This window comes from Crocodylus siamensis, chromosome 1, assembly GCF_052110815.1.
Source record: "Crocodylus siamensis isolate JL-2025a chromosome 1, ASM5211081v1, whole genome shotgun sequence".
Classification (NCBI taxonomy): domain Eukaryota; kingdom Metazoa; phylum Chordata; order Crocodylia; family Crocodylidae; genus Crocodylus; species Crocodylus siamensis.
Window position 1 is genome coordinate 296671112 of NC_143395.1, and position 136347 is coordinate 296807458.

Here is a 136347-nt window from a genome sequence, read left to right on the forward strand (position 1 = left end):
CCTTCTATGACCAGGTGACCTATCACCTGGACAAGGGAGAAGAGGTTGATGTCATATATCTTGACTTCAAAAAAGCTTTTGATCTGGTATCCCATGATCACCTCTTGGCCAAACTGCCCAGTTGTGGCCTTGGCTCCACCACGATCTGCTGGCTGGGAAACTGGCTCCGTGGTCGGACCCAGAGGGTTGTAATTGATGGCAGTCGCTCATCGTGGTGCCCTGTGACCAGTGGGGTCCCTCAAGGCTCCATCCTGGGACCCATACTGTTCAACATCTTTATTAACGATGTGGACATTGGAGTCAGGAGTGGACTGGCCAAGTTTGCCGATGACACCAAACTTTGGGGCAAAGCATCCACGCCAGAGGACAGGCGGGTGATCCAGGCTGACCTGGACAAGCTCAGCAAATGGGCAAACAAGAACCTCATGGTGTTTAACACCGAAAAATGCAAGGTTCTCCACCTTGGGAGGAAAAACCTGCAGCACCCTTATAGGCCTTATAGGCTACGTTGGTTAGCTCTACAGAAGAAAGAGACTTGGGGGTCATCATTGACCACAAGATGAACATGAGCCTGCAATGCAATGCTGCGGCTAGTAAAGTGACCAAAACGCTGGCGTGCATCCATAGATGCTTCTCGAGCAAATCCCGGGACGTCATTCTCCCCTTGTACTCGGCCTTGGTGAGGCCGCAGCTGGAGTACTGCGTCCAGTTTTGGGCTCCACAATTCAAAAAGGATGTGAAGAAGCTTGAGAGAGTCCAGAGGAGAGCCACGCGCATGATCAGAAGTCAGGAAGACAGATCTTACGATGACAGGCTGAGAGCCATGGGACTCTTTAGCCTGGAAAAGCGTAGGCTCAGGGGTGATCTGATGGCCACCCGTAAGTTTATCAAGGGCGACCACCAGGATCTGGGGGAATGTTTTTTCACCAGAGCGCCCCAAGGGATGACGAGTTTGAACGGTCACAAACTCCTGCAAGACTGTTTCAGGCTGGACATAAGGAAAAATTTCTTTACTGTCCGAGCCCCCAAGGTCGGGAACAGTCTGCCATCGGAGGTGGTTCAAGCACCTACATTGAACACCTTCAAGAGTAAATTGGATGCTTATCTTGCTGGGATCCTATGACCCCAGCTGACTTCCTGCCCTTTGGGCAGGGGGCTGGACTCGATGATCTGCCGAGGTTCCTTCCAGCCCTAATGTCTATGAAATCTATGAAATCTATGAAGTCCGACCCCCTGCCATGGCAAGAAAGGATGCTGGGGTCAAACTACCCTGGCAAGGTGTCTATCTAGCCTCCTTTTGAAGACCTCCAGGGTAGGAGCAAGCACCACTTCCCTTGGAAGTTGGTTCCACATCCTAGCTGCTCTGACTGTGAAGTAGCGCCTCCTGATATCTAGCCTGAATCTACTCTCTTTCAACTAGCTGCCGTTATTCCTTGTTACTCCCAGTAGTGCTCAGGGGAACAGGGACTCTCCCATTGTCTGCTGGTCCCCCTTGGCAAGTTTATAGATGGCTACCAGATCCCCTCTCAGCCTTCTCTTGTGGAGGCTGAACAGGTTCAGGTCTCGTAGCCTCTCCTCATAGGGCCTGTCCTGCTGCCCTCTGATCATGAGAGTGGCCCTCCTCTAGACCCTTTCAATGCTGTCCATATCCCTGATGAAGTGTGTCACCCAGAACTGGACGCAGTACTCCAACTGCAGCCTGACCAATGTCATATGGAGGGGGAGGATCACCTCCTTGGACTTGCTCGTGATGCATCTGTGGGTGCATGACAAGGTGTGGTTACCCTTCCTGACTGCATCCCCACATTGGCAGCCCATGTTCGTCTTGGAGTCTATAATGACTCCAAGATCCTTTTCTGCCTCTGTGCTGATGAGAAGGGAGTTCCCCAACCTGTAGGTATGCTGCTGGTTCTTTCTCCCTAGGTGCAGTATCCTGCACTTGTCAGTATTGAATCCCATCTTATTCTCATCCACCCACCCCTGTAACCTGTCCAGATCCAATTGCAGCCTTTCCCTCCCTTCTAGTGTGCCCACTTCTCCCTACATCTTAGTGTCATCTGCGAATTTGAACAAGGTACTTTTCACCACCTCATCCAAGTCGCTGATGAAGATGTTGAACAGTGTGGGCCTGAGGACCGAGCCCTGGGGGACCCCACTGCCCACATCCCTCCAGGTCGAAAATGACTCATCCACCACCACTCTCTGGGTGCGGCCCTCCAGCCAAATGGCAACCCGTTTGACTGTGTAGGCATCAACACCACAATCTGCCAATTTTTTAATGAGAATGGGGTGAGAGACAGTGTTGAAGGCCTTCCTAAAGTCCAGAAAGCCGAAGTCCATCACGACACCTGCTTCCAAGGATTTTGTGACCTGGTCATAGAAGGCCACTAGGTTGGTCTGACAGGACCTGCCTCAAATGAACTCATGTTGGTTGCCCCTAAGCATACACTCCCCTGCTGGCCCCTTGCAGATGTGCACCTGGATAATTTTCTCAAAGAGCTTCCCCAGGACCGAGGTAAGACTAACAGACCTATAATTTCCTGGGTCCTCCTTCCTCCCTTTTTTGAAAATGGGGACCACATTGTCCCTTTTCAAGTCCTCTGGCACCTCGCCAGAGCACCATGAGTGCTCGTAAAGCTGTGCCAGGGGTCCTGCAATGACCTCTGCTAATTCCCTCAGCACTCAGGTGGAGATGGTCAGGACCTGCTGATTTGAACACGTCCAGTCCCATCAGAAGTTCCCTGACTAGGTCCTCACTGATCCTGGGCCTGGCTGTGCCTCCCCTGGGACCATTGGGGATCCCAGTGGGGGGGATGCCCCAGTCCCTGCTCAGAAAAATGGAGGAAAAGAAATTGTTAAATAGGTTAGCTTTGTCATCTGGCAAGACCACCAGATTTCCAAGCGTGTCCTGCAGAGGCCCCACATTACCCGGAGCCTTCTTTTTACCCCTTATGTATTTAAAAAAGGATTTCTTGTTATCCTTGATCTGGTTTGCTAGTCCCAGTTCCATCTCCGCCTCGGCCTTCCTAACAGTCCCTCTACAATCCCGAGCAATGGAGGTATTGTACCTCCCTTGTGATGGCTCCTCCCTTCCATTTGATGTATGCCTCCTTCTTAGCTTTAAGACGTTCCTGGATGCTTTTGTTGAGCCATGGGGGCTTTTCATAAATTTCATAGATTTCATAGACATTAGGGCTGGAAGGGACCTCGGAAGATAATCGAGTCCAGCCCCCCGCCCAAAGGGCAGGAAGTCAGCTGGGGTCATAGGATCCCAGCAAGATAAGCATCCAATTTGCTCTTGAAAGTGTTCAGAGTAGGTGCTTGAACCACCTCCGATGGCAGACTGTTCCAGACCTTGGGGGCTCGGACAGTAAAGAAATTCTTCCTTATGTCCAGCCTGAAATAGTCTCACAGTAGTTTATAACCATTCGACCTCATCATCCCTTGGGGCGCTCTGGTGATCAAACATTCCCCCAGATACTGGTGGTCACCCCAATCAACTTATAGGTGGCTATCAGATCACCCCTGAGCCTGCGCTTTTCCAGGCTAAAGAGCCCCATGGCTCTCAGCCTGTCATCGTAAGGTCTGTTTTCCTGACCTCTGATCATGCGCGTGGCTCTTCTCTGGACTCTCTCAAGCTTCTTCACATCCTTTTTGAATTGTGGAGCCCAAAACTGGACACAGTACTCCAGCTGCGGCCTCACCAAGGCGGAGCACAAGGGGAGAATGACGTCCCGGGATTTGCTCGAGAACCATCTATGGATGCAAGCCAGCATTTTGGTTGCTTTACTAGCCGCAGCATTGCATTGCACGCTCATGTTCATTTTGTGGTCAATGATGACCCCCAAGTCTCTTTCTTCTATAGTGCTAGCCAGCATAGCACTGCCGAGCCTATAAGGATGCTGCAGGTTTTTCTTCCCAAGGTGGAGAACCTTGCATTTTTCGGTGTTAAATACCATCAGGTTCTTGTCTGCCTATTTGCTGAGCCTGTCCAGGTCAGCCTGGATTGCCCTCCTGTCTTCTGGTGTGGATGCTTTGCCCCCAAGTTTGGTGTCATCAGCGAACTTGGCCAGTCTGTTCCTGACTCCAATGTCCACATCATTAATGAAGATGTTGAACAATATGGGTCCCAGGATGGAGCCTTGAGGGACCCCCCTGGTCACAGGACACCATAATGAATGACTGTCATCAATTTCAACCCTCTGGGTCCGACCACGAAGCCAATTTCCCAGACAGTGAATCATGGTGGACCCAATGCCACAATTGTCCAGTTTCGCCAAGAGGTGATTGTAAGGGAGTGAAGAGGGTGCTGAGCCCGGATGATCCCGGCGTTGGCGGGGCCCAGCCCGACTTCTGGGTCACAGCAGAGGGCAAGGGCCGGAAACTTCCCCCTTACAGGAACCCGGAAGCTGCTGGTGCGGAAGCAACCCGGGCCAACTTAAACGGAGCGGCAGCGGGTCCAGAGGCAGCGGCGGGAGTTGGCGCCAGCGGAAGCAGGCTGCGGAGGATCCAGGTGGCGTGGAGGAGAGGACGGACCATTTGGGGCTGGCAGAGCCCCGGACAAGGTAGTTAATGGAGGGAAGCGGCAGACGCTGGCCAGGAGGAGCACTGGGAACACAGGAGCTGCCGGTACTCCGATTCTTTTGTTACTTACCGGAAGATGAGGGCGGAGTAGCCCCGTCAGTAAGCTTAGGACTATAAGCAGGGGATGGGAAGGAGCACCCCACTCCCCGACCGACGAGGAACCTGGGCGCACCTAGAGGGCGGGCTGAGTCCTTAGGTCCCTCATCCGTACTGGGCGTTTGTTTGACTGTGTTAATATTGGTGCGCGCGGACCAGAGCGTGTCGCGCTGAGGACTGCTCCAATAGAACGATCTTCCCGGTGGATCGGGCGAAGGTGTAGGGGTGGAGGAGCCCTCAGGACCCCAGGGCCCAGCAGAGGACAAGAGTCTCATTTTTCCGGACTGCACGTGCTATAACATCTGAACCCAATAACATGTCATCAAAGTCGTGGCAGGCGAGGATGGCGCGGGGGTTCGTTGATGCCGGTGAGTCTCTACGTGTATCTCCCTACTAGGGGTCCCCTTAGAGGGAATTGACCGGCGACGGACGGAGCCGGGGTGGACAACTCCCTCACAGTGATCATGGGATACCAGATTGAAGGCTTTTTTGAAGTCAAGATATATGACATCAATCTCTTCTCCCTTGTCCAGGTGATAGGTCACCTGGTCGTAGAAGGAAATGAGATTGGACAAGCAAGACCTACCCACAACAAACCTGTGCTGGCTATCCCTTAGGATGTTGGCCTCGGCCAGTCCATTAAGGATGGCCTCTTTAATAAACTTTTCTAAGAGCTTCCCCAGGATAGAAGTCAGGCTAATGGGCCTATAGTTAGCCGGATCCACTTTCCTCCCCTTCTTGAAGTTAGGCACCACATTGGCCTTCTTCCAGACTTCGGGCACTACACCAGAGCACCAGGAGTTTTTAAAGATCCGTGCCAGGGGCTGGGCTATGACGCTCGCCAGCTCCTTGAGTACCCTGGGGTGTCGATTGTCAGGGCCGGCTGACTTGAAGGTATCCAGCTTCTCAAGATGTTCCTTCATGAGGTCAGCATTTATGGAGGGCAGGGGATCTCCCCCACCGAGATCTCCCTGTCCCATAGTGGGCATGGGCGCCCCATGTGACTGATGAAAGACCGACGCGAAGTACCCATTTAATAGGTTGGCTTTTTCCTGGGCGTCAGTTGTCAGTTGCCCCATCTGGTTCAGCAGGGGTCCAATGTTGCCCTTGCTTTTCCTCCGGCTCCCCACATATCTGAAAAAGGACTTTTTATTGTACTTGATGCTCAAAGCTAGTTGGAGTTCAGTTGCAGCCTTGGCTTTCCTGGTTTGCTCCCTGCAGGACCGGACCAGTGCGGAGTAATCCTCCTTGGAGGTGAATCCCGTCCTCCATCCTTTTTAGGCTTTTCTTTTTAGCCTTAGGAGGTCTGCTAGATCCCTGGAGAGCCAGGGGGGCTGCTGTGCCCTCTTGCCAGCCCCCTTTGATCCGCATGGGGATTGTCACCCTTTGGGCTTGGAGGATCATCTCCTTCAGGAATGACCACTCTTCTTGGACTCCCAACTCCCCACCTCTCTGGGACCACAGTGCCTCCCTGACTAGTCTCCTTAGTCAATGAAATTCACCCTCCTGAAGTCCAGGGCTGCTGCCTTGCTGCAGGCCTTTGCCACCTTGCACTGGATGGTGAATTCCAATAGGCGATGATTGCTATTGCCCAGGTGATCGAGCACACTCAGTCCCCTCACCAGGTCGTCGCTTGTGGCCACGACCAGGTCTAACAAGGCATTTCCCTTGGTGGGACTGTGCACCTCCTGGGTTAGGTGGAGGTCCTGTAACACGGCTAGGAACCTACGTGAGCAGTCAGACCTGGGTGACTGCTCTTCCCAGCAAATGTCTGGATAGTTTAGGTCACCCATAATGACCACATCCTTTGACTTAACTGCCTCTGCAGGCTGACCTGAAAATTTCTGGTCTAGCTGTTCTCCCTGGTTGGGTGGTCTGTAGTAGACCCCCACCATTAAGTCCTTTTCCCCCCAACCCCCTTGTATTCTGACCCAGAGCACTTCAGTCTGCCCCTCCTCTGACTCAGTGCTGCTCGTTGAGGATGTGAATTGTTCTTTGACATAGAGCACCACATCCCCACCTTTTCTCCCTGTTCTATCCCTCCTGTACAGCCTATAGCCCTTGATGTTCACTGCCCAGCCGTGCATTGGATCCCACCACGTTTCGGTGAGCCCCACTATGTCTGGGTGTGTGTTAGCTAGCAGGAGGGCAAATTCCTCCTGCTTGTTCCCCATACTATGAGCACTAGTGTATAGGCATTTAAGGCCTCCTGAAGGTGTATGCACCACCCCCTAATCCCAGGACTATCCGGGTCTCTTACCTGGGTATTTCTTGTGCTTGTCATCAGTCTTGGCTGGTCTGTTTTTGTGGGCGACACTTGGTTTGGTGTTCCGAGGCTCCTTCTGACTTCATCCTCCTCTTCCCCCACTGAGCCTAGTTTAAAGCCCGCTGGATGACATCAGCCTACCTGAAGGAGAACACATGCTTACCTTTGGGGGAGAGGTGAAGCCCATCCCACCCAAGCATGTCTCTCATCTTGAAGTACAGGTCATGGTCCAAGAAGCCGAAGTCTGCCTCAAGACACCATTCCTGAAGGCACAAGTTGACCTCTCTGATGCAGGTCTCATGGCGTCGTTCACGTCTGCTCACTGGAAGGACAGATGAGAACACCACCTGTGCCCCTGTCTCCTTCAGCTTGGCCCCCAGAGCCTGGTAGTCCTTCATCAGATAATCTGGGCTTCTCCTGGCCGCATCATTAGCGCCCACATGAATTAGTACCATGGGGTAGTAATCAGTGGGCCGGATAATGGCCGGGATCACCTCTGTCACATCTTGAATCCTCGCTTTGAGTGGGGTCAGGCTGGCCCAGTTCTATTTCATGGGGCTCCTGGTGGCTCACGTGCAGCTCTTGGGACTCGCATGTCGCTGTGGGGAGGGGCTGCATGATGGAGTCAGCAGCCTGGCCCCACTCCTTGCCACTGTGTGCAGTTGCCAGGACCCCACTGGGAAACAAGGGGCAGTGCCAAGCCCAACTGTCTCCATTGTATGGTGCTCCCTGCCACTTCTGATGGAATCCCATTCTGGACTCTGGACTCCTGGTGCCCCACTGGGAGTAAGCCCTATGCTTTGAGTTCTACACTCACACTGGCCCTGGTCCTGTGCCCCCCTGGTCTTGCCCAGCTGCAGCTTCCCCCTGCCCACTCCTCTCCCCTACCTGCTGCCCGGGGAATTGCCCTCTTCTCAAAAAAAAAGACTTGCTGCCTGCACCTCCCTTGACAAGACACCATGCCTCTCCAAGGAGGCCCACCTCATAGTTTGAGAACCACTGATCTAAGACTTAGGCAGCCTCCACATATACTTCAAGGCATGGTAGAGGAGTGAGAAGCAGAGGGCACCCTAGAGCAAGACTAGGGTGAGGGTTCTGCAGTCACCAGGGAGTGTCATGGCCACCCCTGGAACATGAACCTTGCTATGATCAAATAAATAAGGGCAATATTAATTAAAATCAAGCAGTTGTATGCAATTTTTATTTAACTATTTTTAAAAAAATATTTAAGTCTATATCTGTAATCAACTAAGAGGCCAAGGTAGCAGCATGGAAATGAAAGAAAGTCCCTTTATAAATGCTTTACGTGACAGATCATTTGGAGAGGTAATATCCTACAAGTCTAGTGTCTTGTAGGTAAAATCTTGTAATTAACAGAGTGTGCCGGGCTGGCAGGCAGTGACCTGGCCCAGGGGTTTTGAAAGGGCAAAAGATGATTGGAGGACTTGGGATTCCCTTTCCGCACCAATCAGGCCCAAGAGACTCACCCCCCCCCCGTGTCCACTTATTAGCCCCTTGGGTCACCTGGAGGGTGATAAAAGGGGCAGCATGGGCTAACTCAGGAGAGACTGGTGAGGGACTACAAAGAAGGAGCTTCACAGAGCTGGCAAGAGCTGATCCAGGAGCAGTGTCCCAGAAGAGCCTGAAAGAGCAGGACCTGCAGGCAGCAGTGGGACCCTCAGCAGCATGGTGTGTGGCTGGCAGGAGAGTTCCCCGCCTGGGCTCCAGGATCCTCTGGGAGAGGCTGCAGCCAGCAGGAGAGGCTCCCCTATGCTCCAGCAAGGATCTGAGCAGCAACCTGAGATGTTCCTAGCTCTGCTTCCAGCTCCTTCAATCAGAGGCCAGGCAGCTCTATGTGAGGCCAGGGCACCAGGAAGGTCAAGACCCCTTGTAGGCTAGAGAAGTGTTGGCTGTGTAGCAGTGTTCCTGCCTACCATGTGGCAGATTTGGGTTCAAGTCCTAGTTGAGGTGACTTGGGATGAGTGAGCTAACAAGAAGCAGATCTTCTTGCAGTGGAAAAGGGGCCATTGTGCTTTCTCCCCTTCTAGGTACCAAGGTCTTATATTTCCTTGTCATTTGATATTTTGCATTTGTGCCTTTTTTATATTTCACCAACCTGTATTGTTTGTTCTGTTTGTGTTTTACATTCTGTTAACCCTGTTTTTGTCAATGATTGTAAGTGTCTAACCTTTGAATCCTGCCCCCTTGGGGCATTGTAGTGTCCACTCTGCCCTCTGATTTATGCCTGTTATGTTCCCGGTATTAAAAGGTATATGGTTAAGTCCCCATTAGTGGTCTGGCTCTGCTTTGTAGGGGGAGGAGAGTCCCTACACCTCCCACAGTGCTTGTTCACCTGCTTTGATCCCTTCAACTGGAGAGGGGGTACATCTTGGAGTACTGCCCATGTTACAGAGTGACTCAAAACACTTTGAGGTGATTAAGGGAAGATGTAGGTTCAGATATGAATCATAATTTGAGGAACAATATATGTTATATGTATACATATAAACAACAAATTTATATACGCCTGTGAGACAACTCCCACCACTGCATGTACCCCTGGGCAAGCATGGGGGGGGGGCATATGTCCCCCATATCTCTGCATGGGACAAGGGCAGGCTGCTACAACACTAGCCTGGCTGCTCTGCTCTGCACTGCTCTGTGCCAGAGCCAAGGGACTTCTCAACAGGACAGAAGAGTTTTTTTGTTTTGTACGGTTATTTGTTGGTTTGTTTGTTGCCTAAAGACTTTGGGAGGACTGGCTGTGGAGGTCCTCTGGGAGCAAAGTGTGCCTGCAGTAGCCATCAGGCTAGGTAACCTGCTTACAGTAATAATCATACTATGTTATGCTACATACTGAAAATAGAGGTAGAATGATTTATTAAATGGTCTTGTAGTTTGTTGTGTCTTTAAAACAACATGGAATCATTGCTCTGGATTAGGTAAGAGGATCATTTGAATAATTGTTTCAGTAACTGTTGCACTGTCATCCCATTTCTTTCAGGTAGTGGATCTGATGACATCATTGTTAATCCACACTGGTTATTGGCAACGCATAGTGGGTGCATGCAGGTGCATGTGCACCCCCTGAGCGTGGCGAAAAGGCACTGCTGACACTGCTGGTGGCGCTTGCAGGCTGTTGTTGCTCGCCACCCCCACTCCTTTGCTGCCAACACTGCTGGTGGCATTTGTGGGCAGTTTGCAATTACTGCTGGTTGCTGCTGCCAGTGGCATCTGTGTGTGATCGCCGACTGCTGGTGCTTACCACCCTCCCCTCCTTCCACCACTGACACTGCTGCAGCTGCCTGCGGGAGCTTCCCGCTTGCTGCTGCCATGCTCCTGCCTCCAACAGCGCCACCACAGCCTACAGGAACTCACTGTGCCTCCCCAGCCTCTGGGGCAGCATTCATGCTGACGGTTGTACAATATGCCAGCAAAACTAACTGTAGATCTTGTATGCATTATCCACATTAGTGCTGGCCAACCTCTTTGCCCCATGGCACATAGTGTTGGCTCAGGTTAGGCTTGATCCAGCCACACACAAATGGCCTAACTGCAGCCTGACCCAGCTGTGCGAGTGTAGGAGCAGTGTAAAGATTGTTGCTGCCCTAGGCAAATAAACTGTTGCCGTCCTCCCTTCTAATATACCTAGGACCTGTCGAGGGAGGGCCCCAGACACTACCCCAATGTAGCAGTGTGGCTGCCAGTTCTGCCCTGCTTGCTTTGGCACATGCTCAAACTCTTGAAGTGGCCCTCAATGAGCATGCACACTGTTTTGTTTTGTTTTGTTTTTTCTGATCCCCTTCAGTTTGTTGTCCTAGAAGGCTGCCTGGCTGGGTATGCCTGGCCTGGTGGGGTGGGGTGGGTGCAGCTTGGAGCCAATCCAGCCATGTGCAGCCAGGCCAACAATGGTCCATTGTCCTTCATACAGCAGTGGCCCAGCTGGGGCCCTGTATGGGGCCAGAACAGGGGGTTGGATATTTGGGGGTGGGGAAATGGTGGCAGTGTTTGCCACCACTCCCCTGCAACCTAAACTCCAGGCCTGTGTGGAGCCCTGTGGGCTGGATGATATGGCCTTATGGCCTGGATCTGGCCCACAGGCTAGGATTGAGCACCCTTGGTTTAGATGAAGCTGACATTACCTGCTAACAGTTTGCTTGCTAACCATCCTCCTGACCTCCCTGGCTTTAGCAGTCATGTATGCTGTGTAGTCTGCTTAAATACTAACTGCTCAAAAAAGGAAGATATTATAGAATGACAGGAGGGTTACCTAGGGCTGTAGTATAGTACTTGTACTTTTTAAAGAAAAATGTAATACCTGCTATGGCAAGCTGAATGGCTTGCACAGTAGGTGCTATAGCAGACTATACCCAGAGTAAGAGAAGGTGCTTATAAAGACATTTCTGGTTGTGGTTTGTAAAGAGATCAGCTCTAGCGGAGACACATAATAAGCAAGATATGCCAAATTGCTCAGAACCCACAGGTCGTGTTTTTTATAGAAGATACTGGGTGCTGAGACATATCAACAGAATTCAACTTCCTTTCAAAGGCTGAATCAATATTAATTTAAGTCAAAGGCAGTAATTCCATTAATCTAGGAGCTCCTCTTCTTACCATAGGCTGTTGATTTATTTTTTTGGAATGCATTCAATTTAAAAAAAAATAAAGTCATAGGAACATAGAATGTAATGAACAGAATAATCCTAATATTATCCCTTCTTTACAAGTAATGAATGTTAAGACCCTCAATAGCAGAGAAAACCCTATAACTTAAAGTTGTCCTCATCCAAACTTTGCTGATAAAGAGAAACCACAAAAGGCTCACTTTCACTTCACTCACTAATATTTTATTAAGATTGTCTTAATTCGTAAGCGCTCACTCCAAGCTCTAAGCATTTTCTGAAAAATTCTAATACATATGCATGATTTGCATAGTACCTGAAGATTTCCAACCAAAAGCTGTAAGAATGCATTTTCAAAGTAATTTACAAAAAAATTGAAAATGAAAGCTGAATTCTCTAGAAAGAGAACTTCCCCTTTTGATTTCTTAGCAAAATGACAAATAACGAAATAAGCACCGTTTTAAATTGGGAAGGCAAAAAATTGACAAGGAAGCCTCATAGCTCAGAGGAACAATTAGTAACATTGAGGAATACTCAAGCTCTCTCGTGAAAGTTGGACCGATCAACCTAAGGACTGTAATTAATCCAAGTAGAAGGGCATTCCCACATTTAGTATCCATTTTTCTTGTAAAACTGGGCTCGTGCAACTACATCATTGGCATAATCTTTGTGTGTTGTGCCAATATCCATATCAGCATAAGTCCGGACATTTTCAGGTCCTACACTGTAGGCAGCAATCCCACCTGAAACAAAGCATCAGAAGTGTAAACACAGACAGAAAACTAAACATTCTCTCCTAGTTTGTAAGAGCTTTTGGAAATGTCTGAATTTCTCTTTTACTTTGTATCTTATTAGACTGAGGCTCTGTGAACAGAACGTATAAAATCCTAAATTCACTCAAAAATCAGGATTTGATGGTTTTACATTCACAGATACCAGTTGCTGTGTGAAAATATAGCATGCAGAGGGCTAACCATGTTCAAACAGGAGGCCTCATTCTTCAGCCCACACCCACACTTAATGAATGAAGACCCAGTAACCTTGTCTCAGTCATTTTCAGGGCTGAATGAAAACTACAGTGGATGAATATTGAAACATGAGCATGAATGTCATTCTCCTCCTTTTTCTGAATCTCTGTGCCAGCACTGCATGCTGCAGTATAGCATAGACTTGAGCTAGCTGTAAATGAGTTAACCTGGATAGTAGAACCAGTCTAGATATAGCAGCACAAAGCTCACCACTGGATGCTAATTTACTCTATTCCATCTTTCATGCTAACCTGCACAATCTTGTAATTCTGTCAAGATTTATCTATAGTCCTCAAAAAGACTACACTTCTACAGAGATTCAGAGTCAGATGCTGGCTATGTTTAAAAAAATGCCAAACCTTCCTTTATCTTCAATGGCTTCCCAATAGTACTCGTAGGCCACGTCTACGCAAGATGCTGACTGTGTGGCCATTTGATACTTGTATACACCAGAGTTACTGCAAAGTAGCATCACTAGACAGCTTTTTTTGTGATGCTGACCACGCATTATCTCATTACTACTGCACATTAGTGTTGCATCACGTTTCCTGCCATAGAACACTACTGCACAGTCAGCGTCTCATGTAGATGCAGCCATGGTGAAATAGTTGAGGCCCAAATAACAACATAAAGGGTGCATCCACATGTTCATTACTGAACTTTAGGTAATGTGCGTTAAATTAGTACCTCCCTTATGAGGTACTAGAAAAGGGAGCATTAGCTTATTTTAATGCACATTAGCAAAAGAGCCCATTGTTTTGTGATGCTTTAATGCACATTAAAATAGGGTAATGAACATTAATTCTTTATGGATTTAACTATTCCCCTGCAGTTTTGAAAACTCAAACCCAATATTGTGCTAAAGAAAGGGAAAACCAATGTGAAACAGATGTATTTAGTTTCACTGTCCAAGCTCTGGGAAATCAGGAAGCAGAAAATTGTATCAATGGTGAAAATTATGAAAGATTCTTGCAGAAGTTCAGTAACACAAGATATTTAATAGGATATGTGTCTTAGGATTTCCCTTGTCTCATAGCCTGAATATAGTCCATACTTTATACCTTTCAGCTGTTGTTCTTTAGTCCACCTTGGGAACTTTCTCTGGATTGCCTTAATCATACCCACAAGGATTTGTGTGCCCTGGATGAGATGAGCCTCAGAGTTCCATGCCCCAACGATTTTATGATACCTCTTATCAACCTAGAAGAAACCAAGGGAACATTACTCTTCTAAGGTAAAAGATGATGGGCTAAATCTTGTATGCAACCAAGTACCTATGTAACGTTGTAACTACAATTTTGGCCTTTACATGCAGTTTTCATTCTATGTAACTATGCACCCCCCTGCATTTCCCTTCTGAATAGGCTCATTAGGCTTCATTATGTTTGCATAAGTGCCTGTAGGAAACAAAAATGCCTGGCACCTATATAATGGGTGTTAAGTCCAAAGCTTTCATCAGAGATGCTGGAGGAGGGTTTGATGCTGTAGGAGGGTCCTAATACCTTTTATTTTAGCCCAAGAGCCTGCTACGTTCTAGGCTGCTGGTCACTTAACTGGAATTTGAAGCTATAATTTTCTCTTTTTTAGTAATGTGCTTTAATCACCAGGCCATAGGCTAGGCATTGTCCACCGCTTCCCTCCTGAAGTTAGCCCACCAAACAATGCATTTAATATTCACTGGATAACACCAATCAACAGGAATGGAATTGTTTCTGTCCCAATGGGACAAGGATCAGGGCCAGAACTCAGGTCTCCCTGTGCCATGATTAAGGCACTTTTTCTGAGAAGCAGGAGATAGAGGCCCAAACCCTCTGGGTGATCAAAACCTAGAATCTAGAATGCCTCCCCAGGCAAGTGTTCGAACCATGAGGCCACTGGGCTAAATGGTGGGAAGGACTTGCTCCTCCACATGAGTTCTGGCTAGCATGTGTATAGGATGATCCTGTTCCACCACAGGTGGAAATAAGATCTAAATTTGGCAGAAGTGCCAAGAATTGTAGTTAAGTGGCTATATTCGTGCCACTTACACATGTAAAGGTGAGCTAAGACTTTCCCCAATAAGCTTAGGCAGTTTACTGCCCCCTCAATGCATTCAACTAGCTTTTATTGTGTCAAATCTTTGCCAGAATGCCCCATGATCTTCTCTATATACTACGTTTTCACTATTAGATACTGGCTAACAGAAGAGGAACTGTGCTCAGAACTCAGAAGTTCACTTTTCTAATTGAGGGCCCTAAGCACTAAGCTGAAGTCATGCACCTCACGTACTGTGACTTGGTGAATCTTGAATAGAGAATGCAATCCAGCCCCACCACACAATAGGCTGGAGGCTTAGTGGGTTAGGTTTGAAGGTGGTGAAGGTTTGAATCCCCTGCAGCAGAGGTGGGAATGACACTCACATCATGGGGGAGTGCTCTAACTACTAAATTATATGGAAAAGGGGCCACGTCCTCTCCAATCCTTTCCTTTTGCGCTTTTAATGAAAATGCAGCTGCCACTGCCTTATAGCTAAACATGTTATGAGTATCCTTCCTAGACTGAGACCTTTTGGGTGGAGATAGGTGGAGGTAAGTCTAGCTGTTGCATTATAGAATCATATAAATTAAAGACTGGAAGGGACCTTGAAAGGTCATCGAGTCCAACCCAGTAGATACCACTAGACCAGGGGTTTTCAATTAGTGTACCCTGGCGGCCGGACACAGAACAAGGGGTGGAGATGGCAGTGCCTGCATTTGGAGCAGCGACAGCACAGGGTGGTAGGTGGTGGCTGGCCACCACGTCCAAGCTTCCCCTCCTCCCCATCACATCCAGCTAGCTGGGCAGCACCTGTTTGGGCCACAGAGGGGTGCCACTGCCCTTGCCCTGCCCCGGCCCTGCTCCTAGGAGGCAGTGGTGCAGGGTGGTAGGTGATGGTGCTCCATCCCCGCCGACTCACATGGACCCACTAGGTACAGGGACCCCCAGTTGACAACCCCTGCACTAAACAATGGGGGTGAGATGGGCACTGAGGTGCTCAGCCCTGTCAAGACTAAAGTGTTTGTGGGTGTGCACAGAAGCTGAATATTACGTGTCTCAGGACCTTTTAAAATCAAACCCTGAAGTACCCATTTGCTTAAAGAGTTCCAGAGCTAGGTAAGACCTGAGTGAGGGAGGGTGTTTCAGTACATATTTCCATACAAATTTAAACATGTAGCTGGTGACCAGAGGAGTGGGAAGCTGAAACCAATGGAAAAGGTCATAGTAAGCTTACTATGATGAAAATGTAGAATCACCTCATTGCTTCATGTAAGGCTTTCACCTTCACAAATGCTGCCACCACAAAATTGACTGTCTGGGTGGCAGAATAAAATGCACCGGCTCTTAAGGACCCTCTTTAACCTCCTAAGACAGTGGCTTTCAACCTTTTTTCATTTGTGGAACCCTAAAATATTTTGAATGGAGGTGCATTGAATTGTGAGTGTGGACATTCACATATTTTTGATTGATCATAATCATCTTTTATGGACCCATTAGATGTACCCTGTGCACCCCTATGGTGTTTGTGGATCACAGGTTGAAAAACACTGTCCAAAGAGGAATCAACACTTTAAAGAAGCTTGCTTACAGATCTTGGGTGTCTCTTGTGCCAGTGCAACATGCTGGTGCTGCAACTCTAGTTTGTTTTAATGGTATGGACATCAGCAGTAGCTGCACTATTGAGAAATAAGGCTGTCTTCTTGCCTATAACACCCATTCATGCTATCTTGTAAATTACTCACTTGCATCAAACCAAAGCCATTTCCCCTGTAACCCCAGACATCACGGGTTAGAGCAGCTCCTGCATGTGACTCTCTAGAGATGATGCCAGCAATCACAGCTGGATCTATGCACAGTTTTCTGCCAGCACTTTGAATTATGCCTTTATATTTATTCATTCTGGGTAGATCCCTCTCAGCAATTGTTTCAGAAGCCCGGACTCCTGTACAAGTAAAGGTTTTCATTATTTAATTTCAGAACTATTTGTCACCCTAGGTAGACACTGTATGAGTTAGGTTGTGCATTTTAATTTATGAATCATGTATATAGTGTCAAGGTGAAAAAGAAATGTGACTTGAAATGATACAGAAAATGTTGGTGCTTATCTGTATTGTTGGAGTCAAGGAAGAATGGGTGTGGATTTGCCAGGAAAGTGAAGGGGAATTGTGCACTGTCTTTGGGGAGGAACAGACAGCACCTGGGACCCTCTAGGCAAGGATCTTGTCTCCAGACAGAAGGATGAGGCAGAAGTATGGAGGGTTACAATCAAAAGGAGGACCCATACTCAAACAGATGGTGGACTTTTATACCTCCAAGAGGCATCTGTGGGAAAGGAGGTAGTAGTCCCCACACCTGCATTTTCCCCTCCTTCTTTCTTTTGAAGCCTCAACATCAGCCCATCCTGCACTGAGAGAAAATCCTATAGGGGTGGAGTTACACATTACATTGAGACTATACTAAATCTATGGAGTGCTAATTAGTATCAAAGTTAGAATGTACTGTGAGTATTTGCATGTTAAAGGTTAATACTGTTTTTTGCCTGCAGAGCTCAAATTTGCCACTAGAGGGCTGGTAAGCAGGAATGTGATAGATTAGTAGCCAGGACACATGGACTCTATCCCTGCTAAGGGGAGGGATTGATGGGGGTGGGAGTGGTGCACCTGGGATGCTGGAGGACTGTTATTTTGCTCACTTTAACTCTATGGAGCAGACTGAAATTACCCTAACACAAGCTAGGGAGGGTGCTTAGCACATGTTAATGAGCTTTAACATGTGGACACTTGCTTTAGGTGCCCCTAGTACAGAGTGCAATGTGTAACTTCACTCCTAGTTAAATCATGTCTCTGTGTTAAATCCTATCTTATTTTTGGAGCAATCAGAATAAGGTGTTCCTTCAAGTTTACTAGCAGTACCAATAATGACAGCAATGACCAAGTAAGAGATGGGAAACCAGGAATCTCCCAGTCAGCTCCATCACTGATCTACTGCACAGCTTTGGGGTGGTCAGTTAGGTTAAATTTTATAATTCAGGACCACCTAGAGCTTCATCTTCTGAGGTTTATAGCACTCTCAGCACCTTTGACTTCAGTTTGAGGTTTTTGTCTGACTGCTTCAAGAACATAAAGAAGGATCAGAGCTGCTGATATAAAAATGGACTGTTTACTTTCTGGATCAAAATTTGTCAGTCATTTTACTCTTTTAATGCCAACGGAACAACATAATTTTGGTATTTGCCCACAGGTAAAAACAGAAAAGGATTATTTTTGCTAGAGAAATATTATGAGTTGGGTGACCATAATAATTTGAAGGAAATCTGGGATGGGGTCAGGCAGGGCGAGGGGTAGCGTCAGCAGTCTAGGCCAGGTAGGACAGTGCATGCATGTCTCTCCCTTCCTCATGGCTGTCAAGAGTGGGACCAGGCACAGACACAGACTGTCCCTTGCCCCCGCCTCCACCACTCCCAGAAGGGGGCCAGACAAAAACTCTGCAGCTCCTCTGCCCTCCACCCCCCTCCCTCCAACCTCCCACTGTACTGCACAAGTGACTTTGCTCACAGCCCAGTGGAGTCCAGACCAGGGAACAGCCCATTGGCTGGGCTCCCTGGAGAAAACTGAAGCAAAAGTCCCCAGATTGGTGGGGACCCATCCACACATGTTCAGCTCCTGACTCAGGAACTGGGCATGTGTGGACAGGTTCCCACCAATCTGGGACTTTTGTTTCAATTTTCTCCAATGGCTGGGATGCTGAGACAGCCTCTGAAATCTGGGACTGTCAGTGTCATGGCTAATCTGGGACATATGGTCACCCCAGTCATAAGATTTAATCAATTAACCCTCTTTTCCGTGGTTGGAAGACATCAAGAGCTGTGGATTACAGTGATCACCTGTATTCTAAAATGAGCCTGAAAACAGAATCATACTCACCACAGTATGTTAAGCCTTCTGATCTTGCAGTTTGACAAGAAGCCCCAGTGGTATCAACTCCATTTATATTGCGATAGCATCTAGACTGACTGAAGGAAGTGTCTGAAAAGTTAAATAGAGACATTTTACATTAAGGAGCTTTTGTGAGCAGGAGTAAAGCTAAGAGAATTCAGAGTCATTAATCATACATACTCTGTTCAAGATGGAGTACTCTGTATTTCATAGGTCTTGGGGAGCTTGCCAGCCAGAAATGATTGCCTCTACTGAGGATGAAGTCCTCTTTAGGACTTCATCCTCAGTAGAGATGGATGAAATGGATCTTTCATTGTGTTCTCCAAGAGGCCAGGGATAAAAGCATCCTGAGCCAAACCCAAGTGCCTATGAAGGGACACCTCCTATGTCCCCATTCTGCAAGTGTCCTCTAAGTACTATGAGCTCCATCATGTGATAGATTCTAATTTTGTAATTCTAATTTCCATTAACTGTTGACACCCATTCCCTATGCTCATGTACACAGCTAGGATTGGTGGAAATATTAATTAAATGTACTAGGACAGGGGTAGACAATGTTTTTCGGCTGGAGTCCAGAAAAGACCGCAATGTCTACCTTGAAAGGTGCCAAAGTGCCGACAAGCCAGAGCCTGGAGCAGCTGTTTGCAGCCTCCCAGCTGCAGCCAGTCCCCAGAGCCCAGTCTGCTTGCAGCAAGGCTTGCAACCTCCCAGCCGCCTGATGGGAGCAGCCTGGGCTCTGTGGCTGGCAGCAGCTGCTTAGAGCTCAGGCTGGCATTGGTGTGCCAAGCAAAATGCCCTAGTGTGCCATGCTTGGCATGCGTGCCGGGGTTTGCTGACCCCTGTATTAGGGTATGGACAAATGAGCAAACTCAGGAGAGATATCAGGAGGTATGGACTTTGCATGAAAAAAAATGATGCGTGGTAACTGGTCGCATTCCTTGAATTATCTAACAGTAAGTGAGGGTGCAGATAGAAGTGCAGCTCCCTGTTGTACCTGAGAATGCTTTGCAGGAAGTGTTCTGAGTTCAGTGATCTGAGTTCACTGTTGGTTCCAGGAGGGAGAGGAATGTAGCTGCTGGCTGCCCCTAGCAATGGCCCCTCCTCCCTGTGAGGCTGCAAAGCTGTCAGACTGGGAAGGGGGAAAGGGGGTAGAGAGAGTTAATTCTAACGGTTCCCCAGCTGGCCCTGGGGGGTGGATTGGAGCCCCCCTCCCCTGCCACCTTGGGAGGACTGCAACACACCTGCCCCATCCTCCAGTGGGGGTTGAAGACCCCCAGACTGAACTCTCTCCATTCCTTTTTCTCCCTCCCATTCTGAAAACAGCTTGAGGCTGGCGGACAGAAGTTACAAAAGATGCTGTTCTGAAATGTCTTCATCTGACCCGTCATTCAATGAGGTGTGAGATTTTCACTCAATCGGCCATTTTTAAAGCTGTCTGCACCCATGCACATGGGCAACTGGTGCCTCCCAAGTCTGGGGGGAGGCACCAGGTGGCTGATGGAGGTGTGGGAGGGGTCCCCAGCATCTGATTCCTGACCGGGAGGAAGAGGTCCCTCAGCAGCTGAGCGCTGAGTGTAGAACCACCAGCAGCGAAACTGGCGAAGCCAGAAGTGCATTCCCGTTGGCACTTCCGCTTTAGCGGCTGGTGCTTCCAGGAGGTACATGGCCAATATCGGGGGTGCACGTGCACCCCCTACGCGTTGCCAATGGCTTTGCACTTGTGTCTGGTCATGGTTTTAAACCACTTATTGTGGCCAGTTAAGGCAAAAATTGTCACTTCTGTCTGCTCCTGAGTTTTACCAAGTCAATTTACCCCTGAATCAGGTTGGGTTGCTTGACCTCATGTAGCTTTTACTTTCTGTGGGGTAACTGTGGGCACATGAGCAGTTATTATCTGTCAACTGTTCAGTGATAAGCCTTTTCCAGGTCTGGTGAACCTTCTTTCAGCCAAGTATTTGCTTGTAACCTTGATGTCTTATGTGTCCCAAATCTCTTGACTCAGTTGTCGTGGCAGAAAGTTTAGTGAACCAGAGATTGCTCCAAACTCACCAATAATGGCAGCTAGGCCCAGAATGATCAGTGGCAGATGCATGGGGGTGGTTCTTCCTGAGCACAGAAGAGAATCTGAAAAAAAATCAAAAGCAGCAAACATGACAAAAGAAAGGCCTTGACATGTCCTCTAACTAAATATAAATACTTGTACACCATTTTATGAACAATTGAATACTTTTCTTGACTGAATGTGCCAATAGGAAAATAGAAAGCAATTCTATGTCTTGGTGTATGGGTAGCCATGGCAGAGACCACAAGAATAGTTCTGCCTTTCCCTGACAGAGCATACAAAGAGTCCAGAAGAGAGAGGAGAGAATAAATGTGGAATCAAGCTTTAATAATTCAACCTTGTTGATATTCTAATTTATCTTCCTACTTGTCTTCAAAACTATAATCTCCAAGAATATTTGATTTGAAATTAGTATGATTAACTGTTTTAAGAATTACCAGCTGCTGTTTTCCCTTCAAAATTGAACCTTGAGCCTGTGCCAGGGTATCTACAACATATTGTGATAGTGTTTATTATAGCTTATGCCATATCTGTGAGCAGGGGCAGGATATGATAACTTTCCACAATCTGTGTTAGTCCTTTCTAGCTCTAATTCTCCATTAACCCTATTGTATAATGAAGATCTGTTCAGGAGTGAGGACTGTAGCCTTTGGCCTTCTATTACTGCCTATCAAAATTTACTGATGTATAGACTGAAGAATAGCTCACATTCTGAATCAGGTCAATTTTTTACTTGCTTCCCTTCACTTTGTATTTTGCCCAAAGATTGATGTTTTGGGGGGTTTTTATATATACAAGAAGAATATATCCTATTTACTCTAAAAGTTAATGTGATCTCAGAGATGATGAAATGTGCAGTAACGTTTTGTAACCAAAATAAAATCCATCCAGTATCCACATGGGAGCTGGCAAGGAGGAAAGTGATCTCACAATTCCAGTTTGCTGTGACTCGGATTTCAAATCTCAATTCTTTCTTTTCATTGGGGTCTCTCTTTCCACATGTTCCTCTTGTTTCCCCATCTCTTCCCTAAAAAAAAAGCTGGGGGCAAATACCAAAACAAAGATTAAAGAATTCCTAGCAATGTTTTTTTTTTTTCCCCCAGTCGTGTTCTGGTATCGTAGACTGTTCTCCACAAAGGAGACATGGGCTTGTCTTAAAGCACCTGAAGAGATTTACTTAGCTTAGACACAGGAAGCTGGCAATGCAAATGTGCCTCAGAAGTTGTTGTATACTTGCACTCCAAGTGAAAATGACGATGTGGGAGATGTTTATCAACAGAGAGTACCAAGAAGGTAAAAATATACTGATCTAGGAACAAAGGACCTATCCTGCAGTTTTAGGACCGGGCTAACTGAATCCTAAAGACAGTGATTTGTTTCTTTGAGAAAAATCTCAAAGAAGGGGTTGTATAACACCCAGAATTAGCCTCCAGGAAACTAGAGCAAGCAAAGGAAGTCACCCATCCAAAAAAGAATCTAAAATACTACAAAGAAATGTCCTGAGGAGGAAGTACATTAGACCTGAAAGTCAGAGACTCCAGCAAAAAACAAAGAACTGTTTCTGCCCACCAGCAAAATCCAGAATAATGCTGAGCGCGGGACAAATAGCAAAGTAGGCATAGGCTTATTTATATGAACACAGCTCCATTTAAAAAACTGATTATTAGATGGCCCTCCAAGGGATAGACAGAGGAGAAGTACCTTGTAAACAAACCTGTATATGAAACTCAAATATAAACAACATGACTTTGGGAAAAAAAAGCAAAAATCAGACAAGCTAAGCAATTCCCATGACAGTAATACTACTTACATGGTCCTACTGAAAGAAGAAAGGTGCTGATGGGCCAGCGGTCAAATAGTCAGTGCTGTAGAGTTTTTTTCTGCCTCTCCCAAAATTGGTGGCACAAGATTGCACATATTTGTACCTGCTTGCCCTCTTTATTACTGCATTTGTCAGCTCATTTATTTCCCAATTTTAGCCCCAAAATGTTCAAACACTTCTTCTGCACAGGGTTGTGGTTTATTATGCCATCCTTGCTTAACTGGTTTATAACTGACAGTTGAAGGTTGACAAAACCTTCCAGTTTGTGGAGTGTGTGTGCGCGTGTATGGCGGTGTGTGCAGTCCCTCCCCCCAACATTGTGCACAGCCCTTGCCATGGCAGCAGCAGGTAGTGGAGCACTGGGGTGCACCCTTGGGGTGCTCATGGCCCATGCAGGGAGAGCCCCCTGACAGCACGTGGCTCCAAGAGCTGCACATGGTGGCAGTGAGTAGAACCATGCTGGGCCTGCTCCTCATGGGGCTCCTGGTGGCTCACGTGCAGCTCTTGGGACTTGCATGCTGCCATGGGGAGGGTCTGCATGATGGAGCCAGTGGCCTGTCCCTGCTTCCTGCCACCATGTGCAGCTAGGGGTAGGGGGTGAGCTGGCCAGGCTCCATTGTGTGGGACTCCCTGCCACTTCTGGCAGAGTCCCATTCTGGACTCTGCACTCCTGGTGCCCCACTGATCACAAGTCCTGTGCTTCAAGCTCTGTATTCCCACTGGCCCCAGTCCTGGGCTCCCTGCTCCTGCCCAGCTGCAGCTTCCCCCTGGCCACCCCCACTTCCCTACCTGCTGCCCTGGGCACTGCCCTCTCCTCAAAAATACCCAAAACTCACTGCTCGCGCCTCCCTTGACATGACATCGTGCCTCTCCAGTGAGGCCTATCTCATAGTTTGAGAACCACTGATCTAAGGCAGCCTCCTTTCAATCAAACAAATACTTCAAGGCGTAACAGGTGAGTGAGAAGGGGAGGGCACCCTAGAGCAAGAGTAGGGTGAGGGTTGTGTGGTCACCAGGCGGTGTCACGGCCACCCTTGGAATATGAACCTTGCTATGATCTGATTAATAAGGGAAATATTAATTAAAATCAAGCAGTTGTATGCAATTTTTATTTAACTAGTTTTTAAATATTTAAGTCTATATTTGTAATCAAATGAGAGGCCAAGCTAGTAGCATGGAAAGGAGAGTTCCTTTTATAAGTGCTCTATTATTATGTGACAGATCATTTGGAGAGGTAATGTCCTACAAGTCTAGTGTCTTGTAGGTAAAATCTTGCAATTAACAGAGTGACTCAAAACACTTTGAAGTGATTAAGGGAAGATGTAGGTTCAGATGTGAATTATAATTTGAGGAACAACATAAATTATATGTATACATATAAACAACAAATTATACAGGTTTCCCTCGCTTTATGCAGGTTCTGTATGTGCGAATTTCCTCTTATGCGATGACCCTTTTTATACCAAAAATTCATTATATGCGAGGTAGATTCACTCTTATGCGATGGGTGTGGTGGAAGCCCACAGTCAGCTGCTTTGTGCAGTGCGTTGTGAGAGTGATGTGCACCAAAAGATGTGAAGTGCTCCTGTGTGTATCTGTGCTCCTCACTCATTGTCTGAGACGTGTTTCTGTAGTTGCAATCCCCATTATGTTAACATTCACCACCATCCTGTGCTTGAGTGTACTGTTTGCTGTTGGTGAGTCCCAAAATTGACTTGTAAAAGTGGTAGAAATGGGTCTGGGGGTCAGTACAGTTGTGGGCTTCGAATGTATCCCCATTTGTTACATTGTAAAGTGGGTTCCCTTTATGCGAATTTGAGTTATGTACCGTTTTCCAGGATCACATGTACAGCATAAAGGGAGAGAAACCTGTATGCATACTGTCACGGAGTCACAGAAGGGCTCCGTGATTGTGAGAGTGATTGGCAGGGCTGCCAATCACCCAGGCAGCTCAGGTGCCTGGTTGCCAGGGGCAACCAGGTGGTCACATGACCGGAAGGGGGCAGGGCCAGGCCTTTAAAACCAGCTCAGGCCAGAGCCTGAGACACAGTTCCCTTCTGGCTGCTGCAGGAGCAGGAGCTCTGTGGCTGAGCTGAGCGGCCGGGGTTAGTGGCTACTACTTCATCGCGCTAACCGGCTGCAATGATGCAGGGAACAGGATCGCCCTAACTGGAGGTAGGATTGAGAGCCCGGGTGGGGCTTGGAGTTATTAGGTGTGTGGAGCCTTTGCTTATGTTATAGCCAGATGGCTTGAGTGTTTAGTTATAGTTTACATCCGGAGGACCGGGGAGGCTGTAGGGGAGCGAGGAGGCCTCAAGGGGAGCTTCCCCACAGCTTGGGGGTTCCCAGTGCCCAGTTGGGCATAGTGCCAGGGGCACTATTGTCGGTGCGATAGGGCACCATATTGCGCCGGCGAGGCGCGGGGTGCGGGGTTACAGACCCCGGCCCATAAGGGCGGTGTTTAGCCCCAGAGCGGGGCAGAGACAGAGCGCGAGGCGCAGAGTCAGCCTCGAGAGGGCGAGGCCCCTGGAGCGGGGCAGAGACAGAGCGCGAGAGACGCAGAGTCAGCCCCGAGAGGGCAAGGCCCAAGGCGGGGCAGAGACAGTGCGCGAGGCACGTGCAGTCAGCCCAGAGGGGGCAAGGCCCCAGCGGGGCTCCCCAGCAGTTTGGGGGCTCCGGGTGCCCAGTAGGGGCACAGTGCCAGGGGGCCAGGCACGGCTACGGCCACCTGAGCCCCGAGCGCGGGAGGCGCGCAGCGCGGAGAGCGCGGTACAGGTTTGTGCCGGCGTGGCACGGAGCACGGGGTTGGACCCCGGCCCGTAAAGACGGCACTTTGCCCAGTGGGGCAAAAGACCCAAGAAAGGGTCAAGGGGGCCAGGCACGGCTACGGCCACCTGAGCCCCAAGCGCGAGGCGAGCAGGACGGCGATAGCGCCGGTCCGAGGGCGCCGGGAGCAGGACGGCGATAGAGCCGAGATCCGGGCGGCGAGAGCGTGCCGGCCCTAGGGCGGCGAGAGCGTGCCGGCCCTAGGGCGGCGAGAGCGTGCCGGCCCTAGGGCGGCGAGAGCGTGCCGGCCCTAGGGCGGCGAGAGCGTGCCGGCCCTAGGGCGGCGAGAGCGTGCCGGCCCTAGGGCGGCGAGAGCGCTCCAAACGGAAGGCAGAGCCGGCGGTGAGCCAGGCGCCGGCTAGAACCCGGCCCAAGGGGCGCCGGTAGTGAGCGGCGCTGGCGAGCCGACCCAGGAAGTGCCAGCAGGTAGCTGGCTGCTAGCAGGACAGGCCCAAGGCGTGGGAACGGGCCAGAGATTGGGGCCCGACCCAAGGAGGCGCCAGGTGGGCGAAGAGCCCGGTGCCCGAGAGTGAGAGCAAGGGCACCCGAGGGGCGAGGGACCATACAAGCGTCCCCAGGAATAGCTGCGAGGCTTGGGGCGTGCTAAGGGGGAGGCTTGGAGGCACGCATTGCCCTTAAGGCAGGACGCTTATCAAATACCCGTCTGGGAATAGGGACGACTAACAAGACCGTCCATTAGGGAAACTGGCAGCCTCCACATCATATATCTTAACATCAAAGTCGTGGCGGGCGAGATTCTGAGGGTGCTACGTCACCCTAACGTGACGGTAGGCGGTGCTAGGGAGCTCACGGCCGCCCCTAGTTGCTACACCCCCCCTCACAAGTGGTGCATTGGCCGGGAACCACCGGCCGTGCACGGGGTAGAACCCGTCAATCCAGGCGGGGAGAAGCGATCCCAGCTGATTAGGGCAGTTGATATTGTTGGGGCATGGAAGCCCAGTACTCAGCGTGTGGTGCCGAGAGAGTAGGGCACATACGTAAGATAGAGAAGGTAACGGCCCTAGAGGGGCTTGGACATTGTTGGGGCATGGATGCCCGTTCCGAAGCGTATGGTGCCGAGACAGGAGGGCACATACGTGAGACCGAGAAAATAACAGCCCTAGAGGGGCTGGAGGAGAATATGGACGACCTCATGAGTAGGTTAAGGTGTGAGGAGCTGGAGGAACAAGTGCTCCAGCTCAGACAGGAACTAGAGGCAGCCAATATCTGGCGTGAGAGTGCAGAGGCTAGAGCAGCCGCCCTGGAGCGACAATGGTCGCCGGGCAAAAAGAGCGGGGTTGCCAAAGAGATCCGACGCTTCCTAGCGGAGGAGGCGGAGAGGGTGCGAAGAATTGAGCAGGGAATAGCGCTCGACAGGGAGAAGAGCCTAAAACGGGAATACCAGCTCGGCGTTATGCAGGCAGAAGTGGGGCGCTGGAGGGATCAGGCCCGGGAGGCCAGCGAAACCCCGGCAAAGGTAAAGCAGCGGTTAGAAGTGTCTAAGGACCTGATTACGTCCTTACGGAGAGAGATCCAGGCTCGTGAAGAGCAGATCCAAGTCCTTCAGGAGGACTTGGAGACTTGGCAGGAGAGGGGCCTGAAAGCAGAAAGGGTGATAGACCAATATCAAGACGAACTCACCCAGAACCGTGGTCAGCTGGAGGAGTCTAGGAAGCTTTGGGAGGCGCAGTATACAAAAATGAAGGCTCTTGTAGATAAGGGCGAGAGAAAGAGCCTGAGAGAGCAGGGAGTACAAACCTGGGAGAACACAGGCAGCCTGCAAAAAGAGCTGGAGGCGGTAGAGGAGTGGCTACAGGGTTACCTAGGGGGTGTCCAAGAGGAACTCCAAGAGAGGGAAATACTTATCGAGACCCTGAGGCAAACCGGACCTCAATTAGAAAACCTTCAGCTCCAACAAGAACGGTGGCTGAGGGAGGCTAAAAACCAGCGGGCTCTAGAAGCTCAGAGGGTCCAGCACGCTGAGGAACTAAGAGAACAAGCGCAGGGTCTGCAGATAGAAAGAGACCATCTCAAGGAGCAGACAGTAGCACTCGAAACTCTCCTGGCGGAGAGACAGGTTAAGGTAACATCTCTTATGGCAGAAAGAGGGCAACTGCAACAGCAATTACTTGCCATGCGGGAAGAGCTGCAGAGGCTGGATAAGGCCGCTCGGGAGGTTCGTGAGGCAGGTAGCCAGGCGATGGGGAAGGACCTGAGAGACCAGGAGGTACAAACCCTAAGGAGCTCGGGTGATCTAGGACAATGGAGGGACCAGAATAAAACATGGAAGGCCCTCCTTGCGGAGAGTCGGAACAGAGAAGCAGGCCTACTAGCAGAACAGGGGCAGTTGCTACCCGAGTTGCAAGCCCTGAAGGAAGGGCTGCTAGGGTTACAGCCATGCCAGGGTGACCAGCCGCAGTCCTCCGAGGTAGGCAGCCAAACTACCGAGGAAATGGTACGGGTGCAGCAAGGTAAAGAGACAGAAGGGAAAGATCTGATGGATTGGGGAGTGCAGACCACCAGGAGATCAGGCACCTGCGAGAAAGAGCTTGAAGCTACAAAAAGGCGTTTGCAGGAAAGAGAAACCCTCAGTGAAGTCTCGAATCGGAGTAGAGCCCAAGGTAAAGAGCCCCAGTTACCACAGACCCAGGGGTTAGTAAAAGGGAAATCTCCCAGAAGGGAAAATCCGGACCAGTCTGGGGGGAACAGTGACCCAGAACAGGCAGGAGGGCCGGACCAGGATAAGGATCCCTTAGACAGGGGACGTTACGCTGCGCATAAGGAGACCCAGGTAGACCTCTTTGAATGTTGGGAGGCGAAGTGGGCCCGGTGGCAAGAACTTCACCTGCAGGGCCTAGCTCGATTAGAGCAACGTTTAGGAGACCTGGTGAAAGGGCCAGACAGGCCATACGCACAAGGGGACGCCTGTAATAAACGGCGCGGGCGTCAGGCCAGAGGTAAGGCCAGGGTAGTTACACCACCCCAGCAAGAGCAGAGAACCCAGGGCGGCGCGAAGAGCACCGCAGCGCACCCAGGGAAGGGAAACCTAGCGATGGGGAAGAGGCCGTGTCTGTATATGACCAGGATACCCCGACAGGTCACGTGGAGGACACTTAAGTACCTCATAGAAAGGAAGGTGGGGAAAGTGGCCTGGGTCCAAATTTTTAAGGGCCCAGGAGGAAAATCCGCAGGCCGGGGTAAGGTGGAATTTTGGAGTAAAGAGGAAGCCCAGAGGGCACTAAGGTGCCAGTGGGAGATTTGGGGAGCACTCCAGGATGCCCAAGCACAGCAGGAGAGCCGAGCGGCCCGGCGAAACATCAGGCCGGAAGAAACCCGAAAGGGGACCGCCGAATGGAAATCCCGGAAGGCGATCCGAAGAGCAGCGAACGAGGTAGGGAATCTACCGAGGTCTGCTAATGTGGGGGGGCTACCTGTGGCGGGTAAACCCCAGGAAATCCCGCATGGTGCACCCCCGGGTAAAAGGCGAGTTGGGGGCGCCTCAAAACCTCCGCCACCCAAATTAGACGCTGCTGGTAACCCCAGAAGAACATTCCCAACGGTGGGATAGTTCGTGGAGAGGCTGAAGAGCCCCTCCCCGGTGAGTTGGGAACTTAAGTGGGGGGGTATGTCACGGAGTCACAGAAGGGCTCCGTGATTGTGAGAGTGATTGGCAGGGCTGCCAATCACCCAGGCAGCTCAGGTGGTCACATGACCGGAAGGGGGCAGGGCCAGGCCTTTAAAACTAGCTCAGGCCAGAGCCTGAGACACAGTTCCCTTCTGGCTGCCGCAGGAGCAGGAGCTCTGCGGCTGAGCTGAGCGGCCGGGGTTAGTGGCTACTACTTCATCGCGCTAACCGGCTGCAATGATGCAGGGAACAGGATTGCCCTAACTGGAGGTAGGATTGAGAGCCCGGGTGGGGCTTGGAGTTATTAGGCGTGTGGAGCCTTTGCTTATGTTATAGCCAGATGGCTTGAGTGTTTAGTTATAGTTTACATCCGGAGGACCGGGGAGGCTGTAGGGGAGCGAGGAGGCCTCAAGGGGAGCTTCCCCACAGCTTGGGGGTTCCCAGTGCCCAGTTGGGCATAGTGCCAGGGGCACTATTGTCGGTGCGATAGGGCACCATATTGCGCCGGCGAGGCGCGGGGTGCGGGGTTACAGACCCCGGCCCATAAGGGCGGTGTTTAGCCCCGAAGCGGGGCAGAGACAGAGCGCGAGGCGCAGAGTCAGCCTCGAGAGGGCGAGGCCCCTGGAGCGGGGCAGAGACAGAGCGCGAGAGACGCAGAGTCAGCCCCGAGAGGGCAAGGCCCAAGGCGGGGCAGAGACAGTGCGCGAGGCACGTGCAGTCAGCCCAGAGGGGGCAAGGCCCCAGCGGGGCTCCCCAGCAGTTTGGGGGCTCCGGGTGCCCAGTAGGGGCACAGTGCCAGGGGGCCAGGCACGGCTACGGCCACCTGAGCCCCGAGCGCGGGAGGCGCGCAGCGCGGAGAGCGCGGTACAGGTTTGTGCCGGCGTGGCACGGAGCACGGGGTTGGACCCCGGCCCGTAAAGACGGCACTTTGCCCAGTGGGGCAAAAGACCCAAGAAAGGGTCAAGGGGGCCAGGCACGGCTACGGCCACCTGAGCCCCAAGCGCGAGGCGAGCAGGACGGCGATAGCGCCGGTCCGAGGGCGCCGGGAGCAGGACGGCGATAGAGCCGAGATCCGGGCGGCGAGAGCGTGCCGGCCCTAGGGCGGCGAGAGCGCTCCAAACGGAAGGCAGAGCCGGCGGTGAGCCAGGCGCCGGCTAGAACCCGGCCCAAGGGGCGCCGGTAGTGAGCGGCGCTGGCGAGCCGACCCAGGAAGTGCCAGCAGGTAGCTGGCTGCTAGCAGGACAGGCCCAAGGCGTGGGAACGGGCCAGAGATTGGGGCCCGACCCAAGGAGGCGCCAGGTGGGCGAAGAGCCCGGTGCCCGAGAGTGAGAGCAAGGGCACCCGAGGGGCGAGGGACCATACAAGCGTCCCCAGGAATAGCTGCGAGGCTTGGGGCGTGCTAAGGGGGAGGCTTGGAGGCACGCATTGCCCTTAAGGCAGGACGCTTATCAAATACCCGTCTGGGAATAGGGACGACTAACAAGACCGTCCATTAGGGAAACTGGCAGCCTCCACATCATATATCTTAACATCAAAGTCGTGGCGGGCGAGATTCTGAGGGTGCTACGTCACCCTAACGTGACGGTAGGCGGTGCTAGGGAGCTCACGGCCGCCCCTAGTTGCCGCTCCCTCACACATACATGTAATAAAAGTAAATTTCCTTGAACTTTCCTCCTTAACTGTTTAATGATAATTCATTTGCTTGGCAAAGCAGCTCTGCAGTGTATTTTCTAAATGCTTTTGCAACACCTTTGATTGCAAATTCTAAGAGTGCTCTTGCATTTTGGTTTACTGCTTTATGTCCAACAAGTGTTAGTATGTAAACAGGTTTTTGTTTGTAGCTGTGTTGATCTAAGGACATAGGCAGGCAAGGTTCTTTGGGTAGATGTGATATGTTTTATTAGACCAGTTGAGTAGTTGGAAAAAAAGTTCTTAGTAAGCTTTTGGGCACAGTCACCCTTCGTAAGTTAACGTCTATTTAAAACATAGTACAGTGGGAGTGCTGTTGCTCTTGGAAGTCAGAACTGTAGGTTGAGTCTGTCTTCAGATTCTTGATGCTCACATCATTCAGAGATGTAGGTTGTAGCCGTGTTGGTCTAAGGACATAGGCAGAGAAGGTTCTTTGTGTAAATCTGATATCTTTTATTAGATCAACTAAATAGTTGGACAATTTTTTTTTTTTTAGCAAGCTTTCAGGTTTAACAATCCTTTGTCAGACTGAGGAAGTCTCTGCAGTTGGTTTGTGCTGTTCCTGGATGGAATGAACAGTAAAGAAGCCAGAGATTGGTCTGCATGCAAGAACACCAGCTAGTGAAGATGTAAATTGAGGAGTCAGTGGGTGAGAGAAAGGCTAGTGGGGTGGGGAAGGGGAATGAATGTACAAATTAGAATACATATGCATGATTTGCAAAGCACCTGAAGATTTCCAACCAAAAGCCAGCCACTGTAAGAATGCATTATCAAAGCAACTTACAAAAAATTTGAAAATGAAAGCTGAATTCCCCAAAGAGAATACGTCCCCTTTTGATTTCTTAGCAAAATGACAAATAACAAAATAAGCATCATTTAAAATTTGGAAGGCAACAAAATGACAATAGTAAGACCAAGGAAGCCTCATAGCTCAGAGAAACAACCAGTAACATTAAGCAATGCTCAAGCTCTCTCGTTAAAGTTGGACCGATCAACTTCAGGACTGTAATTTATCCAAGTAGAAGGGCATTGCCACATTTAGTATCCATTTTTCTTATAATACTTGGCTCGTGCAACTACATCATTGGCATAATCATTGTGGGTTGTGCCAATATCCATTTCTGCATAGGTCTGGACATTTCCAGGTCCTGCATTGTAGGCAGAAATCCCACCTGAAACAAAGCATCAGAAGTGTAAAAACAGAAAACTAAACATTCTCTCCTAGTTTGTAAGAGCTTTTGGAAATGTCTAAATTGCTCTCTTACTTTGTATCTTATTAGACTGAGGTTCTGCAAATAGAATGTATAAAATCCTAAATTCACTCAAAAATCAGGATTAATTACATTCACAAATACCAGCAGCTGTGTGAAAATATAGCACGCAGTTGGCTAACCATGTACGAACAGGAGCCCTCATTCTTCAGCCCACACCCACACTTAATAAATGAAGACCCAGTAACCTTGTCTCAGTCATTTTCAGGGCTGAATGAAAACTATGGTAGGTGAATGTTAAAACACAAGCATGGACTTCATTCTCCTCTTCTCTCTCAATCTCTGTGCCAGCATGCTGCAGTGTAGCATAGACACCTGAGCTATCTGTAAATGAACTAACCTAGATATTAGAATCAGTCTAGATCTAGCAGCACAAAGCTCACCACTGGAGACTAATTTTCTCTATTCCATCTTTCATGTTAACCTGCACAATCTTGTAATTCTCTTGAGATCTATCTATAGTTCTCAAAAAGACTGTAGGTCTACACAGATTCATAATGACATGCTGGCACTGTTTCAATAAATATGAAACTTCTTCCTACCTTCAATGGCTTCAGGATAGTTCTCATGGCTGCTTCTACATGAGATGCTGACTATGCAATCATTTAGTACTTGTATGAAGAAGTACTAAATGCCTGCACAGTAACCAGAGCTACTGTGATGTAGCATCATCAGATGGCTTTTTTGTGATGCTGACCATACAGTAGCTCATTACTACTGCACAGTAGAATTGCATCATGTTTCCTGCCATACGACACTACTGCACAGTTGTCACAGGCTACTGTGGAGTCAGCATCTCATGTAGACACAGCCATGGCCAAATAGTTGAGACCCAAATAACAACATAAAGGGTGCATCTAGACATTCATTAATGCACTTTAGGTAATGCACATTAAATTAGTACCTTCATTGTGAAGTACTAGAAAAAGACACATAAGTCTATTTTCATGCACATTAGTTAAAGAGCAGTTTTTTCATGATGCTTCAGTGCATATTAAAATAGGTTAATGAACATTAAAGCACATGTGTATACAGGATTTCTTTTTGGATTTAACTATTCCCCTTCAGTGTTGGAAACTCAAACCCAATATTGTGCTAAAGAAAGGGAAAACCAATGTGAAACAGATGTATTTAGTTTCACTGTCCAAGCTCTGGGAAATCAGGAAGCAGAAAATTGTATCAATGGTGAAAATTATGAGAGATTCTTGCAGAAGTTCAGTAACACAAGATATTTAATAGGATATGTGTCTTAGGATTTCCCTTGTCTCATAGCCTGAATATATTCCATACTTTATACCTTTCAGCTGTTGTTCTTTAGTCCACCTTGGGAACTTTTTCTGGATTGCCTTAATCATACCCACAAGGATTTGTGTGCCCTGGATGAGATGAGCCTCAGAGTTCCATGGCTTAACGATTTTATGATACCTCTTATCAACCTAGAAGAAACCAAGGGAACATTACTAAATCTTGTATGCAACCAAGTACCTATGTAACATTGTAACTACAATTTTGGCCTCTACATGCAGTTTTCATTCTATGTAACTATGCACCCCCCTGCATTTCCCTTCTGAATAGGCTCATTAGGCTTCATTATGTTTGCATAAGTGCCTGTAGGAAACAAAAATGCCTGGCACCTATATATAATGTCTATTCAGTCCAATGCTTTCATGAGAGAAAAGCTATGACTAGTGGGTGTTTGATGCTGTAGGAAGGTCCTGCCATCTAAGAGCCTGCTAGGTTCTAGGCTGTTGGTCACCTAGATGGAATTTGAAGCTATAATTTTCTCTTTTTTAGTAATGTGCTTTAATCACCAGGCCATAGGCTAGGCGTTGTCCACCGCTTCCCTCCTGAAGTTAGCCCACCAAACAATGCATTTAATATTCACTGGATAACACTAATAAACAGGAATGGAATTGTTTCTGTCCCAATGGGACAAGGATCAGGGCCAGAACTCAGGTCTCCCTGTGCCATGGTTAAGGCACTTTTCTGAGAAGCAGGAGATAGAGGCCCAAACCCTCTGGGTGATCAAAACCTAGAATCTAAAATGCCTCCCTAGGCAAGTGTTCGAACCATAAGGCTATTGGGCTAAAAGGTCCTCTGCATGAGTTCCGGATAGCATGTGTATAGGATGATCCTGTTCCACCACAGGTGGAAATAGGATCTAAATTTGGCAGAAGTGCTAAGAATTGCAGTTAAGTGGCTATATTCGTGCCACTTCCACATGTAAAGGTGAGCTAAGACTTTCCCCAATAAGTTTAGGCAGTTTACTGCCCCCTCAATGCATTCAACTAGTTTTTATTGTGTCATATCTCTGCCAGAATGCCCCATGATCTTCTCTGTATACTGCGTTTTCACTGCTAGATATTGGCAGTGCTGACAGAACTCAGAAGTTTACTTTTGCTATTGAGGGCCCTAAACACTAAGCTGAAGTCATGCACCTCACATACTATGACTTGGTGAATCTTGAATAGAGAATGTAATGCAGCCCCACCACACAATAGGCTGGAGACTTAGGGGGTTATGAAAAATGGGTGATGAGGGTTTGAATCCCCTGCAGCAGAAGTGGGAATGACACTCACATCATGGGGGAGTGCTCTAACTACTAAATTATATGTAAAAGGGGCCACATCCTTTCCAATCCTTCTCTTTGTGCTTTAAATGAAAATGCAGCTGTCACTGCCTCATAGCTAACGTGCTATGAGTATTCTTCCTAGATTGGGTGGAGATAGGTGGAGGTAAGTCTAGCTGTTAGATACCAGTAGACAATGGGGGTGATATGGGCACTGAGGTGCTCAGCCCTGTTGAGACTAAAGTGTTTGTGGGTGTGCACAGAAGCTGAATATTATATGTCTCGGGACTTTTTAAAATCAAATCTTGAGGTACCCATCTGCTTAAAGAGTTCCAGAGCTAGGTAACACTTGCATGGGAGAGAGTGTTTCTTTACAGATTTCCATACACGTTTAAACATGCTGCCACTGCTACCAGGGAATTTGGAAAGTAATGGAAAAGATCAGCTATAAACTTGCTATAATGAGAATGCCGACTCACCTAGTTCCTTCATGTGAGGCTTTCACCTTCACAAATGTTGCCACCAGAGAATGGACTTTCTGGGTGGTAGAGTAAAATGCACAGCCTCTTAGAAGGTTAAAAGACAGTCCCTAACACAGCGGTTTTCAACCTTTGTTCACTTGCGGACCCCTAAAAAATGGAGGTGGGGACCCCTTTGGAAATTTCAAATAAAGGTACAGACCCCTTTGAATTGTAAGAGTGGGTATTCACATATTTTTGACTACTCATAGTAATCTTTTGTGGACCCCTTAGATATAGTTTGCTGAAAAACACTATCCAAACTGTAGTCAACACGCTAAAGAAGCTTGCTCGCTGATTTCAGTTGTCCTGTGTGCTAGTCAGCATGGTGCTGCTGCAACTCTAGTTTGTTTTCATGGTATGGACATCAGCAGAAGCTGCACTATTGAGAAGTAAGGCTGTCTTCTTGCCTATAACACCCATTCGTGCTATCTTGTTCTAAGATTCTTGTAAATTACTCACTTGCATCAAACCGTAGGCATTTCCCCCGTCACCCCATCCATCACGGGTTAGGGCAGCTCCTGCATGCGACTCTCTAGAGATGATGCCAGCAATCACAGCTGGATCTACGCACAGTTTTCTGCCAGCACTGTGAATGATGCCTTTATAGTTATTCATTCTGGGTAGGTCCTTTGCAGCAATCGTTTCAGAAGCCCGGACTCCTGTACAAGTAAAGGTTTTCATTATTTAATTTCAGAACTATTTGTCACCCTAGGTAGACACTGTATGAGTTAGGTTGTGAAACTTATGTATCATGTATATAGTGTCAAGGTGAAAAAGACATGTGACTTGAAATGATATGGAAAACACTGGTGCTTATCTGTATTGTTGGAGTCAAGGAAGAATGGGTATGTATTTGCCAGGAAAGTGAAGGGGAATTGTGCACTGTCTTTGGGGAGGAACAGACAGCACCTGGGACCCTCTAGGCAAGGATCTTGTCTCCAGACAGAAGGATGAAGCAGAAGTATGGAGGTTCAGAGTTGAAAGGGGGACCCAAAGTCAAATAAATGGTGGGTTTTTACATGTCCAAGAGACAGTATCTGTGGGAGAGGGAGTAGCAGTCCCCACACTTGCATTTCCCCCTCCTTTTCTCTTTTGAAGCCTCAACATCAACCCATCCTGCACTTAGAGAAAATCCTATAGGGGTGAAGTTACACATTACATTGAGACCATACTAAATCAATGGAGTGCTAATTAGTATCAAAGTTTGAATGTACTGAAGTTACCCTAACACAAGCTAAGGAAGGTGCTTAGCACAAGTTAATGATCTTTAATGTATGGACACTTGTGTTTTAAGTGCCCTTAGTATGGTTTAAGTGTAATGTGTAACTTCACCCCTAGTTAAGCGATGTTTGTGTTCTAAATCCTACTATATTTTTGAAACAATCAAAATAAGGTGTTCCTTCAAGTTTACTAGCAGTGCTGGTACTGACAGCAGTGCTCAGGAATGGCTAAGTAAGGGATGGGAAACCAGGAATCTTCCAGTCAGCTCCATTGTTGATTTACTGCACAGCTTTGGGGTGGTCTCTTTGGCCAAATTTTAAAATTCAGGGCCACCTAGAGCTAGGCCTTCTGAAGTTCATAGCCATCCCAGCACTTATAACTTCAATTTAAGGTCTGATTGCTTCAAAAACATATAGAAGGATCAGAATCTGCTAATATAAAAATGGATTCCTTACTTTCTGGATTAAAATGATCATTCATTTAACTTGTCTAATGCCAACGGAGCAACACCATTTTGGTAGTTGTCCCATAGATGAAAACAAAAAAGGATTATTTTTGCTGGAGGGATGTTTTGAGTGCAGTGACCATAATAATTTGAGGGAAATCTGGGATGGGGGGGGAGCGGTTAAAGTCAGGATTAGGAACGACAATGCATGTATTCCCTCTTCCCCCTCTCACCCCCTGTAGCTTCCAAGAGTTGGGTTGGGCAGGATACACACATACATACAGACCCCCCACCCCAAACCCACACATCCCAGGTGCAGGGCCAGGCAGGACACTGCTCCCCCCAGTCCCCCCAAGGACCCTCCTCCGCACCAGAAACTCTGCTCACAGCCCAATGGAGTCTGGACCAGGGAGCAGCCTGTTGGCTGGGCTCCCTTGAGAAAATTGATGTAAAAGTGCCTGGATTGGTAGAAAGCCACCTGCACAAGCCCAGCTCCTGACCCAGGTGGGTTCCCAGCAATCTTTCTTCAAGTTTCTCAAATGGCTGGGATGTTGAGACAGCCTCTGAAATCTGGGATTGTCCTGGCTAATCCAAGGTGTATGATTGAGCACTCTAGTTATGAGATTTAATCAATTAATCCCTTTTTCATTGCTTGGAAGAAATCAAGAATTGTGGATTACAGTGATTACCCTGTATTCTAAAATGAGCCAGAAAACACAACAATCATACTCACCACAATATGATAAGCGTTCTGGTCTTGCAGTTTGACAAGATGCCCCAGTAGTATCAACTCTGTTTATATCACCGTAGCATCCAGACTGACTGGAAGTGTCTGAAGAGTTAGAGAATTTTTACATTAAGGAGCTTTTGTGAGCAGAAGTAAAGGTAGGCAAATTCAGAGTCATTAACCATACTCTTGTCAAGATGGAGTACTTTGTATTTCATAGGTTTTAGGGAGATTGTCAGTCAGAAATGACTGCCTCTATTGAAGGTAATGTCCTTTTCAAAGAGATGGATCTTTCATTGTGTTCTCCAAGAGCCAAGGGAGAAAAATGTCCTGAGCTCTATGCCCAAGTGCCCATCACAGGACACATCCTGTCCCCATTCTGTAACTGTCTTGCTAAGTACTACGAGCTCCATCATGTGATGTATTCTAATTTGATTCCATTGACTGTTGAACTCATTCCCTATGTCCATGTATACAGCTAGGATTTGTGGAAATACCAATGAAATGTGTTAGGGTATGCAGAGCAAACTCAGGAAAGGTATCAGGAGTTATGGACTTTGCATGAAAAAAATGATACATGAAAACTGATCATGTGCCTTGAATTATCTCACAGTAAGAGTATTTTACCAGGTCAATTTACCCTTTAATATGGCTAGGCTAGATTGACCCCATGTAGCTTTCACTTACTGTAGGGTAACTGTAGGCACATGAGCAGCTGTTCTAGGCCTGGTGAACCTTCTTTAATCTGAGTGTTTGCTCATAACCTTAACATCTTATGTGTCTCCAAATCTTTTACTCAGTTGTCTTGGCAGCAAGTTTAGTGAACCAGAGAGAGCTCCAAACTCACCAATAAGGGCAGCTAGGCCCAGAATGATCAGTGTGAGATACATGGGGATGGTTGTTCCTGAGCACAGAAGAAAATCTGAAATCAAAAACAGCAAATGTGAAAAAAGAAAGGTATTGAAATGTTCCCTAACTAAATGCAAATACAACATTTTCTGAACAATGGGGTTATTTCTCCTGACTGAATGTGCACATACTGAACTAGAAAGCAATTTTATGGCTTGGTGTATGGGTAGCTATGACAGAGACCACGATAATAGTTCTGCCTTTCCCTGACAAAGCATACAAATAGTGCAGAAGAGAGAGGAGAGAATAGATGCAGAATCAAGCTTTCATACTGCAACCTTGTTGCTATTCTAATTTCTCTTCCTATTTGTCTTCAAAACTATAATCTCCAGGAATATTTGATTTGCAATTAGTATGATTAACTGTATTCAGAATTACCTGCAGCTGTTTCCCCTTCAAAATTATCAGAACCTTTAGCTTCTGCCAGGTCACCTACACCATACTGCCTGCATCTACATGAGATGCTGACTGTGCAGTAGCTTGTTACTACTGCACAGGTGTGTTGCATGGCACAATGTGCAACATGATGCTACTGCACAGTAGTAATGAGCTACTGCACATTCAGCATCACCTAAAAGCTGTTTGGCAACATTACTGTGCAGTAACTCTGATTTCTGTACAGTCGTTTAGTACTTGTGTATGCAAGTGCTAAATAAGCGTGCAGTAGTGATTGCACAATAAGCATCTTGTTTAGACATGGCCACTGTGATAGTGTTTATTATAGTTTATGCCATATCTGTGAGTAGGGGCAGGATATGATAACCTCCCACCATTTGTGTTAGCTCTTTCTAACTCTAATTCTTTGTTAAGCCTATGGTATCATTAAGAAATGCCTTATCTGTTCAATAGTAGAGACTACAGAATTTGGCCTTTTATTACTGCCTATTGATTTTTACCAATGTATAGATCAAAGAATATATCATATCCTGAGTGAGCTATTCTTTACTTGCAAGGAAAAATACTTGTTTGTTGTTTAATGATAAACTTTCTATTTGTAGTACTGTTGTGATAGTCATTGTGAATTCTGCTTGTGACAAGTGATATATCTGCTGAATATTTTATTTTAGATTCTACATCTTGTTTAGATGGGTGACTTCCTTTTCTTACCTTAATTTCTTACTTGCTTCCCTTCAGTTTGTATTTTGGCCAAGATTGATGTTTTGAAGAGCATTGTATATACAAGAAGATCCTTCCCTATTTACTCTAAACATTAATGTGATCTCAGAGGATGAAATGTATGTAACATTTTCTAATGCAAAGAAAATCCACCCTGTGTCCTTGTGGAAGCTAGCATAGAGGAAAGTGATTCCACAATTCCAGAGTTTGCTGTGACTCAGACTTCAAATCTCAACTATTTTTCATTGGGGTCTCTTTTCACATGTTCCTCTTGTTTCTGAGTCTCTTTCCTAAAAAAAAGCCTGTGGCAAAGTAAAAAATGAAGATAAAGAATTCCTACAGTTTTTTTTCCCAGTCTTGTTCTGGTATCATAGACTCCTCTCCAGAGAGGCTCTGGGGACACGGGGTTGTCTTAATGCACTTGAACAGTTTTACTTAGCTTAAACACAGAAAGTTGACAATGAAAATGTGCCTCAGAAGTTTGAGAAGTCCTGCACTCCAGGGCTAGGGACAGACATTCAAAAAGACTGAGCCTGAATTGATTCAACCTTTGCAGGTTAGTCTAACCTGGCTAGGCTGAACTGGTTTCCAGCCATACAGACAATCCATCTGGACTGAGGAAATTCAGGCACATTCCTGCAGTGGCTCAGCCTGGAAGCTGGGGGGTGCTAGAGCAGCCCTCCCTTCCCTTGCAGAGTTGAGCTGAGGAGGGTGTGGCCAGGTCCCAGCAGGAGGCTCAGATTAGGGAGGGGTGTGAACCCCCAGCCTGCCTGCAGTCCCAGGCTTTTCCCAGCTTGTTGCTCAAGGGGCAGGAGTGTTGCCATCCCTCAGCTAGCACTGAGGCAAAGGCAGGGTATGCAGTGCATGCATCTGTTGATGATACGGAGCTTTTTAGTCTCCCTCAGTGCTTCTGTATACTCTCTGCACTGCAACAAACTGACAGGCAAGCAAGCCAGGGGTGTGGGGGTTGATAACAGTGTCACCCCATCTCAATGTTTATCACTCTATGAAGAAAACAGAGGGACATTACCAGCTACCTGTTGATTCTGTCTGTTGATTCAGCATAGACCCAGAATGTGGTATGCTAGCTAATACACAGATACCTTCTCCACAAGGCAGAGAGGAGGGGGGAATTCCTGCTTAGCAGGGAGTGGTGAGGGGGAGAGGGGATCTAACAGCTTTTCCAAGGAAAGACCTGTTGAATAGCTCCAAAAAGCCCGCCATCTCCCACAGCATGGACTGTAGCCAGCATGTGGTCTGCTAGCTAATGCTGAGGTGTCTGTGAGGGGGAGCATGCCCGCTTAGCACAGAGTGGGAAGGGGAGCGGGGGGGAGCAGAAGCCAGGCAGATGCCTGCAGAGACTGCTGAGCTCCAGCAAGGCAGCAGAGGGGAGGGGCCAGCTCTGCTATGGAGCAGAGAGCCCCATCCAGCCAGAGAGCATGATGGGATGATGGGGGACTCTGATTTATCTTAAACCAGCAAGGAGTTTGGGACAGACATTGCAGATACTTATTTGAGCCAAATCAGATACTACATTCAACCAGGTTTATCTAAAACCGGTTTCAGCCATTTTCAAACTGGTTTATGTACACTGAACATCCATTCTGTTACAGATTTAAAACCAGTTTCTGATCACTTAAACAGGTTTATGTGTAATGTCTCTCCCTAGCCCATGTGAAAATGATAATGTGAGAGATGTTTATAAATAGTACCAAGAAGGTATAAATATACTGATCTAAGAACAAAGGACCTATCCTGTAATTTTAGGATCTGACTAACTGAATCATAAAGACAGTGATTTGTTTCATAGTTTCATAGGTTGTAGGGTTGGAAGGGACCTGAGTAGATCATCTAGTCCGACCCCCTGCCATGGCAGGAAAGAGTACTGGGGTCAAATGACCCCAGCAAGGTGTTCATCTAACCTCCTCTTAAAAACCCCCAGGGTAGGAGCCTGCACCACTTCACTTGGAAGTTGGTTCCAGATCCTAGCCGCCCTGACTGTGAAGTAGCACCTCCTGCTATCCAGCCTAAATCTACCCTCTGCCAGCTTGTGAAAAATCTCAGAGAAAAATCTTTGAGAAAAATCTCAGAGAAGGGTTGTACAACACCCAGAATTATAGCCTTTGAGGAAAGGAACTAGAGTGAGCAAAGGAAGTCACCCATCCAAACAAGATGCAGAATCTAAACTACTATAAAAAGGATGTCCTGAGGAGGAAGTACATTAGACCTGAAAGTCAGAGACTCCAGCGAAAAAAAAAAAAAAGAACTGTTTCTGTCCACCAACAAAATCCAGAATAATGCTGAGCACAGGAAAAAGAGGAAAGTAGGCATAGACTTCTTTGGCCCCAATTCAGCACTGTTTAAAAAAATGATTATTAGAGGGCCCTCCAAAGACAGACAGAGGAGAATACAAAATCTGCATATGAAAGTCAAACAATGTGGCTTTAGAAAAAAAAAGAGAAAAATCAGACAAGCTAAGCAGTTGCTGTGACAGTAATGCTACTTACATTCTTCTACTGAAAGAAGAAAGGTGCTGGTGGGCTGGCAGGCAAGTAGTCAGCACTGGAATGTTTTCTGCCTCCCAAAAGCTGTGGCAAAGATTGCATGTATTTGTACCTGCTTGCCCTCTTTTTGCTGCAATTGTCAACTCCTTTACTTCCTGATTTTAGCCGCAAACTGTTCAAACATCTCTTTTATTATGCCATCCTTGCTTAACTGGTTTATAACTAACAGCTGAAGGTTGAATGAACATCCTGTATTTGTGCTCACGCCCACTAGGTTTCAGCCCTTACTCCGGCCAGCTTTCTACATGTAGCAGCATTACGAATGGACCCACCTGGAGGAATATGAAGGGCTGCCCTGCAGAGGGGCAGTGTGTGAAGAGACAGAGTTTGTCCCAGTAGGGCAGGGGTGGGCAAAATGTGGCCCAGGGGCCAGATGTGGCCTTCCAGGCCATTCTATCGGGCCTGCAGGGCCCCTAAACATTTAGAAAATTAATATTTATCTGCCCTGGGTTGCCTGTCATGCAGTCCTAGATGTTTCCTAAAACTCAGTAAGCTGCCCTCTGCCCACAATAATTGCCTGCCCCTGCAGTAGGGACACCATTTGCCCTGAGAGCTAGTAAAGCTGCTTTGGAGGTAGCCCTCTTGGAATTGGGGGGAGGAGTGATGTAACCCTGGCAGGGTTTGAATGAGACTTTAGCAAAAGCCCAGGAAGGGCCTTGGCCTGGGATTGGCTGAGAGGCTTGGTTAAAAGGGGGGAGCAGTTTCCCCTGGTGGAACAAAGGAGAGAGAGAGGGGGTGAGAGACAGGCTGGAGACCAGGAAAAGGGGCCCATGTCTGCCCCCCCGAGAACCCCTGGCAGAGCCCTGCAGAAGTAGCAGCGAGAGGCTGCATGGAGAGTGCTGCACTGTGTCCTTCTCCCTCCTCTCCCCCTGGAAGCCCTGAAGGGGCAGAACAAGAGAGGAGCAGACTCCAAGCCTGGGAAGAGCCTCCTGCAAGCCCCTGTGTGGCTGGGTGACCACAGCAGGGGAGGGGGATGAAGGGCCAGGAGGAGACTGCTGGAGACTGCCCTGGTTTTCTCCGCTGTGAATGAGAAGGCCCTGGGGAGGGGCAGTCTCAGTTGCTGGAGGGAGACCTGGGCTAGAGGGGCAGAGATTGCTCCAGCCACCAGAAGCCCTGGAGCAGGCAGGGCCCAGGGAAGGGCTGCATTTGCCAGGTGCCTTGAGGCTGTGCTGGGCAGGGGAATCTATTACAGCCTGCAGCCCAGACTGCTCTAAGGTGGCCATCAGAGTCTGGTTGTCCTCTGTCCTCTATTGATACATAACTGAATGCCTTTATTCCTCTATTTTTCTCTTAAAGAGAGAAATAGAGGACATAAAGGCATCAGGTTTTGTATCAATAGAGGACAGAAGAAGATAGAGTAGCAGAAAACTGGAGTGTCTTGCTCCTTGCTGAGCCAGGGATGGGGGTCTGGGCAGGAATCAGCTCTCTTGCAGGGACTGCAGGGGAGAAGCCACCACCTGCTGCATGGAGACCCCTGGAGCTCAGAGAGGGACACCAGCAGCAGGGGCCACCCATGGCTCCTGTGCTGGGACAGAGATGCTGTCCTGCTCCCTTGAGACACCCAGCCAGGGGCAGTGCACACAGGGTGTACAAGTTATAGACTGTGTAAATAAGTTCTGGATGGTTTATTAGTTGGAGTATCAATGTATATATGTATTGGTTCCTTATTTATTGTGGGAAATTTATATACCTTCCCCTAATGTAATGTGTATCCAAGAAGCATTAACCCTTAAGCCACCATTGCCAGGTCATGCGGTCTAACATTTGTTTTATTGCATTGGTTATATGACCTTGTAAATAATTAAATCGTATTTTATAATGGTCTGCAAGGTTGTTTGATTATAAGGACAGGATCTTCACTCAGGGACCCTGAAGTAGGTACCCAGGGAGCGGAGCAGGGCCACCGGGTACCACAGGATCCCACTATTCAGGTGAGGGCACAGGTAGCATCGCACTCAGGGTTACATACATCATAAGCCTTGCTAGATCCCAGTTTTGAATTACAGCCTTATTTTGTTTTCTTGTTATATTAAGCCTTCAGGTGCACCAGTGTAGACAATGAATCTTCCTTCCCTGACAGAGCCTTAATAGATGGTACTACACACAAGTAATTCTGCCTATCACATGCATTTTTTCTAGAGATGGTATACTTGGGACAAAATACTGTATGACAAAGAGCCAGAATCTAGTGTGCTTGGCTGTTCAAACAGTTTGCAGTAAAGTGCTAGTTTGGGCACATGACCAACAGTTCCCTTTCCCTACTTCAATCAAAAAGCAAATCTGTAAAGTCACCTGATACTGATTATATATTAATAATACATGCCTGTACATAATTACTTGCACTAGAACAGTGGTTTTTAACATTTTTAAACTTGAGGCACCCCTTGATAGATCCAAGACACCCATCAGAAAATGCCAGCTCTTAGTTTTCAGTCTTTTTCTGATAACAAAAACCCCCAGTAGAACAATTCTTCATTGCAAAGGACTCAGAAAAACTACAGCTGGTCAGAATGTTTTTAACACTATGGCTTCCTGTTTGATAACTTGGGGGTCGTTTTGTGAATCATGTTAGGATCATGTGGCATCTGGTGGTACCCTTGGAAGGATCTCAAGGCACCCCACAGCATCCTGGCTGGGAATCACTACATTAGAAGGACACATTTTCATTGTATGTATTAGAACCTCTTTGCATCCCTCTGTAATCTCACAAACACTTATTACCCTCCCTCCCATTCCCCTCTGTTCCAGAGATTCTTTGTGTGTGTCTCTCTCTTTCACCTCTTACCCCTTTCCGCCCTACTCCTTCCAGGAATAAGGAAGCAGGGCACAGCTGCTGCCTTCTTTTTCTCTCTCTGTTCTTGAAAGAAGAATTTTTATGAAGAATTTTTGTCCCGAATAATGGTTGCAGAGACAGTGCTTAAACTTCAGCTGACTCTGCTTAACTAAAATCCTAGCTTCTGCTGAAGACTGGTCTCCATGGCTGGACCCCAGATCTTGAAAAGAGCTAAAGAGGTGTGAAATAGGAGAAGAAACCAAAAGCCCTAGGAGACAGCAAACTTCCTCTAAGAAAAGCTAGCTTCTTTAGTGGAACATCAAGACCATTAAAAAGGAGAGATGATCTTTGATATCGGTGAAGTGAAGAACAATGGATCACCCTTCAACTGCTTGAAAATTAATATCAGAGCTGCTGCACTGAAGAGCAGGGATCAAAGCAGGGTGCTTCTATCTTGGGCAAAAGAAAATCAGCTTCCTTGCTTCATACACAATTCAATTTTGAGGGGCTGATTTTGAGGAAAAGGTGTGTGCTGTATCTGAGAAAATACAGTAAATGCAAATGGCTCTTCCAATTTTCATCAAAATCATTCACATTCAACCTAGTGATGGTCTGGAGAATTGCCAAAGTTCTGGAAGTTCAATATTTGAAAGTTACTGAAAGTATATACTGACTATATACTTATATACTGAGACAAGCTGAGAAATGCCTTCAAGTTTGGTGGGCCAATTAAGGCTACATCTACCACTAATGGCACAGCTGTCAGGCACAAGGTGTTGCATACATGATGTGCTGTAGGATGCTGTGCCACCCATTGTGGACAGCAGGCACCTACTCCAGTCACTAGGGCACTGCAGTAGCTCTTGCTGCTGCCAGGAAGAGTCTCTGAGGCACGTGATCTGCAGATAGGAGAGGCAGAGGAGGGAATAGGGTCGAACCCAGATACTTCACAGGCTCAAGTTCCAACTCCCTCAGTGAAGATAAATGTTTGGGAAGTTTCCAGGGGTACACAGAGCTGTAGCGACACCATAAGACCACTGAGGTAATACAGCTTTTGACTACGTAGCCCCACAAGGGCTACAGGGTTGTGCTGGACTCTTTCTGGGGATGTGGGCCCCTGGATCTGCATTGGATGACAGGAGGCTGCCACTGTTGCCTGGTACATGGAGCCCAGCGCCTGGCTCCATGGAGCTGAGCCCAGCAGCAGGAGGTGGAGCACAGCCCCAGCTCTGCCCACCTCCCACCACCGGGCTGTACTCTATGTGGCTCTGCAGCCCATGGAGCTCAGCCTGGTGGTTGGAGGTGGGCAGAGGTGGGGCTGCACTCCACCACCCGCCACTAGGCTGAACTCTAAGTGGCTCCGCAGCCCCACGGTGCTCATCCCAGTGGTGGGAGGCAGAGCTCATCCCAGTGGTGGTTTCTCAGAAACTGCATCTCAAAGTTTTGAAAGAAAAATTTGCTGGCAGCGGCAGCCTCCTGTCATCTGCATGCAGGTCTGGGGCCCCACACCTCCAGGAGAGCTGTGGGGCTGTGCTGGACTTCTCCCGGGGGTGCAGGCCCCCGGATCTGTGCTGGATGACCAGAGGCTGCCACTGCCACCTGGGACTGGTGCTGGTCATAGCCCACACCCAGCGCTGGGCTCCATAGAGCTCATCCCAGTGGCAGGAGGCGGAGCATGGCTCTGGCTCTGCCCACCTCCTGCCGCTGAGCTGAGCTCTGAGTGACTCCACAGCCCCATGGACCTCAGCCTCCTGCCACCGGTCCCAGCACCGGTCCCAGGCAGCAGCAGCAGCCTCCGGTCATCCAGCACAGATCCAGGGTCCTGTACCCCTGGGAGGAGTCCGGTACAACCCTGTAGTCTTCCCAGGGGTGTGGGCCTCTGGATCTGTGTCTGATGACAGGCAGCTGCCTCTGCTGCCTGGGGCCAGTGGCAACATCTGTCTTCCCCAGTGCTGGGTGCGGGCTGCACCTAGTGATGGTCCCTGGTGGCAGCGGCAGCCTCCTGTCATCCGGCGCAGATCCGAGGGCCTCCGTTATATTTGCTAACAATCTGGAACTGTCTAAAGCTCCATCTCTTTCTTCCCATGTTCTGTCATCCACTTCTATTACGCAATTGAAGTCTCCCACTATTATCTGTAGTCTTCCTCCAAACACATAAACGGGTAGCTTTCTAAGCAGAGCTTTCCTCAGCTCCCATTGTGCTTGTTTAGTATAGTACCCATATCCTCAGTTTTGCTGGCAGTACAGAAACCAGACATGAAGTTGACAAAAGAGAAACCTAAGTGTTCTGACTGCACGGTTGCTACGGGGCTGCCAAAATAGGGAAACATGTGGTTTCACGTCATTGTCAAGGTAATAAAGCAACTGTACTGGCAAACTGTGAAACTTTATCAAAAGGTGAGCAACTCAGCCCACCAAAGCAAATAATCAGTGCAACCCATCTAATGTCTAACCTCAACAGGATACAATATGAACTAGGTTGCACAAAGTATACAAGGTCTGTTAACTGCAGGCAGGGTAGCCACTTAGCCAATCACAGTAAGGGCTAAATCCAAATCCAAATTTGGTTCTAAATTCTGCTTATATGTGAATACATTTGGGACAAAATTTGAGCAAAGTGTGCATATCTTCGGGTTCCCATAGAAGCGTACTGCTGGGGGAACAAATGACCTAAGAAGCTTTACAGGTACTGCAGGACTGACGGCTTAGCTGATCTGCTCCAGGAGTCATCTTTAAGGGTGTCTTTAAAAATTGCGCATAAGAGGTAACAAGGTTCGAACATGCTATACTGGATTTTGTGAGTATACTCTAGCTATTCTTCTCTCTTAAGTAAAACAAAGCTTGCCTCAAAGCTCTGCATGTCTACTTTAAATAACTCATCCACTCGACCCATTACGGGTACAACAGGTTTTAGCATAGCCGGCAGAATACAACAGATTTGAGGCAAGCTGTATACGAGGTGGGAAGACACTCTCTCCCCCCTGTATATCTTAACTCTTCCTCCTATCCCTGGGTTTAACATTGCAACTTTTAGAAAACCATAGTTTAACAGGAATTGTTATATCCCCCTAGCATTATTTGGTATAATCATTTTGAAGTCTTACATTTGTTTTGTACTGATCATTATCGCCGACCAATAGCTTATTGTCACAGGAGCACTGAGGCGTCCTGTGCCTTAGATAAGTAAATAGCTGCCAATCAACAGGGCAGTGCAGCTGTGGGTTGTTATGGCAACCAGCTGGTCAGGTGACTGGAAGGGGGCAGGGCCGGGCCCTTTATAACAGCTCAGGCCTGGGCCCAGGAGCAGTTCCCTTCTGGTGGCTGCAGTAGCAGGAGTTCTGTGGCTGAGCTGAGTGGCCTGAGTTGGTGGTTGCAGCCTTACCTTGCTGACCGGCTGTGATGATGCCAGGGATGAGAACACCCTAAAGGGAGGTAGAGTTGGGAGCCCTAGAGGGGCTCGGAGTTTGCATTACGAGCGAGAAGGCCCTTTGTTGGTTTCGTTACAGCCTTTTGGGCTTGGCTTGTGTTATAGTTAACTGGAGGACCGGGTGAGGCTGTAGGGGTGAGAGGAGGCCTCACGGGAGCTCCCCAATAACCTGGGGGTCCTGAGTGCCCAGTAGTGGCACAGTCAGCGGTGCCAGTGGGGCACTACTGTTTGTGCTGGAGAGGCGCGGTGTGCGGGGTTTTGGACCCCAGCCCGTAAGGGTGGTGTTTTGCCCGGTGGGGCAAACGACCCAGAGAAGGGTCAAGGGGCCAGGCACGGCTGTGGCCACCTGAGCCCCAAGCACGAGGAGCGCGGTTTAGGCCCCAGAGACAGCGAGGCCCCAAAAGGGGCAACGAGTGCGCATGAAGAGTGCGGCGTAGGCCCAGAAGGGGGCAACGGCTGCGGAGAGTGCGTCATAGGCCCCAGAGTGGGGCAGCGGGCTGAGTAGTAGCCCAAGAGTGTAACAGGCCCAGGGGCGCTGGTAACAGGGCGGTGGCTACGGGCCAGGCCCAGGGGCACAAGGTGGGTGATGAGCCCGGGGTGCCAGAGAGGGTGCCAGAGGGCAGGGGACCACACAACATCCCAGGGAACAGCTGCGAGGCTTGGGGTGTGCTAAAGGGGAGGTTTGGAGGCATGCATAGCCCTTAAGGCAGGGGTGCACAGGAGTAGGGGCAGGAACATATGTACCGTTCACCAGGGGGATAAAGGCAGCCTCCCATCTAAACTTATTTATTATCAAAGACATGGTGGGTGAGAGTCCGAGGGTGCTGAGTCCACCTTACGTGACAGTAGGGGGCGCTAGGGAGTACACGGCCGCTCCTAGGCCCCACTCCCTCACACTTATGTACCCAGTAATAACGGAGATCATTTTGTTCATTTTGAGCTACAGTCTAATTGTAATTCTGGAAAGAGTAAGCCTATTCCAGTAGGGTGACTTTGTCGCTTGGCTAAGGAATCTTTTCTTAGTGTTAGGCATTTAAGGAAGTGATCATTTTGCGCTGGATGCGAACTGAAGGGATTATATACACTGTAGTTTTTATTTTAGCTATATTAATATGCATTGTAATTATTGTTGTATTTAGTATTAAGAAAAATGGCAGAACCTAGTAAGGGCCTAGCTAAGAATGCTAGAGATAGTAAAGATCATATAATGATACCTTCATTCTGACCTACCTTTATAGCAAGTCTAACAAGGCAGAGAAAACTCGGTTATCACCTGTGGCAGTGTCTTTGTGCTTATCCGCTAGGTGAGAGTCTGTGTCAGCCAGCACACTTATATGGTATTTAGAGGCGGGGAGGAAAATGGATAACATTAATCGGCTTTGTGAATATTCAGACAATAATACTTTAATCCAGCGACATCCATTAAAATATTGGAAAGACAAGTGTGTAGCACTAAAAAGAAGATTGCTCTTTCCTGCTAGCAGCCCGCCTATGAGTTTTGTTCCCTGTTCCCCTTATTATACCTGGGATTCATGGAACGATGAGGAAAAAGGAGTCTTTGTATGTTATCAAACTGGATTCCCTCTTTTAATTTGAGCAGAACTAGAATCTAGTGCTTGGTGGGCAGCCACTATTTTTTTTTTGTACGTCAATCCACCATTATAGTGGTCCTCTCCTACTGAGTTTTAATCAATACTTTCCAGAGTGGCCGCCATATACACAACCTATAGTTCTCGGAGCCAAGGACATAGCTTCAGTTAGCTAATACTCCACAATCACAACCCTGTAATAGGTCCAATTCACTGGTACTATCAAAAACATAAATGAGTTTGGATTTTGCAGTTTCACCCAGAATATAATTGTATTCTAGTATCAGCCCAATCACAGGGATGTCTTCCAGAAGCGCAGACCTGTCCCGAGGATCAAGATCCCATTACCCTAAACAGTTGGGACAGGCCTCATATATTCCCCAACCCAGTCATCAGAGAGGGTCACCAAATCAATGCCCATGGTTGTTGCAAGCAACGCAAAAGGTAGGGCAATCAAACTCTGAGGAAAAGGAAGATCTGCTATCAGGATCAGGGATGGAAATCCTTAGGCATGGAGATCACATTGTCAGTCACCATGTACCCTGAGGACCTATACAAGTAATTTGTGAATTTATAGATACTAACCCCACCAGTTCAGGGAGTAACCAGCTGCTGTGAATAGAAGTCCAAATGAATCGGGAAGGATGGAGCTGTTGTTCTAACGCAGGTTCATTCAGAGCAGCAGTTTCTTGCGCATGGCGATATATGCCGGAGGAACTCGAGGAAAATTCAGAAACTGATTTGTGGGCCACAAGTGCAGTTCAAACCCTGGCACAAGCCAAAGAAACTCAGGTTGAACAGGATGAGGGAAAGAGGCTGACATACTTCTATGACTATCTTCATGATAATGCCAAACAAGCATACCTTTTGAAGAGTCTGTGCCAAAAGGAGGATCAGTCACAGGTAACTAATCTTTTAAACGATTCCCTTTTGAGACAGAATTTGTACTGGCAGTTAGTGAAAAATGGAATAGCAGGGGTAATTATAGCAAAAGGTAAAGATCACAAGTGTGAACTGAATGCCTCTAAATTAGCCCCAATATTGGTACAAACATGTTGCAAATTGGTCTGCAATCGAATGGACGACCAACGAGCAATTGTGTGACTGGAGCATAGAAATCAGCAGCTGTGCTCTCAGTTAGAATCACAGGAAATCAAGACTGAACTAGCTCCCCTGTATAACCTGAATTTAGACCCAGTAGCAGCCTCAGCACCAGTGCGAGGTATAAAATCAGAAACTCCTTTTGTCCCAGATGGTCAGCAAGCACCGGCAGAACCCCCTCCACCTAGGTTTGTAATTGAGGAATGGTCCTTTAAGGACTCAGAAATAGAAGACAGGGCAAAATGCTGTAAACGAAAACCAGATGAACCCCCACTCACTTGGGCAGGCAGAGTAGCATACTCCTTCTCAGGAGAAAATTTTATGAAACAGGAGTTCTGAGCCCGTCTACAGAAAATTTGCGGAGGTGGCAGCATGTTAAATCTTCCAAATAATGCTTTATGGGATGTACAGTCTTAAATCCAGGAATTTGGCTTGTCATTTGTTTAGCTGTAGAAGGTGAACCTTTGTTAGAAGGGTGGTGGAATACTAAAGAAAATTGCTGCCGTTCTATTATTGGTTTATCAGCAGAAGCTGTGAGAAATCAAGTAGAAAACAGACATGAATGGAACCCAGACATGGGACGTGTTTCTCAGCTTGTATTAGCTTGCCAGTTGATTAAAAGACATGCGCCTAAGCAGATCTTGTTAGTTTATGTGTTATCAGGACTAGCACATGATGCGACCTTAATCGAAGCATGCCAAAAGGTCTGTGATTTTATTTTTATTTTTTTATTTTTTATTTTTTTGAAGAACATCCCAAATGAGGACAAGTAAATCAAGTAGAAGTAGACCAAATCTCCCAAAATCAGACGAATTTTCGTGGCCATGGAGGATTCCGTGGCATAGACAGAGGAAGAAGCAGAGGATCCGAATGGATCCTCGTACCATTAGTCAAACAGGGAATAGAGATGGGTTTAGACAAAGTGTATGGCAGTGGTGTCAGCAATATGCACCAGATCTAATAGGACCTGGGAAAACAACCAACCAGCCTGTGATTGAAGCGTACAAGCGGGGATGGAAGCCAGAGAGTTAGGGATGCCCAGGCCCTCGCGACTCGGGCTTTGTGATCAATCCGAATCACGATTTGTGAGTGCCTTGGGAGAGCCAAGATCACCATTAGATAATCGGCCATGGGGAATAGTTGTAACAAATGAAAGAGAAGTTCCAGTATTGATTGACACCGGGAGCCAAATAATGATTTTACCCATAAAAATCCAACCAACAGGTCAAACCATAACATGCGTGGGAGTGACAGGCTCAATGAGGCTTCCTCAATTTCAAGGAAACTTGCTAATAGCCGGAGAAGAAAAGTTGTGTAAATACTATTATCACCCAGGCAAATCAGGAATTTTAGGTGTTGACTGCATGCCCACCAGTTGGTTAAGTTCAATAGAATGTTCAATATTAGAAGATGAAGGATTTGCTATTACCCTCAACAAACCTGGAACTGTTGTGTATACAAAACAGTTTTATTTAGCTCCTGAAAAGCATGATTTTATAGAAAATTTGGAAAAAAGAACTTTTACAAAACAATGTTTTAGAACCTTGTATTAGTAAACACAACAGTCCTGTTTTTTGTGTGCCGAAGAAGGACGCAAAGTTCAGAGTGGTAGTGGACCTAAGGAAGGTAAACATGAATACAATATTCTGTAGTGCAGCAGGGCAACCTGATCGAGGAAAAATGTTAACAGAATTGTGAAAAGACTTACTGAACAGCTCCTGGATAGTAGTATTAGATTTAGCTGACATGTTCTATTCAATTCTGTTACAAGATCCAGAAGGAATAACGGCAATCACTGTAGGAGCCCAGCAGTATAAGTTTAAGGTTTTGCCCATGGGTTGGTACAATAGTCCTGCTTTTGCTCAACAAGCGATAAGGAACACTCTTAGAAACTACCCTGGTGTATTTTATATACATTGATGATTGTGGTATTATCTCCTTCCAAAGAACAGGCTGAAGTACAAAAAGTAAATATAATACAATTATTAGAAAACAAAGGATTCAGAGTGAACCCCTCTAAAATTCAAGGACCCTCACAAGAAGGAGCAATATTAGGAACAAAGTAAACACCCCACAGTTTCTCTCCTAGTTAACAGCTTGTTTTGAAAATTCAGAACTTTGTGCCAGGGCTAGCTGGTTATTTAAGTCCCATGAGGACTCGTGTTAGAAAGAACTGAAAGTCTACTCCAGAAGCTCAAAGAAAGTTAGAAATATGTGTTCAAAACATAAAACGCTTGCTAAAAGCTCTGGTACAGATTCATAATCCCGTGCCGGAAGAACCCATTGAAAATCATTTGTCCCATGAACTAGGAAATTGGGCCTGGATGGCAAAACAAAGAGGACAGTTAGTAGCATGTAACTCTGGTACCTAAACTTCCAATGAAATGTCTATGGATTTAATCACATTACAATTTAAAACATTGCTTAATGCGTTAGAAGTAGTTGAACTGTGAAACAATCGGGTTATATGTTAAGTCAGCACAGGAGCTCTAACTTGGCTTGTTGATACAAACATTCCAGTTAAACTAATTCCTGTCGAACAGACAATGCTATTAGAGTGTTGTCTTACTCTGTTACGGAACCAGATATCAATTTGAAAAGAAAAGGGGAGTTTAGTAGAATTTCAAATTTAAAAAGTGGTTAAGCCTATAGTGTTCTATTTTGAAGAAACAGAAGACTATCCGTGGTTATGGTCTGATGGATCCAACCAGAGAGCTTAGTGTAAGAGAGCCCTTTACTGCGAAAAGTGTAAAGCCAGTTTTGAAACTTTGACAGAAAATGGATCAGCACAAAAGAGAGAATTATTGGGTATAAAATTACCTCTGATTCACGTTGAATGGGAGCACCCCGATGATCTAGTTAAGTTGAGAATTGATTCGATGTTTGTGTTTACTGTGGCTACAAATTTTAAATGATCAGAATACTCAACCTTTATTAGAAAAAGGAAATAGAGCTCATTCAGAAACCTGGAAGGATATTATGGCAATAGTTACTAAATTAAAAAGTCCAACATCTATCAAACATGTATCTGCTCATCAAAAGGGTCTGCTGCCAAGCACCCTGGAGAGCCCCCCGTGCTCCTGTGGGATGCTTCATCTGCCCCAGCATTGAGATATGTAGAAAAAACATTTCAAGATGTGTCTATGGCCAAATTGCTGAATCTTTCCGAATCGATTCAGAGGGTTCTGATTTGATTCGAAGAGATTAAAGAGTCCTCTGATTTGATTCAGATTCAGAGATTCAGCCGCTGAATCGGATCAAATCTTTGCTGAATCGAATCAGGGACCAAATCTTTGCATAGCCCTGATGACTGGTTTATTTTGGTGACACTCAGAAAGTGGCAGGCCCTTCCCCACACCCACTTTGCATATGTATACTCCCAAAACATGTCCCACTGTTTCTTCTTCCCCACATCTCTGCCTTCTCAAGCCATATCTGTACTGCACTTCTCTCACTGGCAAGATATTTCTTACAACCATTCACACTAGGTCAGCATGTTCACCTTTTAGATGTTTACCCACCACCACTCCCCACACCTTCTTCACTTGTCCTTCTGTGAAGTTTCCCATTGGTGCCATCCTGTCTCTCTCTTACTGTTCTCATCAATTTCTTATGATCCTTTGGGACCTCCAGCCGTACCTTCCCTATTTTATACTTCTACATGAATCCTTCAGTCCTGATGTAATGAATCGGAAATTGTCCTCTCCATTCTCCGCTACCATGGCCAAAGCCACCTGGCACAAAGACAATTGGCACATGATCTTCCATCTTCCAACTTCACCCTAGCGGGGAAGAGGGTGGTGAGAGCGAGGAAGAGACAAATGGAACTGAGGGCAGCAACGGGTCCTCCAGTGGGAGCTGGAGTGAAGGTGACATGGACGACAGGTGAACTAAGTATGTGACCCTACAAGTGGGTTGGGGATAAAAGGAAGGGGTTTCCTGGTCTGAGAGATCAGAGTTCATTTGTGTGCATAACACATGGAGCGGATATTGTAATGGATCCAGTTTGCCAGTGGGCCTTTGTATGAGTGTGCAGCTGCATGGGTGCAGTTTTTGTAATGGGTTAAGGTTTTCTTTGTGGGGTGATACTCGGAGTGTAGATAGACATATATTTTTACAAAAAAAAGTATAGCTTGTGCTATATTTAAGTAGGTAAAAAGTGCTGCTTAAAAATGTGTTTATGGAGTACCTGTACTAAAACTTGTAGCAGCTTGTGAAAGGGTAAACAGTGACGTGGTGAAAAGAGCTGGAAAATGCTGCTTCCGGAGCTATTACCATATAAGGATAGAAGCTCTGGGAAAAGCAAAGAGAGAGGAGACGGGAGTCTCGGAGAAAAATAAAAAAGAAAGCATGTCTGAAGGAGAAAGCAAGGGAGAAAGAAGATCCCCAGGAGATAAAAGACTTAGCTGAAGATTTTTCTCAACACTGGAGACAGCGGAGCTGAGAGAGAGAGTGGCGGATCTCAGAAGAGGCACAGGAGACGCGGCTGGCAGCCATGCTGAAAAGTAAACAACAACAAAAAAGAGAAGAGTGAATTGACTCACTCTCACAAGTTTAGAGAAACATCTGAGTGCTGACCACAAGGACTCAAGGCTTTAGGTATGCACAAGATAAAAGGTACACACTCATGATAACAAAAATAAAGAGAGAGAATATAACAGGGTTGAAGAGAAAATTTTGCCCCATAAAAAAAGAAATAAACGGACAAACCAGGGTTAAAAGGACTTAGTTTACTAACACCAAGTTCAGCCTGAACAAACGGATAATAGTTAAGTTAAAACAGTATGTAGATAGAATTACAAAGTTGATATAACTGGTATTAAAAATAAATAAATAAATAAAAAAAAATAAATGGACCACTTCTGTTTAAAGATAAAGAAAGTTCATATAGCATTATAAAGAATAAAAATAAAGACAAGTGTTAATATGCATCTGATTGTGAATATATGTATATATCGGTGTGTGAATGGTCAAGTGAAGTTTTCCTCTATAATACCAGGACTCCTAATAAAGACATCCCCCCAAAGTAAAATAAAACAACAAATATATATATAACAACCCTCCCAACGAGTAACATCATAAAGTAGAACATATTATAATAATATCCAAGATGTGGCAGGCCAGAAAGTTGGCATCGTAAGGTCCACAATCACACAGCTTTAAAAAATTCTGGATGATCTAAGTCTTATGGGTACCCCTAGCAATTTCCCTTGGTGCAAATTGCTACAGGTATGTTTATTTTGAGGCCAGAGATTTCAAATTTGTCTCTTACTTTCATATGCTCAGGAAGTGCAAGGTTTGACAGTAAAGGAGCAGGGAAGGGGGCTGGAGGAGGTGGGGCAGAGGGCAAGGGGTCTACCTGACACCCCCCCCCGCCCCATTTTTTTCTCTGGTGTAGCAGTAGGAGGGGAAGAATTCAAGGCAAACCTCCAATAGTTGGATTCTATACCTGGAAAACTATAACAAATTTAGGTTTTCCGTGTGTGTGTGTATAAATCTAATTATTGAGGGGTTGTCTTATATTTTGAGTAAATATGGTAATAAGAGGAGGCTAGGGGCTGGGGACCTCCTGTTATTACTACTGTAAAGACCTTTAGGCCCTATTTTCTACAGACATTAGCTCTAACTCAGACACCTAAATTAATAAGCCTGAACTTCTAAACTCTCAGAGTCTACAATGTCAATTTTACAAGAGTTTGAGTGTGGAACACACCTTCCTTTTACAGGCATAATCAATATTTACTTAAGTCAGTGGGAATCCAATGACTTAATCAGTGGAGTACTGAGTGTCCCTGGTTCCCAGGGACCAACGCCTCCATTTGTGACCCCCTGGAACAATCGAAGCAGGATGTGGGGCAGAGGCAAATCAGCCTGTGTGGGACCCCACCTCTCACCACACAGCATGTCCATGGAGGAATTACAAGCATGGCACACTGGCCACAGGGGAAGGGGTGCCAGCTGGAATTTCCAGCCAGAACAGCTGAACAAGCCCACAACCCACTGAGCAGGCAGGTGGACCACACAGCAAACATGGAAAGCTCTTTAGCTGGTGCCCCACCCCCGGCTGGTGCCCAGGGGCCGTAGCCCCTTTACCCCCTCCCCATTGGTATGCCACTGGACTTGATATAAATAAAGTTTCAAGTGGCAGGATTTTCAAAAGAATACAAAGACTATCCGGTGGCTCTGATAAACAACTGGAACTCCTGGATTTTGAAGGAATTTAAAAAAAAATCAGGCATGTTCAGCTCTTAAAGTCAGAGCATCTCAGGACACGCTATACTGGATCCATCCTGTGTATCTATCCAATGAGTGTTGACACCTTCAGTTGCCTTTTAAATGTCTATATCTGCTTTAAATTAATATTGTCTTTATCTAGACTTTGTTCTTGAATTCAAAAAAAGTGAATATTTTGGGGTCTTATTTTATTTGCTAATAACGTTTTTATTAAGAATCTATTTATTTCTCTTTGATTGAGAGCACCCAAATTAAGGTGTATGCATTTGATGAAAAATTCAGACCCACCTGCTATGAAAAATAAATTTTCCAATTAAGTTGAGAGACTGAGAAGGAAAAAAAAGAAAAGTCCTTTCTGATTTCTTAGCAAAATGACAGATAAAGGAATAAGAATCATTTTAAATTTTGAAGGCAGCAAAATGACAACAGCAAGACATGGTCACTTTCATATTACAGAGGAATAACTGAGAAATGCTCAATATCTCTCATGCAGGTTAGACTGATTATTTTAAGAGCTAGAATATTTTTGAGTGAAAGAGAATGTGCATATTTAGTATCCATTTCTCTTATAAAACTTGGCTCGTGCAATCACATCATTGTCATAGTCACTGTGGGTGGTGCCAATACCCATTCCAGCATAGGTCTGGACATTTTGATGTCCTGCATTGTAGGCAGAAATCCCACCTGAAACAAAACACCAAAATCATTAATCCAGACTTAAAACCCAACACATATTGTTTCATTTTCACCAAAGAATATTAGAAATAGCTGAATTAATTTAGTACTAGTGTGAGGCATTATGGACAATTTGCATGAATTCCTGAATGCATCCAAAACCTGGGAGGATTTGAAGCTTTTACATTGGGGCAGGCAATTATTTCAGCCCGTGGGCCATATAGGCAGTTCTGGGGAGCTGCCACAGGCTGGTCGGCACTCTTCCCACCCCCACAACACCCTGAAGCCTATGTCCTACCTGCCACTGCCAATAGTGCACAGCCCCAGCCCTGATCCTGCCCTGCCCTGAGTCCACTCTGGACTTGCCCCAGCTGGCCAGAACCCATATGTATAGCTCTGACCCTGGCCCACCCCATGCCTACTCCGGATCGTCTGCCCATGCTGAGCAGTGGCAGTGGCAGTGGCCACGTAGGAGCTGCTGCTCAGTATGGGAGGGGTGTGTGTGGGGGGGAGTGGCCCCTTCCCTTCACTGCTACTGAGCCCTTCTTGTTTCAGCTGCCCAGAGCCCATTCCCAAGCTATCCTGTGGCTCCTTTCCACCACCATTACTGCCACCTCTGGGCCGCCCAGCAGGGCAGTGGTAGCAGTGCAGAGGAGCCACAGTACAGCTTGGGCATGGGCTCCGGGCAGCTGCATTAAAAAGGGCCCAACAGAGGCAAAAGGGAGGGGCTGCTTTGTCCCTGCGCTGAGCAGCAGCTTCTGCCTGGCTGCTGCAACTGCTCAGCATAGGTGGGTGAGTCTAGAGCAGGCACAGGATGGGCTGGGGGCAGGCCTGTGTGCATAGGTTGTGGCTGGTTTGGAGCTGGTCTGCTACACCAGGCCAAGTCCTGTGTGAAGCAGGGAGGGGTTGTGGTTCTGTGCGTGGGTCCCTGCCAGTACCATGGGGCTGGGGTCAGCAGTGGTGGCAGCCAGAAGGAGCTGCCGCCACCTGGGCTGCCTAGAAGTGCAGTCCAGATGTGCAGCTGCCCAGCCCCTCTGTGTGCCCAGGGGACTGCGGGACATGCTCTGGGTCAGATGGTGTCTGGGCTAGGTGTGACCAATGGACATGCTGTGGACTAGATAAAGTCCCTCCGTGAGCTGGATCTGGCCCATGGGCCATATTTTGCCCGTTCCTGTTTTACATTCACAGATATCAGTAGCTTGTATATGACCAATTATGCTGAAAGAGAAATTCTTGGGCAAGGCCTATTCTTGATAAAACAGTAAGGCCCAATAACATAGTCATTTTCAGGCTAAATGAAAAGTAAATGATTAATCTCATTTCAGTGCATAAAATATAGGAAATCCAAAACTGGAGGTTTTTGCAAACAAAAAATAAGTAACAAAAATTTGTGAAATCTGATTTTTGTTTTAGATTTTTCCTTATCAGTAACAATTGATCAATCACAGTTTCAACAATCACAGTAACAGTTATTGATTGCAGCTGTTGCTCTTTAGTCCATCTTGGGAACTTTCTCTGAATTGTCCTGATCATATTAACAAGGATTTGTGTTCCTTGAAGAATATGTTTTAGAGTTCGATTGTCCAACAATTTTATGACGCCTTTTATCAACCTGGAAGAGACCAACAAAATGTTAATTCTCTGTGGTAGACTAGTGTTTCATGAAGTTTATTTCCCTCTCATTATATTCAACATTACTTTATCAAGTTCCTTTTTTTATAAATGAATCAATTTTTGTCAAAATCCCTCCCCTTCTGCATAGACACCATGGGTTGTACCTAGTATTATCCTAACAGCATAGGAGCTGTCCCTGCAACCCAGGCGTTCACCCTCTCAAGTGAGTGTCCTAAACACTAGGCCAGAGTTATGCTCTTCTGCTTTCTCTTTCAGGCTTAGTGAATCTGGTAGGATTGGGCTGTCCCCCTGACAGCCCACAGGCCTCATATGGCTCAAGGGAGCTGCTCTCAGGTTGGACTGCCCTTTTTTAGGAGATGTGTGTTAGAATCCCTTGTTGCAGAGGTGTGAATGGAACTCGCATCATGGGTGAGTGCCACCAGTACTTAGGTAAAAGGACACCCACAATCACCAACTCTCCCTGGATTTAAAATAAAATGTAGCTGCTCTTGCTATTTGTTGACCCTGCCCCACAACAGGCAATTGGTAAGCTTGCTCAGAGGGTACCTCCTGGACTGAATTCTTCAGAAGACACTGGACTGTTGAGTTTCTGGATCTCAGCAAGGCTTTGATCTGAGTTGTTCAGCCCTTTCAAGGCTGAGGTGATTGTAGGCACTGCTGCCAGTGCCATGGCTCTGGTACTTGGCCCCTTTGCACTCTAAGGGCATGTCCACATGAGTGTACACATGCCTCTTGCCCCACCTCAACCCCCTTTGAGGCAGGGCAATAGGCATGTGCAGGAACAAAAAAATGTTCCCTGCACTGCAAACTTGTTGCACAGGAAGAAAATTAGGTCCCTGGATATCCAGGGGTCTAAAAAAGGGAAATATAAAATAGCAGGAGGCTAGGTCCTCCATAGAGACGCTCTGGCTGCCAGAGCATCTCTATGGTTGCCCCTCGCCATGGTGCCAGGGAATAAGGGTTCAGGGGGACTTGAGGAGGGGAAACAGACTGTGGGGGGAACCCCCAATGGCCCTGCCCACTCCCCCAGTCCCTCCTCCCCCTGCCAGCCCCCCAGAGCCCCCCAAGCCCTGCTGTGGCTGGCCCCTCTCTCTGCCATCCCACCGAGGCCTCCAAGCCCTGCCCTGTCCCTGTCTTCCTAAGCCCCCCATCCCTGCCCCCCCCACCCCATACTTAAAAAAACCCAAAAAACCCTGGCACTTACCAGCAGTTGTAGCTGCCATGTGGCTGACTGGGGCCCCGCCTGCACAGTGCAGGGAAGGCTGACAGCCCCATTGGCCCAAGTCTGGGCCCTGCTGCCCCTCAGCTGTCCTGTGCTGCCCTGGGGGGGCTCTGCCAGGAGGTCCTGGAGCCCCCCCACCCCTGCTTGTAAGGTAAGTAGAGGCTTTTGTTTTCCATTTTTTTTCTGTTCTTTTTCTGGTTTTTTTTTTTTTTTTAAGTGATGGTGCTTGTGGTTGTGGGGATAGTCTTGGGGGCCTGGGGGTGCAAGTTGGGGGAGTGGGGCTGGGTGGGGAAGCCATCGGGGGATCTGGGGGAGTGAGTGGGTGGGGCAGCCATTGGGGGGGCTGCAGCAGCTGGTGGGGGATGGGGCCAGGTGGGGCAGCAATTGGGGGGCTGGGGTGGGGCATGTGGGCCTTGAAGGGGGGATGGTAGACCCTGTGGGGGTCATTTGGCCCCTGTTGGGGGCTGTACCCCTTGTGTGGGATATGAACCCCCTTTTGGGGGGATGAACCCCATTTTGGGGGGTGAAACCCCTGTTGGGGGGCTGAATCCCCTGTTGTGGGGGTGTAGCCCTTGTGTGGGGCTGAACCCTCTGTTGGGGGGATGAACCCCTTGTGTAGGGGCTGAATCCCCTGTTGGGGGGCCATCACCTTGTGGGAGGGCAGCAAAATATGTATTCATGAATTCATGAAACCTGTATTTAAGGTTCACTTTATTATTATGATAAGAGACTTGCTTTAACACTGTAGATATATCAGTAAAACTTTGTCCAACTGATCGCTGTCTCTGTCTCACTCTCACTCTCTCTCTCTCTCTCTTTATAGTGGTCTTTCATTTTATTCGTGGAGGAACATGGATTTGGGGGTATTTTAGAAAGTGACTTTGGGATTTTTTTTTTATCGGGGATTTTTCAGTTTTCCAATAGGGAACACCAGAATTCCTGCTAGGGAGGCCAGTGGAAGGACCCTGCCTGCTCAGAGCTGGCACCTTGGACCCAGCAGGCTGTGGCTGACTTCCTGGACAAATGGGGCCAGGAGGACAAGCTTTGGCAGTTCAAAGCAGGCCACCACACCTGGAACATCTTCCGGGTGATAGCTGCCCAGATGGCAGGGCACACATGGCAGTAGTGCCGCACAAAGGCCAACCCTGCAACCACAGTCCACTGGCAGCTGGCCCAGAGGGACAGATGCCTCTACTGGCTGTGAAGTCCCCATCTGAGTCTGGCAGATGCGCAGCAGGTCACAGCCAGGCAGCAGCCCCCACTGCCAGACTGCTGCAGTGGGTAGAGGGTGCAGGGAACTCTCAGGGCTGCTTCAGCAGTCCAGCTGGCACAAGGGGCAGTATCCCCAGGTACCAATTGGCTGGGCCCCAGAAGCTCCTGAGAGCTAGTAGCTCTGAGCTACTTGCCAGGGCAGCTTTTTATACTGCTGGGACCAGGACAGGGCAGCTTTTTTATACTGCTGGGGACAGCACAGGTGCTGGCCCCGGGCTCTAGCTCCCCCTGACTGAAGATCCAGGAGGAGCCGGGTAGGGTTATTTTGCCCCAAGTGGCACAATTTGCTCCACAACAAAGTGCATGTCCGAGCACATGCGCTGAGGCAAAAAGCCCTGGCTCAAATTTGCACAGCTTCTATTTGAGCTGCTGCAAGTGCACATGCTTGCATGTGTGGACGTGCCCTAAGTGTCAGGAGCAGCAGTACAGAGAGTGCTGGAAGTGGGGATGGGGAGGCCAGCAGCAGCCAGGGTGTAGGGAAAAGGGGAGCAGCAGGTGAGACAGCAGTGCCCAGGGTGCTGTGAGACCATGGCACTACACTATGGGACCAACTATACAGATATAAGGTGAAACAACCAGTACAAAATAGTACTTCCAGGTCATACGAGGGAGTGTGTTATCCCACCTGTGCACCTGTACGCTCACCCCTTTTGAAATGTTTCAAAGGTGTTTGAAACACAATGTCTTTCAGCACCCTCAGCCTTTTCACTAATATCAGGTGTCCCATATGAATGACAGTGCCATAAATGGCTACTGCAACTCTTATTCACTGTGGGCAGCAATGTGAGCTGTGCTACTGAAAAATGACGCAGATCCCTTTCTGCAACAGTTTGACTGCACAGAAATATTTTAGTTTTAGTTCCTTACCTGCATCAAACCAAATCCATGTCCCTCATCACCGCAACCATTTTTTAGGAAAGATCCCACATGTGACTCTCTAGAGATTATGCCAGCAATCACAGCTGGATCCACACAGAGACTTTGGCCAGCATTTTTAATGATTTTTTATATCTGTTCATTCTTCCTAGGTCCTTTTCAGCAATTTTTTCTGAAGCTGCAACTCCTATAGAAGTAAAGATCCTTATTTAATCCAGGGATATCCAGCTGGTGGCTCATGAGCTGCCTCTGGCCCACAGAAGGGGTTAAAGTGCAGTCCCTGGTCTCCTACCTAGCTGCCTCGCCCCCCATCACTCCCCCAAAATGGCTGAAACTGGTTTACGATAAACCTGGTTGAATGTAGTATCAGACTTAACTGATTTGGGTCAAACCAGTTTATGAAACTTCTGTCTCAGACCCCTTCATGGTTCAAGTTAAATCAGAGTCCTCCAGCATCCCAGCCTTTTCAGCCCTGAGGTGGGCTGGGCTGTCTGCTTCAGCAGGGCAGGGTTGGGCCTGCCCTCTGTTCTCTAGCTGGAGCAGTGAGGGTTGGCTGATGTGCAGGGGTGGGGGGCAAGCCCAGCTGGAGATACAGCCCAGTCTGCAAGAGGAGAAGGCTGTCCCCCTCAGGCAACCCCAGCTGGAGTTTGGGGTCTGGGGCCAGGGTGGGACGTTTAAACACTTTCCCCTGCTCAAATTTACTACTGGCTGCAACTGTGGATTACAAATCCCAGAGGCACCTGGAAGTAGGAAGAGGAAGTGATAAGCAGGGATCCTGGTTTTCTTTAATTAAAAATTTTTTTCCCAATTTTCAGTTAAAAAAAGTAACCCCCCAAAAAGTAACCCCAATGAAAAAAATCATTTTTCTGTGATTTAAATGAAACACCACTAATATATAGCTATATATAGTGGTGTTTCATTTTCATCATGGAAAAATGTGGATTTGGGGTTACTTTTTTAAAATAAAAAATTGGGCTTTAAATCAGAGAAAACCAGGATCCCTGGTGATGAGCAATCCTGCAGAATTTTGTTGTTGTACGTCTGGACTGCTAATCCCAGAGACCTCAGGGGCAGCAGGAAGAGTAAGTCAATACATGGTCATAGAGCTGTACTGTAGGTACCCCCTGGCTTCTGGTCTGAGCCACACACAAATCCCAAGACATCATCTGCCTGCTGTACTTGGCCTTGGTGAGGCCACAGCTGGAGTACTGCATCCAATTCTGGGCTCTGCAATTCAAGAGCCCCCCTTGGGCAAGGGGCTGAACTTGATCTTCCGAGGTCCCTTCCAGCCCTCATGTCTGTGAAATCTATGAAATCTATTTCCTGAATCAAAGGTAAATGTCTGTTCATTTCTGTTTCAATTTCGTCTGTGCATCTTAGACTAACCTGCAAAGACTGAATTGATTCAGCCTTAGGCTTTTTGACTGTCTGTACCTAGCCCTGGTGAACAGATCCATGCCTTGAGAAGCTGACAAGACTGAGACTACCTCTCTGCCTGTCACTTTTACAGCTAAATATACTGGACTTTGCATTGGGCTCATTTAACAGTGAATATTTGTAGTAAATAAAGTCTTTCTGTCATTGATTGAACAAGTTGTCTTGTCAATCCTTTATATACTAGTCCAGAATCCCATTTCATGACTTAACACTGCCCACACAGTTGGAGTGCTGGGACTGTGGGAAGAGCACCCACAGGGTGTGCAGCCTGGGAGTCTGCAGCTTGTGGAGTGTGCAGCCCCTCATTGTCCACAAGTAGGACAGACCAGGTATAATTATTTTAAATCAAAATTTCAAAACTAAATTTTCATTTGCCTAGTATAGGTATTGCATGAGTTAGATGAGTCATGCATTTTGATTTACAGATCATGTACACAGTGGCAAGTCAAAATATAACTGTGACTTGAAACAATGTAAAAAGAGGCAGTGAGCCAGAAATCCCCTAGTCTTAATCTTAGCTCTGTTGCTGACTTGCTTTGCAGCCTTGGGGAGGTCACTTCAGATTAATTTTACAAAAAGCCCCAGTTACAGATAGTTTGTCCTGGGCTTTCTGTTGCTTAGAGCACTCCTCCCCCATCTATGACTTCAATTTACATTGTTTGTTCAGACCACTTGGGGGCGGGGGGGAAGAAACATCTCAGATTGGACACCTACAAAAAGATTCAGAAGCTATTTATGCAAAAATAGGCATTTTCATTTCTGGATCAAAATCAGCCCTATCATAACTCTTCTGATGTTAGTTGAATTGCATGATTTTGTTTATAGCCCTGTAGGGGGAAATAGAAGAGGATTTGCTATGGCATCCTGAGATGTCTTGAAATCCTTTCAAAGGTATTGTACAATTGTTAGCACTATTTGGTATGCAGACATGATTCACAGGAGATTTAAAATGGGAATCCATTGTGTCAAAACCATTCTGACCTGCTGTGGTCATTCTGAGTTCTTTGCAAGAAGAATTGTTGTACTATTTTTCTGCAGTCAAAAATGAGTGAAGGCTAGGAGCTGGCATTTCCAAGGGGTGCCTTAAGTCTAACAAGCTTGCGAACCACTGGCCTAAAGGAATGCCATGAGATTTAATCAATTAATACCTCTTCATTCCTTTGAAGATATCAAGAACTGCGGATTATTGTGATTAACCTGTGTGCTGAAATGTACCAGAAAGTAGAATCATACTCACCACAATATGGTAAGTGTTCTGGTCTCGCAGTTTGACAAGATGCCCCAGTGGTACCAACTCTGTTTATATTGCCGTAGCATCCAGACTGACTGGAAGTGTCTGAAAAGTTAAAGACATTTTACATTAAGCTGCTTTTGTAAACAGATGTAAGCCTAAGAAAATTCAGAGTCATTAACCAAACTCTGTTCAAGATGGAGTACTCTGTATCCTATGACCGCGTCCACATGAGCTTGGATATTTGGTTCCCCAGGGACAAGTAGCAGCATCACAAGGTGTGCTGCACCTTGTGATGCTGCTACTTGTCCCCAGAGAACACCTGTGCCCTGCACCCTCTTGCACATGGCAGGTTACCCCAGAGGAGTAGGGGAGGCTGGGACCAGTGCTGGGCTGGCCCCAGCAGCCTTATATGGAGTCCTAGGGGCCTTCTGGGGCTGCAGCAGCACCGATCCTGCTGCTCAGAGCCTGGCTGGCAGACGGAGTGTATCTTCACCTGGCCAGGCTCTGGTTTTGAGTGGTGCATGCTGCCATTACGTGCTCTGCTCCAGCTTTTTTTGTGCAGTTGTTTTTGACCCCTGGATATTCTGGAGTCAACCCTCCCCTCCCCATGCTGTGTGGAGAACAGCTGTGTGGAGAACAGCTGAATGCGCGATATATTGCACCTCAGCCGTATCTGTGGTGCCATATACCACATGGCCACGCTCATCTAGATGTGGCCCATAGGTCTCAGGGACAAGAGCTTGCTAGCCAGAAATGGCTTCCTTGATTGAGGCTAAACAGACTTGTCTTCCATTGTGTTCTACAAGGGCCCATAGATATAAGCATCCTGATCTCCATGACCAAGTGCCAGTCAGTAGATACTTCCTATCCTTACTTTCCGCAAGTCATGCTTCATTATATTGTGTCATATTGTTGATTCATATTTCATTAGGTAATAAACTTCCTTCCCCATATACATTTAGGATTCATAGTGAGGTTAGGGTATGGACAAATGAGCAAACTGAAGACAGTTATTAGCTATATGAACTTTTTGTTAAAAAGTTGGTTGGAGTTTATTATTCATGTGCTTGCAATTACCCTTCAGTAAGTGAGAGTTATACCTGGGCAGCTTATCCTAGAGTAAAATAGAGCTAAACTGTCTCAGGTTAGTTTTCTCGTAGGGAAGGGTAATTGTGGGCACATGAACATTTATTGTGTCTCTGTTGTTCTGCAGTAAGACTTCCCCTCATTCAACCTCACTTTAATTCGATTATTTGCCTGTAACCTTAATATTGCCTGTGTCCCCACATCTCCTTTCTGTGCTGCTTTGGCAGTAAAGTTAGTAATCTAGAGACATCTAGACTCACCTATAAAGGCAGCAAGACCCAGAATGATCAGTGTTAGAGACATGAGGATGGTTCTTTCTGGGTGCAATCTGAAACAAAATCAGTGTTTGCAAACTTGAAACAATCCTGTTGGGCACATATACAATAATCCTCTGAGTACACACAGATACATTACTGTTGGAATTATGGGATAATATACTTAACTGAATGTGCAGATACTGAGGTAGAGAATAATTCCATGTCTCTGGCTGTGTCTATGCAAGAGGTTTACTGCAGAGTTGCCTAATTAGCTCTGCAGTAAACGTCTCAGCATCTACGTAAGCAGGGCTATGAGGCTGGAATAAACTAATAAACTCCACCGCAGGTTAGTACTTATAAATACAAGTACTGTCCTATGGCAGAGTTTTTTACTTCACAGCAATGCATGTGTAGACGCTGACGGAGCTGGTTGGGGTCAGCTTCAGTATGAGGGTGCTTCAGTATGGGGGCTGCCTGCTTGCTAGCCCCTCACTGAAGCACCTTTTGGCCCGAGCCAGTCCCTCTGCAGCACATAGAGCTGGGTCAGAGCAGCCCTGGGCTGGCAGGCTGAACCCCCACAGTCACCCCTGCCAGCCAGGGCTGCTCTGACCCAGCTAAGCATGCTGTGGTTCTGGGCACACAATCAAATGCAGTGCCCAGGAGCAATAAACTTCAGCATAATATGTGCTGTAGTTTACTGCTGCAAATTAATTGCACATGTAGACACATCCTCTATGTATAAATAGCTATACCAGACACCATAGCAATAGTTCTGCCTCTCTGACAGAGCATACAAAGAAGGTTTGTATAAGGTAGAAGAGAAATAAGAGCATATATACAGAGCCAAGTTCTGCTAATTCAACTTTCTTGATATTCTAATTTGTCTTCCTCCCTGTCTTTAAGATAAAAAACTGCAAGAATATTTGCTTTGCAATGAATAAAATCAATTCTATTCAGGATCATCTGCTGCTTCTGCCCCTTCAAAGTGATCAGAACCCTTTAGACACTCCTGTGGTATCTATCACATACTGGGCATCTCTACACATGTATTTACTCCAGCCTACATTTACTGTACACTAAGCTGACCCTTTCTTGTGGATGATATCACTCTTTAGTAAGGGAGTTAACCCTTACTACTACATCCCCTTTCTTAAGGCAAAACTTGATACACAGTTACAAAAGAAACCTAAACAAAGCAGAAAAATTGGTAAGTCTATTCGTTTAGACCTGACTAATTCACAGGTCTAATCTCTTTGATGGAACTGAGGCACGTCCAGACCTATTGTGGTAAACAGATGGAGTTTGGTGGAGATGTTCTCGATGCCTGCATTAGAAGAATTTCACAGTAAGAACATTGTGTTGGGAAATCTGAGCGATCCAGGGTCAAACCTGCTCTGGGCAAAGGGGACCTGTAACCCAATTCTTCTGGCTTCCTAGTTAAGTGCTCTAGCTATTCAGCTATGAAAAGATAGGAAGTCAATTCAATCTCATATTTTGTTGCCAGTCTCATATTTAGAGTTTAGTCTGTGAGATTACAGAGTTTCTCTGGGTCTGAAGTGCCAAAAATGCCATGTAGACAACCAAAGATGGCTATTTACATGATCAAGAAAGAAAAGAATGCCACATTATGGCATCAGTCTGACCTGCCTGTGTATAGAAGCCCTTTATTTCATGCCTGTCACCCTTGTGGAAGTGTTTGCTATATATTGGTACTATTTCCATGCACGGATTAGAGGCACATTATCAACTCTTTTTCTTTTCCTTTCACTGTTTTGATTTTCTATAAAGAAGACTGAAGTAACCAAAGGCCCCTCTTTGCTTAGATGCATATTCCAGCTGAGAAGGTAACAGCCCCTAAGGGTTATATCATATAGGGCCATTTGCTGTGTTGCATTGCCTACATTTTACAAAGGTGTGCTGGCACATTCTAGAAAGCTAGGGGAGGACCAGAGGATTCTTATTTAAATCTTTAGTAAATAGATCAAACAATTTTGATATCTGTATGGGACATGAGTACAATCTGACATACTGAAAATTGATTATTTAGTCCAATATAGTCTTTGTTTTCTGTCTTCTCCCTAGATCAGCATTTTATCATTCATCTTCTAACTTCTTACATTCTCAATAGCATCTTTTGAGGGATTTGGTCAAAGGCATTTTCAAAGCCTAGATTAGTAATATTAATTGGTTATCTCTAATCCATGCCTTTGTTGATTCAAAAATTGTTTCACACTAGTTTACAGTAGTAGAAAGATTGTTTCTACTAGAGTGCTGGAGCAAATGATATGGTATCAGAGGGGACAAAACAATGGTGTTTCTGTAAAAAGCTGAGTGCATACCTCTGTCTCTCTCTCTCTCTCTCTCTCTGCTTTGGCTTCTTTAAGATACGTAAGAAAGATCAGTAAAAATGTAGAAATTAAGTTCATATCCTTATGTTTGCTTCTTGATGTTGTATAACAAAAGTCTGAAAATGTGTGTGTGAAGGGTATTTATTTATGCTTAATTTTACTGAGAGTTTTTAACCATAGAAATGTTAGATTACCTCTCCCCTTTCTGGACAACTTCTTGGTGTTCTCATAATATGTAAAGCTTTCACGATTTATTGAAAATTGTTTCGTAACAATATATTTCTTTCTCTAAAATGTTGATTAGTCACTGAAAAAAAATAGATGTTAACATAAACCAACAATTTAACAAATGAGTAGAAGTCTTCCCTTCTCAGCTTCTCCATTCTCACTGTCATGACTCTTATCATGTCATAACCATTCACAGGATTTCCAATTATGAGTGAGCCATTTAGCTTAGATAAGACCTGAAATTTCTAATGATAATTATTCTCCTGTTAATATTGTAATAGGAGAGGTTTATAATAATTCTAAATTACAATAATGTGGGCAGTAGCTAAATAATTAAAAACAAATGTCAATAATCATGTTAAATGTTGCTGAATGTTAGGATATGTAAGACTTGCTGTTACCAGCTGAAGTGTCAGAGTCAGTGACAGACTCTAGATTGAAGAGAGGTGCTCAAGCTGAATGTCTCCTTCTATTACTAAAGATTGCACTGGGGTTTATATCCACAGAGTTTCAATGAAGGTGGAGAACAAACCTCTTGGGGGTTTGACTGAGTTCAGGTATCAGTTCAATGGGCTGGACTTGGCAGTAGTTCAGTTCTTGCATATGTAGTTGAGTTGTAAATTCTTATCAGATCTAATTTTAGTACTTGAGGGGGCCATGTCAGTGTATTAAATAGTTTGAAGACTATTTTTTCCCCAACAAATCCTGCTTAAACTCCTAATTTAACATTTGTAGGACTTGCAGGATTCATTCAGTTCTGTTAAAATTCAAAACATGGGTGTCTGCTTGGAATGCCTTATTATCTTACTTAAACATATATATCATAGCAGCAGTATGCCCAGATGGCAAATTCTGTTGCAATGTAGGATACATTAATAGCTCCTCATCTGAAATAATGCAACAAGAGCTATCCTGACTTGTTGGTGCTGTACACAATTCTATTTATTATATATGTCAACTACCTCTTACACATTGGTATTTGATTAGGTGCTGATTACAGCCTTATTATAAACTTAATTTCCATCTGCTGATTAGGCTTGCAATGAAGCATTCCAAATAAACTACTGGTGCTTCTTTGCTCATTCTACATTGCAGTCAACATGGTAATAACTACCAAGGTATTGTGTGGCAGGGCACCTTTGGTGCTTGCCATTTTAAGAGGCTTAAGCAGGCTGCAGAGTAGCCAGTAGTTGTGGTGCAGCCTAATGAGCCAGTCACATGACCGTGGGAAGGCTCTTGGATTGGAGCATGGGGCTGAGCAGCCTTGATATAAAACCAGGCCCTCGGGGCTGAGCTGGCAGCTGCTGCAGGGAGCCAAAGAGAGAACATCATCAGATGGAGCTGCTGCTCTCTGAAAGCCTGGAGGTCAGGGGCAGGAACTATGGGAATGGCGTTCAACATGGAGAAATGCAGCGTACTTCACCTCAGGAGAAAAAACCTGCATCACACTTGGCTCGGCAGTGCTACACTAGCTAGCACCACGATTGAAAGAGACTTGGGGGTCATGACTGACCACAAGATGAACATGAGCCACCAATGCAATGCTGCAGCCAGAAAAGCAAACAAAACTCTGGCTTGCATCTACTGATGCATCTCAAGCAAGACCCAGGAAGTCATCCTCCCACTTTACTCGGCCTTGGTGAGGCTGCAGCTGGAGTACTGCATCCACTTCTGGGCTCTGCAATTCAGAAAGGATGTGGAGAAGCTTGAAAGAGTCCAGAGGAAAGCCACATGCATGATTAGAGGATAAGAGAGCAGGCCTTATGATGAGAGGCTGAGAGCCATGGGACTCTTCAACTTGGAAAAGCATAGGCTCAGGGGTGACTTGGTAGCAGCCTATAAGCATATAAAGGGTGTACATCAGGATCTGGGAGAATGTCTGTTCACCAGGGCATTCCAAGGGAAGAAAAGGTTCAGCGGTCACACACTCCTGGAAGACCATTTCAGGCTGGACATAAGGAAAAACTTCTTTACTGTCTGAGTCCTCAGGGCCTGGAATAGACTCCCCACAGAGGTGATACATGCACTTATACTGGACACTTTCAAGAAACACTTGGATGCCTATCTTGCTGGGATTATTTGACCCCAACTGACTATTGGGCAGGGGGCTGGACTTGATGATCTTGTGAGGTTCCTTCCAGCCCTAATGTCTGTGAAATCTATGAAGGAAGTTCCTGGTTCTAGGAAATAACCTGAAACTACACCCTGCTGGGGATGAGTGGTGTGGTGGGGCTGCCTGTGGTGGGGTGGTCCAGTTGCCACACCAGTTGCCTCCCTAGTGAAAGGCAAGTATGGGGTGCCTTATAGCCTCAGCCTCCCACAACCTTTTGATTAACCCTATAGCAGGGACAGGTAGGATCCAGGCATGTAAATAGACACTTGAGACCTAAGTGGGTCATAGGCCAAGTTGGGGGTCTAGGTAGGTCGACAGACTTCTGAGTCCCAGAAGCCCCAGTAAGGGGGTGGAGTAGTGGTCCCACTAGGGGGGCATATAAGGAAACAGCTGAGCAGTAGGGCATGTAGAGTAGGGTCCATATGGCAGCCTGAAAGACTGTGCATAGATGGCATAGAGTAGGGTCCATGCAGGCAGGCCTGAAGAACTGCACAGGGGCTGTGTAGAGTAGGGTCTGGGAGCAGGGCCTGAAGGACTGCGCATAGGCCAGCCCCAGTAGTTTGTCTGTGCATAGATTGAGCCCCAGTGAGGGGGCAGAGTAGTTACTCCAACAAGGGCATAGTGATGCCCCAGTGAGGGGGGCATGTGACCCAGGTAAGTCTCCAGATGCCTGAGGTGAAGTTTGAGCCAGAGGCCAAGTGTGGCCCAGCAATGGGGCCAGGGGAGTTCAGAGTAATTTGGATGCCATCTGTGAGTAATGGGACGTATAAGGGAAAGTTCGGAGTCATGTATTATGCTCTTGGCATCAGGCATTAAATGGGCTGCCTGCCACCTTAGAAACAACTTATCAATGACATCAAAGGCACGGCAGGAGAATCAGGTGGGTGGACTGCCTTAGACAGGTGGACGTTTTTGAAAGGCCCCCGAGACTACCGCCTGTCACACAGTACTTCTCAACTGGTAAGCACATAGTAGAGATGGTTGGCTGCGAGATAAAGGCAAATGCTGCCTTGGTGAGGTGCTTCACCTAGAATAATTAGTTCTGCCTCTCAGTAGTGCATCCATGCTACCTCACTGTGCCTGGTAAACAGCATGCCTGGTAAACAGACCATGGGTGACTAGGGCTGTGCATAGGACTGTGGGAAGATCAGATGCAGGGTGGTAGGTAGGTTCCTGGGGGAGGTTATACTGTGAACAAAATGGAGGAAGGTGGACATCAGATGGCAGCTGAGAGGGGTAGTACACTGTGGAAGGTTGAGGGGAGGTGAGTGGCGAGATCGAAAAGGTGGAGAACTACTGTATTAAGGGACAAATCATACATGGCCATGTTCTGTGTTGTGTTACATGTTTATAATGGCATGGCAACATATTTTGAGTGTAACGTAATTTTAGGTAGCTGGTGGAAGATTGATGTTCTAAAATACATTCTTCTTAGGTGAAAATGCACCTTCCTGCACATTGCTTCAGTCTTTGGCTGTCTCTGCTGCAAGGGCTGAAAGAGGTCCCTGTTACCGCAGATAACTGGACTGTGAGTTGTGATCAACCAGGTTTGAGCTTCTGGCATTAAGAGAACTGTCTTGTAACAGGTCTTAATGCAGTTACAGTGAGCAGTTGGAAGCCTAGATATGTTACATAATATCAGGAAATCTAATTTGCTGGTTCGTTTTTAGCATGTCTCCAGTGCCATAGTCAAGTTAGTGTGCTTCTACCAATTTTTCCCTAAGCTGGGGATGTTTGGGATTATGATTGCGTTTTGCAAATAGGTATAGGATGGAAGTGCTATTAGACTGTTGCCCACCTGGTCTTACTGTGACAAATAAGCCATATAGCCTTCTGGGGGTCTCGTCACGTAGTATTCACTTACACTAGTGTTCACAACCAGGGTGCTGGGGCACTCTTGAGTGCCTTGAGATCCTTTCAGGGGTGCCACAGGGTGCCAGACAGTGTTAGCACTGCTAAGTGTGCAAATAAAGTGATTCACAAAATAAACCCAGAGATTTCAAATAAGAATTCCTCATAACATTAAAACCATTCTGCCGTATTGTTGTCTTTCTGAATTCATTGCAACAGAAAAATTGATCTATTAGTTGGAAAATTCTGAAAATTTAGCACTGTCATGTTCTGAGGGTCTTGAATCCAGTAAAGGGTCTGTTGAGTCTAACAAGGGCTAAACCTCTCTCTCTGTGGAGGACCCAGCCTCTGGTTGCCAGGTCTGAAAAGGTTGAGAGCCACTGACTTACACAATAAACAAACACGAACTCCATCTGAAATGTGGGCCTATCTACCACGTAACTGCCATATGTCAGATGACTACATCTCTTCTGTGTGTGCAGTAATACAAATATTGACTGTACTTTTGTTAGAAATGGAGTATTGTTAGAATATTGTTAGAAATGGAGTGTTGTTAGAAATGCACAGTTTGCATCTCGTACCTGATAAGAAAAAAAACCCTGCCAAGGACTTTTTTCCTTGGCCAGCCTTGCCACAGTTTTTCTTATACTAAATCACACACTCCCCCAAGCCTTTCTCATGCAGATTACAGAAGCTGGAATTCAACTGACTGTGTCCTTGAAAGCGGGGGGATTTAAACTCTTGGTGACCTAAAGAACTTTCTGAGCATGCGCAATTAGCTGATGCATATTTACTTCTCTGCCCTGCATACTTAAGTAGTTAATTATAATATACATGCGACGAATGTAGTAATGTAACCACATACATGTTTGTATGAAACGGAAATGAGCTGTAAGAGTTCCTGTTTCTGCACACGTGCCCAGGAGGGAAAGGATAAATACGAGCTGCAAAGTTCCTCAGGGGTTCCGAGTAATCTGAGTCTTTGGCTCTGCTCTGACCCTATTTGCAAATACACCTTTTGTGCTGCTAATAAGTGTGTGTCTGTGATCTTGGTGGCCTCCAGAGAAACAAACCGCTTTTTGCATCACTTTTTTCAGTTTGTATTCCACAGCAGTTCCTTATGGAAGGCAGGTGAATATTCCTGTCGTTGTAGCAGGCCAAGAGGAAGGCTATAGCCACAGTACAATCACAGCTGTGACTGAAGACCAGTGATGCTAGACGACCTGAGCTAGTTCTAAGCTGTCTTAAGTCCTAGGAATAGAACATCCTATGTAGCCACGTAACCTGGAAATCCATGAAGGCCACCCCCCAAGTATTCACCCTGCTTTTGGGAGTGATTTTGCAAAATAGACTTAGTTCTGTGCTCTGACTGAACTCCTACGAATAGCCAAGCCAGTTTACTTCAAAAGCTTTAATATTAATTAATATGTTTTTAAACAGTATAATTTACCACCTTTTTTCTCCCCAGTTCAGCCAGAGACTACATTTTGGCTACATGTAATCAGGAGTATGTAGAGGGTGATTCTTTTGTAGAGAGCTATAGTATTTGCAGAGTACTTTAAGGAGGCTAATTGTTATGTCATATTTCTGTTCACACAAAAGCAGAGATTAAGATGGGTTTCCTGAATAGGAAAAGAAAATGCAGGGCAAGAAAATATGGGCTTTGCTTTGCTTTTCTTTTGATGGGTCTGGGGAAAAAATCTTGCAGGACTACCTGGAAATGCCTTCTATCAATGTGGCAGTTTATTTGGGAGGCATTTTTTGTGATATCTTTTATCAGACCAGCTGTATAGTTGGGAGAGTTGTTGGACAAGCTTCAGGCATCAAGTGCCAAATGTTCATGTTTAACTTCAGCTGAAAATACTGGCAGTGGGAGGTGAATGCTAATGTAAATTTCTCAGACCAGATTAGACAAGTGGATTCCAAGAAGCAACAAACAGGTTGAATAATGGTCAGAAATGTTAGCGTTTGGACTTTTTGTATAGCTGTATTCATGAAGCCCAGGGAGATCATTTGGGTTTTCAGGAATACTACATCCCCATGCTTTTTTAAACACTTGTATCCATATAGTATTTAATTTTTCTTTTGTTCATAATTTCCCCATTTACAGTAGAGCGAAGTATCAGTGAAAACAGTGAGTCCATGGGATTCTTGTTTTAATTTAAGGCTGCAGCTCATACTGCTTGCTGAGAAGTCAGAGCACCTGGCTCTCTTGGCTTTAACAATGGCACATGCAGGTGAGGAGTGTTTTAAATATTAAGCAGTTCAAAAAGGAACTTAAGAGTACAGGAGGGATTGGAATAGAGGTTACCCAAAGCCACTGTATAAATTTTTATTGTCATTTGATACCTTTCAAAGTAAAGTTAAACTGTAATTTGGATTGCAGGTTCTGTAGCACACTACTGTGCATAGTCATGTTTACATACAGAGTGAAAGAGGAGCTAGGAAAAACATGTGTAAGGACATTTTTTCTACAGATGTGAACTGGGACACTGAAATTGAGCAGTGAGACTTTCCAGGGTGCCCAGGACTTCAAGCTCTTATTTTTCAACTGAAGGTTTCGGGTGCTATGCTCTTTCAAAAGTGACAGAATACATGAGAATTAATCTGTGGCAGCTTATCTTTGAATTTTAAAAAAGGACTAATTTGTCTTGGTTTAGCTTTACTATGTGGTAATTGTGGGCACATGAAGAGTTACCATACATCAGTTGTTCTGTGGTAAGCACCTACTCCCTGGTGACATTGTTCAAACTGTTAATGTCTTACGTCTCTCCACATCTTTTTCTGAGGTCAATTCTGTAGCCACAAACAGAAAACAATATAATGCCTGGTGCAGGAGTATGTATGGTTTACTGGACTCTGATTGGAAAAAGCTACACGGTTTATCATGAATAAAAGGTATTATCTTAGCTTCTAAGCCAAATAGGTTGTCTAGTTCAGCTCCATTTTAAAAATAATTATTAGTGGGTCCTCTGAGGGCAACCAGTGGGGACAAGTTCCTGGTACACAAACCTTTATTAATAACTCAAATATAAAAATATTATTGCAACTCAGGGAAAATGAAAAATAAAATGCAGTTTCCTATTACATTAACACTATTCTAGTGACATTAATGGAAAGAAAAACCTGCTGCTGTGGGCAGGCACTCAAGTAATCTTTCTATCTGTCTTTCTCTTCCCACACATTGTGGTACCTTCGCTTTGCATCCTGCTAACCTTGCTTATTAAGTTGTCAACAATTCATTTCCTTCCCTAATTTTATCCCCTTCCCTAACTTGACCACCAAATGTGTTGTGCGTTAGTTATTGCTTAACTAGTTGATTTCCCATTATTGCTTAATTAGCTCATAATAACTGACAGTAACAGGTTGAATCTTTAACTTCCATGACCCTCCATGACCCTCTAGGCCTCACACCTTAAACAATCCAACTTCACTGCTACTGGTCCTATGTCATGCAGGATTTCTTTTTAAGTTACTGCCTGATTTTATTCTTATCCTCTACCTCTTAAGCTACAGCTAATTATGGGCCATTATTCTCATCTCCTTGACATATATGTCTAGAAGACACTAGAACAAGATGAATAATTATGCATGATAAGGCGTGGTATAACTGTGGTATAAGTAAGAACAATGTCTGACAAAAGGGCTTCAAATTTTAGTGGGCCTGACTTCAAGCACTTTGCAGTTTAGTACAGATTTAAAAACATCACCACAAGTCCCCTTTATGCTCTTTCCAGTAAGAAAGCACCTACCAGCAAAGCTGTGGAGTCAAAGTGCTTCATAGTTAGCACTGTTACATTTGAGGATGGCATCAGTGAAGGATGGACTGCTACCAACTACATTTTTGTTCGACAGAAACCTGAAAACAGGAATGCTGATAATGTTAGAAGCTAATATTAGAAGAACAGGGGATTTGTAAGTATAAAGTTGCAGATAAAACTAAAGAAAGACCACTGGATTTCTGCACTTTATGCTTTGCATTTTTGAACCAGGAAGTAGTAGTCACAAACTGTAGAGGTGTCACAAGAGGTAGCCTTATGCTTAATTCAACTGATCACTACACAAGGTTATATACAAAGAAGGAATAGGGCACACCTTCTCTAAAACCCAAAAAAGGAGGGAGAGTAGAAGCTGTGAGTCTGTCACTTTGTCCAATGGCAGAGGGGGTTGGTCAAGGCAGCAACCACAGCAGAGTGGAACAATGGAGCCGCAGGACTTGGAGGTACCAGATCATGTGGACTTCGCACAGCAGTGGTGATAACTGAGTGTAGTCCTACAGGTCCAAGGATCAGTGCAGGGCTCCTCAAAACTCACAAAACATAAAAAGCTTATGCTCTGTAAGAGCGCGCTGGCGTTTGCGCAGGCGTTCGCGCCGGCGGGCGAGCCGGGAGGGCCAGGAGTGGGACTCCTGTACGGGTAGGACGTAGACACCACACAGGTCTACAAACAGCAGCTTAGAATGGTGTCTACGAGGAGTGCTGCTAGGGCCTCTGCCCGGGGGGACAAGGCTAACCGGGGCTGGTCTGAGGCCTCCACCCAGACTGAGCCCATGGGGGAGCTGATGTCCCCCTACCTCCTGGCCTGTGGGGGATCCCCAGCAGGGCCGGGGGGGGCAGAGATTGGGAGCCCCCACACCTGTCCAGCAGGTGCCCGGCTTAGGGCTCTGGAGGCACAGGTGAGGGAGCTCTGGGAGGAGGTTAGCAGGCTGAGGGGGATCAGGGAGGCGGAGGAGGAAATTGACAGTTATTTCCTTTCCCTGCAGGACCAGGTACCCAAGGAAGAAGCAGCCTAGGGAAGGACCTCCACAGCAGAGTGGCAGACGGTCACAGCCAGGACCGGAGCAGCTCGCAGCGAGCAGGTACCAGCTTCTCCAGTCCGACTGGAGAACAGGTACAAGGCCTTGGCGACTCTGCAGGAGATGGAAAGGAGGAGGAAACCCTTGGGCAGGAAGAAACGCCACATTCTTCACACTCCAAACAGATCAAGAGATCCGAGAGGACCCAGAAGAGGAGGAGACGCGTGCTCGTCATAGGCGATTCCATCCTGAGAGGTGCGGAAGGGCCCATTTGTCGCCAGGACCCTTCAGCACGAGAGGTCTACTGCCTGCCTGGAGCTAAGATTCGGGATGTGACGGAGGTAATCCAGGCCAGGATCAAGCCCACCGATTACTACCCCATGGTCCTTGTCTATGTGGGTACTAATGATGCGGCCAGGAGAACCCCCGATCACCTGATGGCGGACTACCAGGCTCTGGGCGGCGTGCTGAGGGAATTCGGTGCACAGGTGGTATTCTCTTCCATCCTACCAGTGAACGGACGCGGCAGACGGCATGAGAACTGCATCTGAGAGACCAACTGGTGGCTTCGGCAGTGATGTCTCGAGGCAGGCTTCGGCTTCCTGGACAATGACCCACACATTACAACGAGGGACATGCTCAGCTGGGATGGGCTTCACTTGTCCCCCAAAGGTAAGCGTGTGTTTTCTTACAGGTTGGCGGATCTCCTCCGGCGGGCTTTAAACTAGGCTCGTTGGGGGGGTGGGAAGCTGTGGACCACCAAACCAGGTGGCACCAACAAGGACAGCCCAGCCTGAAGAAAGAGAGCTTTGGGAACATGAAAGACAGGGGGTGGACAGCAATACGGCACAGGTAAGGAACTTGGGACTTGGAGCGGGGGGGCAGCAAAGGCACAAGTCGCAGGGCTCAAGTGCCTATATACTAATGCTAGGAGCATGGGGAACAAGCAGGATGAACTAGCGCTCCTGGTTGCACTAAACGCCTATGACTTAGTGGGGCTGACAGAAACCTGGTGGGATTCATCCCATGACTGGGCAGTACATATCGAGGGCTATAGATTGTACAGAAAGGACAGGGTGGGGAAAAAGGGGGGAGGGGTTGCACTCTATGTTAAGGAGCAATATACATCAACCCTCATCAAGACAGAATCAAAGGATGAGGAAGTAGAAGGACTGTGGGTTAGGCTAAATGGGGGGCAAGGAGAAAAGGATTTGGTGGTAGGGGTCTGCTACAGACCCCCACATCAAGGGGAAGAAATAGATTTGGGGCTCCTGAGGCAACTCTCAGAGACCATAAAAGCTAAAAAGGCAGTGGTCATGGGGGACCTAAACTACCCGGACATCTGTTGGGAGACACAGACAGCAAAGTCCCACCGCTCACGCAGGTTTCTAACCTGTGTACAGGACCTCCACCTGACGCAGGAGGTACATGGTCCCACTAGGGGGAATGCCTTACTGGATCTGGTATTGGCAACGGGGGATGACATAGTAGGGGACCTACAGATCGGTAGCCATCTGGGGGACAGTGATCACCTAAAAATACAATTCAACATAAGGCGTCGAGTGGGTAAGGTAACTAGTAGGGTGAACGTGCTGGACTTTAGGAAAGCTGATTTCAGTGAACTCAGGCGATTAGTGAAGGACGCACTACAGAGTAGTAGTTTTGAAATGATGGGAGCCCAAGAAGGGTGGCTGTGCCTTAAGGAAACTATCCTTCGAGCACAAAGCGAGACAATCCCCGTGAAAGGTAAAAGAGGGAAAGGGGCCAGGAGGCTTCCCTGGCTGACCAGAGAAATCCAGGGCAGACTAAGGGCCAAAAGGGGAGCACATAAAAAGTGGAAACAGGGAGAGATCACCAAAGAGGAATATACCTCTTCTGCTTGTGCTTGTAGGGAGGCAGTTAGACAGGCCAAAGCTACCATGGAGCTGAGGATGGCAACCCAAGTAAAAGACAATAAGAAATTGTTTTTTAGATATATAGGGAGTAAAAGGAAGGCCCAGGGAGGAATAGGACCTCTGCTAAATGGGCAGAAACAATTGGTGACGGACAGAGGGGACAAGGCTGAACTCCTCAACGAGTTCTTCGCCTCAGTGTTCCTAAGCGAGAGGCATGACAAGTCTCTCACTGGGAGTGTAGGGAGGCAGCAGCAAGGCACCAGACTTCCATGCGTGGACCCTGAGGTGGTGCAGGGTCACTTGGAAGAACTGGATGCCTTTAAGTCGGCAGGCCCGGATGAGCTCCATCCGAGGGTACTGAAGGCACTGGCCGACATCATTGCAGAGCCACTGGCGGGAATATTTGAACGCTCGTGGCGCACGGGTCAAGTCCCGGAGGACTGGAAAAGGGCCAATGTGGTTCCCATTTTCAAGAAGGGGAGGAAGGAGGACCCGGGCAACTATAGGCCAGTTAGTCTCACCTCCATCCTTGGCAAAGTCTTTGAAAAAATTATCAAGGCTCACATTTGTGAGAGCCCGGCAGGGCAAGTTATGCTGAGGGGAAACCAGCACGGGTTCGTGGCAGGCAGATCGTGCCTGACCAATCTAGTCTCTTTTTATGACCAGGTTACAAAACGCCTCGACGCAGGAGGAGGGGTGGATGTCGTATACTTGGACTTCAGGAAGGCCTTTGATACGGTATCCCACCCCATACTGGTGAACAAGTTAAGGGGCTGTGACTTGGATGACTGCACAGTCCGGTGGGTGGAGAATTGGCTGGAGGGTCGCACCCAGAGAGTCGTGGTGGATGGGTCGGTTTCGACCTGGAGGGGTGTGGGCAGTGGGGTCCCGCAGGGCTCGGTCCTTGGACCGATACTCTTTAATGTCTTCATCAGCGACTTGGATGAGGGAGTGAAATGTACTCTGTCCAAGTTTGCAGATGACACTAAGCTATGGGGCGAAGTGGACACGCCGGAGGGCAGGGAGCAGCTGCAAGCAGACCTGGACAGGTTAGACAAGTGGGCAGAAAACAACAGAATGCAGTTCAACAAGGAGAAATGCAAAGTGCTGCATCTAGGGAGGAAAAATGTCCAGCACACCTACAGCCTAGGAAATGACCTGCTGGGTGGCACGGAAGTGGAAAGGGATCTTGGAGTCCTAGTGGACTCCAAGATGAACATGAGTCGGCAGTGTGACGAAACCATCAGAAAAGCCAATGGCACTTTATCGTGCATCAGCAGATGCATGACAAATAGGTCCAAGGAGGTGATACTTCCCCTCTATCGGGCGCTGGTCAGACCGCAGCTGGAGTACTGCGTGCAATTCTGGGCGCCGCACTTCACGAAGGATGCGGATAATCTGGAGAGGGTCCAGAGAAGGGCCACTTGTATGGTTAAGGGCCTGCAGGCCAAGCCCTACGAGGAGAGACTAGAGAAACTGGACCTTTTCAGCCTCCGCAAGAGAAGGTTGAGAGGCGACCTGGTGGCTGCCTATAAGTTCATCAGCGGGGCACAGAAGGGAATTGGTGAGTATTTATTCACCAAGGCCCCCCCGGGGGTTACAAGAAATAATGGCCACAAGCTAGAAGAGAGCAGATTTAGATTGGATATTAGGAGGAACTTCTTCACAGTTCGAGTGGCCAGGGTCTGGAACGGGCTGCCAGGGGAGGTGGTGCTCTCCCCTACCCTGGGGGTCTTCAAGCGAAGGCTAGATGTGTATCTAGCTGGGGTAATGTAGGCCCAGCACTCTTTCCTGCTTATGCAGGGGGTCGGACTCGATGATCTATTGAGGTCCCTTCCGACCCTAGCATCTATGAATCTATGAAATCTATGAATCTTAGTAATCATGTATATGCGTAATGGGTATTTGTAATTATGTACAGTATTACTTTTTTTAAAATATTAAGTTTTGGCTTGTAAAGGGAGATGTGGTTTTGGAGACTATATGTTTAGGGATAGACATTACACATAAACCAGTTTAAGTGATTGGATACTGTTTAAACCTGTAACAGAACAGATGTTCAGTGCACATAAACCAGTTTGAGAATGGCTGAAACCAGTTTAAGATAAACCTGGTTGAATATAGTATCAGACTTAGCTGATTTGGCTCAAACTGGTTTATGCAATGTCTGTCCCAGACCCGTTTCTGGTTTAAGATAAACCAGACACCCCCAGCATCCCAGCATGCTCTGTGGGCTGGGCAGGGCTCTCTGTTTCACATCAGGGATGGCCCCTCCTCTCTGCTCCCTCGCTGGAGCTCCAGAGACTGTGTGCTGCTTCCCCCCTCCCTCTCACCACTCCCTGCTGAGCAGGAATTCCCCTCTCCCTTCTGCCTTGCTGAGGAGCTGTCTGTGTATTAGCTAGCAGACTACATGCTGGCTACAGTCCAGCTGAATCAACCAGCAGAATCAATAATTAGCTGGTAATGTCCCTCTGTTGTTTTCTTAATTGGGAGCTAAACAATGTTATCAATTCCCTCCTGCGCTAATCACAGCCTCCTGCCCAAGCCTAGCCATGCCCCACTCAACTCCATGCTGTGGCAGGAAAGGAAGGCTGCTCTAGCATCCACCAGCTTCTAACCTGAGCCACTGCAGGCAGGTGCCTGCATTTCTGGGATGTCTGTCCAGTTACAAAACTGATTTAGCTTAGCCAGGTTAGACTAACCTGCAAAGATTGAATCAATTCAGGCTCACACTTTTTGAATGTCTATCCCTAGCCTATGTCTTTAAGGGTGGAGCTTCACAGACAGAGTCTTTAGCCAGGGAGCTGTGGAACCTGCTCTGGCTGGCGCTATAATGCACCGTCAGTCATCCTTGATCACCAGTGACTCCATGAATCTGTGTAGTCTCCCATTTCCTCACTTCCTCCTGCCTCAACCATACTAGGGTATCTGTGGGTGTTTACTTTTCCTCTCCACACCAACATATAGTGGGCATCCAGCTAATTATCTCTCTTTCTTTCTGTTGCCACAGAGCAAGTTTTGTGGAGGAAACACACATAACTCCCTGGACTCTGGCTAAGTTGGTGTTTTATTAACATTGGCTTTGCAATATTCACTCAAGCACTAGGATTTATTTCAGAAGCAATGATGAGATGCTGTACATATTTATATATCTCACTGTACTATGCTGCAGCCTCCCAGGCATTTCTGTGGTATCCAAGATTGCAGTTTTACGTTATGAAATCAAAACAGAAGTGAAGCAGCATGCATACAATATTTCTGTTAAAGCTGTCAACCCAGGGATACTTATATTAGTCTCACAGTTCTAAATATTTTAGAACTAATCTCCAACCACTTTTTGTCCATGGGATACAAAGGACACTGGTTACTTTTGTTTGCTTCCAGCCCCCTTTACACATTACCCATTAGATAGTCCTTAGATAAGAACAGAAAAAAGGCTGGCATTAGGTTTCCAAACTTTGAACTCCTCCATCTTGGAGAAGGACCCACCTCATTACACTGTGTACTTTCTCTTGGTTATTCTTCTTCTGACACCTTGACTCTTGCATGCTTGGTTGCCTAATGACTCAGATTCAGCAGAAGGCTAGAAGATGCCCTTTCCTTAATGTGTTTTTGGTAGCCTGATGGTTACAGTGCTCTTCCAGGAAGTGGATGATTTGGGTTCAAAACTCCTCAGGTCAGAGAGGCCCAGAAGCGAGAACTTCCATGTTTTGGCAAATGATCTAAGTCAGAGGCTATTGGGTGGCAGCAGCATCCCTGCTTCTGAGCTGAACCCAGTGCTATTGATCAGAGTTCAATAAGCCTTTGTCTTCTTTTTGTTTTGTCCCACACTGGTGACTCAAGTGGAACTTGGCCATCTCCTAGGACCAGTGTGAATCTCTCTAGAGTGGTGAGGGTGTTGGCTGCTGAAATGCATGCTGTGGGGTGCTGCTATGCAGGTGTGTTCCCATAAATGTGGCTGTACAGTGATCCTTGCAGTCCCAAATGGCAGCAGGGTAAGGATCTTGTCATGCAATGAGTTTTTCAGGGGTTGGTGACAGGCCAATTTGAATTGAACCTTGGAACTTAGTGGCTATTTAGGCCACTTACCCACCTACTGAGGTAATTTGAATCTGACCCAAAGTCAATAACAGTCAGCCTGACCTGCTACTATGTATACAAACTACCTGGTATAGGTATGTATCTTATTTTATTGCCGTTTCTTTGTACTGATTCAAGGACCATTATCAACTCCTACCCTTTTTTCATTCCTTTGGCTACTTTCCACAATGAAAGCTGAATACACCACAGATGCTTCTTTACTCATATGCACATCACAGCCAAAAAAGCAACAGCCAGGGAGAGAAAATTAGGGTTATGTTCCTTGTTGCATTTCTTGCTCTTTACAATGGTGTGGCAGCCTATTCTGAATGTAACAAGTTGTTAGGAAGTTGATAGGGGGTGGAATGAGTGGTCACGGGAGGATTTTTCCATTGGTGCAATGCACTGGAGTGTACATGCGCTGTAGACTTTGGCAGTCAGTGATACAGGGGTTGAAGGACACGTGGGTATGGTTACTACTGACAGCTGCTCAATTATTTCTTAGTAGACAGGTTTAAGCTTCAGGGAAACTGTAGAGCTGCCTTGTGTGTGGCCTAAATCCTGTTGCAGTGAGCAGCCCAGTGCCAGTAGCTTTCACATATTCTTAGGAAATTTAATTTCCTGGTTGACCTTCAGTATGGGGAGTATATTACTCAAATTGCCAATTGCTCAAATCATGAGTGAGACTTTATAAAGGGGGATAAGGCAAGGTGTCGTGTTTATTGATCACATGAGTTAGACATAGAGGTTCTGGCACACCATTCATACAAACACACACAAATCATCATACACATCATTACACACAGGCATACACATACACAAAACAACCATTTCATCCACACATACATTAGATATAGTTACCAATAGTTGCTCAATATCATCCTAATATCATCTACTCAATAACCCGGGCTTATTGAGCAGATGATAATGATTTGAAGATAGCTGATTTGAAGATAACACCTGGAGCAGGGTGGACAGATGCATCTGTGCTCTGATGAAACAGCCGTAGAGAAAGAACATCTGTGCTCTGATGAAACAGCAGTAGAGAAAGAGACTCACCCAACTTGGCCTTTTCAAAGTGTTCTTTTATTGGCATTGGCAACCTTTGTTTTAGTGCTTTGGGATTTTTCCATACCCAGCTTCTGTTTTTGCGGTTGTTGTTCTTTTGTCTTCAGCTTCTTTTGCCTTGGAGTGTTTTTGCTGCCCACGTGGCAGCATTTCTTCTTCTGTTATCTCCTTTGTGCCCTTGAGCTTCAAAGGGATTCTTCAGCTGTTTGATAGCTACTGGCTGGTAATTTACACATCTGGTGCCTTGTTGCTTACATAAACAGTTAAATCTTCTTGTCTCTATGCCATTCTCTCACCATTCACCCTTTTACACACTCTCATACATAAAAGCTATGGAGAATTTATTCACTTATGTCAAGCAGAAGGATACAAAATGCAGTTTTCAAGTTGCTTACAGGGCAAGACTAACATGGTTATAGTTCACTATTATTATGCTCTATGTTAACATCAGATACATTACTTCAGTTCATGCTACAAGTATGTCCAGTGCCTTAGTATGTTTGTGAGCTCCTACTAATTTATTCCAAAACTGGATTACAGATGCGTTTCACAGATATGTGTAAGATAGTCACTACTGTGGCTCATTGCTTTTGGGAGGTTATTTAACTTGAAATACACAGACAATCCAAAAATAATTAGGGGCCTGGGAAGTATGACTTCTGAGGAAAGGTTGAAAGAACTAGGATTATCTACTCTGGAGAAGGAGGACTGAGGGAGAATTTGATAACAGTCTTCAAATACCTGAAGGATAATTACAGAGATGACAGAGATGGGTTTTTCTCTGACTTCAAACTAACACAGCTAATAACTTGTCTTTTCTCTGTGGTCATACAGGACTGGACTAGGAGCAATGGACTGAAGCTGCAGCAAAGGAACTTTAGGTTGGAGACTAGGAAGAACTTTCTAACTATGAGGGTGATCAAGCATTAGAGCAGGCTACCTAGAGAAGTTATGGAATCTCCCTCTGTGGAAATTTCCAAGGGCAAATTGGGGAGCCATTTGGCTGGGATTGTGTAGTCAGAGACAATTCTGCCTTGAGCATGGGACTGGATTAGGTGACCTCATGTGTTCTTTTGCATCCCAATTTTCCTATGACATATGTATATGATAGAAGCATGTAGTAATAGCTAAGTAGCAAGAGCAGGGACACGCGTTACCAGGATACCCAACTTGTGTAAGTAGCAGTTCAAAAAATTAAACCTCTACATTAGGCATCTATATTTTAGGGCAAAAAGTTAAGAACTGCACAACATAGATCAATAAAGCAGACAGCTCTTTTATTAGTGCTTTAATAAAACTGCTTGCTATATTGCAAGAAGTAATTTTTTTGGTGATATCTTTGATTGAACAAATTGTATAGTTGGGAGAGGTGTTAGACAAGGTTTTAGGCAAAGTTACTTTCTTCAGTGAGCTTCTGGTTTGGGAAGATTTAAATGTAACCTGATCCTGGATGTATGTAATATACAAAACAGTGTGACTATTGCTGTGAAAACACGATTTCTAAGTGAAAATTAATGTAAATAGAGAAGAACATGCTGTAATATAGACATATTTTTATTGACTTTTTTACAATGTACCTAACAAGATAAGTAAGAGTGGTATTGTAGCCATGTTGGTCTGGAAATTATGCGAGAGGCAAGAATTTCTTAGGGTGATATCTTTTATTGGATGAACATGTGATTGGGATAAAGTCAGACAAATTTTTGAATGCAAGATATTTTTCATCAGGTCTCTGATCACAGGAAGCCAGGCCCAGCATAGTGAAAAAAGAACCTTTCTCCTTGGCTGTTTTTTCACTATGCTGGGCCTGGATTCATATGATCAGAGACCTCACAAAGAAAGTCGTGCATTCAAAAGTTTGTCTGACTTTTTCCCAATTACATAATTGATCCAATAAAAGATACCATCCTAAGAAATCCTTGCCTCTTGCATAATTTCAGGACCATTAAGGCTACAACAGGTACTACCCAGAACAGCAAGAAACCCTGGGAAGGAGCCTTCCCACTGAAAAAGAGAAGACCAAGTCATGGCAGGAGAGTGTCGTGGCTTCCATCAGAGTGGAGCACAACCTAACACCTAAGTTCCGGGGACATACCCCTTGGCCAGAGTCAAGTGAACGCTCGAAGGCCACCCAAGAATGCCTCTGCGAGATCACACGGAGGCAATGACCCTCTCTCCTTTTTAATAGTTTTGATGTTCCACTAATCAAGCTAACCTTTCTTTTGCAATTCTGATGTCTGTTAGTTGCACCTGGTAATGTAACTCCCATTTCACAACCTTGAATGTTTTTAACTCATTCCAATGATGTTATGTTTTTTTTGCTTCAATGTTAAACTAAATAGTATAGCCTTAGGCCCCTAGCAGATTAGTAAAGCTTCTAGTTTCTTTTTACATGGAGAAAAATATGTGCCGTAATATATAGGACTATGGACCATGCCATCTGCACCCCCTTTTTAAAATCTTAGGTCCACCCATGGGCTTATTGTTCAGTGTCTCCTTGCATTCATGGGCTCCCTCAGAAGCACTTTGCAAGTCCCCTTTCATACAGGAGAGGGAGACAAAGGAAAGGGGCATAAGTGCCAATAGGTTTCCCACTTTTTCCTATTGTTGCCTAAATTTAAGAAGGTTTTATATAGTGGTGTTAGCACAGTCTTTGAAATTTTGGACTTACTCAGGTCTGCTCTGTTCAAATGATATTGAGTTATTTCCAGAATGTCAGGGAAACTGAGAAACCTTCAAGTGAATGGACCAAGTAAAGACTAAGCCTACCATTAATACCCAGCTGTCAGCCACCATGATGATTTAGTGTGGTATGGCTGGTGTGCTGCAGGGCACAGTACTGCTTGGTGTGGACAGGGAACTCCTGCTGCAGTTACTGAGGGCTGTAGATATTAATACTACCAGGAGGAATCTCTGGGGCAAGTAGGCTGTAGAGAGGAATGCCAGAGTGAGGAATACTTTGTGGGGAGGGAGGTGGGGTTGTTATGATTATCCCCTCATTGAAAGAGTAGTATAGGCTGTGCTGAAACTTTGATCAATATATATACTGCTCACACAAAGGCTTTGCTAAAGCATTGGCCAGAATAGCAGTGGATCAGCAAACCTGACCAATTCAGGAACTCCTTACATAAGCAAAACTTTGAATGTGGGCCAGATGTGAATTCATGTCAGGAGATGGGAGGGGGAGATGGCTGTACAAGATACAGAATAGTCCAGTACCAGGATAATAGAGGTGTAATGAGAACACCCAGATCAGGATATGGAATAAGTCCATGGTACAGGACAGTTGAAAATATTCAAGATATTAGTGGAAAGTAATAAGTAATTTGTTTGATCACCGTATAAAAGGAGAATTCAAAATTATGGGAACTTTGTGTTGGCCTAAAGGGCCTATGTGGTGTTGTGCCAATACCTTGCCACACGTGTCTTAACACCTTTTCTGTCAGATCACAAGTGTGTTAGGGCCACACCTTGTAGACAATCTGTGCCACTGAACTGAGTTTATGGTTGTCCTCTAAAACAAGATTGGTGTTGGGATCTCCTGGGAGCAACTTTTTGCCAGTACCTCAGTCCCTGAGATTTCAACACTGACAACACATCAATAACACCTGAGGAGGACAGTGATGATGACAAGTAAAAGTTTGTTTCCCTATAGGTTCCAGATCCTGACTACATGAAGCATAGAGCTGGGAACACAAACTTCTGAGGGTCTAGTGCAGGTCAGTTATTGCTGGTGCTTATAGCTGCACAGGACCCTGCTCTAACTCATGGCACTTTACAAAAAGCATTTAATCTAAATGAAACACCACACACACACACACACACACACAGGTATATAGATATATACACATACATATATGTGTGTTTCATTTTAATTATGGAAAAATGTGGATTTGGGATCACTTTTTTTTAACCAAAAATTGGAGATTTTATTAAATCAGAGAAAACCAGGATCTCTGCTCATTAATGCATGACTTTGTGGTGATCTTCCAGTTCTCATGAGCCCATGTACACAACAAAACACATTCATGATATAGAACAGATTCGTCCAACATATGGCCAGTGGGCCACCATGCGGCCTGCCAAGCTGTTTTCTGAGGCCCAAGGTGCTGCAACAGGAAACGAAAGTAAACACTGTTTACTTTCATTCCCAACCCTTGTCCCTCCCCCAGCCCCACAGCAGCTTCCTAATGGCTGCTGAAGGGCTGGAGAAGGGACAAGATTCCCACACACACCACGTCAGCTTGACACTGCTGATGCAGTGCAGCTCCTCCTCTCCCCCCTCATTTCGCCAGCCCACTGGGTGATAAAAAGTTCATGGTCTGGCCCCACATTCAAAAAGGTTGGACACCCCTGATATAGAATAATTTGCACATTGTTTGTAGCAACAGGATAGTCTCAACCTGCTGTTGCTGTACACAACTGCTTTCATCCTGTCAGTCACCCTTGGTGGAGGCATTTATCATATTACCATTTCCTTATGCTGATGAGAGTGACATTATCTACTCTGAACCCTTTTTTTCATGCCCTCTGACTGCTTTGGTTCCCTAAAAGAAAGCTGAGTAGGATCACAGGAAAGTAGGACTGGAAGAGACCTCACAAAGTTATTTAGTCCAGTCTCCTGCTCAGGTTAGTTCATCTTGTTTAAACCATCTTAGCTAAGTGTCTATTTAACCTATTCTTGAAAATTTACAGGGATAGAGATTCCATAACTTTTCTAAGTAGCCTATTCCAATGCTTGACTACCTGTATAGTCAGAAAGTACCTCCTAACCTCCAACCTAATTTTCCCCTGATGCTGCTTGATTTCATTGCTCCTAGTCTCGTCCCCTACAGCCACAAAAAAGGCCATCTCCATCTTCTCTATAATCAACTGTCAGGTATTTGAAGACTAAGAAGCCGCTTGGTCTTCTCTTCTCCAGACTCCATAGTGACCAGCTTGAAGCTAGTGAATGTTAGAAAACAGGAACTTTGTTTTCCTGGTTTGCTTTTAGCTGAGGGGTCTCTTCATTATCTTAGACATGCTACTGTATTCTCATCAGTTTCTACCAAACCACAAGCTGCTTAGGGTTGCATATAGTAGAACCCAGATTCTTTGCAGAATTAGGTTTCTTAGGTTCCTGTGAAGAAGTATATCTGCTATGTGTCTATCTAGCCTCAGTTATTTTGGCCCAGTGAGGTTTTTCATCTGTATGGAAAAGCAGTGGTGCCCTTTGAAGTAAAAACTAGCAATCAGATGAACAGTTTGTCCTGAATCCAGCAACCTACTAGACTCATCTACATGAGGTGCTTAATGTGCATTGGACTAATTGTACTGCACATTAGCGTGGCTGGGAAAAACCATGCAAATGTTCTAATGTGCTGTAGACTTAGTCTAATGTGCATTAAGGTCACAGAAAAAGCATTTATCTGTGCTAATGTGCAGTAGCGCTGATTAAGGTGCATTAAGTTAGTACCTATCATTACAGGTACTTAAACTTAATGCACTGTAATTACGGTGCATTAATGAATGTGTAGATGCACTCACTGTGAATTAAGCTGGGTACAAATCCTGATAGGGAGAATAAAAGTTCTACTATGTATTTTTTTTCAGATAAGTATAGGACTGCAACTACTTTGCCTGGTTGCCATCCTGAGTTTATTTAACTGCGGCCTTGGCCTCACCACGATCCACTGACTGGGGAATTGGCTCTGTGGTAGGACCCAGAGGGTGGTGGTTGATGAAAGTCAATCGTCATGGTGCCCTGTGACCAGTGGGGTCTCTCAAGGCTCTGTCTTTGGGCCAACACTATTTAACATCTTCATTAATGTTGTGGACATTTGTATCAGAAGTAGACTGGCCAAGTTTGCTGACGACACCAAACTCTGAGGTAAAGCATCCATACCTGAGGACAGGAGGGTGATCTAGGCTGACCTTAACAGGCTCAGGAAATGGGTGGATGAGAACCTGATGGTGTTTAACACCAAAAAATGCAAGGTTCTCCACCTTGGGAGGAAAAACCTGCAGCATCCTTATAGGCTTGGCAGTGCTACGCTGGCTAGCACTATGGGTGAAAGGGACTTGGGGGTCATGATTAACCACAAGATGAATGTGAGCCTGCAATGTGATGCTGTGGCTAGTAAAGCGACCAAAACACTGGCATGCATCCATAGATGCTTCTCAAGCAAATCCCGGGACGTCATTCTCCCCTTGTACTCGGCCTTGGTGAGGCCGCAGCTGGAGTCCTGCATCCAGTTTTAAGCTCCACAATTCAAAAAGGATGTGGAGAAGCTTGAGAGAGTACAGAAGAGAGCCATATGCATGATCAAGGGTCAGGAAAACAGACCTTACAAGGACAGGCTGAGAGCTATGGGACTCTTTAGCCTGGAAAAGCGCAGGCTCAGGGGTGATCTGATGGCCACCTATAAGTTTATCAGGGTTGCTCACCAGGATCTGTGGGAACGTTTGTTCACCAGAGTGCCCCAAGGGATGACAAGGTCAAACAGTCACAAAATCCTCCATGACTGTTTCAGGCTGGACATAAAGAAGAATTTCTTTACTGTCCGAGCCCCCAGGGTCTGGAATAGACTGCCACTGGAGGTGGTTCAAGCACCTACACTGAACACCTTCAAGAGACAATTGGATGTTTTTCTTGCTGGGATCCTATGACCCCAGCTGACTTCCTGCCCTTTGGGCAGGGGGCTGGACTTGATCTTCCAAGATCCCTTCTAGCCCTAATGTCTATGAAATCTATGAAATCTATGAACTGCTAATGCACAGACCAGGATGTACAATAGGCACATGTGTAATAGTCGAATAAATCGTGTTCTTAGCTGACCATCCAGTGTTCCACCAGTGCTCTCCCGTTGGTGTTGTCACTGTGGAACATTTCAAGAGAAGTGGTTAAACATTCGCTAGTTTAAAAGAGCTGGCAGAATGACAAAGAGCTCCAGGCCTGAATAAATTATTATTAATATGCTTTTAAGGAGAATAATAAGGTGTCTTTTGTTTGAACCCTTCTGCTCTGGAATGTTTTCAGGGTAATTGTCTCATAGATAGTTATTTGCAATTTTAAATGTGAAGTAACAGGAACCTATGGAAGACGTATTAGGTTTTTAATGTAGGTTTTTAATGCTTATGCAAAATACATAGATGAAAATGTTTTGCCTGAGCAGTGAAGCAAAATACAGAATTTGTTGGGCTTTGTAATGTATACCTTTCAAGATCCTTTAAATACTGCTGTGGAGCATCTGAAAATACTCATGTTTAGCTGATAATATTGACAGTCAAGATGACTGGCACTGAAGAGGTGGAATCCAATGAGCACCAGGCTATATTAGGCCTTGAATAACAATCAGAAATTTTTGGATTGTCTGTCTAAGCTATATTTATGAAGCCCAGGGTGATAATCAGGGATCCTGGTTTTCTCTGATTTAAAATAAATCTCCAGTTTTCGGTTTAAAAAAAAAAGTAATCCCAGATCCACACTTTTCAATGATTTAAATCAAACACCAATAATATATAGATATATACAGCCACCTAACTGGATGTTTTTTTTAACTGTGTTCTTTAAGAGGCTAAACATGAAATCCTGTTGACCTCCTTGCCCAGGTCCTCATCACAGGGCACACCCTACCCTTACTTTCTGTGAGAGTCATGCTTGGTACTAAGGGTCTCATTGTTTGATTCAGTTAAATTATATCACATTGCCTGGTGAATGAAACATGCTGTTCTGAGTACACAAGATTTGTTGACATGCAGAGGAAGCATCTTGGGCACAGAAAAATGATTAACCTGAAGCAAGTCAACAGATGGCAGGGACTTTCAGATGATGCATGACAGCTGTTTGTGTGCCTGCAATTGTCCTGTGGTAAGTGAAAGTTTAATCAGGGCAGCTTATCCTTGGATGAAGCAAAGTGTAGTTGCCCCAATTTTTTCCAGTCTTGTTCTGGTATTATTGACTTTTCTTCAGTAAGTCTCTGGCAACAACAATGACCAACAAAAACAAAAGCAAAAATGCTTTTCTGTCTCAGGTAGAGTCACAAGACTCATTTATTTCATTGCCACGTTAGGCTGAGCTCATTACATGTACAGGGGGCTCCTGACATCATCCCACAAATACCCTAAGGAAATGAGACCTGAGGCAGGAGGGTATGCTGAACTTAAAGTCAGTCTCCATCCTTCCCAGTCCACTAAGTTCATGGGAAGTGGTGTAAGAATGATGGAACATTTACTGTTAAGTGCTTGGAGTCAGTCTCTGATCCACTGCTGTTCATCCAGAGCGGTTCACTGTTACATTACAGCATGGTACCAAGGAAGCATGGGCTGCCACTTACTGATATTTTGTTCACAAAGACAGGAAAACAAAAACCCTGTAAGGTTAGTAGTTGTCAGAAGAACTTGGGACAAACAAAGAAAGCCCCAGTGATTTGGGGACCTGCCACTGCTTTATGAAAATGACCCTGTGCATCTCTATAATGGAAGGCAATGTTCACGTAATGCAGTGGTCTTGAAAGAGGCCTCCTTCTGTTTGCATTCATTTATCTCTCCAGAGTTATACCTATGAAAAAACAGACAGTTGAAGTAGGCCACTTAGAGGCTAACTGGTTAAAGACTAATCAGACTCTGAGGTAGTACCTAGCCCTACTCTCTGCCTATGAAGCAGGAATAGATGCTACTGGGCATGTCTAGACGTGTGCTTTTAGCCTATTTTAATGCGTATTAAAGTCCTACAAAAACGGCGTGCTTTTGCTAATGCGCATTAAAATAGGCTAATGCACCTTTTTCTAGTACCTCACAATGGAGGTACTACATTTAATACACATTACCAAAACACATTAATGAATGTGTAGATTCTCCCACTGTACCCAAAATCTCACAAGGGAGGGAGAGAGGGGGCTGTTAGTCTGTTGTTTGCCCAGAAGAATTTCAAGCAGGCAGCCACCACAACTGTGCGATATGGGAGCCCCAGGAGATAGCTCAAGTGGACTTGCTGCCTCATGACAGGAGCAGTACTAATAATCCAGGAGGGCAAGTCTAAGCAATAGTGCAGGACACCTCAAAACTCATTGCACATGATTAGTGAGTAGGTGGGTTCTGAGTATTTGTAACTGTCCCCTATATTAATATTGATTTTTAAATGTTAAGTTTTTGGCTCGCAAAAAAAGATGTGGTTTTGGAGACTGCCTTAAAGACTGAACTTCCAAGATAGAGATTTGGTGAGTGGCATGTGACCCAAGGTAGTAAAAAGAATAATTAAGTAATGCCTAATTATTACTGAATATCTCACTTAAGGAGGAATAAAGAAAATGAAATACAGTGAATCTATGAACAAAATGAATATAGAGACAATTTTCCTTGTTCTCTCCTCACCTATCTCATGTGAAGGAGATAACGCCACTGAACTCTGGCTGACTCAGTGCATCCTATTGTCATTTTCTTTGCAAGGCTCATTCACTTTTTGGACTAAATCAAAAAACGGTTGATTCAGCATGTCTCTCTGAATGAACAGTGAACAGTTGCAAACATTTAATGTAACTGAAGGCACCATGCACAGCTATTCCATTTGCATTTTGGGTTGCAATGTTTTATAGTTTGAACTTAGAACATTCTGCATAAAACAAAAATGATGTGGCATCTGTTAAAGTTATCAAACCAAGACCAGTTCATGAGCTGTGAATCTCATAGATATTAGAGCTGCAAGGACACCAGCGCCAGATCCTTAGTCAGTCCACAAATCGCTCCTTTTAGATTAGCTGTCTCTGTTCAAAGTCCTTAGATTCCACATTCCTTTTTTGTCCCTGGGATACTGAGATCTGAGGCATTTCTGGTTACTGGGTGTTTTTGTGCCAGACAGACTTTACACTACTTTGCTATTGAAGATAGTGATCATATATTAATAATACAAAAAGTACAGTTACCTGTATTACATCGATATACAATTTATTGTTCTACTGGACCAAGCTCTTGCTTCCATCTGCTCCCTCACAAGCTCCCTTTCATTCCCCGCTACTCCAGAGATGCCCTACAACTCTCTCCACCTTCTCTCCCAGGCCAGAGGCTGTCCCTGGCTTCGCATTCTCCCCCCGTGCCAGGGCTTCTATGTGGGTGCATTTTTCTCCTGCTACCCTCCTCAGTTAGGCAGGAACAGGGGCACAGCTGGTGCCCATCCTTTCCCTCTGTCTCACCATCAAGCAGGATTTGGGGAGGCAGTGTGTTTACAGGGAAGCAAAGAATGAAGTCTCTTCTCTCCCTACCTCTCCCCATTGGCTAAGCTTCCTCCTCACAGGTCACAGCAAGGAGAGCAAAAGACAAGTTGTCAAGTCCAAATAACTTTTGGTGATTTGAAAGAGGGTTTCTGGTGATTCTAGCATGGGTCCCTCAAATTTTAGAATTTGTGGGATTAACAGATTATCACACACACACATTCACATATATAAAATAAACTGGACACATGGCCAGGGAAAGTGAGAAATACCTTCAAGTAGAGATGGCCAATGTGTGCTTAAGCTCACTGCTACTGCTTCTGCCGTCAGCTACAATGCAGACCTAGTGTCATGTGCAAAGGCAGCCTTAGGGGTAGGTGGGATTTGCGACTGCCCAGGGTGTTGTGGTCAGAGCGGGGTGCACACCTGTGAGCAGCCCATGCTCACAGCAGTGCTCTCCCCCCGGCCCGTGTGTGACTAGCGTGCATATATTCCTTGTTAGAATTCAACCACTTATCATTTAAGGTTCCAAGTAGGGGTACATATGGGGACTGATGTTGTGGGAGGGGAAGGCTGCCTCTAGAGCTGTGGTTTTCAACCTTTTTAAATCTGTGGATGCCTAAAAAACTTAAAATGGAGGTGCAGACCCTTTTGATTAGTAAGTGTGGGTGTTCACATATTTTTTATTGATCATAGCCAACTTTTGTGGACCCCTTAGATATAGTCTGTGGGCCACCAGGGGTCTGTGGACCACAGGTTGAAAACTACTGCTCTTTCTTCCCTTACAAGGTTTAAAAAGTTGGTGCAATCTATTACACACCAAGTGGTGCTTGTTCTATGACCTTCATTCCTCATGGTACTAATCTTATTTGTAGCCTGGTCTGGCAACCAGGCCTGATATATTCAGTTAATGTGAGATTTTTGCTGAGCTTCCAGCTCCCATGAGCATGTATACACTTATGATGACACTTTCACTATACTGAACAGTTGACACAATGCTGGTACCTCTAAGAAGCTTGATATGTTGATCCTGTAGAACTCATTTTTTCTTTCTTGCCCATACAACAGGGAACCACACAGAGACATGAACGCTGCATGCCCCCAGAGGCTGGAGGGGCATGGTGAGCTCCCACCGGCAGCAGAGGTGCTGTCAGTGGTGGAAGAGTGGCAGCAGTGAGTGGTGAGCTCCTGCAGGCAGCAATGCCACTGTCGCCAGCGGGGAGTGTGTGTGTGGGGGGGTGGCAGGCACCGACCAGTGGTTGGCAATCACCTGCAGACATTGCTGGTGGTGTTGGTGGCAAGGGGGGGTGGCATGCAGCGACCGCCCACAGGCGCCACCAGCAGTGTTGGCAGTGCTTTTTGCAGGGGGGTACACTGCCAATCCCAGGGGGTGCACATGCACCTGCATGCACCCTCTACATATCGCCAATGCACATGTAATATTTAATCACCCTGGCATATTCATTCCATATAGATGTTATTTTAGGAGTATACTCTTAAAATCTCAATGAAGAAAAAGGAGAAATAGGTTAGTATGGTATTGCCAGGCTATCAAGATTCACTGGAATGGGAATCTCCCTTTTCACAGGAAAGAATAACACAAGTCTTGTATCTTGGGCAATAGTAATCTGTATGTCAACCATACTTACCCAGCAGGTTTGATTGGGTTTGGTATCTGAGACACTTCCCTTTAGGAATCTCTAACAAGTGACTTTATTGACCCAAAACAGTATTTTGAAAATATTGTTTCGATAGCCATAACTATAAAGCACATCTATAGCATCAATTCCCAAAGGGTATGCTGTGGCACACTACCATGTCACAAGTAGCTTAGAAGTATGCTGTGAAACATGACATGTTACCAGTATCAGGTTTTGCTGTGGAGCTCCCCACAGGTCCAGAAAGTTGGTGCAGGAATGATGGCAGTGAACACCATTGAGTTCCGCTGCTCCCTGTTGCCTAATTTCTAAGTCCCACATGGTGAGGTCAAGCCCCAGCCATGCTGGCTCTGCACAGTGGGATCTGGCTCTGGCTCAGGCTCTGGCCATGCCAACCCTGTGCAGCAGGATCGGATCCAAACCACAGGCCAACCCAGCACTGCTCAGCCATGTCACAGGAGCACTGAGGTGTCCTGTGCCTTAGATAAATGGAAGGAGAGATGACAATCAGCAGGGCAGTGCAGCTGCGGGTTGCTATGGCAACCCACTGATCAGGTGACCGGAAGGGGGCAGGGCCGGGCCCTTTATAACAACTCAGGCCGGGGCCTAGCAGCAGTTCCCCTCTGGCAGCTGCAGGAGCCGCAACTCTGCAGGAGAGCTGAGCAGCAAGGTCAATGATGGTGGTTTGGCTGGCTGCAATGATGCGAGGGGAGAGAGAGAGAGAGAGAGAGAGTCCGGACAGCGGTATGACTGAGGGTCAGCACTGTGTGAAGTTTGGATTATAAGCCGGTAGGCCTTTTGTTGTGTTGTAGCTGGCTGGCTGACTGTTTGGTTTATTTATGGTTAGAACCGGAGGACCGGGTGAGGGTGTAGGGGCGTGAGAAGGCCTCACAGGAGTGCCCCAGTGGCTTGGGGCTCCTGGTGCCCAGCGTGGGGCACGGAGCATGTGCCGTAGTCGGCACAGCGGACGAGTGCCGGAGAGCTGCTCGGTGAGTGGGGGTTGTAGCCTCAGCACGGGAAGCGCGGCTTAGGCTCCGGAAGTGGGCAGCGGGCGCGAGAGGTGCAACATAGGCCCTAGATTTCATAGACATAGACATCAGGGCTGGAAGGGACCCTGGGAGATCATCGAGTCCAGCCCCCTGCCCAAAGGGCAGGAAGTCAGCTGGGGTCATAGGATCCCAGCAAGATAAGCATCCAATTTACTCTTGAAGGTGTTCAATGTAGGTGCTTGAACCACCTCCGATGGCAGACTGTTCCAGACCTTGGGGGCTCGGACAGTAAAGAAATTCTTCCTTATGTCCAGCCTGAAACGGTCTTGCAGGAGTTTGTGACCATTCGACCGCGTCATCCCTTGGGATGCTCTGGTGAACAAACATTCCCCCAGATCCTGGTGGTCACCCCTGATAAACTTATAGGTGGCCATCAGATCACCCCTGAGCCTGCGCTTTTCCAGGCTAAAGAGTCCCATGGCTCTCAGCCTGTCATCGTAAGATCTGTTTTCCTGACCTCTGATCATGCGCGTGGCTCTCCTCTGGACTCTCTCAAGCTTCTCCACATCCTTTTTGAATTGTGGAGCCCAAAACTGGACACAGTACTCCAGCTGCGGCCTCACCAAGGCCGAGTACAAGGGGAGAATGACGTCCCGGGATTTGCTCGAGAAGCATCTATGGATGCACGCCAGCGTTTTGGTCGCTTTACTAGCCGCAGCATCGCATTGCAGGCTCATGTTCATCTTGTGGTCAATGATGACCCCCAAGTCTCTTTCTTCTGTAGTGCTAACCAACGTAGCACTGCCGAGCCTATAAGGGTGCTGCAGGTTTTTCCTCCCAAGGTGGAGAACCTTGCATTTTTCGGTGTTAAACATAGAGAGGGCAACAAGCGCGCGTGAGGCGCGGCATAGGCCCAGAAGGGGGCAGTGGGCGCGAAGAGCGCGGCATAGGCCCCAGAGTGGGGCAGCGGGTTGAGTGGTAGCCCAAGGGTGCAACAGGCCCAGGGGTGCCAGTAACAGGGCGGCGGCTACGTGCCAGGCCCAGGGGTGCCAGTAACAGGGCGGCGGCTACGTGCCAGGCTCAGGGGCGCCGGTAACAACAGAAGTTCTAGAGAGGGGCGCCGGGGCAGGACAGCCTCGGGGCGCCAAGTGTGTGGTAAGCCCAGGGGTGCCAGAGAGGGGCACCAGGGCGTGATAGGCCCCGGGGTGCCAGAGAGGGCGCCAGAGGGCAAAGGACCAAACAACGTCCAGAGAACAGCTGCGAGGCTTGGGGCGTGCTAAAGGGGAGGTAGGAGGCATGCGTAGCCCTTAAGGCAGGGGTGCGCAGAGGCACCCCATATGGAGTAGGGGTAGGAACCCACGTACCGTTCACCAGGGGATAAAGACAGCCTCCCATATAAACTTATTACCATCAAAGACGTGGCGGGCGAGAAACCGAGGGTGCTGAGTCCACCTGAAGTGACTGCAGGGGGGCGCTAGGGAGTTCATGGCCGCTCCTAGGCCCCACTCCCTCACAAGCCACTCCACAGGGCCAAAAGTTCAGCACTATTGTGCAAGTCATATACACACACATACATCCATAATGTTGAAGTAGATTTATCCAGGCCTCTCTAACTTGACTATAAATTTATCCGGGCCTCTATCCGACTATAGATCAATCCAGGCCTCTAACTTAACTAAGGAAAAAGAGTGAAGGAAAAAAAATGGTCTTGCTTTGTATTTTAAAATGTTTTAAGATAAGAAAAACTCTTCTGCTTATTATGACTCCATGCACAGTTCTTTTGGAACAAATATTCTTCCTTTCCTAAAAACAAAAAGGGTAATAACATTTTCAAAACAAAATGTGCTGCTGAACAAGCAACTGACTTTCCCTGACTTTCTTTTCAAGGATGCTTTGTTTAAACAATTTTAGGTATAAAAAGGTATGCTAACTTGTAGAGGGGAGGAATTCTGTTAGATCTCTTCCCTACGATCGTATGGTATAGTCGCCAATAAACTCGGACTGAGTCTGTGAATTCTAATACCAAACACAATGCGAAGTTTGATTTCTTCCACAATACATACACCTTTCTGGGTAGAAGAGTGAAGTGAAGTGTGCAGCCAATTTTAATCCAGAGGAAAACTGTATCCCAGATATTAAAAAAATGGGGAATCACTGATCTAGAGAAATGACAAAACATCTACATAATGGCTTCCTTATTGAGAGTTCAAGGCAGGTCTCTCTCACCCTGGACGCCCAGGAATAGATCCAAATAATTTTCTTACACGCTGCAACTTGTTTAAAAATTAGGCCTCTTGCCCCAGAAGGGCAATTCAAACTGGAAAATGCATCTAAATTCCCATTCCTTCTTGAAACTTAGGCATCTAGGTCAGGGCTGCAAATTTGGTGCCTATATCCTCTTTGATCCAAGCCACACTGAAAGGAGGTGCCTCCCTGAGAGAGTTCATCAAAGTCCAGTGCCCCATGTTCACTTCTGAATATGATGGTGGTGGTACCACTTTACCTCTTGCACGATAGGCTTGTGGCTGGAGTACTTGCCCAGAACACAGCACACCTGGATTCTAGGCGCTCATCAGGCTAATGTGACCCAACATATCTCTCCTGCTTCTCAGGAGAGTTCCTTACCCTATAGGTGTCTTCGCCTTGGGTAGGTACCCTCTATATCCCTCCTTCAGAAGATGGGCTACTGGGCAGCCAAGAGCAAGAGTGACTGGTGCCTCCTGAATCTGGGGGGGCACCCGCAGAAGCCACTGATGGTGGTGGCCCTGTCAGGGGGGCAACAGCCCTGTGACAGTATCAGTGTTGGCCATCAGAGGGGGCACCGGCCCCTCAGGGGGGGCACATACACCCCTATGCACCCAATACCCGTCACCTATGGCCAAGAGTGGAAGGTTTATGGGGCTGTAAGGAGAACAAACATGAGAGTGCTTGACTCTGTAGCCAAGTAGATATGCCTCTAGGAGGAGGGCATCTTGAAACCTAGTCCCTTTTTGTGAGGATGGTTTATGCATTTTACACCAGTCAAAAAGCACAAAAAACCCTAACAGAAGGAAATAGAGCTAAGTACTCCCCCTTTCCCTGAGACCCTCCTCACTTGGGTAGAGAGCGAGGCTCCCTCCTGCTTATTCCCCTTCTAGCTCTATAAATCTTGCACTGAAATAAAACACAAAAATAGTTAAGACACACTTAAAATCAAACATAGGGTCCAGCTAGACATGTCTCATTCTTATTTAATTCATTAAGACCTTTGGAAACAACTAAGTTGCTTTGTTGAAGTGAAAGTGATTTCATAGTTTCTACGGTCGGAAGGGCCCTGAGTAGGTCATCTAGTCCGACCCCCTGCCATGGCAGGAAAGAGTACTGGGGTCAAACAACCCCAGCAAGGCATGAGCATCTTGCATAAAAGCCTGAGTCCATCCCAAATCAGAGAACCGTGGAGGCCTATCATCTCAGACATTAGTGACTTGATGAGCCTGCAGCATCCAGGTTGCTATGGGGAGAGCATTAGTGCCAAGACAATATGTAATGGACTAGAAGAACCCGTAACAATATATATTCTCCACCAGGCCTAGTAAAGATTCTGTGATCTGTCTGATTTTTATAAAATGTCCCTCCTTCAGAAATAAAGCATGTGGACATGTAATACAAGTCAAATCAATTTACTCCATAGTAAATGTTTCATTTGTTTGCATTCACAAAGTGAACTCCTGGGTCCATTAACATAAACAGCAAAACCCCATTGACTTCATTGAGACTAGAAATTCACCCATGGTCAAATAACTTAGTCTCAGCATTAACATTTTATTACAAGACTTTGAAAAAAGTGTATTTTTTAATAATTTTTTTAAATGTCAGTAAGGCCAAAGCTTTTGGGGATTGGTTAATACTGTATTTTCTTGCATACAAACACAGACCTTTTTTTTTTAGTCCATTTTTATATGCTGAAACATTTTAATACACAATTTCCTTTGATTCAGTTTCTTAGTAAATTGATATACCCACATCCAGTCACACTAAGAAAATACATTTTCAAACGAAGTTTTGACTAGTTAATTAACTGTCCCATTAAGAATGACATTCTGGAAGGCAGGTGTGGTATCCTGCTCATGATTAAAATCTGGAAAGCACCATGTTAATTGCACCAAAGCTAAGGCAGAAAAAATGTTAGGGTTATGTTAGTAGGCAGTGCCATTATTATGCAAGTCATAGGAAGATCATTAAAAAGTAGGGCCCTTTTTTGCTCTTAATGGCTTTCTTTTTTTTTTTTATACTCCAGAGGGACCGACTCTACATGCCTTCTGTGCTCTCCAAAAAGTTTCCCGTTTGGATGTGACCTTGTGCTGCTCATTTTGACTTGTTGGAACTCACTAAATCTGCCACTGGGTGGAGTTTGTGGCTCATAAGAAAGCTGAGGATACTATGAACTGAAGATTAGTGTGTCCTTTGATGTCTTAGCAGGATGCTCTTTAGTTAATAATGGCCTACTAAAGTTGTTTACAGGGACTGAGGAGCCAGAGAGAAGCTTTTTATCTCTAGTAGGAATAAGCTAGAGGAAAGAAGCCTATGGAGACAAAGAGCTCTTCTTCCCTTTTGACTACGGAGAGAATGGAAAAAGGGCTACTATAACAAATACATAGGGAGATCACCTGTCGTTTCCTCTCTGGATGCTGTATGAACTGCCCCTAACTTACCTCTGCATAGAAGAATATGAGGATTCCTCTGCCACTTGGCAGATTAAGATTTGCTGGCTGTACTTTTTAAAATAAAGTCATTGAATTCTTAGATTCCCTCCTGCACAATACAGCCTGCTACCTTTGCAACCCTAGCAGTAAAAAAAGTAGAAACTGAGAAGAGGTACTAAATGGGGTGAGGTTGCAAGAGGAGTTAACTTACATGTGCCTCCAATTTCACAACTCTTGGGACACCCCACAGCAAAATTAATTTTGAAGTTACAATCACTATTTGATTAGCATATTAAGCATTTATTTTTTCGTCATCTGTCATAATAATCATGAGAATTTTAGTTTGTCTGAAAAGAGAAAACTTTAAGCCACCTAGAATTTAAAATTCGCTTCGCTTGAAATACTTTGCTCGAATAATAACATTATAAACATAATCATTGCCTCCACAGCAATAGTCTCTTCCATCAAGGACGTGGATTTTCCAGTCCCTCGAATGATAGGCACAAAGCCCCCCTGTAATGGGACAAAGATAGTTAATGTAGATTTAAACATGCATAAGAAAACAATAATAAATAAATATTATTAGTAGTTATATTGTGTTACAGGGAAGCCATTGGGTAGTTTAGGGTATGAAAAGTAGGTTCTGAATTGTGGTGGTAGCACTATTGTTTAGTGGATAGAGGTATGGGGCATGTCTACACATGCATTAATGCACCATTGTACTGCGCAGTAAGTTTAGTGCCTGTAATAACAGGTACCAACATAACGTGCAGTAACTGGCACTGCTGCACAGTAGTGCTGGCACATGCCTTTTTAGTGATGCTAATGTGCAGTAGACTAATTCTACACCTCATTAGCACAATGATGCCGCTTTTACTGTGATGCACTAATGCACAATAGAATTAGTCTACTGCACATTTAGTATCTCATGTAGATGCTCCCCATGGAGTTCTATGTTTAGAAGTAGCTGTGCTACTTGCCAGCTATCCTCTCACTTGTCTTTTCAGATTAGAAACTCTTCAGTTTTGTGCCATAGCAAAGGTCCAGTAGTGTAAGGACAGGTCAGTGGGCAAGCAGGGCGTAAGCCCTGTATTGCCTAAGGCACGTGTGTGGGGCGGGGGGGGGGGGGGTAGACCAGAATGGACTAGGGAGTGCCTCACCCTCCCACACTCTACTCCCTCTGCACTTTCCAGCCCCAGCAGCAAGTTACCATGCTGAGTGTGTATAAGCAAACTGTAGGGAATTCTAGTTATACAGAGCAGTAGTGGAGGTGATTGCTGCTGGGTGGAGACATAGCCACATGTTTTTGCCCCCTAAATCAGGAGGCTTTTTGCCCACTCAACATGGGCATCTGTGGCAAAAAAAATTAGGTGCCATTTCCCCTCAACCTCAACAAACTTCCTTTCTTACTCCTAATGCCAGAGCCAGAAGGTACAGGGGAAGGGAGAGGAAGGACTGTTCTGGATGTAGTCCTTGTCAGTTATACCTCTGATAAGGTCTCTGATATTGCTGGACACCTCTGTGCATTACAAAAAAAGAAGTAATAATTTTGTAAGTTGTAAAGAATGGGGTTTTACTTAATCAAATATGAAGGCTCTTGTGAGATTTAACTGCTGATAAGAGATAAATATTTTCCTTTTCATGTAAACCTTTCCTTGGAAATCCAATACCATGTTACGTCATGCATGGTCGCCAGAAAATGAAACTGCACATAAAGGCAGAAAGAAGCTGCCTTGTGGGCCATGCTAAAAGCATTCATGGTGAAAGCCCAAATTAGGTTGTTACATTTTTTTCTGCTTTAGAAACCTCAGCTATTTAAATCTTAACAATACAGCTACATCAATTTTTCAAATCCTGGTATATAAATTTCTTTATCTTGTGGGTATTCCTTTATTTCTAGGGCAATATGCAGCATATACCATACCTATTAGCTGTTGTTCCCAGGTCCACCTAGGGTATGCTCGCCGCACATTTTTAAGTGCAATGGTTAAAATAGTTGATCCTTGAATTATATGTTCTTCACTGTTCCATGTTCCCCTAATGGGATAGTATCTTCTGTCAATCTAGAAGTTTTAAACAAGAACATCATCAGTTTGCCTGTAAACAAAGGTAACAATTTTGTTTTCTTCTATTCACACATAAAGAATAATTCTACAGGCAGTCCTCGACTTACAACGTTTCAAGTCACAACTTTTTGCACTTACAGTGTTTATAAATTGACACCCTGTTTCAACTTTATGACATTAGTTTTGACTTTACAATGCTTGATCCAATGCAGCACCATGCCAGCTAACAAGTTTGCTGAGTTGCTCATCTCCCTGGAGAACATCTGTCCAAACTTCCTTGGACACTTTCTTTAAGAAAGCAGACAAGACTCCAGAAAAACCTGCAGGCAAGACTCCTGCAAAGACTCCAGCCAAGAACCCTTCAATAAGTTCAACCAAGAGCCTTTCAAAAAGTCCAGCAAAGTCACTTCAAAGAAGTCCTTCCAAATCAATGTGATTGCTATTTACAATATAAATACATTAATGTAGCTATGTTACTCATCTGTAATAGATCGAGTACAAAATTATGGGGTATTTTTGGTGAAAATAGGGTATCGGGCCTTGGTTCAGGAACCAACCCCCCATTTATAACGTTATTTCTTATGTGAAAATTGGTTCCACGTTACATTTTGAATTAAGACATGGTTTTCAGGAACCAATTGTGTTGTAAGTCCAAGGACTGCCTGTACTTCAGTACTTGCGATTTTTATTTTTCCTTTTCTTCCTTCTGTACCTGCATCAAGCCAAACTTAACTCTCTGACGGTCCCAGCCATTCTCTAGTAGATGACCGACACGACTCCCTACAGAGATGATTGCAGCAACCAATGATGATTCTAAGCACAGGTTTTTGGCAACTCTCCTAATAATGGTTCTATATGGCCTTAGACGTATTATGTCAATTTCAGCAATTTTTTCTGAAGCAGAAACACCTGTAATAAATACAAAGATGAATGTGTGATTTATTTGCATTCAAATTTTATTGAAAAAACCCTCATTTTCCAGATAAATTGGCATTCCAAAGCCATATTATGGCTAGAAAAAATGCAGACAATAAATGTCAATCACAGCACATCAAAACATGGTTCCTAATTTTTTTAATCCAGATGGCAATATCCTGCATGTATTTCTGAACCAGTAACAAAGCGATGCAGGGAGTTTTTACAATTCTTAGGCAGCCTTGGACATCTCTCTCATCTCTCACATTTTCCTATTCCTGTCTTTTTTCCTATTTCCCTCCTGGTAAACATTTTAGTAGTTAATTTCTAGAGGGGCTAAGCATCCACAGTTCCCATTTACCACAGAACATATGAAAATCTACAGAATGAGAAGGAAGTCTCAAAATGGGGCACTCCATGGTAGCATCCCTACAGATTTGGGGCCTGACTGATTTGGGCCTACAGATCAGTGGCTGGCAACATTAAGGGCTAGGGACAGACATTCAAAAAGCCTGAGCCTGAATTGATTCAATCTTTGCAGATTAGTTTAACCTGCCTAGGTTGAACCGGTTTCCAACTGAACAGACATTCTCTCTGGACTGAGGAAATGCAGGCACATGCTTGCAGTGGCTCAGGCTAGAAGCTGGGGGGCGCCAGAGCAGCCCTCCCTTCCTTCTATAGTGCTGAGCTGAAGGGGGGAAAGCCAGGCCTCAGCAGGATGCTTTGATTAGGGAGGGGTTGTGCCCCTCCACACACACACACCCAGCAGCCCAACAGGGAATTGATAACAGTGTTTATCAGCCCTAACTCAGTGGTTATCACCCCATTAAGAAAACAAAGGGGCATTACCAACTACCTGTTGATTCTCCTTTTGTCCTGCCACAACATGGACTCTAGCCAGAATCTGGTCTGCTAGCTAATGCTGACATGTCTGTAAGGCAGAGGGGACAGGGAAGGGAGGGGGGGAGCAGGCAGGTGCCTGCAGTCTGTGCCAGAGCTGGAGCCAGGGAACAGAGGGGAGGGGCCAGCTTTTCTGTGGAGCAGAGAGCCCTGCCCAGCCCAGAGAGCATGCTGGGGTGCTGGGGGAGTCTAGTTTAACTTAAGCCAGCAAGGGGTCTGGGATAGCCATTGCATAAGCCGGTTTGACCCAAATCAGTTAAGTCTGATACTACATTTAACCAGGTTTATCTCAAACTAGTTTCAGTCATTTTCAAACTGGTTTATATGCACTGAATATCTGTTCTGTTACAGGTTTAGACCAGTTTCTGATCACTTAAACCAGTTCATGTGTAATGTCTGTCTCTAGCCTAACAAGCCACAAGGTGGAACAAGCCAGCTCCTGTTCGATGTGGGCCAGGTGGCTTTGACGGTGTGTCAGAGGTGGGTGGCTTTGCTTGCACCCATGCTGAGGCCAGGCAGCTGGGAGCTGTGCCCTCACTGCCACTGCTTCCCCCAGTCCCACACTGCTTAGCTGTGGCATAGGCTCAGACTCTAGCCAGTGGGGAGCTGCAGTGCAGCTGGGAGGCAGGAAGCTTTGCTTGTGGTTTTGCTTGTAGTTGCACTGGGGTCAGGCAGCAAGATTTTGTGCTGGGATTGGGGACCTGGAAGCTGTGCCCACACTGCTGCCTCTTCTCCCCATACCTCTCCTGCTCTGCCCCCAGTCACCTCCCAGCAGCTTCCCACTGACTAGAGGCTATGATTGCACCACAGGCAGAGAGCAAGGGGCTGGGAGAAGTGGTAGTGGCACAGGCTCAGCTTCCTGCTGCCTCACCTTAACATAGCTCTTTGCTGCCTGGCCTTAAAAGCCCCCTGGATCCAGAGGCCATATCCAGTGGCTCCATTGGCTTGATCCAACCTGTGGGTTGTATGTTGTGAACCTGTGCTATATAGAGCATGTTTTTGACATATTACAGTTGACATCAAGCATTGATTCAAGTCAAGACACGGGTTTGTCTTCTTCCTCAGACTAGGAGAGTCTGGGATTGTTGAGGACAGCATATATGGAGATAAAAATACTAAAAACTAAAAAAATCTGTTTTGACTAGAAAGGAATCTTGTCTTTCCTTCTTTGTTCAGAGGAGAAGGCCCCCAGCTGTAAGTCCTTGAAAGGTGGGCTCCTCAGAAAGGGATAGACTACAGAGTTAAGAAATGCTGCTGTTTGAAAACAATTGCCTTAACCCTTGGCCCTCCCCTTCAGCTTGTTGTGTCATGGCCATGCTCAGTTAGGACAGTGTCCCTGACAAAAATGGATGGCTTGCTCTTGGAAATTTAATTTACCAACAGTGGGAAATAAAATTTTGTTTTCTCATGTGTAAATAGCATTGTGCACTTAGGTACAACAAGTCAAGCACTGAGTTATACTTACCACAGCCTGTAGTTTTTACCGTTCCACAGGATATTACCGGAGTTTGAAGGCTAGTTACATCACCATAGCAACTTTGACTGACAGAAGGAGCTAAACAGTTAAATAAGAGATATTATTTTTAAAAAGGATGCTTACTTAGAGTGTTGAAAGCATTAATAAACCTTGAGCACAAAGGACATGTCAACCTTAATAGTTATTTTGTATTCTCCTCCTTTATATTATTGCCACTATAATTATCCTTGACAGGCTCTCAACAAAAAACAGCATTAGAGGATTGCTTTTTTCTAATATTATATATCAAAGTCAATGAATTCATGGTCATTTACATCAGCTGAGGATCTGCCATTTTATATCCACCTAACTGGAAAAAAGTACCAGCTTCTGAACTTATTTTACAGAGCCCCTTCCATCCAGCTCCTACAGACAGAACATAAAATGTCTCTCCACTAAGAATAGAAGGAATGGTTCTTGTGCCCATCGATGACACAATATAGGCTTTCATGAATGTTAGGAATTGTGGCTGGGCAAATTATTCTACTTCCTAGATGGTTGGAAGTTCATGGAACCTTGCATTCAAGTTAGAGCATTCATGAAATCAGATGAAAAAATAATACAAGGTGATTTTTTAAATTTATGATTCTATTCTGGTGTCTGACATATTCTTCAACATCCATTGTTTAATGGGTGTAGATAGAACGTAAGAAACTTCACACAAAAGCCCACATGAAAGACATTATAGCTCTCTGTACTAGGTAGACTCAGATCCGATGCACCCTGCAGCTCTTCAAAAAATCTTTTCATTTTGTTGCCTTGACAGTAAGGTTAATTAAATGGAAATAAACCCCAGGCTTACCAATAAGGGCAGAAAGGCCCAGAATCAACAGTGCAAGGAACATGGTGGTAGTTCTTCTCAGGTGCATCAGAGCAATCTGAAAATTAATCGGACTTTATGAACATGAAGAAGCAAAGAATGTTTTCAATGGCCCTACAAAAGTGTTCTTACACAAAACCAGCAAATTGTATTGAAACCCTCCCGGAGGAACAGGCTGGGGAGAATTGTTTTAATCCTATTAAGAAAATTAAAACTGGGGCAACACTATATTCAGGATATACTACACATTCTGATTCACAAAACAGGGATACATTGTGCAAACAATTTATTGGATAATTGGCACAGGTCAAATTCAAATACAAAACAATATTTTGGACTAGTACAGCAAAAACAGAGGGCAATGAAGTTTGGCACCCAGCACAAAGCCTGCAGTGGCAGCTCACCCTAGCCCCATGCACAGATCCAGGGGGCACATGCCCCCCATGCTTGCCAGGGAGTGCACAAAGTGGCAGAAGCTGCCCTTCCCCCATCCCCATGCCCCCCAAAATAAGCCGCTCATGGCTCCATCCCGTGCCCCATCCCAGCTGGGCAGCACCTGTTTGGTGCCCCTTTGCTTTGGGATGGTCACCCTGCTCACCTTCCCTCCCCCACCCCCAGTCTCTCCCTTGCTACAGCACTGGCTGAGAGATTCTCTGCCTTGGACCTCTTGTCTCCTCACATAGTTCCCTTTGTCTTGACAAAGTAGCCTTGCCAGAAAACAATCAGATTTGGTTTTAGATTGGTAACAGTGGATGCATCTACATGAGACATTTACTGTGGAGCTGCCTAATTAGCTCCACAGTAAAGTCTCTGCATCTGCACATGTGGCTCTATTAGGGTGCAGTAAGCTAATTAACTCCACACTAAACTAATTAACTCTTTAAATACACATACTATCCTGCAGCAGCATTATTTAGTGCACAGCAACACACCTATAGACGCTGACAGGCCTGGCTGGGGCATGAGGGTGCTTCAGTGTGAGGGCTGCCTGCCATCTAGCCTCTCACTGGAGCACCCTCCTACCCCAGCCAGCCCCACTGCAGCACATTAAGCTGGGCTGGAGCAGCCCTGGGCTGACAGGCTGACCCCCCAGGCCCTCTGCTAGCTGGGGCTGCTCTGACCCAGCTCAGTGTGCTGCAGTCCTGACTCACATGTAAACACAGTGCAATATGCACCAGAGTTTTTTGCTTTGCATTAATTGCATGTGTAGACATGCCCAATCAGTACAGCTCTCCTGCACACACTTTTAAGTATGCAGTAGTTTAAATTCTAGTGTGCTATATATGGTGCTGGACCCTGAGTTAACAATTTGAAAAACTATATAAAATATTTCAAAAGCTATATAGTCATACAAGTACCAATCAGGAGGAGGGACACTGCTGCACTTGCACCCCTTTTTGATTCTTGGTCCACCCAAAATTTAAAACCAACTGTCTGGCAGTGGTAGCACTGTTTCTAGGCAGGCAGCACCGAGGGTGTCATTTGACTTTGCAGCTCATTATCGTCTACCTGCTCCCTTCTAAACGTTTCATTCCATGGGTGTTAATGACCCTCTTTTCGTTTTCATGGTCTTGATGTTTCGTGAATCTAGCTATCCTTTGTTCTGCAATTCAGCTGCCTGTTAGCTGCTTTTGGTAATGAAGCTCCTATATCACAGCCCTGCAGATTGTTTTTAACTTATTCCAGTGAAGTTATATTAGTTTTTGCTTCAATCTTACACTGAATAATACAGCCCTAGGCCCCTAGTCTATTATAGTAAGGCTTCCCTTTTCAAAATTCTAGACCCACCCATGCAGCCAAACATTTATGCTTTTTTCTGGTAAAGTAGCCTTTCAAGAATCAACCAATAGTCTTTTAGTTCATCATTAGTAACACACAAAAAAGGGATCTACACTCTTGTGGATGGTATAGTATTTGCTTATGTCATTACACGTGTGTATCATACTGGGAATTAATATTATAACAACTTGTTTGCATTTATTCATAATATATCCAAATGTTAATGGGGAGTAAGCATTCACTCTAAAATGCTCATTGTCTTTCGCTGCTGATGCAAATACTGGAGAAAGAAAAAATCCTTTCTAAAAAGAGCTGTCCTGGTTTCTCTTGCTTAAAAATGGCTTCCCCAGTAGGGTTTCAAATAGAAATTACTTCATTAAGATCACAAACAGTAATCATGAATTGTTTTTTATACATAGAAAAAGGATTTTTTATTAATTTTACTAATATGTTACCCTTTTCAATCCACTATTCATTTCCACCTATCTCCATACATACAGAACCTTAGGGCCCACTGAAATCAATTGAAAGACCCATTTTTTGGAGAAGGACCTTATTGTCCACCCAGAAAACATTTACTATTTAGGATGGAGCTAGCTGTCCTATAAGCCGTATATAAGCCATATATTGGTAAAGAAAATTTGAAGAACTGGACTATCATAGCCTGACATTAAACTAATCATAAACACACATTGATTAGCCCCATGGAGGAGAGTTTTACTCATTTTTATTGCCATTTCCACCTGCAGGAAACTGCTATATGATCAGATCTTAGCTTTTCTCCTTTTTTTTTGCTCAGAGATATTTATTTTCTGTAAATAATAAAAAAAATATTCAGCAAACATACCACTAGTCACAAGTAGAATTCATGACTGTCACGTTACTACAAATAGGATGTTTACTGTTAAACAAAAACAAGTATTTTTCCTTCATCAGCTGAGCATGCTATGAATGAATTCACACTCACCTGTCTTCAATCTGCATGTGTTTATCAGATGCATCGATTCAAGACCTTTATATATCCTAAGGGATACCTGTCATTTGCTTTTAGGAATGTTGATCTCCACCCAGATTAATGATTTGCAGCATAAAGTTTAATACTAGTCATACTTTAAACTCATACAATGCCTTTCATCTAAGCATCTGCAGAAACTTCATTTTCTTGTAGCACATTTACATTTAAATAAGCTGATGCAAAACAAGTGACTTGCATGGATATTTCAGTGAGTCAACAACAGGGTCAGAAGAGAATTTCTGTCCTATTTAACATTCTTCTCTGCGTCTCTAGACCTCACAGCACATGAGCCATGGTGGATTCACTGTTCAGGTCTTTAAATCAAGACCAGGGGTCTTTCCAGAAGCTAAACTTTAGTTTCATGTGTCTCATTATTTTCAAGCTGGCAAATGTTTATTCAAAATAAAAACAGGTTTGCAAGTTGGTTATATGAATTTGAATAGTAAACAATAATAATCCTATATAATTTGTATGTGTGTCAGTTTTGAGAGGTCCAGCTAATGTGATGCCGCTTCTGGGATTCACTGTGCTTGATGTGGGGGCTTAAATGAAAGTGCTGTTTTTATTTTCATGCCTGTAAGCAGCCTGTATTTGTACATTAACTCACATACAACTTTGAGTGTGCATTGTGCACTCAGAAGAAAAGGGGTTCCTATTTTATTATTATTTTTCCATGCCACAAAATTTCCCTGAGTGGTGGAAATTCTCTCTAGTATTAGCAGGAATGATTAATGCACACACACAAACACACACACTATTACTATTATTTCTTTATGAGTTTCAATTGTGATTTCACAACTTTCTTACAGAGAGAGAGATGCTTAGTCATTTTGTACAAAACTTACATTATAAGTAACACAAGCCACTTATAGACTTAAAAAACCCACAATATGCTTGCTATAGAAACTGAGGTGGAATGCACCTTGGGGCTGGTCCAAGCTGTCCACATGTACCTTCTCAAATTGGCCAATTCAAAATGTACCTATGACTTCCCTCAGGGATATGATCAACCCAAAACCCCTTCCTTGAAACTAAGGAGTTTTAAGGGGACATGTCAAACTGGTGTCAAACTCACCCTGGGCCCCAGGCCATATCTAGATCACCAGGGTTCCTCCTAGACTGGATGTATTGTGCTGTGTATTGTGATAATTACCACCTGTTGAATGGCAGATCTGAAGAATAGAATAGTGGTCATCACAGCAACTTAACCCTCCTTGTCCTACCATTGCATAGGAAGCCTCAGTGCTGTCAGCTGTGTTTCCATATCCCAGAGTATCCAGACTGACTCTCAGGAATATCTAAAAAGACAGGTGAAGTTATGTTACAACCATAGGCTGTAACCATCCATTACCACAGCTAATTCCTTCAGTACCTTAGTGTGTATTCTATCCAGCTGTGCTGACTTGATAGCATCTAGCTCAGTTATTTTCAACTAGGATGCTACAGCCTGGTATGTCAATGCAAACATGACTGACAGGATAAACCCAGAGGGTGGGTCCAGATGAAAGTGCATGTGTGCTTTGCAACACCTCAAAAGCTTTTGAGGTGCTGCAAAACACATGCAGCACACATGGAAAGGTTCTCCATGCTGAATATTTGCAGTGCAGAGCCAAAATTAGATACTGGGAAATCCTGGTATCTAAAAAAAAAAAAACCAGTCCAAAAAACAAAAGTGGGGTGGTGTAGGTGGCTGCAGCATGCATTGCCTGAAACCAGAGTCTGGACATCCAGGCTCCACATGCTCGGGATTGCTGCACTGCAGCCCTGGGAAACTCCCAGGACCTCAGGTAAAGCTTCTGGGGCTATCCCAGGTGCTACTCCCAGCCTCCCTTACCCACCCCCGGCAATTTGTTGCGCACCAGAGTGCGCATACAGGGGCATTCCCTGCAGACAAATAGCAGGGGCACAACTATGTGCCGCTGCTATTTGTCCCCTGGGAAATGCACACACACGCTTAACTGGATGTGCCCAGAGATTTCAACTAGGAATCCATAGTGTCACACGCATTCTGAGCTGTTGTGGTCTTTCTGCGTTCTTTGTAAGAGAAACCCTTCTAGCAAAAAATGAGTGAATATGAAGAATTAGCATTTTTCAAAGGGTGCCTCAAGTCTAATGAGAGGTGCCTCAGGTCTAAAAAAAGTTGAAATCCACTGATTTCATTTCTTTGATTAAACCTTAACCTTCTTCTATTACTCTAGGTTGTTTGTCTTCTTTGCTGTCAGCTGTTTTTATCATCTGGTACCTGACTTTATTTGTGAAGGCCTATATTCTGGAGGCCACACCAAGTCAGCAGCACCAGTGGCTCCAGTAGCAAGAGTAGTAGCCGCCTATGTGTCGGGAGGTGAGACTCTGGCTGGGAAGGAAGACCCTTCTCTCCTCTCCCCAACTCTCTGCCACTCACCCCCACCCTCTCCTGTCCAAAGACCCCGAATCCTAGTTAAGCTTCTGTGGGGCTACCTGGCACTTCACTGACATACTGTATTTCTGCTAAGTATCAAGAGGAGCTAGATTGGAACAGCTCCCAACACAGAGGCCCTCTTCCAAAATGCTTTCTGCAGGAGGTGCTCCTCATGATTCATGTGGCCTCAGTGCCATTCACAGTGAACACAACACAGATGTCTAGCAGTATACTGCACCTGATTAGTGGAGAGCACTATTGCAGTTTATTACTATCCAGAGGTTCTTTAACCTATAATGCACAGTTTAAGTTATATGATCAAGAAAAGGGACACATATCATCTTGTATGTAACCTGTGGAAGCAGCTGTTCAAGAAATCAATCAGCACCATGGCATCTATATTTTAAACAAAAAGGCAAGAACAACATAACACATTACATTAGAAGGCGTAAGTAGGGTATTTCTTTTATGGGTATTTTAATGAAACTTGTTTAGATGCTTTATTCAGTTCACATTGTACTGCACTCCACTCTTGGCAGGCAGGTGAATATTGCTGTATTACAGACTGAAAGGGCATATATATATTGGTGTGACTGGTCATATCTACATGTGCATTAATGCACTGTTCTAAATGCACTTTAAATGTAGTACCTCCTATATGAGGTACTAAATAAATGCACATTAGGCTGCACTAATGCGCAGTAGTGCAAGCGCACGCTTTTTAGCCTATTCTGCTGCCCATTAGTGTACTAGCATGATTTTTTATGCACTGCTTTAATGCACAATACAATAGGCTACTACGCATTAAAGTGCATGTGTAGATGCGCCCATTGCAATATCGGATAGAGATACCTGAGCTTGTTATAAACTTGTTAGCTAGTGAGCAGTAGCAGTGAAGTTATGTCAGATGGGAAATCAGTGCAGATGAACAACCAAAGAATGTGGTTAATTTTTCAGAAGGCAGTGAACATGGGGCTGCTATGACCAATCTGTTAGGGTAGCTTGTCATATTTTATGCTTTAAAGTTGCACCTGTGAATTATAGCATTGTTTAACGTTTTATGTTATATTCAGGCTAAAGTTCTATATAGCCTCATTATTTGAACTTCTCATTTTGCTGGCGTTTGCAATATCAGCCGGCCTTGTTTCTTGCCTTAAATTTGCTGCATGATCTTTCTTTCCTTTTTCTATCACTGTGAGAAGTTTTTCTAACACAACCTAGTAATAGATTTGTTACTAGCTCAGATTAACTGAACTTGGCACTAACCAGCTGAATCAGAGGGATGAAATGATTGGATATGTTAATGAAAGGTGATAAAGGAGACCAATGGACAATGCTTTAAGTAAAAAGGCCAGATTAAGAGGTGTGCTCGTAATGGGACTGTTGAACAAAGGAATATGCTGACAGGATAAAATATGGACAATATGCTGACTGCAGAGAGACCAATCCAAAAGCAAGGAGTCACCAAAGGAATCAAGTTAAAGAAAAGCATAAAAGGGAGAAGCAAGAAAGTTAAGTGTGTTGTCATCATCATTTACATCATGAATCCAGCTTTCAACACCTGTCTGGATCATCCCAACCAATGACGCACCCTTTGTTTCAGGAACTGAGTGGCTGTCTTCTCTGTGAAGCAAAGTAACATCTGGGATTGGGTGAGATCATTGTACTAAGTGTTTTTCTCTCTCTGAATATAGAAACTGCTAAGATAATACTTGTTAGACTTTGATTTTAGGAGACTTGAGTTGTCTGTGTTCGTATTTCACGTTCCATTTAAGGGTTAATTGTGCTTTAATGATCCCTAAGCGCTATCTGCTGGTCAGTGCTGCGAACAAATCTGGTACAGGTGTTCAGGCTAGCTAGCATGTTTATGCTACTGCTTAATTAGTCTATAAGGCCACAGATCTACCTGCCTTCTGACTGACTTTAGACTAGTACAGCTAACTACTTCTCTATGCTACTATAGACATATTCTTAAATATACAGAATAGTTCTCTGAACAGATTTAGAAGAGCAGAGGTCTGTTCTCCTGAGGCAAATATTTGTAAATAATCCTCAGGCAAATGTTGCTTTGGCAGTTGAATCTCAGCAGCAGATGGGTTTGCAACAGCCTCTTTCCTACCTGCATTTTACCCTCAGAAGTGTTCTGGCTAATCCCTTCCTTCCTGAGGGTGTCACTCGAGTTGTTGCAGCTCATGTTCATGATCTGAACTAGAAGCCAGGGGTGGAGCAAACAGCTCACTTGGTATACCCTTTTCCTGAAAAACGTATTTATCTGATTAATAAGGGAAATATTAATTAAAATCAAGCAGTTGTATGCCATTTTTATTTAACTGTTTTTGAGTAGTTAAGGCTATATTTGTAATCAAATAAAAAGGGTCAAGGTAGCAGCATGGAAAGGAAAGGAAATTCCCATATGAATGCTCTATTATTATGTGAAAGACCATTCAAAGAGGTAATATGCTACAAGTCTAGTGTCTTGTAGGTAAAATCTGACAATTAACAGAGTGACTCAAAACACACTGAGGTGATTAAGGGAAGATGTAGGTTCAGATGTGAATTATAATTTGAGGAACAACACAAATTATATGTACACATATAAACATAATACATAAATAACAATTATATGCATACATATAATAAAAATTAATTCCTTTGAAGGTTTATAGCAGGGGTGGGCAATTATTTGAGGTGGAAGGCCACTAAGAGAGTTTTGATGAGCTGTTGCAGGCTGGGTCAACACCCCTCCCCGCCACCATGTTGGGTCAGCAAACCTCCTGGCCCTCAACAGCTCACTAAAACTCCCTAAGTGGCCCTCTTGGCGTGCTGGACAGAGCAGATAGTTGCAGTCTCCATGCAGACCAGCCCAGGACCCTCATGGGCAGGGCGTACTCAGCCAGGTGGATGGGATGGGGCTGCAGGTTGGTGGGGAGTGACATCTGGGAGTAGGATGGGGGGGTGGGGAGGCCAGCCACGCAGAACTGGCCTAGCTGCGGCCTGACCCAGATGTGTGGGGAGTAGGAATAGCACAAGAATTATTACTACCTAGGCAATTGAAATGTTGCCGGCCTCCCTTGTAATATACCTGGGACCTGGTGAGGGAGGGCACCAGACAAAACCCCAGAGTGGCAGTGCTGCGGCTGCACCTGTCCTGCTTGCTTCTGCACATGATCTGAGTCCTAGGGTGGCTGCCAGTGAGAACATGTGAAGTTCCCCTTCAGTTTGCCACCCTAGGTGGCTGCCTGTGCTGCCTTGATGATTACATCCACTGTGGTGTGGATGTAACTGGGATTCAGTCCAGCAATATGGGGCCAGGGCAGCAACTGCTCATTCCCTTTCGTGTAGCAGTGGCCCAGCTGGGGCCCAATATGGCCATACAGGGCTAAGAAGGGGCTTGGAAATTTGGGGGTGGGGAAATGGTGGCCACCCAAATTCCAGACCTATGGCGAGCCCTGTGGGCTGAGTGACCTGGCCTTGTGGGCTGGATCTGGCCCACAGGCTAGGAGTTGAGCACCCTGGTCTAGGTCAGGGGTGGGCAATTATTTTGGATGCACAGCAGCTTAACAAGATGGGCAAGCTGTCGAGGGCTGCACATATAATATTTGTCAGAAGATATCATTTGTAACAAATTATAGATAAAAAAACAAATCGTATGCTAAAAACCAAACATCTACCATATTTTAATTTTATTTAAAAAATATTTTTGTCCTGATTTATGTTTTTTTGAGTAGTGTCTATAGAGGCAATTGCATAATAGCTTAAAATACAGTCTTAATTCTTGTATATTGTGTGTGGGGAGGTTGTGGAGTATGTGTGTTGGGGGTGGGCATGTGTGGGAGGTGGGTATATGCATGTGTTGGAGGCTGCTCATGCATTAGTTCCTGGGACCCAGCCAGGGGTGGAGTGAGCAGGGAGTGGGGGCATGGGCTGCATATAGCAGAATTCATCCAGGCAATGCAGTGCAGTGTGGTTTGTCCCCCCATCCAGCCCATAGCTGCCCCTGCAGTGCTCTGCATGGAGCTGAGCCTGCCTGCTCCCTCCTGGGGCAGCCCGCACTATGCTTCTGCCCCATTTCTGCCAGACAGCGCAGCCTCAGCCCTGGCCAGTGTGCACAGTTTTCTGGTGAGGCTGCTGCTACAGCTGCCTGGGTGCTGCTCGACTCCCCTTGCCTCCAGCAGCTTCTCCACCACGTCCTGGCCCTGCTGTGCCACTTCAGGCAGCAGGTAATGCACAGAAGTGGCAGTGGCTGTAGGGACATGTTCTGGGCACCACATCCCCAGCCAGGCAATGGGGGAAGCTACAGCCAGGCAGCTCCTGCCCCAGCATGTGGGGCTGCAGCTCCAGCTCCTGTTCCCAGCTACCTTCCACTCACTCTACCTGAACAGCACAGTGAGCAGCCACTTGCAGGCAGTGGAGTGGATCCAGGCTGAACGCTGTGGGGGTGGCTGCAGGCCAGATAACAATCGATTGGCAAGCTCCCATGCAAGGACCAAATCCAATCAATTGGCAGGCTGGATCTGGTCTGGCAGCCATATTTTGCCTACCCCTGTCCTAGATGGAGCTCACATTGCCTGAAAACACTTTGGGACTTACACTACTTACTGACCATCCTCCTGACCCCCCCGGCTTCAATAATTGTATGCACTGTGTGGTCTGCTTAAATACTAACTATTCAGAAAAGGAACATTATAGAATGACAGGAGGGTCCCAAGGCTGCAGTATGTCAGGGAACAGGGCCCCAAGGTCACGGTGAGATGGGGTGGCCATCAGGACGAACAGGCGGGATTTATGGCGTGGAGTTTAGAGATGCAGACACATAGTGGGTACAAACAAGGTGGGTTTATTTGACTTACGCTTTGATGCGCAGGTACGAGTTTCTTAAGTTACAGAATGAACGATTACTGACAACAGAGGGGTCTGTTGGCCCACGAGGTTCACAACGAGCCCTTGCTTTCTACCACTGAAACCAGTCCAGTGATAGGTGCGGCTGCCCATTGTTAGTCCCAGGGCTGGTCAACAGCTCATAAGCGGGAAACAAACAAACGATAACAAAACTGTAACTCGAGGTAACGCGTGACGCCAGTCCAATGATGATGGACGATGAAGAATTGTCGAGGAGATAAGCCAAAGTCGAAGCCAGAGAATGATGTAAGCCGAGACGTCAGGTCAGTGGAATAGGCCAAGCCGTAGTCGATAAAGGAAATTGAAGTCAGTTCAAAGCTGGGTAGGTATTAGCCGAGTCGTAATCAAAAATCGCAGAGACGTAATCAAAGTCGGGACCGGAGACAAAGCCAAACAAGTCCGTAATCAGGAGATCAATTAAAGTAATTACACAGGTAAGTCACTGTGCAACTTTGGAAAGGGAGCTGGGGAACTAGGTCCCAATCTCTCTCCTACTAGCAGTCCCTGCCTAGGCAGCCTCTGTCTCCAGATCGAGCAGCTCTCTCTCTTCGACACATCAGCAACACTCCTAACGCTCACAACACCCACACCAAAGGTGGGGGGGGTCAGAAACCTTTTAAAGCTACCCCCAGCCAATCAGGGTGCTTGACCGCTAGAATCTTCTGGATGGTGACATCATGGTTGTGTGTGACTGAGCATGTGCGAGTTCGGCCTCTGTGTTGTTACTAGGCATGCGCAGGGTTTGAAAATAGGTCATAGATGATTGACATCCCTACAGGTCACCCAGGGGGCACATGGTGGGCACACTGTGGAATTTTCCATTAGCTGATGTTATCTGCGCATGTCTGGAGACTTAACTCTTGTGTTGCCAGCACTCCTTAAGATTTGCTCGGACATGCCCCTTTGCTGGAATACAGGAGTGTAAGTCAACCTTAAAATCCATTTTCGAGTTCCGATTAGTTTTCATCGAGGAGATATAGGGCCGAATTTGGGGATCGTTCCAGGTCTACTACTGACATAGTAGACACAAAGATAACATATTTACAATATATACAAAAATCAAGATTCTCTCAATGTCTCTGAGTCCCATCTTTCGAAGTCTCGGCGGGAAATGACGTCTCAGGTCGAACCAGTTGGTCTTTCAAGCGTGGTCCAACGTTCGGCAGAACTGAAAAACAAAACAAAATGGACAGACCATGCTCTATAGTATGATTATATACATATTGCATAATGTGCCTAATTCGTGCCGTTCACCATTGCCCTTCGTGCCAGCCAATTGTGGTGCACTAGCACCTTCCATCCGCTATCTTCTAACTCTATTAAATAAGTGTTCGGATATTTTTCTGCTCTTTGAATTTTTCCCTTCAAGACTTTAGGGTGTTTATTCTTAGTGTCAGGGAGTGTGACCCATATAAGTTCCAATGTTTTGAACTTCTCTTCCCATGGCTTGACAGTCATTGGTTCTCTTGTGGCCCATAACTCTTTTCCTTCATTAATATTTATTAGTACTTCGTTACAGAACTTGGTCCATCCCTTGTAGGACCCATTCCCCTTTAAACGAAAGCGCTTCCTTAAAGAGACCTACCGCCCTTTCGACCACCTCGTTTGACTGAGGGTGGTAGGGAATGTGATGATGCCATTTTATATTTCTAAGGGCAGCAAATCGTTCGATTGCGATAGATGCAAATGGAGGTCCTCCATCTGATTGTATCGTGTGTGGCACTTGCCACATAGTGAATACACTAATTAGTGTGGTGATCACTGCAGTCGCGTGGGCTTTTCTTAAGGGTATTACCATAACCTGTCTAGTTCCTAGGTCTACGACAATCAGACCTTTGTTTGGTACTGATGCTCCTGGCAATGGACCCAAGAAATGGATTTGCCATGTTCTTCCTGGTTCAAATTTGTCCTTATCATAAACTCCCTTAGTGTTTCTGGTTGGGTGACATTTTTCTTTTACGCAGGTCTCGCATGCCTGAACGATCCTGTTCCAGTCTCGATGGTTCCCATATTTTTCATTCTTTTCGTTTCCTCAATTCCACTTTTTATAACATGTTCGAGAGCTTGGGTGACCCCAGTTCTCATGTAACCATTTTAGGTATGGATCAGTATGTAATTCCTCGTCGGTGTCCTGGACTATTAATACGTGCTCGGTGTGATTCGGCTCCTGTAATAGTTTGTCTATATATTCATGTACCGAATCGGTATCGATTTGATGCAACCTTGTATGCTTAATTAATGGTGGTGTCGTGAATTCGGATAACAGGCTGTAGATCTTTTCCCACACCTCGATGTTCTCGGTGGGTGCCGCTATACCGGTAATTATTTTATATATATATATATACACATTGAATCTATAGCTATTACTGGAACGGGGAGGGTTCCGTCATGATATGTTAAGCAATGCGTGATTATTTCCTTAAAACCTAATAACTCATTTCTCTGAGCGGAGACGCTCCCAGGGTAGATGTCATGTTCATTACAAGGTTTGCAGTAGAACCCGTATTTCCCTCCATCTCGTGTAGTACCATCGGAGGCCATCCATGCGGGCTCAGTCGTTCCATACAGGATGATTTTTTCGTTGTCGGTGTTGATTGGGACTGGTAGTAAATCCTCATGCCTCCAATCATGCCAATGGTAGAAATGATTTAATACCATTGTGCTCCAAGTCGACGATTCCTCTTGAAAGTGTGGGTCCGGGCGATCGTACATCAGTTGAGGCAGTAGCGTGGCTCCCATTGCTCTCAATCTTCCTTTGGCGGGTGTTAGGAACTCAACTAACTGAGCTGCTAACAGTGTTTTTGCTACTGTCCCATAACAATGCTGTGTTGTTTTTATGGTTCGATGGGCTAGGTACACTAACTCTCCTTCATGATTTTTTACTGTAGTGAAGAGGTGTTCTTCCGTGAAGCCGACGGTGACGATTAAAGTGGTGGTCAAATTGATAGCACTCAGCGAGGTGTTTTTTACGGCTTCAAGGAGTTCTTTCAATGTTTCTGCGACTTTTGTTCTGGCATCTTTCTCCAGGTTTTCTCACATATTTGGCACTGTATACGGGCTAGTATAGGTAGATGTTCCGGTCCGATGTAGTGACGGAACCAGTTTAGCCACCTGAGTAATGATTGAAAATCAGCTCTAGTTGTGGGTGTCTTTTTCTCCCAGATGTTTATATCAATATCATCTTGGGTCACTCCGTATCGCGTGGTCTTGTGGAGGACAGTTCCTAGGAAAGTGATCTTTTCCGTCGGTTCCAGATGTGATTTCTTTTTATTTCTTTTCCAGCCATCATTCGTTAGATACTCTACTAGATCATTCATGACTTTCTGTACTACAGTCCTTCCTTGTCCCATTATAGCTATATCATCGATATAGCTCCAAATTTGTGTGGCTCGACTTTCTGGATTGGACTTTCTGAATTTTTCTAAACTACCTTTCATTGCACTAGTGGCTAATGCCGGAGTGTTACAATATCCCTGTGGACATACGTTCCATTGGTAAATTTTACCTTTTATACACATATTCAAGATTCTGTCTTCATCGTTTATTGGGATTGAAAAGAACATGTCTTTTAAATCGATTGTGGCGCCTACCCAAGTCTCTGATTGGTATTCTGCCATTTCGCGTATGCTCTGCAGTAATGTGCAGGGCATTGCTTGGGCTAAGGTTGTGCACCTTTTATTCACTTCCCTGTAATCAACTACTAGACGGACCTCGTTCAGTCTTCCTGGTTTCGGAATGCCCCATCCTGGCGATAATCGAGTACTCGCATGAATTGACGTTATCAATCCTTCGTTTTCCAATCCTTCTAACAAGGTACGCAGAGAGTCTTGAAGATGTGGCTTCATTGGTATGGGAGTGTATCTCCACGCTGAATTGATCTGTAAGGTTGGTTGATGCCGCTCTTCGCTAGGTATTGTCGATATCGGCAGCGCTTCAAGGACCTTCTGTTTTAGGTTTAGGGTTCGGATCCCTGGCACTCCTAGAATGTTTACACTTCCGAGGACTGAGTCGAGGCGTTTTTCACAGCTCTTTACTAAAAACTTTACTCTACACGTCGCTGTCGCAGCATTTAGTCCCTGTACCATCATCATTTTATTGGTTTTTATGTGGGGGATGGATGGTTTTATCACATTTACTTGTGCACCTGTATCCAAGAGGAATTTCAAGTACGTAATGTCAGTTGGATCATCAGGATTCTGAATTTCGATTCGAGCATATGGTCTTTGATCTCTGTTGGGGATTTTTAGATTGTTTGTAGCCACCCTGACATTCGGTTTCGGATGGTTCATCTGTTCAACTTTGACTTCTTTCTGCTCTCCTTTGGTTACACAAGATTTTGTTTCTAGCTTGTTTGATCCACTTGGGTTCGTCTCGATTCGTTTTGTACGGTTGGTTCGGTTTTCATATTTTGTTCATTACGCTTTGTGTTCCGTTCCGTTTCGCTTTGTTTCATTTGGGTACGTTTGGGTTCAGTTGTTACGGTTTCTTTGAGTTCTGAGTGTTGTCCGTTTTGCACTTGTTCATTTATTTTCAATATATCTCGATACATTTCATTTCGCTTTGACTCGTCTCGTCTGAGGTTACGTCGCTTCAGTTCAGTCCATTTCGCTTGGTTTCGTGTTAATTCGCTTTGTGTGATTTCTTTGGGTTCGGCTTCTTGTTTACTTGGTTTTTGTTCGAGTTCGCGTTGTTCGGGTTTGTTTTTCGTTCATTTGGTGGAGTCCGTTTTTCACTGTCTCCAATTCTTACAGCCATCGGTCGCCGGACTTTTGCCGATGGCGGTCATTTGTTTTTTGATTTCTGTCTTTTGATGAATCCTAAAGTTTTTGCGAGAGCTCGCTGTCCTTCATCTTTTAAGCTCCTTAGTTGTTCTTTGTTAAGTCCAGATTTTTCCAGAAGAAAGCCAAACATTGCTCTCTCCATGGGGGTTCTCTGGGGCGGTGAGTAATTCAGCCGAGTTCTTTGTTGTGGAGGTGGAGAAGTTCGGGTATAATATTTTTTCGTGACCATAGGTGAAGTTCGGGGTTGTTTTCGCGGATATTCTCTTCTGTCACCCCCTTTTGAGTGATTAACAGAGTTTTCCACCGGATATACACATTTCGGCTCTCGCTCCTCTTCCTCCACGGAATGTACACTTTCCTGGGGCTTCTGTCTCTCCATCACCCCGCTTAGTTGATCAAGCTGACCCAAAGTATGTGTAACGGGACCATTCACTGATGTACTCAATAATAATCTCGTGGTAATACTTTGGTTCCCGCCGTAGATTTCAGTGGCTGCGTTGACCGCTTCCTGCAGGCAAAGTACATCCCCAGATGATAGAACAAACCTATGAGGCCATGCCCCCTGCACCTGAGCGGGGGTTAGGTTCAGGGCCTGATGGGTTGGATTCCACATGGCGTAAGATTATCCTATACACTAATGATTCCACATGGCTCCTATTATCGTATACACTAATGAGGTAGCATTTGCGCGACTGGTTGAACCCTCATGCCATGTGTGGATCTTCCTTTGCAGCGCCTCTGTTACTAAGGCCAGGATCGGTATCGGCCAATAGTAATTTTCTAAAACTGGTACCGGGTCAACCACCTTTGCACGGCTCCAAGCAGAGTTCCTTATTAATTGCAAAGCTTCGTCTTGATTGACGGTCTCACTTCCTGCCTCAGCCACTAGTCGTCCCAACCATGCAATTGGAGTCTCATTTTCTCTTATTCCAGTCTCTCTTCTTAATTCGTTCATCTCAGAACGTGTTCTGGTTCGAGTCGTTATCATTTGCCTTGTTCCTCCCTGAGGATCTGTTACCCATTTCTGAACAGCTATAGGATAAGCTGATATCATTTCATTGTTGTCTTGATTTATTTCATTTTGTAGTTCGTGTGTGATTTTGTCATCAATGTTGTCACTGTTTGTAGTTCCTTTCGTGCAGTTTCTGTTAATTACTTGTTTATTCGTTTTCATAATCGATGCTTCGTTTGTATTAGTTCCGACTGTACTAGTCTTTATTGTTGACCTTCTTGTTGTTACATCATTCGTGTCGGTTCCAGTAGTATTTGTGCTTGCTCTTGTTTTTCTTATGGTTACGTTGTTAGCCTTATTTTTGCTTGTTGCTTCAGTTATTTCCGTTCCCACGCTCTTGCTTGTTACTTGGTTGCAGTTCTCGTAGTTTGTTTGGGTGTATTTCTCCCGTATGTCCTCCTGGTGGCGCTGGCTGACGTACGGGGGCAGTGATGTGCGTACAGCGGGTGGCGCTGTTGCGGGAGACTGGTTCCCGGTGGGCGGAACCATAGGCGGCGTCTTTCTGGAAGGCGGGCTCGGGCTGGGCGGAGCTGGACGTCGTGACGTCAGCACGGTTTTTGGCACGCTGACAGTTTGGTCGGTGCCATCTTGCAATGGCCGCTCGGCCAATTTTTCATTCACAGCTCTGGTCGCAGCCATGAGCTGGGCCCTCGTATCTGTCAGCTCCCTCAATAAAACAACGTACGCTCGAAACAGCACATTTATTATGCGGCCTTTCTTCCATCGGGGTCCCATCCCCTTTATTTTTCTGCCGTCCATCTCTAGGCTCTCCCATAGCTGCATTACGAGCTCATGCCCCCTTGACCCAATGGTGAGGGTCGGGCAGTTGAACCCGTCAGGAGGGGTATCCTCACCACCCTCCTTTATGTATTTAATGCATTGAGCAAATTCTCGATCCGGGTTGGGCACTGTCATGCCCGATGATTTTTTGCAGGCCAGGGCTATGGTCCCAGTTTCCCCCCTTGGGCGGTAAACGGCCCGGGGATCCTGCACGATGCAGCCCCACGCTCTGTAACCAGGAGATCAATTAAAGTAATTACACAGGGAAGTCACTGTGCAACTTTGGAAAGGGAGCTGGGGAACTAGGTCCCAATCTCTCTCCTACTAGCAGTCCCTGCCTAGGCAGCCTCTGCCTTCAGATCGAGCAGCTCTCTCTCTTCGACACACCAACGACACTCCTACCACTCACATAACCCACACCGCCCACACCAAAGGTGGGGGTCAGAAACCTTTTAAAGCTACCCCCAGCCAATCAGGGTGCTTGACCTCTAGAATCTTCTGGATGGTGACTTCATGGTTTTGTGTGACTGAGCATGTGCGAGTTCGGCCTCTGTGTTGTTACTAGGCATGCGCAGGGTTTGAAAATAGGTCATAGATGATTGACATCCCTACAGGTCACCCAGGGGGCACATGGTGGGCACACTGTGGAATTTTCCATTAGCTGATGTTATCTGCGCATGTCTGGAGACTTAACTCTTGTGTTGCCAGCACTCCTTAAGATTTGCTCGGACACAGTATAGTATTTATACTTTTTAAAGAAAAATATAATCCCTGCTACAGCAAAGTGAATGGCAGAATGGTTTAAACAGTAGGGTGCTATGGCAGACTATGGCATAATCATGTTTACACCCATAGTAAAAGAAGTTCAAGGAAGACATTTTATAAAGCCATTTCTAGCCATGGTTTGTAAAGAGATCAGCTCTAGCTGAGATGCTTAATTGCTCAGAACCCACAGGTCCTGTTTCATATTGGAGTTACTGGGTGCTGAGGTCTATGAACAGAATTCAACTTGCCTTTAAAGGCTGAATCAATGTTAATTTAAGTCAAAGGCAGCAATTCCACTAATGTATTGGTTCAAGGCCAGACGGCTCGTTAACAAGTAGTTTTAGGAGCTCCTTTTCTTACCACAGGCTGTTGATGGCATTCCAAAAAATAAGTCAATTTCCAATCTTAGAGTCACAGAAGCATAGAATTTGGTGAACTGAATAAGCCTAATATTATCCCTCCTTTGCAAGTAATCAATGTTAAGGCCCTTGATGGCAGAGAAAACCCCTAAATGTATGTAGCACAACTGTCTTTCATTCCATTCCTTTTTGGAATTTATACACTTTGATTTAAAGTTGTCCTCATCCAAACTTTGCTGATAAAGTGAAAATATGAGCACTTTTGTGGTTACTCTTTACCCACTAATATTTTTATTAAGATTCCATTTGATTATTTTTCTTCAATTGAAAGCACTCACTCCAGGCTCTATGAATTTTCTGAAAAATTAGAATACAAACAGATGATTTGCTTAGACCTGAAGATTTCCAACCAAAAGCCAGCTGCTGTAAGAATGCATTTTCGAAGTAATTTACAAAGCAATTGACAATGAAAGCTTAATTTCCCACCCGCAAATTTTCCAAAGAGGTAACTTTCCCTTTTGATTTCTTAGCAGAATGACAGATAGACAAAAGCATAAGCATCTTTTTAAACTGGGAAGGCAATAAACTAACAACAAGAAGATAAGGAAACCACATAGCACAGAGGAACAATCAGTAAGATTGAGCAATGCTCTAGGTCTCTTATGAAAGTTGGACCGATCATCTTAAAGACTGTAATATATCTGAGTAGAAGGGCATCCCCACATTTAGTACCCATGTTTCTTATAATACTTGGCGCGTGCAACTGCATCATTGCTATAATCATGGTGGGTTGTGCCAATATCCATTCTTTCATAGGTCCGGACATTTCCGGGTCCTGCATTGTAGGCAGAAATCCCACCTGAAACAAAGCACCAGAAGTGTTAACAGACAGAAAATGAAACATTCTCTCCTAATTTTTAAGAGCTTTTGGAAATGTCTGAATTGCTTTCTTAGGGCACATTCCAATGAGTGGCAATGTGTGTTTCCGTAGGGACAAAGAGCAGCAGTGCACCTTGTGCCATTGCTACTTGTCCTTGGGGAACACTCATGCCATGTGAGCTCTGGCACGTGGCATGTTACCCCAGGTGGGGTAGGGGAGGCTGAGGCTGAGGCCAGCAAGTGTGCTGGCCCCAGCAGCCTTACCTGGAGTCCTGGGTGCCTCCAGAAGCTGCAGCCATGGTGATTCTGCAGCAGGGAGCCTGGCCAACAGCCAGAGCATGACTCTGGCCAGCCAGGCTCCGGTTTTGTGTGGTGCATGCTGCTGCCACATGCACCACTCCGCTTTTTCTGGGCATGGACTTTTTAACCCCAGGATCTCCCATGGTCAAACTCCATGGTCCTCCGCCCTGCAAAGTGGCAGCACAGGGAATGCCTGCATGTGTAGTGTGTGGTGCACCACATATCTCTATGCTTGTCCGGACGCGCCCTTACTGTGTACTGTGTATCTGACTCAGGTTCTGTGAACAGATTACATAAAATCCTAAATCCACTGAAAATTCAGGATTTGGGGTTTTACATTCACAGATACCACTAGCTGTGTGGAAATATAACACGCAGTTGTCTAACCACGTTCAAACAGGAGCCCTCATTTTTGAGCTCACACCCACACTTAATGAATGAAGACCCAGTAACCATGTCACAGTCATTTTCAGGGCTGAATGAAAAGTATGGTGGTTGAATGTTAAAGCATGAACATGAACTTCATTCTCCTCTTCTTTCTCAATCTCTGTGTTGGCACTGCATGTTGCAGTATAGCATAGATACCTGAGCTAGCTGTAAATGAGCTAAGCTGGATACCAGAATCAGTCTAGAACTAGCAGCACAGAACTCACCAGAGGTTAATTTATCTTATTCCATCTTTCACATTAACATGCACAATTTTGTAATTCTCTCAAGATCTATCTATAGTTCTCAAAAAGACTGCATAGCTACAGAGATTCAGAGTGAGATACTGGCAATGTTTAAATAAATGCCAAACCTCCCTTTACCTTCAGTGGCTTCAGGATAGTACTAATGGGCCACATCTACACGAGATTCTGACTGTGCAGGAAACAGAGCTACTGAGCAGTAGTGTTGCCAAATGGCTTTTTTGTGATTCTGACTGCACAGTAGCTCATTACTACTGCTTAGTAGCATTATGTCATGCTTCCTGCCATGTGACACTACTGTGCTGTTGTCACAGGCTACAGCACAGTCAGCGTCTTATGTAGACATGGCTAGGGTCAAACAGTTGAGGCCCAAATAACAACATAAAGGGTGTGTCATACACATTCATTAATGCGCTTTAGGTAATGTGCATTAAATTAGTACCTCCATTGAGAAGTACTAGAAAAAGGTGCATTAGCTTAGTTTAATGCACATTAGCTAGCGAGCATGTTTTTGTGACCTTTTAATGCATTTATTAAAATAGGCTAATGCACATTAAAGCAGGATTTCTTTTTGGATTTAACGATTCCCCTGGCAGTGTTGAAAACTCAAACCCAATACTGTGCTAAAGAAAGGGAGAACCAATGTGAAACATATTTATTTAGTTTCACTGTATGAGATCTGGGAAATCAGGAAGTAGAAAAATTGAATCAATGGTGAAATTATGAGAGCTTCTTGTACAGAAGTTCAGTAATACAAGAAACTTAAATGGGATTTGTGTCTTAGGATTTCCCTTGTCTCATAGCCTGAATATATTCCATACTTTACCTTTCAGCTGTTGTTCTTTAGTCCAACTTGGGAACTTTCTCTGGATTGCCTTAATCATATCCACAAGGATTTGTGTGCCCTGGATGAGATGAGCCTCAGAGTTCCATGGCTTAACGATTTTATGATACCTCTTATCAACCTAGAAGAAACCAAGGGAACATTACTCCTCTAAGGTAAAAGATGATGGGCTAAATCTTGTATGCAACCAAGTACCTATGTAACGTTGTAACTACAATTTTGGCCTTTACATGCAGTTTTCATTCTATGTAACTATGCACCCCCCTGCATTTCCCTTCTGAATAGGCTCATTAGGCTTCATTATGTTTGCATAAGTGCCTGTAGGAAACAAAAATGCCTGGCACCTATATATAATGTCTATTCAGTCCAATGCTTTCATGAGAGAAAAGCTATGACTAGTGGGTGTTTGATGCTGTAGGAAGGTCCTGCCATCTAAGAGCCTGCTAGGTTCTAGGCTGTTGGTCACCTAGATGGAATTTGAAGCTATAATTTTCTCTTTTTTAGTAATGTGCTTTAATCACCAGGCCATAGGCTAGGCGTTGTCCACCGCTTCCCTCCTGAAGTTAGCCCACCAAACAATGCATTTAATATTCACTGGATAACACTAATAAACAGGAATGGAATTGTTTCTGTCCCAATGGGACAAGGATCAGGGCCAGAACTCAGGTCTCCCTGTGCCATGGTTAAGGCACTTTTCTGAGAAGCAGGAGATAGAGGCCCAAACCCTCTGGGTGATCAAAACCTAGAATCTAGAATGCCTCCCTAGGCAAGTGTTCGAACCATAAGGCTATTGGGCTAAAAGGTCCTCTGCATGAGTTCCGGATAGCATGTGTATAGGATGATCCTGTTCCACCACAGGTGGAAATAGGATCTAAATTTGGCAGAAGTGCTAAGAATTGCAGTTAAGTGGCTATATTCGTGCCACTTCCACATGTAAAGGTGAGCTAAGACTTTCCCCAAAAAGTTTAGGCAGTTTACTGCCCCCTCAATGCATTCAACTAGTTTTTATTGTGTCATATCTCTGCCAGAATGCCCCATGATCTTCTCTGTATACTGCGTTTTCACTGCTAGATATTGGCAGTGCTGACAGAACTCAGAAGTTTACTTTTGCTATTGAGGGCCCTAAACACTAAGCTGAAGTCATGCACCTCACATACTATGACTTGGTGAATCTTGAATAGAGAATGTAATGCAGCCCCACCACACAATAGGCTGGAGACTTAGGGGGTTATGAAAAATGGGTGATGAGGGTTTGAATCCCCTGCAGCAGAAGTGGGAATGACACTCACATCATGGGGGAGTGCTCTAACTACTAAATTATATGTAAAAGGGGCCACATCCTTTCCAATCCTTCTCTTTGTGCTTTAAATGAAAATGCAGCTGTCACTGCCTCATAGCTAACGTGCTATGAGTATTCTTCCTAGATTGGGTGGAGATAGGTGGAGGTAAGTCTAGCTGTTAGATACCAGTAGACAATGGGGGTGATATGGGCACTGAGGTGCTCAGCCCTGTTGAGACTAAAGTGTTTGTGGGTGTGCACAGAAGCGGAATATTATATGTCTCGGGACTTTTTAAAATCAAATCTTGAGGTACCCATCTGCTTAAAGAGTTCCAGAGCTAGGTAACACTTGCATGGGAGAGAGTGTTTCTTTACAGATTTCCATACACGTTTAAACATGCTGCCACTGCTACCAGGGAATTTGGAAAGTAATGGAAAAGATCAGCTATAAACTTGCTATAATGAGAATGCCGACTCACCTAGTTCCTTCATGTGAGGCTTTTACCTTCACAAATGTTGCCACCAGAGAATGGACTTTCTGGGTGGTAGAGTAAAATGCACAGCCTCTTAGAAGGTTAAAAGACAGTCCCTAACACAGCGGTTTTCAACCTTTGTTCACTTGCGGACCCCTAAAAAATGGAGGTGGGGACCCCTTTGGAAATTTCAAATAAAGGTACAGACCCCTTTGAATTGTAAGAGTGGGTATTCACATATTTTTGACTACTCATAGTAATCTTTTGTGGACCCCTTAGATATAGTTTGCTGAAAAACACTATCCAAACTGTAGTCAACACGCTAAAGAAGCTTGCTCGCTGATTTCAGTTGTCCTGTGTGCTAGTCAGCATGGTGCTGCTGCAACTCTAGTTTGTTTTCATGGTATGGACATCAGCAGAAGCTGCACTATTGAGAAGTAAGGCTGTCTTCTTGCCTATAACACCCATTCGTGCTATCTTGTTCTAAGATTCTTGTAAATTACTCACTTGCATCAAACCGTAGGCATTTCCCCCGTCACCCCATCCATCACGGGTTAGGGCAGCTCCTGCATGCGACTCTCTAGAGATGATGCCAGCAATCACAGCTGGATCTACGCACAGTTTTCTGCCAGCACTGTGAATGATGCCTTTATAGTTATTCATTCTGGGTAGGTCCTTTGCAGCAATCGTTTCAGAAGCCCGGACTCCTGTACAAGTAAAAGTTTTCATTTAATAAATTTTTATCAAAATTTCAGAACCATTTGTTATTCACCCTAGGTAGACATTGTATGAGTTAGATAGGTTGTGCATTTTAACTTATGAATCATGTACATAGTGTCAAGGTGAAAAAGAAATGTGACTTGAAATGATGTGGAAAGAGTTGGTGCTTATCTGTATTGTTGGACTCAAGGAAGAAGGGGTATGGATTTGCTGGGAAAATGAAGGGGAATTGTGCACTGTCTTTGAAGAGGAACAGACAGCAACCAGTATCTTGTTTTCAGACAGAAGGATGAGGCAGGACTATGGAGGTTTACAGTCAAAAGGGGGACACAAAATCAAACAAATGGAGGACTTGTATACCTCCAAGAGGCATATCGGAGGGAGGGGAGGTAGTAGTCCCCACACTTGCATTTTTCTCTCCTTTTTCTTTTGAAGCCTCCATATCAGCCCACCCTGTGCTAAGAGAAAATCGTATAGGGGTGAAGTCACATGTTACACTTAGACCATATTAAATCTATGGGATGATAAGCGGTGTCAAAGTTAGACTGTGCTGTGAGCAGTTGTGTGTTAAGGGTTAATACTATTTTTTTCCTGCACAGCTCAAACTTGCCAGTAGGGGGCTGGCAAGTAGGGTGTGATTAGGTGACAGGACACCTGTGTGGGAAGGGATTAATGTGGAGTTGGGAGTGGTGCACTATGGGATGCTGGAGGACTGTTATCTTACTCATTTCTTCTATGTGGAGCAGACTGAAATTACCCTAACACAAGCTAGGGAGGACGCTTAGCATAAATTAATGATCTTTAATGTGTAGACACTTGTGTTTTAAGTGCCCTTAGTATGGTGTAAAGGTAATGTGTAACTTCACCCCTAGTTAAACCATGTCTGTGTTTTAAATCCTACTTTATTTTTGGAGCAATCAGAATAAGGTGTTCCTTCAAGTTTACTAGCACTGCCTGTAATGACATCAGTGCTTAGCAATGACTAAGAGATGGGAAACCAGGAATCTCCCAGTCAGCTCCATCGCTGATTTACTGCACAGATTGGGGGTGGTCACTTCGAATTTTAAAATTCAGGGGCACATCTACATGAGATGCTAACTGTGTAGTAGCCTAATAACACTTTGCAGTAGCATGCCAGGCAAAACCCATGCTCATACACTACTGTGCAGTAGTATTAGACTACTGTACATTTAGCATGACTTAAAAAACTGTGTGCTGGTACTACTGTGCAGTTGTGGAAGTTACTGTGCTTTTGATTTAGTTTGTAAACTTAATGCACTGTAACTATGGTACAATAATGAATGTGTAGATGTGCCCAGGAGTACCGGGATCTTGGTCTTCTGAGGTTTATAGCACTTCCAGGAGCTTTGATATCAGTTTAAGGATTTTGTCTGACTGCTTTAAAAACATAAAGAAGGATCAGAACCTGATGATATAAAAATGGACCCTTTACTTTCTGGGTCAAAATATATAATTAATTAACTCTTCTAACACCAACACAGCAACACCATTTTGGTAGTTGTCCATAGGTAAAAACAGAAACAGATTGTTTTTGCTAGAGGAACGTTATGAGTAGGGTGACCATAATAATTTGAGGGAAATCTGGGATGGGAGGACTGGGGGCAGAGCTGGGGGTCAGGGCCAGGCAGAACAGTGCATGCATGCCCCTTTCCCCCCATCCCAATCCATGGCTTTCAAGAGTGGGGCCAGATAAGGGACACACACACAAACACTCCCCATCCCTACACTGCAGCTCCCAGAAGCAGAGCCGGCAGGACACACACACACACACACACACACACACACACACACACACACACACACACACACACACACACACACACACACACACACACACACACACACACACACACTGACCCTGCAGCTCCCAGGACTGGGGCTGGGCAGGACAGCCTGCCCCCATGAAGCTCCCAGAAGTAGGGCCAGGCAACAACCCCATGGCTCCTCTGCCCTGCCAACTCTACTGCACAAGTGACTGCTCACATCCCAGTGGAGTCCGGATCAGGGAGCAGCCCATTGGCTGGGCTCCTTGGAGAAAATTGCAGTCAAAGTCCTTGGACTGGTGGGAACTCACCTGTATATGCCCAGCTCCTGACTCACAAGCTGGACACCTGTGGTCAGGTTACCACCAATCTGAGACTTGTGCTTCAATTTTCTCCAGTGGCTGGGAGGCTGAGACTGTCCTGGATAATTTGGGACATATGGTGACCCTAGTTAACCCTTTTTTCATTGCTTGGAAGAAATCAAGAGCTGTGGATTACAGTGATTACTCTGTATTCTAAAATGAGCCAGAAAACACAATCATACTCACCAATGTAGTTTAAACCTTCTGGTCTTGCAGTTTGACTAGATGCCCCAGTGGTATCAACTCTGTTTATATCACCGTAGCATCCAGACTGACTGGAAGTGTCTGAAGAGTTAAACAGAGAATTTTTACATTAAGGAGCTTCTGTGAGCAGAAGTAAATGTAGGCAAATTCAGAGTCATTAACCATACTCTTGTCAAGATGGAGTATTCTGTATTTCATAGGTCTTATGGAGCTTGTCAGCCAGAAACGACTGCCTCTACTGAGGGTGATGTCCCTTTCAAAGAGATGGATCTTTCACTGTATTCCCCAAGAGCCAAGGGAGAAAAACGTCCTGAGCTCTATGCCCAAGTGCCCATCACAGGACACATCCTATGCCCCCATTCTGCAAGTGTCCTGCTAAGTACTATGAGCTCCATCATGTGATATATTTGAATTTGATTCCATTAACTGTTGCACCCATTCCCTATGTCCATGTACACAGCAAGGATTTGTGGAAATACTAATGAAATGTGCTAGGGTATGGACAAATGAGCAAACAAAGGAAAGGTATGAGAAGATTGACGTCATGTAACTCTAAAATGTCTTACGTGTCCCCAAATCTCTTGTTATTGTGGCAGGAAGTTTAATGAACCAGAGAGAGCCCCTAACTCACCAATAAGGGCAGCTAGGCCCAGAATGATCAGTGGCAGCTTCATGGGGGTGGTTCTTTCCAAGCACAGAAGAGAATCTGAAAAGAAATCGAAAGCAGCAAACATGACAAAAGAAAGGCCTCAAAATGTCATCTAAGTAAATATACCATTTTCTGAACAATGGGGTATTTTTTTGACTGAATGTGCCAATAGTGAATTAGAAAGCAATTCTATGGCTTGGTGTATGGGTAGTCATGACAGAGACCACGATAATAGTTCTGCCTTTCCCTGACAAAGCATACAAAGAGTGCAGAGAACAGATGCAGAATCAAGATTCTCAGATTTCAAATCTCATTTTTTTTCTTTTATTTGGGTCTCTGTCGCCACATGTTCTGCTTGTTTCCACGTTTCTTCCCTTTAAAAAGCCTGTGGCAAAGTCAAAATCAAAGATAAAGAATTCCTACCAATGTTTTTGCTCCAGTCTTGTTTTGGTATCATAGACTCTTCTCTAGAGAGTGTCTGGAGACATGGGCTTGTCTTAAAGCACTTGAAGAATTTTACTTTCATTAGACACGGGAAGCTGACAATGAAAATGTGCCTCAGAAATTTGAGACGTCCTGCACTCCAGGTGAAAATGACAATGTGAGAGATGTTTATTGACAGAGAGTACCAAGAAGGTAAAAATATACTGATCTAAGAACAAAGGATCAGTCTTACAATTTTAGGATCTAACTGAATCCTAAAGACAGTTATTTGTTTCTTTGAGAAAAAACTCAGAGACAGAGTTGTACAACACCCAGAATTAGCCTTTGAGAAAAGCAACTAGAGCAAGCAAAGAAGTCACCCATCCAAACGAGATGTAGAATATAAAATAAAATATTCAGCAGATATATCACTGGTCACAAACAGAATTCACAATGACTATCGCATCAGTACTACAAATACAAGGTTTACTATTCAACAAAAACAAGTATTTTGCTTCCCCAATTGAGCATGCTATGACTGAGTTCAGACTCACCTGTCTCCAATCTGCTGTGTGTACAAGATACATTAATTCGAGAGCTGTATATATCCTAAAGGACACCTGTCATTCACCTTTAGGAATGTTGATTTTAGCAGTATGGTTAACTCCCTTCCTGAAAGCTGACACGATGACATCACGAGGAAGTTGTCAGCCACCTTTGCATGTGTGTTAGTTGTTGCAGTAAAGTCCTTTTGAGAGCAATATGTCTCCCTGCCTCTTCCTGAGCTATGAGATAGTACATGGAATAAGGAGTGGCTGAATCTTGCCACCAACAGGAACACAAACATCAGTCATTAATCAGGTGATTCCCAGGTGACAGGCCAAGTGCCAAAAGCAGCTGAGTCCGGCTCAGGGTAGAAGTTGGCTTCAGAGACAATGCAGGCAGTTTAAGTTAAACCACCAGAATAGTTTGATTTTCAGTCTCCTGGAATGGCCTAGATGGATCAGGTGTTTTAACGGCTTCAGGAAAGTAAAAGTGTCAGGTCTGGACAAAAGTCTGAGCCTTACCAAGTAAGTACTCTCATCTACTCAACAGGGGACGAGGCTGATGAAA

The 136347-nt window shown here is 45.7% G+C and overlaps 5 protein-coding genes and 1 pseudogene across 9 annotated transcripts; 1 reads left to right on the plus strand and 5 right to left on the minus strand.

Annotated features, from left to right (window-relative positions):
• Positions 1-11942: 11942 nt before the first annotated feature.
• LOC149874650 (lysozyme g-like) lies at positions 11943-22490 on the minus strand. Of its 2 annotated transcripts, XM_090031669.1 has the most exons (6): positions 22420-22490; positions 20597-20671; positions 18536-18637; positions 16355-16554; positions 13658-13796; positions 11943-12311 (listed from the first exon to the last, which is right to left on the minus strand). In XM_090031669.1, the coding sequence occupies exons 2-6, from the start codon at positions 20637-20639 to the stop codon at positions 12178-12180; spliced, it is 618 nt and encodes a 205-aa protein (XP_089887795.1). In that variant the 5' UTR covers positions 20640-20671; positions 22420-22490; the 3' UTR covers positions 11943-12177. The 2 variants fall into 2 exon arrangements, with proteins under 2 accessions (XP_089887795.1, XP_089887794.1); XM_090031668.1 differs by lacking the exon at positions 22420-22490 and having other exon boundaries at positions 20597-20689.
• Positions 13696-78733, plus strand: LOC149874651 (uncharacterized). Of its 3 annotated transcripts, none has more exons than XR_016439960.1 (3): positions 13696-13830; positions 78035-78162; positions 78253-78733. XR_016439960.1 is itself a non-coding variant. In XM_090031672.1 (3 exons), the coding sequence occupies exons 1-3, from the start codon at positions 65365-65367 to the stop codon at positions 78616-78618; spliced, it is 531 nt and encodes a 176-aa protein (XP_089887798.1). In that variant the 5' UTR covers positions 65358-65364; the 3' UTR covers positions 78619-78733. The 3 variants fall into 3 exon arrangements, 1 of the variants encoding a protein (XP_089887798.1); XR_016439961.1 differs by having other exon boundaries at positions 78035-78130; XM_090031672.1 differs by lacking the exon at positions 13696-13830 and adding an exon at positions 65358-65401.
• Positions 31001-41935, minus strand: LOC149874652 (lysozyme g-like). Its single transcript, XM_090031671.1, has 6 exons — positions 41858-41935; positions 38173-38247; positions 37332-37430; positions 35392-35591; positions 33140-33278; positions 31001-31743 (listed from the first exon to the last, which is right to left on the minus strand). The coding sequence occupies exons 2-6, from the start codon at positions 38213-38215 to the stop codon at positions 31610-31612; spliced, it is 615 nt and encodes a 204-aa protein (XP_089887797.1). The 5' UTR covers positions 38216-38247; positions 41858-41935; the 3' UTR covers positions 31001-31609.
• Positions 57589-66778, minus strand: LOC149874653 (lysozyme g-like; annotated as a pseudogene).
• Positions 78734-102177: 23444 nt separating the features above from the next.
• On the minus strand, positions 102178-109372 carry LOC149874654 (lysozyme g-like). The gene is made up of 5 exons (XM_090031673.1): positions 108823-109372; positions 107970-108059; positions 105402-105598; positions 104548-104686; positions 102178-103136 (listed from the first exon to the last, which is right to left on the minus strand). Exons 1-5 carry the CDS (start codon positions 108887-108889, stop codon positions 103003-103005), a joined length of 627 nt encoding a protein of 208 aa, XP_089887799.1. The 5' UTR covers positions 108890-109372; the 3' UTR covers positions 102178-103002.
• A 17599-nt stretch (positions 109373-126971) lies between these two features.
• Positions 126972-134896, minus strand: LOC149874655 (lysozyme g-like). Of its 2 annotated transcripts, none has more exons than XM_090065312.1 (5): positions 134794-134896; positions 134145-134243; positions 131600-131799; positions 129323-129461; positions 126972-127487 (listed from the first exon to the last, which is right to left on the minus strand). In XM_090065312.1, the coding sequence occupies exons 1-5, from the start codon at positions 134894-134896 to the stop codon at positions 127354-127356; spliced, it is 675 nt and encodes a 224-aa protein (XP_089921438.1). In that variant the 3' UTR covers positions 126972-127353. The 2 variants fall into 2 exon arrangements, with proteins under 2 accessions (XP_089921438.1, XP_089921445.1); XM_090065319.1 differs by having other exon boundaries at positions 134145-134233; positions 134790-134836.
• Positions 134897-136347: the final 1451 nt, after the last annotated feature.

Excerpts from the sequence above, each read along its gene's own strand:
- LOC149874650 (XM_090031669.1), bottom strand. The coding sequence starts at position 20,639 with ATGCATCTGCCACTGATCATTCTGGGCCTAGCTGCCATTATTG. Across the intron at positions 16,555-18,535 it reads AGAAGGCTTAACATACTGTG|GAGTCCGGGCTTCTGAAACA; the intron begins GTGAGTATGATT and ends TTACTTGTACAG. Across the intron at positions 12,312-13,657 it reads TAAAGAACAACAGCTGAAAG|GTGGGATTGCTGCCTACAGT; the intron begins GTATAAAGTATG and ends GCTTTGTTTCAG.
- LOC149874652 (XM_090031671.1), bottom strand. The coding sequence starts at position 38,215 with ATGTATCTCACACTGATCATTCTGGGCCTAGCTGCCCTTATTG. Across the intron at positions 35,592-37,331 it reads AGAACGCTTATCATATTGTG|GAGTCCGGGCTTCTGAAACG; the intron begins GTGAGTATGATT and ends TTACTTGTACAG. Across the intron at positions 31,744-33,139 it reads TAAAGAACAACAGCTGAAAG|GTGGGATTTCTGCCTACAAT; the intron begins GTATAAAGTATG and ends GCTTTGTTTCAG.
- LOC149874651 (XM_090031672.1), top strand. The coding sequence starts at position 65,365 with ATGTACCAGAAAGTAGAATCATACTCACCACAATATG. Across the intron at positions 65,402-78,034 it reads ATCATACTCACCACAATATG|GACCAGGTACCCAAGGAAGA; the intron begins GTAAGTGTTCTG and ends CTTTCCCTGCAG. Across the intron at positions 78,163-78,252 it reads CCAGTCCGACTGGAGAACAG|ATCAAGAGATCCGAGAGGAC; the intron begins GTACAAGGCCTT and ends CACTCCAAACAG.
- LOC149874654 (XM_090031673.1), bottom strand. The coding sequence starts at position 108,889 with ATGCACCTGAGAAGAACTACCACCATGTTCCTTGCACTGTTGATTCTG. Across the intron at positions 108,060-108,822 it reads GGGCCTTTCTGCCCTTATTG|CTCCTTCTGTCAGTCAAAGT; the intron begins GTAAGCCTGGGG and ends TTAACTGTTTAG. Across the intron at positions 104,687-105,401 it reads TTAAGTTTGGCTTGATGCAG|ATTGACAGAAGATACTATCC; the intron begins GTACAGAAGGAA and ends TAAAACTTCTAG.
- LOC149874655 (XM_090065312.1), bottom strand. The coding sequence starts at position 134,896 with ATGTTTGCTGCTTTCGATTTCTTTTCAGATTCTCTTCTGTGCTTGGAA. Across the intron at positions 134,244-134,793 it reads GGGCCTAGCTGCCCTTATTG|ACACTTCCAGTCAGTCTGGA; the intron begins GTGAGTTAGGGG and ends TTAACTCTTCAG. Across the intron at positions 129,462-131,599 it reads ATGCCTACGGTTTGATGCAA|GTTGATAAGAGGTATCATAA; the intron begins GTGAGTAATTTA and ends GGTTTCTTCTAG.